General features: G+C 34.0%; 11 protein-coding genes across 13 annotated transcripts; 5 read left to right on the top strand and 6 right to left on the bottom strand.

The window, feature by feature from the left end:
• Positions 1–11,174: 11,174 nt before the first annotated feature.
• On the top strand, positions 11,175–14,371 carry Pmvk (Phosphomevalonate kinase). Its single transcript, XM_068766513.1, has 3 exons — positions 11,175–11,371; positions 12,240–12,436; positions 13,477–14,371. The coding sequence occupies exons 1-3, from the start codon at positions 11,295–11,297 to the stop codon at positions 13,761–13,763; spliced, it is 561 nt and encodes a 186-aa protein (XP_068622614.1). The 5' UTR covers positions 11,175–11,294; the 3' UTR covers positions 13,764–14,371.
• Positions 14,372–47,172: 32,801 nt separating this feature from the next.
• Positions 47,173–49,135, top strand: LOC137923412 (cytochrome P450 6B5-like). Its single transcript, XM_068766657.1, has 2 exons — positions 47,173–48,514; positions 48,813–49,135. Exons 1-2 carry the CDS (start codon positions 47,182–47,184, stop codon positions 48,974–48,976), a joined length of 1,497 nt encoding a protein of 498 aa, XP_068622758.1. The 5' UTR covers positions 47,173–47,181; the 3' UTR covers positions 48,977–49,135.
• A 3,909-nt stretch (positions 49,136–53,044) lies between these two features.
• LOC137923193 (cytochrome P450 6B5-like) lies at positions 53,045–54,921 on the top strand. The gene is made up of 2 exons (XM_068766370.1): positions 53,045–54,391; positions 54,677–54,921. Exons 1-2 carry the CDS (start codon positions 53,059–53,061, stop codon positions 54,838–54,840), a joined length of 1,497 nt encoding a protein of 498 aa, XP_068622471.1. The 5' UTR covers positions 53,045–53,058; the 3' UTR covers positions 54,841–54,921.
• A 2,101-nt stretch (positions 54,922–57,022) lies between these two features.
• On the bottom strand, positions 57,023–59,418 carry LOC137923194 (cytochrome P450 6B1-like). Its single transcript, XM_068766371.1, has 2 exons — positions 58,086–59,418; positions 57,023–57,681 (listed from the first exon to the last, which is right to left on the bottom strand). Exons 1-2 carry the CDS (start codon positions 59,416–59,418, stop codon positions 57,518–57,520), a joined length of 1,497 nt encoding a protein of 498 aa, XP_068622472.1. The 3' UTR covers positions 57,023–57,517.
• Positions 59,419–60,990: 1,572 nt separating this feature from the next.
• LOC137923473 (uncharacterized) lies at positions 60,991–61,638 on the bottom strand. Its single transcript, XM_068766732.1, has one exon. It carries the CDS (start codon positions 61,636–61,638, stop codon positions 60,991–60,993), a length of 648 nt encoding a protein of 215 aa, XP_068622833.1.
• Positions 61,639–68,727: 7,089 nt separating this feature from the next.
• On the top strand, positions 68,728–99,628 carry para (paralytic). Of its 2 annotated transcripts, XM_068766454.1 has the most exons (33): positions 68,728–68,874; positions 69,059–69,091; positions 70,296–70,451; positions 72,274–72,479; positions 73,191–73,319; positions 73,632–73,723; positions 73,994–74,206; positions 74,285–74,342; positions 74,415–74,559; positions 75,103–75,267; positions 75,711–76,022; positions 78,651–78,894; positions 80,177–80,382; positions 81,498–81,606; positions 81,959–82,024; positions 83,594–83,871; positions 84,108–84,281; positions 85,268–85,430; positions 87,188–87,375; positions 87,566–87,770; positions 90,659–90,820; positions 91,238–91,353; positions 91,438–91,579; positions 92,389–92,657; positions 92,959–93,132; positions 94,923–95,045; positions 96,156–96,278; positions 96,910–97,104; positions 97,509–97,754; positions 97,998–98,268; positions 98,350–98,654; positions 98,723–98,926; positions 99,005–99,628. In XM_068766454.1, the coding sequence occupies exons 1-33, from the start codon at positions 68,728–68,730 to the stop codon at positions 99,626–99,628; spliced, it is 6,243 nt and encodes a 2,080-aa protein (XP_068622555.1). The 2 variants fall into 2 exon arrangements, with proteins under 2 accessions (XP_068622555.1, XP_068622554.1); XM_068766453.1 differs by lacking the exons at positions 69,059–69,091; positions 73,191–73,319; positions 73,632–73,723; ... (24 more) ...; positions 98,723–98,926; positions 99,005–99,628 and having other exon boundaries at positions 73,994–74,200.
• An 85-nt stretch (positions 99,629–99,713) lies between these two features.
• LOC137923472 (cytochrome P450 6B5-like) lies at positions 99,714–105,168 on the bottom strand. Its single transcript, XM_068766731.1, has 5 exons — positions 103,836–105,168; positions 103,257–103,424; positions 100,598–100,753; positions 100,025–100,185; positions 99,714–99,884 (listed from the first exon to the last, which is right to left on the bottom strand). The coding sequence occupies exons 1-5, from the start codon at positions 105,166–105,168 to the stop codon at positions 99,714–99,716; spliced, it is 1,989 nt and encodes a 662-aa protein (XP_068622832.1).
• An 8,624-nt stretch (positions 105,169–113,792) lies between these two features.
• Positions 113,793–115,708, bottom strand: LOC137923358 (cytochrome P450 6B5-like). The gene is made up of 2 exons (XM_068766585.1): positions 114,376–115,708; positions 113,793–113,962 (listed from the first exon to the last, which is right to left on the bottom strand). The coding sequence occupies exons 1-2, from the start codon at positions 115,706–115,708 to the stop codon at positions 113,793–113,795; spliced, it is 1,503 nt and encodes a 500-aa protein (XP_068622686.1).
• Positions 115,709–122,798: 7,090 nt separating this feature from the next.
• On the bottom strand, positions 122,799–136,019 carry ari-1 (E3 ubiquitin-protein ligase ariadne-1). Of its 2 annotated transcripts, XM_068766583.1 has the most exons (12): positions 135,649–136,019; positions 134,559–134,711; positions 133,731–133,799; positions 133,114–133,200; positions 132,722–132,850; positions 129,573–129,743; positions 129,078–129,274; positions 128,491–128,680; positions 127,467–127,693; positions 126,818–126,895; positions 124,210–124,274; positions 122,799–122,925 (listed from the first exon to the last, which is right to left on the bottom strand). In XM_068766583.1, exons 1-11 carry the CDS (start codon positions 135,850–135,852, stop codon positions 124,232–124,234), a joined length of 1,548 nt encoding a protein of 515 aa, XP_068622684.1. In that variant the 5' UTR covers positions 135,853–136,019; the 3' UTR covers positions 122,799–122,925; positions 124,210–124,231. The 2 variants fall into 2 exon arrangements, with proteins under 2 accessions (XP_068622684.1, XP_068622685.1); XM_068766584.1 differs by lacking the exons at positions 122,799–122,925; positions 124,210–124,274 and having other exon boundaries at positions 126,544–126,895; positions 135,649–136,018.
• A 994-nt stretch (positions 136,020–137,013) lies between these two features.
• On the bottom strand, positions 137,014–138,097 carry Vlet (Valette). The gene is made up of 2 exons (XM_068766643.1): positions 137,929–138,097; positions 137,014–137,711 (listed from the first exon to the last, which is right to left on the bottom strand). The coding sequence occupies exons 1-2, from the start codon at positions 137,958–137,960 to the stop codon at positions 137,153–137,155; spliced, it is 591 nt and encodes a 196-aa protein (XP_068622744.1). The 5' UTR covers positions 137,961–138,097; the 3' UTR covers positions 137,014–137,152.
• A 569-nt stretch (positions 138,098–138,666) lies between these two features.
• IleRS (Isoleucyl-tRNA synthetase) lies at positions 138,667–143,725 on the top strand. The gene is made up of 4 exons (XM_068766338.1): positions 138,667–138,859; positions 139,666–139,771; positions 139,868–140,069; positions 140,369–143,725. Exons 1-4 carry the CDS (start codon positions 138,732–138,734, stop codon positions 143,566–143,568), a joined length of 3,636 nt encoding a protein of 1,211 aa, XP_068622439.1. The 5' UTR covers positions 138,667–138,731; the 3' UTR covers positions 143,569–143,725.
• The last annotated feature ends 454 nt before the right edge of the window (positions 143,726–144,179 follow it).

The raw sequence follows: 144,179 nt of genomic DNA, 5'->3' as shown, positions 1-144,179 counted from the left end.
AATAATTTTTAAAACTCTTTGGTTTTTACGTAAATTATTAAATAATACTTAGTTTGCTTAATCAAAAAAGGCAGTGTACTCAACTTCTACGTGAAGCCTCTTTTTAATGGCACAACTCGTCTAAATAAAACTACTAAAATTTATACGTTACATTAAATACTTAACAAAAAAATTAAGGTTAATTTATGAATTGCTTATTTGTATATGTATCTGTCTTATAAATGTCAAGAAGTGCTCTTTAAGTATTGCCGAATAAATATCAGATCATAAATTGTAGTCTTTATTAAAATTTATGCAACGAAATCAATGAAAATGCTATATATAGAATCGTTGCTACTTATAATACATTTTATCTGTACATCGACAGTCTGAAATATATTTTGTCATTTGAATATAAGATTTCTATAATTTTCGCTGAATATAGATTTATGCTTTTTATAGTTGGAAACTTTCTTATTGGCAAGCTTTTACTTGATCAACAAGCCATGACGAGGGCTATATTTTTGATCTTCTACGGGATAGTATCAGGAATGAGCGGATCTGTAGTTGAACTAAAGTAAGCGACGTAGTCAACGGATTAGCAAGTTGAAGTGGGACGGAGCAAGCCACATGACACGTAAAACAGATGGCCTCAGGTGCCTGGAGTTCTGATATGGACATCACGGACCATTAAGCGCAGCATTGAAAGTTTAAGATTTACTTCAACTGTCAAACAACCTACGAGAAAAGCTTTTTAATGAACTACCAGGTAACTGTTTTTGTAACGCTGATCTACACCTACTAATTAAGTTAGGCTAGTGCTCTAAGCGCTCAGCCATAAATGATCCGCGGAAACTACAGATTCCACAGGAGATGATTGACATTTGTGTATGTTTGGTATTGTATAGTGTATGTGACACTATACGACACCAAACATATTCCGTATATCTGAGCGGTATTAGATTTTAAAGATACTTTTTTAAAACGTGGGAGTGAGAAAACGAAGCCTAGGAATAATATTGACAGACTGATTACATACAATTTCTTGTTAAGTAAATATGTAAATAGTGTACTGAGGAACGATCCGATATTCATATATTTTAAATGGAATAAATTCTGAGGCGTCACATATCTAGGCGCTTGAAATAAGTGCTTTTAATAATTTTAAAAGCTTGGGGATCCGGAAACCAAGTCCTCCGAGTTCAACGAAGCTGTAAATGGGCGTAAAGGGTAACACCGCTTACCGCTAAACTTGTATTTGCCGTAACGGTGTCACTGTCACATTTTTATCATATTACGTTTATTTCACCAACGAACAAATTTTCGAATTTGATGAAAAATTTGGATTTTCCTCGCTGTATTTTGTGTTGATGGAATCTGCAATTAAACAAATTAACCAATTGAAATATAGTCTGTGCGATATTGACACCGCGCAAACTATTTTGTCGGAACCAAAGTCAGAAGCCAGATTATTTTGTACATTGGCGGCTTGTCTCTTCAGTGAATGTTGAATGGTTTAATAGTGAACATTTATGATGGTCACAATGGGGTTGACTTTTGAGGTTATATCCTTGTAAAACACCAAACTAGAAATAAAGATTTAAAATAAACATTTATTTGCTAAATACACGTATGTTTTAAAGTCTAGGATTCTCACTATTTATACCAGAGATTTAACCAATTAAGTAATAAATTATATATCAAAGATTGTTCGGTAACACGTAATAAATCGTGTCTATAACAAGAATACCCATTGATAACAATTAACGCATTCACGGAAGCGTTTACTAAACATTTGTTTTTCCACCTGTGTGAATTTACTTGAGTAAAAAATAAACACGAGCACGCAACTCATTCAAAGGAACAAGAAAAATGTTTCACAGCGGAAACCAATAATGAATAAAAATCATAAAGTTAATTAGTTGGATCAACGTGGATATCAACACAATGAAAATTAATATAACACGATTTTATTGTAAATAGCTTGTAGTACTTATGAACATGTAATCGCCGGATTTACTTCGTTAAAAAAATGATTATTATGTTCCTATAAAGGTGATTTTATAAATTAGAGGAGACAATTACTTTATATTATTTATTTATTACTTTATTGCACATGTTAAAAACATGACACATAATCATTAACAAGCCGTAAGCCAAAAGTATGTTATGCCGAAAGTTATCGTAAAATTCATTGATCGTAAACCTTCATCTTAAGCGCACAGAACAAATGGTCTGGCACTTGTGTGAAGGTTCCGGAGTATAGACCACGGCCCCACAAGCACAGCGTTGAACGATCATCTTGAGTGTGGACCAACCGATTATTGTTGGCTGAATGATGCTGACAATGAAACTAATTGTAAAAAAAGTTATCATCCGAATTAAAATTAGGTAATAATTTATACAACATTAATATTTTATAGACCCCAATTATCTGCTTTTAAAATTATGTTCAAATAAAAAAGGCATCTGTCGCCGCCGCCTGCGCTCCGAAAAATTGCAACGTTGGAGGAAAATCTGAACGAAGTAATATTTTTTGCGAGTAAAGTGCACGTAATGTAATGAGATTATGCTTACTCTACTGCGAGAAAAAATTCATGACATACATCGACAAAATTGTCCGGATAGTGCCAACGGCGGGCTAATGGATTACGTGGCAAATGGTTTATCTAAGTTGCGAAATATTATTGTCCCCTTTTTCCCACCTCGGTGCACTTCCCCGTGGCGTGATATAGCTGTTTCGGTAGCGCTTTAACAGTGATTTACAAATACATAATTGTTTACTATACCTAAACGACGATACATCTAAACTCATTATCCGTATTATAAACGATACAGTTAATATTTCATTATTTTTGCAATAGCTTTCACAACTTTTGCATTAATGTCAGAATCTAGTATAATATCTTTGGACACATAAATAAAAAAATATATCGTTTCAGTTCTTTTTACAATTGTAAGTTAATAAGAAATATTTTTGGTTGATTACTGATAGAAAGAAATTAATTAAGACGCACTTATTCAAAAACATGTATCGATGTAAAAATATAATTGGTTTTACGTTAAGTATTATATATTTACAGTTGACAAGGAGCATCAATTTTAATACCTCAATTTCCTTATCTGAGAAGCATTTATTTCTCAGTCCGTTCTAATTTTAAAATCATTATAATTTTATTTTTTTAATTACTATTTGGTCGAAGCACATCGCAGTGAATGTTGCCTATAAAACATGTCTTTTCACGGATAGGAAATACATGTTTGGTGTTTTAGATTCATCAGGTTTTAGTTCTAACCTTTCGAAGTTACTGTTACTGAACAAAGTTAATGTTTAAATAATTATTTAAAATTTTCTGTATGGAACTTTTCTCTTGCTATTTTACAAATACTCAGTTTATTATTATTAATTTTAAATTACAATGACTAATCAACCACCTGAGAAAAACTCTAAATACACACAGCAACTAAACTTTTTTAAGAAGAAAAGAAAATAAAACTTTCAAAACTTATTTATAATATATTTTAATTTCCTTAACGATATCTTTCTCTGACGACTTTTTATAATGTCTAATATCTATTGTTATTGTGTTATTTTAATTTACAACATGTAGATTATTAAACTTGTTAATTAAACTTCTGCTTGTGAAAAAAATTGTGAAAAACTTGAATAAACACAAACATTAAGTTAGCCCAAGATAATGTTTAAATAAAACAGGATGCAGCCGTTCTTGAATGAATGTCAGTAAATATTAATTGTCAAAGAGTATTAAAGTGACGAGAGTTTGGATAGCTCTCAATAGTCGGCTCACCTACGATGCCGAATGCTCAATGTATTGTAATGGCTGTAAACATGTACATACCTATAACCCAGGTTTGTATTGTTTAACGCTTGACAGTTACAGCGCTTCTACTCAAGGCCATTTCACGCAAAATCAAGCAACAAAAATGGCGTGTAAAAATTTTTATTTACGAAAAATAACTTATTATAATTTTCCCTTTAAATACATGACAATATCATTGTAAGTCAAGATCCTTGTTATGTAAAATTGTGACATTATTTTATTTATTAAAAACTGCCAATAAAATTAACAATTTTACATGGAAATATATAAAAAAATATAGAACTAATTGCAATTTTAATGTCAGGCTAAATTAATTAAAATAATGAAAATAACAATCAAATCAACAACAAATTTTATATATAAGCTACTTACCTCAATCTAATTTAAAAGGTTAGTACAGATTATATTTATTTTTACAAGATTTACTAACGTGTGTTTAGAACGGATATAATCGAATGTTTAAATAAAATTAATTGAATGTGTACAATACTAACAACTATGAACATTTAAGCGTTAATCATAGTTAATTATTTCTACACCTTCAACGAAATGTGTTATGCCAGTGTTGGATCACAGCATAACAAAAACGTCCGCGTCACGGTTGCGAATTTCAATTTGTAAGCTTTTAATAACGAAAATACTTTCCAGGTCAAATAGGGAACCCATTCAAAAAAAGATTATTGAAACAATCGCAATAAATTAAAAGCGAAATCCGCGCGTCTCCCCGTGGCAGTGCGGTGTTACTCCCCATTTTTTGCGGGGACCTAACGTGCTCACTGACACCTCGGCGGGTCAAGTGCGGGGCGCGCGGGGAGAGGGGGGGGGGACTAATTCCGAACGCGTGACCGGTAACCCCCCCTCCCTGCTGCGTCGCCCCGCCGCGTCCTGCTCCGCTCGTTTTCCCGCCGGATTTGCGTTCATACAGCAAAATAAAAAGGGCGATTTGGCGCCCTCCGTCGCCGTCGCCCGATTAGCGGCGCCCGGGGAAATTAAAAGTATTTTATTCGAGCATTTATTCCCTTTTTTTGTTTGCGTTGAATAATGAGAGCGTGTGTGGCGGCTTGTTGCACGCCCTCGTCCGACGCGCCACATGGATCATTTGTGTGTTATGTTTGTGTCAAATCTAATCATCCCCGATAACACGTCGGGTATATATTTTTATTTGTCCTTCTTAAAATATTACAATACATAATATTATTTCTAAAATTTATTTATCAAAAAAAAAAAACTTAAAATATTCCACAAGTTATACAGAATGATCAGTTGTTATTGTAAAAGCTTATAATGGGTAAATAGGCTCATTTGCCGTCTGTTAACAACAATGTACACACTGTCCAAAAATCAACGGCTTCGTATATAATAAAAATTGTTATGATAATATTAAAAAGAGTTTTTAAAATACGGATTACTACTTATTAAAATTGATTATTGACCTATCACAGAATTATTGGCCTAACGCATTTCAATAGTAATAATATGGAAGACGCCTTATTACAGGCTTTTAAGACATACGTTATCAAATTTCGTTTAAAATACATAAAATCATCATTATTAATTAACTTTATAAATCATAAAAAAAACTTAATTAGTGTTTAAAGTTTTGGTTAAAACTGCTACTTTTTGTTCTTGAATAGTAAACAGTTGAATACATAAATATAGTTATTGTCAGTAATAATTGTCGCGGTAATGGGTCTATAGGGTAATAAAAAGGCATTTTAACGTCAAGGTGTCTGACGTATGAATAGTGAAAGTAATAAGTGTTTGAATTGTTGTCGATCGTACCCTACTCAATCCTGTACCGATAAGAACTTATCTATACCTGAAAACCCTATTATTTTACAGGTATATGAAGAGCAATGAAAACTCCAATCAAATCAACTTTAATTCATAACTATTAAATACTTTATTACTGACTAACAATCTTTAACTACGTTCCAATCGCTGAACTTAAAATAATTCAAGTACACTTAACAGTGCACTCTAGTTAAATGCAACTTCATAAATAACGATACGCGAAATTGATAAAACAAAACAAAGCGGCCAATTGACCCAGTTTGTGGTATTAAGGATTTTTGTTTAATATTATGTTTTTGAAGTCGTATATTCTTTGAAGATAAGACTCTTATCTAAAGGTCAGTTATCAAGAACGGGGAAGACCGAAAGGAAATGTACTTTAAAATGTCTCGACATCGAAAACGAATAGAAGTTACCGGCAATAAAACATAAGTATTTTACATCTAAAAATGTTTTAGAGACGACTGTAGATTTAAAAAAAAAACTTACAGAGATGCAAAAATTTAGCTTATGGGAGTTATCGTCATAGCTCCACAATGTTTAATGTTGAAGGATTGATAAACGCAAGATCAGTCATTGTTGCGGTCTTACGAGCAGGACTATGCCTTACAATTATCACCAATGGGCTAACAAGATGACGATGGAACAAATTGGAGATACATCATTGACTCGGAGAAGCAGTATCAGATTATCATTAGAACATTGTTACCTAAAATTGAAGTAAGTCTTAATAAAAAAAAAAACATTTTGTATCCTAAAAATTCCGGACGGGTAATTAAATCTACTTGTGCGCTTATAGAGGCTTCGAAAACAATCCTTTTAATTAATTGATCTATTGGTGATTCATTGAAGCTGCCTCCATATTCACTTAGCTTTAAAACGCTTGTGAACAAACACCTTACAGTGTTTTGCAGAACAGTAAAGGTGATATTGAAGCCGGTTCATCTAAACTCTAAACTAAACGCATATTACGATTTAATAAAGTTTATAATGCTATAATACGTAACACATTTCAATATTGATTTGATAGATGTTAAGAAAAAAAAGCAAGGAGATGAAATTTCATAAAAATATTGATTTAAAATCCATGTTAGTATTTATTTATTTTTACATTACATTTTGTCTGTTTTTTACCTCCTTGATAATTTTACCGACATATCCTCACGCTACTTCAAATCGCAGAGATACAGTGTCATTTCGGCAATGTATAGTCAATGTCCAGAATAATCACGTCAATTATCGCCAATATAGGATCCTGACGCTTGGGTGGGTCATTACGGTAGACGTCAGTGACCGAGTTTGACAAAGATAGGGAAGATAACCAAATCTACGTAAAAGATTCGAGTAAACCATGGGATGGTGAACATAGTCCTATGAGAAAAACGCTGAATGGTCTCCCTTTTTTATTGCGAATTACACAAAAATTGAGTCTCCTTATAAACATAATACAAATAATATAATAATATGATCCGGTGAAAATCACGTCGGCAACGTCGATCTTTGTTAAAATATGTTACAGGTGATTTGATAATAATTACTTATAAATTTAACACGGATATTAAGAAGTTTTCGGAGTAGTACCATCAATTAACACTAAATCCAGTAAGACGTGGGACCCAGGAGAACAGAAGCATACATATATTACAATAATCCCAAATTAACAAGAGATACCGGATGTTTTCCCAACCCGCTTGCAATTAATGCATACATTTATGCTTGAAAATTTCTTCTGTGCGGTGTTTCAAACTTAGAATAATTTCCCTGCGGTCTTTCACAGGCACACCCGTTCCTTTATGTTGTACCCTCAATGTATCTTTTATAGATAATATCTTTGGAATATGACAAGATACATCTTGTTTTAAAACTATATAAGAATTTACTTTATTTAAAATTATTTATGTAATACATATATAAAGTTGAAACTGTAAAGATACAGCTTCAAAGCGTCTTGATGATTCAATTTTTTTTATCATCTTTTCCTGGTGGACAAAAATACTTTCGGAACTTATACATGCCCCATGGTTGTTTGAGGCATTCATTTACAGGTCTAATAAAAATCAACACAAGTACACAATAAGATGTATGGTAAATAAGAGCAATAAAAAAGAAGTTTCTTCTTCGTTTATTTATTGCTCTGATGCATATAAACGCATTCTTGACTCGTTATGACTAATCAATGAGATAAGTGGTTCGTTTTCTGGTGCCAACTCAGTGTGGCGAAAACATTACTTCTACGGCTCGCACATCGGAACACATTAATGAATAAGCAATTCAGCTTGAATACCCACTTTTATTTGTTCTAAAATATACTTTTCACAATTAAAGACAGTTACGCTTTCCGTAAATATTTGAACGAAATCATACCAAGAGCGTGCTTCGCGTATGCAAGCCCGCATTGCATACACAAACTTTATATCATACAGAACAGATTCACGGGCCAAAAGAGCGCCTTCGTACAATGAAAACCTCCCGGAAGACCAGAACCTTCCTACGACAGCTCAATGCATAAAACGGACAACTACAGACTTATTTGACTGTGCCGACACCCAAATTCTTTAGTTATTGGGGCCGCATCATAGAACACTATCCTTCCAAGGACTTTCTATCGAAACGCCGTCCTGAGAAGGCGACGCGCTCTTCAAGTTATGAACGACGCTACGAATAAGAAAGCAAAATATATAAAATATAATATAATTCGCAGCTAGCCAACAGGCCTCTTTCGCCGGCGATTTTGGTTCGTAAACTGCAGTAAGTAGACTTCCAATAATTAGAGATAGAAGTGTTGATGCAGTTTCTTCCGCTCCTTCTTCCTTTTAGGGATATTGCTTTCCGAAGTGATAGTAACGTTAACCAAGTAAATAACAACCGACCATGTCATAACATGCCCTTCCGGGCGCTCTACGCACAAGCCAAGTCCCCTCGCGGGGGACCTTTAGCCAGGTCACCTGTGGACAGTCCGCCAAAGCCCTTGTGAACTCTTTGGCCCTGCAATCCTGTAATAAAGAAGTAAGCAGCGGCCCGAGCCAGGATATCTGAGGGAGTCGCAAGATTGGCCGCCAAAAACTTATGACGAACCTGTAAATGAATAAAAAATAACACGATCAATTTTGGTTATAAGGAAAACAAACAATGTTTTTTTTGTGATTTTATAGTATCGGAAATAGGAGGTAGCCGCCAAAATTGAAATATAGCGATAAGTAACCGCTGCTCAGCTGATTTCTATTTGACACGGAAAAAAATAAACTCGGAACTATTAGCATTCATTCGTTCCTAAAGATTGCGTTTGAAGAGTGAGTGGCAATATTTTATGAAATACCTAAAAGCAGTCGAATGTGAAAAAAGTTAAAACAAATATTTAGCTAAAATGAAAGTATGGGTAACATTTCAGAACATTGAATAACAGCAAGCACGAGTTTTGGAACTGTACGCGGGAAACTCCTTTGTTACGGTGGTCAAACGTTCGCGAGGAAACAAATGCGGCGGATTGCAACAACGGCGTATTGCGCGACCCCAGCGCCTCCGCGATTGCTGCGAAACCTCGAGCCTCCGCACAACAGTTGACTCGGGGCGCACACAGGCAAGCGCGCCGTGCTGTGAACTCACTACAATATCAGCGGGCGGCGTAGCGGGGTGAGGAGGGGTGTCGGCACTGTGACGAGACGATGCAGTTTGCATCGCGGCCTCCTCCAACCTTCACCAACTTGCGCTCATGTTCTTGGGAATCGTTTTAAATTCAAGAGCCGCAGGGTAGTTTACTTGCAACAATGCACCTTACCATGCAGTAATAACACCGAAATTACAATGAACTACATTCTATAAGTCATTCCGACAACAGATATCATTTTTGTTGCATCACGAGATTTCGAACCGTATAAGACAAGCACAAAGCTTAAAATCGTTTATATGATATGAAAAGTGGCAGCCGACCTCGGTGTGAGTGCGGAGGTGAGAAATACATTAGTGGTACCGTTTTCCATTGGTCGATGCTCCTGTGTGGATATTAAGCAGTCCACGTGGACTGCTCCGTGGTCGCCCGTCTCGTTTTTTTCGGCGGGCGGCTCGCTCTCCGTCCCATTCTAATCTACAACGAAACGAGGAATGTCATGTCCGGAGTTGTTCAGAAAGTCGTGAGCGTGCATCGTGCTTCGAGCTTTGTGTGTCAACGACGAAAGGAAACACGTCTGAGAATTCGACTTATAAAATAAGTTTGAATTACTTTGTCGTATGGTTTACTTTTAACTGTAAGCTTAAGGCGTGTGCGTCTCATGTTTATAGGATATTGATAAGCATTTTTAAGTCAATTAAGGTTGTAAGCTAAAAGCGGTTGTTGCTACATTTAAATTATCGGTCGGCATTCAAATAACGCCATTTTTTCGTGTCGGCACGATTTTATTTATAGCTATGTGTTATGGCAAGCATAATAACGTAACGTGGGCGATATGATAATGCGTATCGAATATGGCTATTCGTTCAATTAGTTACATCAGCGGCAAATAAGAATAACTCATACCAATTGATATGCCTTACTTCAACTAATGGATTAAAATAACTATTTCAAACTGAAGAAACTTTATAAAGACTTTTTGCAAGTATCTTTAAATAGTATTTAATCTTTATATAGAAAGTTTTTAAGCTAGGTATTTATTTTTCATTCACCAGAAACAAACAATAAACAAACTTATCAATTGTTTGAACCATTAACTTATTTGCGATTAATATTCTTTATCGTGCAATTAGCCAAGCAGTCGTTTTTATTTTTATTTATTAAATATTCCTTATACATATTGTAAAAAATATTTATTGAAATACTTACAATGCCATCTCTTATAATATGTAATAAGTTTTTCTTATTAATTTATATATTACCGAGAGATGTCGCTGTATGTATCCAGTAATCGTGCAATATATTTTTTTCTATTGACAGAAAATATTAAAACAGTTGTATGCTTTTCTGTTCCACGGTTAAAAAATTAAGTTCTATTATTAAAGTTCCATATTTCAATCGTTCTTTTCTTTAGCTTTAAAATTTAAGGTAAAGAAAAGAACGTCTTAATGAGTATATAGAAAAGAAAGATTTTACTTAAATTAAAACAAAAGCATCATTTGGATGATATTTTACTATTGTTAGCTTTTGTTCAACAAAAATGTAACTGTATAAATGAACACAATATTTACATAACAGTACCATCTAGGCACACTTAGGTTAAACTAATGCTTAAAGATAATTGTTATAGTTTTCTAAATTGTAATGCTGTAATAGCGCCATCTAGAGCAATATAAGTTTTCAAATTAATGAAGCATCTGCATAAGTTGTGTTTGTACTGTACGTTTTCAAAATATTTGTATGGTGTAGTTTTTTATTTAGATAAGTTATTAGATAAAATCATGAATTAAATTAAATTCACAATTTTATTTCCAATAATATAAATAAAATAACAAATAGCCGTCTTTTTACTATTTAATAAAAATCTTTTTTGTGCCAATAAAAAAAACGTATATAAAAACGCTTGACTTTATTGTCAAGTATCTTTAGAGATTGTTTACTTGCTCTTAGTTGTGTACATGTGATTCCAAAACAATTTTGTCTCTCCGTGTGTATAAATTAGGCAAATATTAAAATAGAAATTTTAACAACTTTTTTATTTAAAATCAAACTAAGACTGATCTATTTATAGTAAAATGCCTAAAGCAATTCTCTTATTCAGTGGAAAAAGGAAATCTGGAAAAGATTTTTTGACGGATCATTTACAAAAAGTGTAAGTTGTAATATAAATTTATGATACAAAGATTAAAAATCTTGGCAATATTTTTAAAGTTCCGGTGCTCATTATTATATGAAACAATAGATTGTTTATATAACAATGAGTATAGAAATATATTAGTTAGAAAAATATTTATTATATTAGATAGAATTATACTTATTATACATACATGATTTTATTCAATGTAATAAGCTATGTTTGTCATTTTGTCTAATAAAATGTATTTAATAAAATTGCTTATGTTTTACCTAGAAAATTTTTGAAATAAGAAAAATAATGATCAGTACTGTATCCCCACTTATTTAATATTTTTTTCTATAACCTTGTGATTGAAATGTATTTGTGCCATTAACTACAATTGTGTAATTACATGCTAACCAAGATGTTTTAGAATAGTCTTGATTTATGTAGATGTATATACATTAGTTGAAATAAATATGCATACCTTATTACAATGGTTATAATGAACAGCATTTTCCTTGACCATTCCATTAGAGTAATTATTGATAAATGTTAGTTTAAGTATATGTATCATATTAAATTTGGAGGACCAGAAAGTATTGTCATTTTTGTCAACATATTTTATGGAAAAACTTATTCATTTTTTACTACTCTAGTGTTGAAAATTTGTATATTAGATGGCAAAAGGTTATAAATAATGAAGATTAATATATTGTTGATTTGAAATAAAAACTTGTTAAAAATGTAATCATGTGAATTTAAAGCGTAATTACTTTCTGATCCCTGTAATATTATAAGAATTTGTGATCCTATATCTTTAAAAAAAGTAATTATAATTAATTAGTTAACCATACATATGTATGTAATATAGTAATTACAATTACTTGTTAAAAAATTTCAGGTTGTCGGATAAATGTGCAATTATTAAAATATCACAACCAATTAAAAGTCATTGGGCTAATGAAAAGAAGTTAAATTTAGAAGAGTTGTTGAGTGACAGCAAATATAAAGAGCAGTACCGTTTGGAAATGGTCCGGTGGAGTGAGGATATGAGGCTGAAAGATTATGGATGTTTCTGTCGTGCTGCATGTGAAAATGGTATTATTTAACCATATTTCCAATTTTCATAGCATTTCATGGCAAGATGTAACATACTTTAGGTGTAACAATTTTGTTTAAAGGGGTTGCTATGGATGTCAAATTTTTACTATTGGTGTTATATTTATCTTTTCCTTTATAAACATACTATGTTTTAAACCAGATCCATAATTGATGAAACTGAAAGGTGTTGATTTATTGTGGAAAGCACTTTTGATTTGACACCCAGGTTGCAAATGAGTGAGGATAAATACTAACAATGATGCTTGCTTGTGCATGAAAGATGTCAAACTAGATCTACTTGTTTTAATTCATCCTGCTTTTTCAAGAGTTATATTGAGAGTGGCTCAAACCACTCTGTGACCAGAGAGATAATGTAATTTAGTTAAAACTTTTAAAATTTATGTTGCTACTCATTTGTTCAATAGGATAGAGTTTGTTTCATTTTTGGTTCTATATCCTGCCATATTCTGAAACTCTCCACCCATATTTAATGTTTTTGAGAGCTTTACTAGGTTCCAAGAAGCTTATCTCTAATGGTAAAGATCTTACCTTATAAGTGCCAATTTTTTTTATTTTAGCTTTAAATAATATTAAGCCTTACTGGCTGGCTTGGGGTGGTAGCTTGTTATTATTTTGATCTTTTTTACTTCATGTGTTTTTTGATTGCTATTGTTTATTTTCTTTTGTTGATGTTGTTTGTCATGACGATGACTAAAAGAGCATGAAATTATTACTTTTGTTGATTTTCAGAAGTTTTTTATTGTGTAGAATTAGATTGTAGTAAATGTAATGAATGTCACTTTACTTTTTTTTTCAACATATTTATCATTAATCTAATGACGTAGTTCACGACGTTAATGTTGTTTATTTGTGATTGCTGATCCACTATGTTGTAATTGCTGATCCATCTTGTTGTGATTGCTAATCATTAATATGAAAAATACAATAGGATAATACATAAACACAAATATCCAATTATTTTAAAAATATAAGATATACTATATACAAAAGGAGGAATTAAAAAAACTTGTTTTCAGTTGCAGATAAACCTGTATGGATTGTTAGTGATATTAGACGCAAAACAGACATTCGGTGGTTCAGAGAAACATATGGTGATCTTCTAAAATTAATAAGAATAACAGCTGATGAGGAAACAAGGAAGAACAGAGGTTTCATCTTTCAATCAGGTGTTGATGATGTTGCATCTGAATGTGATTTAGATGATTTTTTAGATTGGGATCTTATCATTGACAATGGTGAACATGGAAAAAGCTTGGAAGACCAGACTAGTTCTGTACTAGCATTGATACAAAACATTTTATAATTTTAATACTTACAATTAATTCGTTTCACGGTGGTATGGTCTCTTTGTCTCAATATAGATGTTATTTTAAGTAGGATTTAAAGATATCATGCAAAGAGTTTATTTAATAATTAATGTGTAATTCAACAGTCAATGTATGGTTATGGATTAATTTATTTATTAGGTAACGAGGCTCATACAGGGTGGTTGCTTATATATGTAGAAGCTTTAACAGATAAATGTACAGCTCATTTAATATCAATATATGGTATATGACATACCAAAATATCTTATTATTTATATTAATGTTTTAGAAATAGTATATAATAGAATTATAATACAATGAGAAAAAGTATTTTAAAATTCCTATTTAAAAAATAATTATTATTTATTATTTGTACTGTTAAAAATAATTAAGATGTGGCATTCCATCGGAAGAAATAAGTTAATATAACCTATTTCAGAATGGGCACTTTAGACAAGGTGATTGGAAGTAAGTGTAAAAGCTTCAAAGCTTTTTGTTAACTTTTTTATTTGCTTTTGATTTGCTTTATTTGTTGTTCTTTAAGAGTATGCTTTAAGTTAAATTTATTGTATTAATAAACTGAGAATCTTTATCAACGTTGTTACCATGTGAAAATATATTGCTATATTATTTGGTTATTCTGAAAAAGACAAACAACTGCATAAATTATATAAAGAAGACAATTATTTTAAGCGTAACTTTTAACAATAAAACTAACGAAATGGTATCAATAAGTTCCATATTATTACACAGAGTATTATTCATGCCTGCGTCATCAGATGAATGCCAGAGCTTTTTTAATTAGATTCTAGGATCCAATTTAGCTCCCTTATCATTCAACTGAAATGTTCGTGGGATCCAAACGTCCTGATTTGAGAAAAGCCCACAATAAACTCGGACTAGGGTTTTAAGAATGACTGGTACAATTTCCTTAATACATATAAGAGAAATTAATTACCAAGCATTATTATTATTAAAAAAAATCTTCACACTTATAGGATTTTATTGCAAGTTTTTGTTTACATATTGCAGCGAAATACGCGATTTTTTCGACGCGTGGGTAGTGCAATTAAATATATTAAACCTTTTTTGTCACCCTGACAATGTGTTGTCGCAATGCTATTTTACTTTTTTATGACAGATCATGTCAAGATGGAAAAAAGGATGAAGACCAAATTTTATTCGGGAAGACGGAGCGAGAATTTTTAGGAAAAAGAAGAGATGCGTTGATGAGGCATGTGTTGGCGCACGGAGTGTGCGCGTGCGGAGGAGAAACCGACATGCGTTGGTGAAGTGTGCGTGGACGCACGGAGTGCGCGTGTTGAGAATTGTAAAGGTGGAGCCGTTGTTGTGCTGTGACCGATTGGTAAATCGGCCTCACGTGGTTAAGATTCTTGCACGATGACGGTTGGTTAGTACTTACCCTTGCCTCGGGTAAGTTGCACTAACCATTGGCAGATTAGTAATCATATGATGATGTATATCGAGAAAAAGCTTAAGGACCATGTTGAGATGATAGTGGTTGTGGCAGGTCTGCAAGGCGAGTGTAGGGGAGCCTTCCGGATCAGTGATCTGGCCGTGTTTGGCCGATACCCTAGGACGACGGGCCTACCTGCTTTACACGGGAGCCGTGCCCAGGTTTCTGGGACTCCTGGGTAGATCTGGGTGTTGTATGTGAATTGGTAGACGTTAGCTGGAGCGTAGTTGGCAGCGGGCGTGCCTGTCCTGTCCCGGGTGCGTCCGTATGTCAGTGCGGGTTCGGTTACATGTGTTGGGTCTCGATTTCGGTATATATCAACATGCCTTTGTCGCCAAATTGATTTTCTTTTTGAACCTAAAGTTGAAATGCGAAGCAGATTGATTGTAGATTACACTATTTATGACAGTAGTCTTAGTGTAGTTTTCTTACACAGTGTAATATGTAAGGCGGCGACAAAATGGTGGAAGTGCTGGGATCCAGTGCGCATTTGTGATTTTTTCTCTGAGACTTCACTGCGGGGGGGGGGTGTTAATCGGTACCCTTCCGCTAACACGGCTGTGACATGTTACCGCCGACGAGGATGTTGACTACGTACATATCGACGAGTATATATGGGGGTGGCTCCAGCGACAGGAGTACCTAGTTCCGGGGAAGACGACTGTCATGAGAACGAATTCCTAATTGGGCGTCATGGCTTGGTTTGGTTTGCTTATATTTGTAAAGTAATAAATAGCGCATGGCACAGCACAATTCGATGATTGCAAAGATCAATACCTCATTTTTTAATATTCTCCTAGTTATTTCGTTTGATTTGACATTTCGCATTGGCGTAGAGAATGCGCAGAAGAAAAAAGTGACGAACGTGCATTACAAAAAACCGAGTTTGTATGCAGTTCTTATTTTGAAGATCGCTTCTGGTTCTACATTGTTTTTTGCGGTCATTTTTTTCCTATGAAATTTTCTTTGAATTGATCATTATATATTTTTTTTTAGTGAGAAAATGATTGACTTACCGTGTGCGAAAAAAGCTTTATGTTTGTGATATGGAGACGCATGTAAGTTACGTGAGAATTTGTGTGAAAATCGTGACGCTGTTGAAAAAATTGTCAAAGTTCTTGTTTTTGTTAGAACTACTAGATTTTTTCGATCCGATTTAGTATTTGAAGACGGCAAGTTCCCACGGCCCTACAAGTAACATGGAACAGTTAATCTGCAACAAACTCCAGCTGAGGGCAACTCGGTTATCGGAATGCTGTAGCGCGGCGCGTGAGGTGCTGGCTAAAATTGCTTCAGGTGTTGGAGTCTGTATTGAAGATTTTACTAAGATCAAGGCCCAGTTAAAGGAGGCCTTAGTCCTATGGGAATGAGGTGCTTTTTTTCATGTCCAACGTGGACGCGATTGCAGTGCTTAACAAATTAATTTTTATAGACCAGATGCCGAGGCGATAGTGCTAGAGTTATATGTGTTAGATGTTTCGGTGAAAAAATCAGCTGACCGTCCTGTACCATACGCTAGATTACCCCAGTTAAATCTTCTGAAATTCGGTGGCGATGTTCTAAAATGGTTTGAGTTTTGGGACAGGTTCCAAGCAAATATTGACTCTCAACCCTTGAAAGAAGGCCTAGCTACAACAAATTCCGTTGATTTGGGAAACACCACATTGCTTTATGTACTAGAAAAACGTTTAGACAACAACGGTCTAGTAAGCCACAGCAGCAAGCCAACAACGGCGATCAAACATTATAGATAAAAACAATAAAGCCTAGCCATGCAGATGATATAGGTAGCCAGCGTAGCTATGTGTCCAGTAAATTAGTAAGACGTCTGTCTTACTAATTTATACATTTGGTGATGACAAGCCCAAGCCATTTAAGTCTGTTGATGTTGTTCTGGAAACTAGTTACTACACTTGAATGTCGTGCCTCACATAACTGATAGATTGCAAGCGCCTAAGATTCAGAACAATGGATTAGTAGATATCCTTGGTTGCATCCATGGTTCAACCGGAGATTGTATAGAAATTTTGTTGAAAAATGTTCTCACATATCATCAGTGTATTTCAGATAGTATATGTTACACTGCTTCAGATTTGCATGGAATTTTTATGGACGCTGGAAAACATCGAGATTACTGATTCTGTTGAAGCGACCCGTGAAGAGGAGGCTATCCAACATTTTGTGGACACTGTTGTATATAGGCATGGTTGATATTATGTAAAATGGCCTTGGACGTAGTATCTTTCAAATTTACCTACGAATTATGGCTTGGCATATGGTAGACTGAAAAGATTGCTGCAACGTTTTGATCATTCTGCTTTGCAAGAGTATGAATCTATTTTGAGAGAACAGCTTGACATTAACGTTGTTGAAGTCACGGAAGATGTACGAGAGTTGGTACTGCACTTGTGCATAATTTGCCACATCATATGGTTAAGCAAACCGGGAAGCGAAGTCGCATTGTCTATGATGCTTCTGCTAAGACCAAAGATCAACAAAGCTTGAATGAGTGTGTGTACCGAGAACCATGTATGCTACAAGACTTGGTAGGTTTGATACTGAACTTCTAAGGTTCCTTTGACAGCTGATGTTGAGAAAGCTTTCTTACAAGTTGGGTTGCAAGAGAACGATAGAGATGTTTCTCGGTTTCTATGTTTAAAGGGACACCAGTAAGCCTCTAAGTGATGACAATCTTCTTCACTTACGGTTTTGTAGAGTTCTGTTTGGGATCATAGCAAGCCCGTTTCTTTTGACAGCTGTGATCAGACATATCTCGAGCACAAATGTTAGTCTTATGAAGCGAGTAGCAAACAATTGTTACGTAGACAATGTAGTAACAGAAGCCAATTCAACTACTGATGCTTTAGAATTGTATAAGGAAACTCTGAGAGTTTTCGAAGATTTGTCCATGAACATTAGAAACGACATCAAATGATATTGATGTTGTCCATTCAATACCCAAAAAGCACAGAGCTAAATCCGGACAAGTTTGCAAATTACTAGGCTTATCGTGGGACATATCGAATGATACATTAAGTTTAGCTACTAAGGAAGACACTTTGAGGATATTTCTAGTGTATGTTATATAGTATAGTTATAGTATATTAAGTGACTTAACGAGCGGTGCTTCGAGTGGTAGCATCACATATTTGAAGAAAACATTGGAATTAGACATCAAAAACAATATTAATGGTATGACTGTATTGTCTTTAGTTGGATCAAGTTTAACAAACTTCCGCCGTTCGTAGCGAACAGAGTAAACGAAATAAAGAAACTCGTTGATGTTGACATGTGTTACGTTACGTCAGTATCAAGTAAAATCAAGAACGCGAGATGTGGCCGCGTCAACCACGCGGTGAAGTTCAAGACGGAGTTATTAACTTTTCTGCAGTGGCTGACGGTCTGGAGGAAGTGTCTCCAGATCTCGAACTAAAAACAGGTCGAAGTGGATAGCGATGTCTTGCTTCCAAGAGCTAATATGGATTCTGAGATTATGGAAATCAAGCGTCTTCAAACTGATTTTTTTCTGAAGAGGTGGCAAGAAAACTCATCAGACGAATCAGACAAGGAATCTTGGGTTGTTTACGGACATCGACGGTATGCTCAGATGTGGTGGTCGTACGATGCACGCCGAGCTATCATAAGACGCAAAGCATTCTATTCTGTTACATGAGGATTGTGGTTTCATTGTGAAGATAATTATTGAAACCCATGTCAAGAAAAGCCATGTTGGAGTATCTCATGCTTTGAATCTAGTACGGCACAAGTATTGGATTCCTCAAGGCAGATTGCAAGTTCGCAAGGTATTAAAACGCTGTCCTCAGTGTGTTAGACACGGTGGAGGACCATATAAGCTTCCAAACATACTTGCGTTACCGCCTGAGAGAGTAAATTATTCTTCACCTTTTGACTATACTGGTTTGGATTATTTTAGTCCAGTTTTCGTGAAATCAAATAGTGGAAGTTGAAGAGATGGATCTGTCTGTATACATGTCTGGTGACGAGAGCGATCCATCTAGAAGTGGTTGAAGATCTGTCTGCCGAACGGTCTTTACTCGCTTTTCGAAGATTTCTTGCTACGCGAAGATTTTATCAGACAACGCGTTACAGTTTAAATTAACGTCTGAAGTTCTGACGAACGTTTACTGCATCCAAAACAAAATCAAGTGGAGGTTTACGCCTAAACTTGCTCCTTGACACGGTATACAAGCGGTTGGTAGCCGTCGTAAAGCACTGTTTGAAGACGATGCAAGATAAGCATTTACTTGATGACAGTAGACTATTCACAGTGATGAAAGAAGTTGAGGCTGTAGTGAATACACGACCGTTGACTTGTGTTGGTGCTGATCTAGAATATGTTTTGAAGCTAGCTGGTTTCTTGTCGTTGGGAAAATGTTTTGAGTTAGAGCCGACGACAGGTCTGGTTTTACCGAATGGCACTGCAACTAATCAAGATCTTATTGCTGGTCAGAAAAGGAGATGACCGTGTTCTTGAAAGGGTTAGTGAAATGTGTGATGATAGTGTGAGTCTGTCGGTTATTGATGAAGCCATCGAAGACCGTGGGAACATCGAGCCTGTGGATGTTGTCAAGGTAAAGAGCGTGGCGGCTGTCAAGGCGAGAGAAAAGATCGCTAAGTGGTTGAGACAGCTCGTCGCTCTGTTGTAGAACCATTTCTCTGCTTTGGGAGTGACGCGAAATACGCGATTTTTTCCACGCATGGTTAGTGCAATTAAATATATTAAACCTCTTTTGTCACCCTGACAATGTGTTGTCGCTATGTTGTTTTACTTTTTTATGACAGATCATGTCAAGATGAAGGATGAAGACCGAATTTTATTCGGGAAAACCAGAAGAAGAGGAGAAACCAACATGCATTGGTATGCGTTGGCGCACATTGGTAGATTGATTTGTATTATGAGATGATGTATATCGAGAGATAGCGTAAAGACCATGTTGAAATGATAGAGGTTGTGGTGGTCTGCAGGGGCGAGTGTGGAAGACCGTTCCGGATCAGTGATCCGGCGTTTTTGATGACAGCCTAGGACGACGGGCCTACCTGATTTACATGGGAGCCGTGCCCGGGTTTCTGGGACTCCTGGGTGGATCTGGGTGTTTCGCTATCGGTGTTACTCTGTAGTGATGTGAATTGGTAGACATCAGTGTTGTGGGGGCCGTGCACCGCTTGGTGACTCCCGGGTGCGTCCGTTCGGTTACATGTGTTTACATGTGTTGGACCGCGAATCATATATTTTACATAGGTCTCAACCTTTTTCAAGTAAACAACAATAATGGTTTGAGGTCTATTCTGCTAAAGTTTGTTTACTACAGAAACATTTTTATTAATAAGCTTTACAGAGTTTTTACCAAAGGAGCATAATTTTAGTTCGCGGATTGGAGATCTAGGCTAACAGCGCCGAAATCTAATAGAAACTAGAGAGGGACTTCATCGTTGTCAACATCATGCTAACCGATAGACGCTCACTACATGGTATTTCCACTACGCGGTCGCCACTCGAGAACTGTTCGTTGCCCGAATTACGTCATTTATCGCGATCACGTTCTTGACGACGAGTTGCATGTCAACAAGACGCTTCTAGAGTGGTAGCTACAAAAGCTTCAACTGATTAAGGTCTGTCTGCCTTGTAGGCCTTTAGCTTCGACTAAGATTGAAGACTCGTTCGCCTATCTTGGTTGATGACTTAATATAATTTCAGACTGCTAAATTACTCTAATATCATTACTATTTAGACGCGCCCAAAGGGACCAAAATTAATGGATTATCTCAATTCTGTGTAGCAATTCATCTAGCATAAATAATATTTTTATTTTTATTTTTGTAATGTTATCGTTACATTGAGTATATTTTTTATACAATATATTTTTATAAAATGGTTTTACTTTGTTTTATTAGCTTTTTTAAGGCTACAAGAAATACCGTGCTGACCTGGAAGTGAATACAATAGAACTCGACGGGTGCCTGTCTTGTTAGATCCACTTTAGAGTTAGAGTGAAGATTTTTACAAGACTTTATTGTTACGTGGTTATCGGCTGAATTTACCAAAAAATTTTAAGAGTTTTCTTAGTTTTAAATCTAAAATCATAAGCATTATATAATTTTATTAAATCTTATTATCGCAAAGGAGAGTTTTTAGTTATTATTATTAAAATGTATGGAACTTGGTTTGTAGGCTGATTTACATAGTTGATATTGTAAAGTACACATAAAAATTCTTAAATTTCATTTAAAAGGAGCAACTGTTGCGTTTCTGATCGGCTTTTCTCAGCAGATCTGCATTCAGAGTCAATGATAGCTTACTATATATAATGTTATAATGATTGATGATTGAAAAATTCTCGTAAACGCCTAATTGAATCAAGATACTTTGAATTTGAATTCTGAACTGACCATCTAGCTTTAGATGTGGTATTTTGATGCGAATTATGAAAATGTTGAATATTTGTAAATATTGTTTATGGCGTTAGATGCGTTTATTTTTCTCTGCATTACATCAGTTTTTGCTGTTGATAAAGGTTGGTGATAAAGGTCAGGTTTTAGGTTTTTGAGTGCCATGGCCAGTAAATTGGTGCTCTTTTAATATAAGAATTCATAAGATTTTTGTAAATTTAAAAAATAGTAGAGAAGGTAAAGAAACAAAATTAGAAACAGTGATGTTGAAAAAGTATTTATTTAAAAAAAAACAATACGTTCGTTATTTATTTAAAGTGATGCAACTTATTATGAAATAGCATAACGAGCGCATAGTAATGAGGACTTTATTCGTATTACATATGTGTGATAAGAATGAATTTTTATTATACTATTTGTCAAAAATTAATACAAAAATGGTTTTATTTTTACATCGGCACCCTTCAAAACTACATGTTTTGGGCAATCGCCCCTTTATCCGGGTAGTTATGACCAAAATGCGTTAAAATGTTTCCAATTAGTAGTGAACAACTGTTAACGTATTCCGATTTAAGGGTTTAGTACGAGAGTTAACGACGTGTCGTGTCTTCTATTAAGCTATGTTTATGTTTTAATAAGCATACATGTGCACAGTTTTTTGTTACAAATAATTGTGTAGTACTCGGTTCGGTTTCATACCAGCAAAGACCGAATATTCTGATACGTGCCAGAAGCAATCTTGTATGAAAAATGGTCCCTTTAAATTCCAATTTTTTTTTGGTAAAAACTGTAATCGCAAATATAACTAGTAAAAAGATTTAATGGAATTCTTGAATAATTACTAAACTACTAGGAGTATCCAAATTGTTTATCAAATAATGTATTACATATTTCCGGAGTGACAAATGCTCACAAGAATTAGAATTAATTATTTGATGGTATATGTTCAAATTATGTTACAAATAGAAAAAGAAAGCACGGTAAAATTAAAGAACATAACATAATATATAAATTTATAGTTGTTGAAATAAAATAGGGCTAGACACCTCACCGAATGTGTGTAATGATCTATTATCTATGTTACGCTTCCTACGGTGACTAGTAAAATTTAATTCTCGGAAAATACTTTCTTCTTTTCAATCGTTGGACGCCCACTGCTGGGCATGGGACACAAAAAGCTTCCAAAAATCGTCACGATGACTGCTCATGCGCTGCCCGCATCCAGCGATTACCAACCTTAACTATGTCGTCAAAAAGATAGCGTGCAAGTGTGATAGTCATTTACGAAAAAAGTCTATTCAGGTTTTATTCCGGAAAAAGATATGAAATCCATCAAACATAGATAGTACTTGCTAAGTTATACGCTGTGCTGAAGGCTGTAGCAGCTGTAGCTGTATTAGACCTCTTTTGTCACCCTGACAATGTATTGTCGCTGTGCTATTTTTACTTTTTTATAACAGATCATGTAAAGATGGAAAAAAATGAAGACCGAAATTTATTGTATTAAAGTATTTTTATTTTATTTTATTGCATATGAGTAATTTTATTTTATTAAAGTTGATATGCAAAGCAGATAGATTGTAGATTACACTATTTATGACGGTAGAGTCTTAGTGTAGTGTTCTTATACAGTGTAATATGTAAGGCGATGACACCAGCAGAGACTGAATATTAGGATACATGCCAGAAGCAATCTTGTATCGAAAAGTCGTTCTTTTAAATACGAAAGTTTTTTTTAGATCGCAATCGCAAATATAACACGGAAAAAGATTTAGTGGAATCCTTGAATAATTACTAAAATACCAATAGCATCAAAATTTTATATCAAATAATATGTTATATTTTTCCAATGGCAAATGCTGACCAGCATGTATAATTATTTATTTATTTCTATAAAAGACTGACAACTGAAGGTCATTATGTATGTTCAAATTACATTAAGTTAGAAGTAAGAAGTACTTCGACAAAAATAGGGTAGAGCTCACCGAATGTACGGTGGCCGGACAAGGAACTATTATTTATGTTGTGCTACCTACGGAGACTAATAATGTATAATTCTTGAGATATACTTCTTTTCGATCAATAGACGCCCACTGCTGGGCATGGGGCGTTATAAGCCTCCCCCAAAAATCGTCAAGCGCCCGCGACTACCGGCCTTAACTATGTCGTCGGAAAATAGTGTGCAAGTGAAATAGCTGCTAGCTGCAATAGTCAATCGTGTGAAGACCTTATATAACTAAAAAGACAATATTGCCCTTTTATACATAGATAGTCATTAACGAGAAAAGTAAGTCTATGCCGGTTTTTCTCCGGAAAAATATACGAAATTTATCAAATAGCCTATTGCTACGTTATACGCTGTGCTGATGGATGTAGGGTGGCAAACGGTCGATATCCATTTTACGAATTATCGACTGAGATAGATAACTATACCTGCTTGTGAACACATTAAGACCGAAAATCTTTCTATATGTTAGTTAATCTAAAAGCCTTAGCGATGTCCCAATATAATTCCTCAGCAAAATATCTATATATAATTCCATATAGAAACGTTTTAGGAGCTTCTTCCAACACTTTTTCTCGACTTACGTTTTAGTGGTGATGTTAACCAGGCAAAAGCAATCGACTAAATCGACATCTGCCCTTCCAGGGAATCTGAATGCTAAACGCGTATTATCGAAGAATGACAGCCCAAGCCGAGGTTGGGCTGTCTTTCAGATGAATGGCAGTCAGATGAAGCCTCCGCCTTAGCGATGTAAAAGATCGATGGCTACAGTACATACGTCCTGAGCCGAGGCTTATAATAAATTCCTCGAGCTTCGTTATCTTAAGAAGTTCTAGGCTTAGCGCACTCTGCGATATGCCCTCTGAAACCCTCGGAATCTGCAAATGTTACTTGGGCAGCAATGTATCATTGATCATCAGCTCTGTTTCTATTGTCTCGTGATACCAAAAGTAAACTGTACCGTGTTTCTAAGTTACAGTTTGTTGGTTAATTAATATCTACCAATAGACGTGATGCATTCTGTTATATAGCCGACATAAAAGTGAAAAGGTTGACGTAAAAATATACCGTATATCGATAGTTTTAGCCGCAGAGCTAATATCGTTCTGGGTGAAGGTTATTCACCCGGCCACCGAGTTCCCTATACATAATGTAATGCATTGAAGCAGACGTAAAGCTGAGACAACTCATCGCCGTACACCGCGGCCAATTCTACTATGTCTCGACATGAACTGTACTATATTTGCAGAACAGAGTTAATATAGAGCTCTCTCAACCGCACGTTTGTGCGAAAATGAAAGAGACAAACGATTTTTAAAGAAATTTAAACATTTTTTTCACATGAGAGTCAAAACAATTTTGTTTTTTTATTATGGTTATAACATATTATGTACAAACCTTTTAATGCTCCATACATACCTGAATTCACACAGACAATAAGTATTCATAAAGTAAGTTGTTTTTGATTTTTTTATCTGTACCATTTAACATATACCTTATATATGAGAACTTAAACTGGAAAGTACTTTTATACTATATTGTTGTATTATACTAATAATGCTAAGTGAACTTGTTACATTTAACATATATATTATTACATCAAAGTGAAAAATGTTCCTAGGATTGTCACACAACCTGTAACTTCAAGATGTTAAGGGGTATAATCTAAAGTGTAAACCATTGCAAACCCATTATTGATGGTGGAGTTAAGAAGTCGTCGTTACTCACGTTTATTCTCTCACTGTGTAACAGCAGTAATGATCATATTACATATCCAAACAGTGGTGCCCGGTAGAGTACTGAGACTTGCGATCGTACGTCACGGGTTTGTTTCACGGGATACAATCTTACATAATTCAAACTTTGTGCATTAATTATATAGGATTGCCACTGATCACAAACAAGTTTTCAAAGGATGGACACCAGTGTCCTCCGCGTACAATAATACCTCAATGCGATCGCCAACTCACTTGCCAAACGAGGCGATCATGTTATATCCCGCCATAGATATCTTTGTGAGAGGTCTGCGCCCTGCAGTGGGCATCTACAAGCTGAAACGACGAAGATGAATGGTTATATTTAGTAGCGACTATTATTAGTCATGCCCGTTACTTAAAACCGAAGTTTAAAACTAGACCACGTGCGTTTACAATAGAATTAATTTGAAAATTAAACAAAAGCAAATGCTTAGCGTTGCTATACCTTCAAATCAATTGCAAGTTTCGTGTATGTTTGCCATACTGAAACTTTTGAGAACTCTCCACTAATCTTTACTACGTACATTACATCGTTCCATCACTTATTATTGAATGTTGGTGGTAACATAAAAATATGTTTCAGCATTAAACGTGGTTGTATTTATCTCAGAAATAGACCGCGTGAGGGACGTCCTTCTATAACGATTACAGAAACTATCCTCAAAATGATGCAGCACATAATACTTTTGTCTTTCTCCAAAAACCGAGTAGATAACAATTAGTCAATACAAAACGTCAGGCAACGCATCTGACGTAGATTTTTTTAAATTTATTAGCTTTTATTATGGATTTGCGAGCCCTGTGTCCGAAGAAGTTGTATAAATCAAAACGGGCTAACAGCATCCAGCGCCAATCGAATATAGCTATAGCCTTTCAGGGCAACCTTTCTCATGTATCGGAAATGACTAAAGTTGTTACAGCTACGACAGTTTATTAAGAAATTTACTTATTAATATAACTATGTGTATCGCTCATGTTAATCTTTCACTAGATATAATTGGGTTTTGTGAAAATAGTATGTTTTCCAAAATAGATGTGACCGTTTATTAATAAATATTGTAGTATTTGCAAGACCAATTATCTTACTAATATTTATCATGTCAGGCAATAGATGGCCACAGAAAAGCGTAGCCCCCGCCCCCCAAGGATTCCCACAGTGATCGCTGCCCTCGCCCAGTGACTTCCCGCGACCTTGACAACGTCGTGTGTCCTGCTAGTGCGGGGCTTTCTAGACGTCTACGGTGATTTTTTTTCATATTTGAGTATATAATTAAAGAATTTGTTTCAATGGCTATGACGTCCGCAGTAATTCTTTGCTGTAATATGTACTTAGGTCATTTAAGACAGGATTGTAAAAATACAGAAAGTCGAAAAAATGCAGAAACAATAGAAACATCTTTTTGTAACACAGTTCAGTAAATTGTAAAAATCTATCATTGTAATTGATTTAAGCATCGTTAATTCTTAAGTACAATACATGTGCTGGTGGTACATCTGTTGAATAAATATTCGTTCTGTAATTTGAAGTATTTAAAGATACTTAAAATAAGATCATGTAGTAGGGCACAAAGAATGCAAAGTAAGCAAAGTCAAGTTGGCAAGGACAACGAGGTAGACTTTTTTATATCTGCTGTTTTCATGTTTCCGCGATGTCTGAAACCTTTAGCGCTGCCGGTGTAATGTCAATTGCGGGTGGTGAGGACGGGCGCTGCGGCGCCGGGCGGGGCGCCATGCACCTACGAATTTGTAGTACCGTTCTTGACATCATTGCCTCTGCGGATGAAGTGAGACGGTACAGTATGTAGACATCCAGATATATCCGTCCCGTTCGCCCTGACGCTGCGGCCAGCCGCTCGCGTTCGCAAAAGCGGAGCGCGAGGTCGCTACCCGTGAAGCGGCGGCTCTTGGAGTTCGTAGATCTATGGGCGGCGGACTTGCGAGTCGGAGGGGCGCGGTATCGACGCGGGTGCGCGCGCAGGTCTCGCACCCCTCGGGTTCGATTTTCCCGTCCCGGCGACGGTGGCGGCGTTGCATAACTCGGCGACGGCACTCCGCGCGTGTCCTCGCAACGAGCGGCCGTCGCGAGCGCGCCCCGACGCGCAAACACGCGCAACGTCGCGCCCTTTACGTAACGCGCGTCCAGCGCGCGCGCCTCCGTGTTCCATCGCCAGCCCGCACGGACAAGGTTTGGAGTGATAAGTTATCGGTGTGCTTCGTTTTGGCTTTCGTCGCTTCTGGCTTTCCTCGGAGACGGTGCTTCCTGGGCTGGTAGGTGTCGCCGCAGTGCGCCGTCCTTTGTCTCGGCGGTGACGGCATCGCGTGCTGAATAATTGACGGAGGCAGGCCGCTGGCCGCTATCGACCTCCTCGCGTGACTCGCGCCATTGCCCGCGGAGACGCCGCGCTGGCTGTGCTTCCACCGACTCCGCCCGAGACTGAGCCCGAGCCCAAGTCCGAGTCCAAGCTCGAGCCCGAGCTCTCGCCGTAAGCCTTTCACGCGCCTTTTCGTACTTTTACTATTTCTATTATCGATCTGTAGGTTACCTTCACATGATTATTTTTGTAACAAATTATTACTGATACATTAGATGTAATAAGTATTTGATATTCCAAACCAAGTAACACTAGTGGTAAGTCACAATGCTTTTTTTATTTTTGCTACAGTTGATACAGGTTCTTTTAAATAATTTACAGCTTTTGTGATGTATACGAGATTAGCTGAGAGCTGACATAACTCGAGTATTTCATGAATCAGGATTCCCGGGTACTCAACTTACATGTCCTCTAAGTAACCTCGCTTATCAAAAACTTTGCGCATATTACGTAAAAGTACTTCAAAATCTTTCAAACTTCTTTCAGTGTTCAAAGTTACGTAACTTTTTATTGAAATAGTGTTACGTTTTTATGCGGTGTAATGAATCGTTAATAAATATTGATCTGATTGATAATTTTTTTTTCATTAAACTCACTCATTAGGTGATATTTGTCTTTGAGCTGCCTCGAATTACTTAAAACTTGTAATTTGGTTACTTGGCGTATGCTTATGGAACCTTACTAATATTTTAGTAACAAGTTATATACTTGTATAACTTTAAACTATTTCAATAATTTTAATTATGATATTTTAATTCTATGATTCATAAATAAAATTTTAAAGACTGTGCAATTTGAGGATTTAATTAATTCAAATTAATTTGAATTTATTTGGTGCTTACTTATAACATTTCATATGCAAAGAGTGCTAAACTCAACTTTTTCCTTTATCTTATCCTACATAAAGTTGAATATTTTTTTAATTGACATATCTTAGTTTATCACATTTATGGAAACATTTTCATTAAAACAAGTATTATATATTAATAACAATTACTACTAAATCGTTCGCACTGTATGTCGTTACTAATTGTATTATTAAACACATTTGATACTGTGTAATACTGAACTAAATTGTATAAATTTTAGAAAATCTTTACTGCGAATTTCTGCTGCAGGATTATAAAAACGATAATAAACATGTTGAAATGAGATTCACGAATATCGTGTTTGTTGAATGGTCGCTCTTTCCTCGGATTCGGAAGGACAAACGTATCGAATAGTCCTGGGTAGTCCAAGCAGAAGTCTCCTTTTGGGGGTAATTACGTCTTGTCCTCGTGGAGCGTCCGTCAAAGAGACCTAAAAGCTTGACGCCTCAATATGTTGGCCCGTTTCTTGGCTAAAAAGGTAGCCCACGAGCTTTGTTGTCTCTCTACCATCTCAAACCCACTTAAAATCTAAATAGCATCGGGCAAACAGCATAGTGTATAATAAATTAAGCACCTATGCGTATTAAAATATACTTATAGATTATCTTGGCGATAAATTGCACATGAGAAAGAACCTAAACTCAAATTGCTTATGAGTACATGAGTTAATGATGACACGAAAATGATCGCGTTTTAACAATGTTACTTGTTTATGGACTTTTATAAGGAAGTATCTTGTTAGCAGTTAGTTTGGAAAATTTGTGCGAGTTACGGTTAATTTTCTAAACCATATGACTTTTAAGTCATTTTATGTCTTTAATTTTGCGTGTTGTGTTACTGCAGAGAACTAAGCTAGACGTGGTTGTTAATGCGGATGTGATAGTAAATTAACATGAAAAATGGTTAGGTAGATAATAAAGTAACGGTAGAGAAGAAAATTTAAGATTTATAGGCCGTGGATGGTTTTTTGGTTCATGTTAATATCACTGTTTATTATTATAATACGGGGACTGGAAAATAATGTCGTTTCTGTCGACATATTTTACAGAAAAACTGATTGATTTTGACCGCTCCGCCATTGTAAATTTGTATACTAGATGGCAAAAAGTTGTTCATAACAAAGGTAAATATATAGTTGATAAGAAATAAAAACTTGTTTAGAAATGAAGCCTTGTGAATTTAACTAAAGAAAGCGTCATCACTTTCCGGTTCCCCTGACAGTATATTTTAAGGGATTGTGATTGTGGTTGTATTAAATTATTGAGATGTCTTATCTGATGTTTAAAATCGACGGATTGATATGTTTTTTATCTAATGTTCGTTATTTCTTACAATTTTAAGTTCCTAATCTTTTGGAAACGTTTTTATTTGTGGACTTATACAACTTTCTGGTATCACAGTCGAACTTAAGAAACTTATGTTTTTTTTTCCATTTTTACTGAGGATACAATCCTAGGTCTATGTGGAGACGATTATGGCTATATCCGTCTTCATATAGTTGTAAATAAGCAATACAAGATCCCATCCTGACAACGTGTCTAGTGCAATTATTGGATGAATAAAACGTACTTATTAGGCCTATGATACTAGGAGATAAAATCCTTTACCTTATTCTCTAATCCTATTCCATTATTATATGATTGCCTTCATTGTTTATCAGAACAAATAAAAGAGCGGTTTATTTCGTGTTTTCGACTAAAATATTATGCCCAGTTATAATTACAATTTTATTGACAGTAAGATAATAGCCCTTGCTTAAATTTGTTATTTATTAGATTACACAAAACACTAAAATTAATAAAGATGAAAAGAACATGAGGTAAAGATATAGAGTAGTACGTGGAATGTTTCTTTTGTTCAATCTTTTACTAGTAGTGGTTGTTTTTTCCAGTCAATTATTAAATTAAATTGATTTGAAATGCTTTAAACTATAAAAAGCCTCATATTATACATCGAATATTTGTGGTAGAAAATTATAAATAAGGTGGCACTGCAAAATATTTTAATAATATCGAATGTTCCACTATTGCGCGTATGAGATGCTCTGGTTGACACACGTTTTACTTAATTTTTAAACTAAAATATTTTTTCTTAGGTATTTAAAATGCCGCAAGTGTCTATTAAAATATATTTTGATATTGATGCTAAAAAAATATTCTGCAAAATACATTTTATTATTTTGTAAGATACATATAATTATCTAAAAAAACTACCCTATTTTTATCTGACCAGACAGCAAGGACTCGAGTAGCGTAAAGAAAATGACGTACCGTATTTACTCTATCGCGATTGCGTCCCAGTTATTGAGGGCAGACAGAATGGTGCCTCGCACACCGCATTTTATCCCCGCAGTCTCTCAAAGTTACTTCCAAGTCAGTTATTCTACGCCCTGGATAACATATAACGTAACTTTTAGTATTATTTTTAAAGGATTTGTAAAAATCAATAAAGATCTTGTTTCATTATTGATCTTATACCTATTTGTAATTACTCTGTGTAACTCGTAACATATTCTTGAATTTTCACATTCATTTGCTAATTATAATTCATCGCCGTGTTTATTTTAGCGATTACAAATTTATTTGATCACTTCAGTTTCTACTTTCATTCAATTAAACTGATCACTTGTATACGTCGTGAGAATTGTGACATAAAAGCTCAATTCCATGAGAATCAAATTGGGCTTTTCTATAATGAAATCCTCAAACTCGAAGCCGGGGTAATTTCTTGTGTAACAGACGTGCTAAAGTAAGACATCACGCTATCCTGTATCCTTTTTTCTTCATTCGTACTCTTTAACTTCTGCATATAGATTTTAAAAATATAAAATTAGTAGAGTCGTCTTTTAAAAACTTCTCACATATGCAAAAATTGGTCCTAATTTTATATAAATTATTACTCGTTACCTATTATTTCTATCGATATTTGTTAAAGCGACGGGGTTTTACTGAGCATTTACGTAAACATTTTCATCAATACAACGTGGACACTTTTATAGCTAGGTGGACGCAAGTTAAAATTAACGCGGGAACGCCAGACGTCGCCATGTTTGATTACTAGTTAAATACGGTGTAAAACCTTAATAAACATTTGTGGCTGTGCTGTATTTTAGTTTGTAATGAATTCGACAGTATTTTTATTATAGTTTCGTTATTTTAATGGCAATTATAAGTTATATAAACATCTAAGACCTAAATAAATTAAAAGTGCCGTAAAACATTGTTATTAAAGTGTATGAAATGTTAACAACCAAAAATTTCTACTTATTAATGTCAATATTTAAAAGTACATCATTCGTGTAATAAAGATAATAGAATTGTACATATATTTGTAAAAGTTTATATATTTATAAAAGGTTACATTAGTTACTTATACATAAGACAGGAAGTTTTTGTTCCAACTGCGGAAATAATAAAAAAAAAACAAAAAGGTTAGAGAACATATCTATATAGGTTGTTTGGTTATTGGAATATAAACTTTAATATATATATAAACGATAATTTATAGCTTATTTATTAGCAAAAAGCTTTTCCAATATATATACACTTATTTTCAATTACTCCGTTTAAAGTGATCACTGTGAAATTTTATTGGAATACGACGGGACAATAATTTCCGGCATTGCAGTATATTCACTTCCTTTAAAGGTTTAACATCTATAACCAATCACCCTGTACAGGGTGGTTGACAACCAATAACCAAGTTTAGCGATTTGTTGTAGTTAATTAACACAAAAACGGAGTAATAATACATGTAATTCTGTTTGGACTTTACTGAAAGTTGTTTATATAGTTACAGCTGTAGCATCTGCTTCGAATTACTAATATCGTTTTTGCTATATTGGTTTTAGTTTTTGAATTAAAGAATTTATTATTAAAGAGTAATTTGAGAACAAGTGCCAATAACAAAGCTAAACGCAATATTCCAAGTCTAGCTTTGATTTCTTTGAAAGGAAAACTCGAGATTTATGGCGATTGGCATTTTATTGCTGGCATAAAATTTAACTTAAGCAAATAATATAAAAACACTTAACTGTGGATTACTGTGGAGTGTGATTTATGACGTACCTGATATATTTATCTCGTATTGTATCTTTATCATAGAAAAAACTGTCTGGAATATTTTTTTACTGTATACGCTTATATCTCGCTCGCAATAAGTGTATTACTTATTCCGAATTCGAGTCAAAAATTGTGCATTCGTTGTTCATGAAAATGTTATTTTAAGTAATCCTTCCTAGGGCTGAATTTTAAATAATTGTGTTTTATTGCGCAACATACACGCGTAGCAATTTGTTGTTTAGTTGGAGAATTTCGTGGCTCAGTGACAGTCGCAGGAACATAAGGAAGATAAGGAATGCAACGAATCATAACACTGTCAGTTCTCTTCATATCTTCTTTCACTAAGCTATAACGTATGTAACAGCAACCTTGACCCAGTTCGCATGTCACGATTGTTTTAACATCGTCGGAACATCAGTAATCCGTAGGTAATACTAAGATTAAATAAAACAAAATTGAATTATCGACTGTAATAATGTTAATTTCCTATATTTTGACAATGTGACCGTTGTGCGAAAATTAAATACATTTTGACAAAGTCTAATAGTTAAAATTATGAATAATGAAATCAATTCTTGTCTAACTGTTGACTTGGGTCCTCAAATTAGACAAAAATAGCTCCTGAATTTTAAATGGTATTTCAATAGCATTTAAAGATTATATATATATTGTGCTATAGTTTCCAGTCAGGCGCTCCATCGAGGTAATTAGCAGTGCCGGCACGATATATAATGTACATATAATAACATATGTATTAAAATATAATGAGCACCAGAGCTTTTTTACGGGTGAAATCTTTGGTTCTCTACAGGCAGCACTGCCTTCTCGTAGATGATTACGTGTGCTATTTAGAGAGGCTTCAGATATACTACGGCTATGGATGCGTTCACTTAATGTTCATTGTATATTTAACAAATGAAGACCTCGTTTATTTAGTTTAAAATTAATTTAACAATAATTTCTAATTTCTTTAATTACACGATACTACAAAGTATCTAAACATACTTTTTTATGTAAGATTAATTAAAGGTAAAATATAATAGTTTGATATTATTGTAGTATACTGCAGGTATTACATTCACCGTACTTTATACACAAAGCTATTACTTAATTTACGTAGGAAACATACTGGCGCAAGTTATGTTAGTAAGTAATAATCACGTGTGACACTGTTTGTAATCGATTTCAACGCTGTCGTGTATGACGAGTGTGCACAAGGTAAGTTTTAATTCGGGCGGGTTATAAATTTAAAAGTACGCATAGTCCGCAGTGCCGCTAAGCATATCCGAACGGGAAACCTTGAGACCGTGCCACCTGCCTCCCTCTAAAGCTCCGCCCTACGCACCACCTTTTGCTTTCTTTTTTGTTTCTGAACAAAATATCTATACAAAGCTATTTCTAATATTATTACTTAGTAAAAATTTCGTCGGCTTTCTAATATTTGTTGTACATTAAAATGAATTTTACTTGTATTTCAAATTTGCAACGGCCCCATTTTTTGACATTGTACCCTTTTTCTATAAATTATTAAGGAGATAATGCTGGTTGCGTAATTGTTAGTTTCTATATTGTTCCTTGTTTCAATTCTTACATAATTGTTTGTTGTCCGGCAATCTACACTATAAGCTCTTTTTAGACCAAGACGGGTTGTGAACACTCTTACCTTTAAATTCAAAGACGCTTTTACGAGGGAGATTAATCTCATCTCATTACACTTCAATTGAAATCTTTTAACATTCTTGTCAAGACATACACGAATGGTTATAGTGAATGATCTAATGATCTATGAATTAATGAAAAAGCAATATCTCAAATAAAAATATTTATAATATTTTATCTAAAAAGATTGATCTAATCGAATCAATAAAACAAAACATATATGAATCATTTTATAATTCATATCAAGTGTATTTGTTCGAAAGATATAATTTATTTCTTTGATGCTATTTAAATGAAGTATGTATGCTCATTTATTTAATTGAAAAATGTACCAATTAAACAAACGAGGTCTGTGTGCATGATATAAATGAACCTAACGATAGTAGCCATTAAGGCTGGGCTAGTGGTGGCGTTTGATTAAAATAATTGGAATTGCTGTTGATAGAAATGGAAATGGCATTTTTAGACGGCCTGTGATTGTAATTAAACGACAACGTTTTTAACTTGAAGTATATGTAGCGCTAACGGCGGAAAATTTCCTATCTGTTGACTATGCTGCTGTTGTTTATCTGTAAGGAATTCCTTCGAATGATAAAACTACTTATTGTATTTTTGAACTTTATTACTATATGCTTTTGTTTTTAATGTTTTACGTGTACAAGAATATTAAATAAAAAAACCGAATTTATACTTATTTTTTTATTATAGTTACATACATCAAAATATCATTATCAATATGTTTATAATAGTGACTGTAATATACATACTACAATAGTTTATTTTACATTACATTTAGGGGAGGTAGGAGACAAGCCTTAATTACGCCATAGTTGGAACGGGGATAAAAATTTCAGTGTTAATATGTCAGGATATGCAAGCTTTGTAATAGATATTAGGTAATGATAAATTTAACATCTAAGAATACAAGCCTGAAAAAATTGCAAAAATCATTTCAGATCATCGTAATACTATCATCAATAATCCTATAAAACCAAAGATGTTGCACATCGATTTTCACTAACAGATTATTGAATAGTCACTTATAGAACATGGCCGCATATAATCCTATAAAAGATATTATAATGCACGTGCATACATAAGGAATTTAGTAAAATCATTTTATTATTTTTTTCTATACACAACAACCTTGAACTATATAAAAAAATTGAATGCAGTAACATACCGTGTTATTTGTTTTGACATATTTGCTGGCGTGTATAGCTGTTGGTGAAAATAAGTAGGCTTCGTGCTTTCATTCGTTTCTGTGGCGACTTAGATCGCGTTGCGGTTGGCACGGTTCGAAAGTAGGTCATTCCAATGTCGCCTACATTGCCAGGTGTGCTTACAGATGTGCGAGCGCTGCTACAGACATGTAGGCGTGAATAACACCGTGCTTTATTGATCCCTTGTCCATCTCGGCCGTGAGCATAATACCTTTGTGTGGTCATTAGTGTTCATGTAAAACTTGGAAGCTTGGAGTTGCGTATTTTAAAGCAGTGTTCAGATCCACACACATATGTAGTTCGTACAGTTTATTTATCTTTTTTTTAAAACAATTTCGAATTAGGGACGAGAAGAAAAACATCAAGAAATTAAAATGAATGCCAAAAACAAACTATTTATTATTACAGTTTGTACTGTATGCGCGGAATACATACGCAAGAGGACGTTATCTAACTTTAGAGTTAAAATTTTTTATTATTAACGGAAGTACGTTTCGTTAGATAGAAATTATATTATACACTTCAACAATAGGATCCCACAAAAATTTTCAGGTAGTAACGCTAGATTTAAATAAAAAAATTCGTGGTACTATAATCAAAATGATTTCACACAGCATAGCACACACCTTAGAAGCGATATATTCATAATTATTGGCTATTGCTATTTTTTTCTTTTAAAGAAGTTAAAGATTTACTAAAAAAACGTGAACAAATAATGTTTCAAATCGTTGCGTTCACTGGTCGCCATCGGGTAGAATGAGAGACGTTGGATATGTTGGACACAGCGGGTGTAGTAAAATAACTTACTAGAGCATTTTTAAGTGTTTATTTGTGACACGCTACGACAATTAGGACTTGCGAGACCGAAATACATGACACAAAAGAATTAATTTAATCCTATACTTATATTACATAAGAATTAACTAGTTATACAGAGTACACAACTAAAAGTTGGTTTTGGTGTTGTTTTGAGGACACGGGAAAGCAGCTGGGTATAAAAGAAAGAGCAAGGCGGGCGCCAAAATTTGAGGGATGTCGGCATAAAATATATTTTTTTGATTTTATTAAGAAAAAATATTTTTCTCGATTTATTTAAAAACAATAAATCCTTGAACAATACCTTTTTCATTGTGTAATTTAGTTTTTTAAAAATTTTCTTTACTTGCAACAAATTTATACATTCTTGTATAAAAGTGCGCCTAATTTCGTTTTCCCTGGGCGCTTAAAACACTAAAACCGACACTGTGAACACGCTTGTCAAGGCAATGCGTAGTAATTATTCATCCCCCGCCACAATTCAATGTTAATCCACTTTTTTCATGTTAATTAACTATCTGCAATGTAAAATTGCCTTTTAAATCAAAATTATTAAAATATTCTCAATATTAAATTAAGACTATTTTGTATTTATGACACAATAAGACGACAGTTGCAACAATTTTCATTGTAAATGTGTTATACAAAAAATTTAGTGTTTTTAATTTGTATTTTTATATAATTTTATTATATTAACCGTAGTGAGCATATGGTTATGTAAAACTAGAAAAAATAAACTTTCTTTTACGTTAAAAATGTTATTACCCAAGCATTGTTGCTATTTTTACTTGACAGGAGCTTGTTAATATCGATAACTATATTTATTTTACAAATAAAAGAAGCTACTTAAATATATTAAAAATTGTTAAAAAAATTATCCTTTAACTATTTAATTATTTTTATAGTATACAAAAAGTCATAATAATCATATTTAGTAAAATAGTAGTTTTTCTATGAGGGGGGGGGGGGGGGGTTGCGTAATTTATTACCAATTATTGAGTGGTCTTTGCACTGTAGGTATTGTTTTCTTGCGTCGTGTATAATCTTTCTTGAACGTCGGCCCGTGTACATAAAGATCGTCAGTTATGTTTTGTAATTCGTGGTTCAAATATTGCTCCCGCAGTTTGCTGGTATTCTGTTTCTGGTGTACTAGAAAATTGTTTTGCTTAAATAGTCAATTGCTATTTGCAAATGCATTACTATAAAATATGCAAATGAAAAAAGATTGATGGAAGCACACTGATAAAGCAATACTTAGGATTCTCCATGCATAAGCGATAACGCAAAAATGCATACTTTTGCTAATACTTTCCGCAAGGCAAATAAATATAAGGATTGAAACGTATCATAAATGACTAGAGTAATATTCTAGGCTGTTTAATTCTGATATAGTCTTTAAAACTTTTTAGTAGTTTAGTAGATTAATAGTAATAAAATGACTGCGCAAATCGGAGGCCTATGACAGTAGGCATCTATCGATTGAAAAAATGAGGAACTATTAAAATTCATAAATTATAAAAAAATTGAATTAAAAGATTTATGTTAAATCTAAACAATGCTACAAATATAAGGTTCACTAGAGGCTCTCTCTCTCTCTATTTGGCGTAATTTGTTGAGCGTCAGCTATCAAGATTTGTATAAATGTTACGTACGGTGTGTGTACATATGTTTATGGTGTGTTTGCGTGTATGTAATCTAACAGAGCATATAGATTTGACCAAATTAAAGTATAAGATCAAAAAATTATAGGTGAGGACATAACACGGGGTATTTACATAATAGAGTCAATCTGCTAACTAATGCAATTAAGCGTTCCAACATCAAGGATATTTGTCCTTTTTTAGTGTATATAGCACGCTTATAAAAAAATGACAGAGAAAAGAAACCATGACTTTATTTTAGACTTGTTGTTTTACTGGCTCAGCAAGCTTTAATGTAGAGTATAGATGGTTTATAAGCCGAAGTATTAAAGAAAATAGTATTCCTTCAAACCAAGATCAAATAAAATATAAATTGCTTGCTCACTCGGTGTATCATTGCACGAATGAGACCGCTCGTGTGTAAAAAGATGGTAAATTTTCTTCTCAACAAAACTTTTTTAATCCCACAACTAGTATATTTTACCAATTTTTTAAAGTATATTTTAGTCCACTATCATTCTGATACCTGCACTTCCTTAAAGACATCATCGCGTCGAATCTTATGAAAGTTCAAACGATCGCATTTCAGGGTTTCTACAACCCAAGCGCCACACCACACACCACATCCACCGCAGTCATTCAGGACACTATAAGCGCAGGCCTTACGACTACAACAGCTACTCTACAGACGACACATTCCACACAAATTCGCATGCGATACAACAAGTAGATCAAATACAATACTTTCGTTTTCGGAGACGGCCGCCGCCCGTCTTTGCGTACAACGAGGTGCGCGAAGTTAATTCCGTTGAAGCTGTAAAAGCCCCCGGGCTAACAGAAACTATTGAAAATATTTTCAAAAACAATACATTAATGGAATTTTTTTTTATTTCTTCTATACCGAGGTCTTTCCGCAGTGTTTCATTTTTTGTAACTTCTGCGACACTCCAGTCCAGGTTTTTTTTTTAGTTAAAGAGCTTTATACTAACAATTGTTCGTCATAATCATGATCATGTTAGCCGATAGATGCCCAATGCAGGATAAAGGACTCCTCTAATGATCGGTGTTGCGCAGCCGAAATGTTATCTAGTGGCGACCACTAGCTGTCAGACGTAGCGAGGGTAGGCCCTCCCCAAGGTAGATCGACACTTAACATTTATTAAATATTGTAGGTAGATTGCTGTACTATGAAATAAAACGCATTCTAAGGACGTATATATTATACATTTTTAGATTTTCTTCGAAAGTTCCTTACTACAAGACGCATCCATGCGGTGTCGGTTTCTGTCTAAATGAACAATATTTAATTTATTCCTTAAACTTCAGAAGGCATTCACGTCATGCATTGATAACATATCCGTAATAAATTGTCTGTAAATGATAATATTTATGATAACACTGTTTACCTCTTTTAAAGTTGCACTATCATGATTGACGGTTAAAAATATGGTCACTATTACGGAGCTATAATTAGATCAAACATGCCAAGATAGAATGACTTGTGAAATTATTTGTTTATCTTTTATAGAAATTTTATCTAATATTTAAATGTTTTAAACGTTAACAACAACAAGATATTATCAATCGTTGATATTAATTACAGTGACGTGCTGCGTCTAACATGTTTATTGTACTACACTTAGATAACCTTTACATAGCATTAATAACATGAATGTGCAATTAAGTAAGAGTTTCAATATAAATGCAAGAATTGGTAACGTGTATTGTTTTTAAAAATGTAATATAGCTTTAATTAAATAATGCAGAATTCATAAATACATATAAATGTAGTTTTTATTAAACGGCAATGTTAATGAATAAGAAAAAGCCAAAAACTAATGATCACTTAGGGTTTAATGTTTGTCAAGACGAGTGACTCGATTTGCCAACTAAAAAATAAAGATAATTTTTTTAAAATGTTTTTCTAAAGAAAGGACAATACTTTAACGAAAACTTTCCTTAAAATTAATAGCGGCTATTCTGTTATAACCATATTATTTATAAATTTTTCAATAGTATGAGAGACTTTCTCTTGTCTTTCTGTCTCTTTCGTTTTGTCCTTTGACATGGATGATTTTATTTAATGTGTAATGAAACCTTGTCAACATTTCTGAACCGTAAAGTTCCTCTATTAAAGGAATATTATTTATATTATAAATACATTTGAATTATATAATTGGCTGATTTTTGGTCGATTTTAAAAATATGTATATTACTTTTATTTTATCTAAATATTTTTTTGGAAAGTGGCTTGTACATTTGAATAGCATTATTTAATAAGCTTTGATGATGCAGTGCCTGGTGTTAAAGGTTTGTGGATAACGACTATTGCGATAATAAACCTGATAATAATTAAAATAATCACGTCTTGCTTACTATTTTTAGGAATTACATGAGCATTTTTAAAGTGTAATTTGGTTTACATTTAGTTGGCTGTACATCTATTATATAATACCAAACCGAATTGGGACAGCGTGGACATTGTCACTACACATTGCAGCAATACATTTCAAAGCAAATGCAGTGGAGTCAATCAAAATTAGTATTTATTACAAACTAACTATATTTATTAGACCAAAATTTGTCTTTAAATAGTCATCATTCATTCTATACATTCATTAAATATATTGGAGGACCGAAAAGTAATGTCGCTTTCTTTAGTTAAATTCACTCGACTACCTTTTTACAAGGTTCTCTGTCGATATATCAACAATATATTTACTTTCGTTATCAACAACCTTTTGCCATCCTGTATATATTTAAATTTTCAATGCCGGAGCGGTAGAAATCAATCAGTTTTTCTGTAAAGTATGTCGACAGAAACGACATTACTTTCTGGTCCCCCTAATATTTAAAAAGTCTTTAATCGTTCTGCAGCCCAGCGGTAGAGGACTGGGACTTGCGGGCGTAGGTCGCGGGTTTGCTAACTAAGCTCGCTAACAAGTCTCCAGACGAGGGGCAGCTGCGTTCTCTGCGTATCATAATATTACACTGCGATCGTGAACTCGCCAGCTAAGCGTAGCGATTACGATATATCCCCCATACACATATTTGGGAGAGACCTATGCCTTGAAGTGGACATCTATGGGGTTAACGACCGATGTCGAGCCTTCAGGTTTATTATTGAAGAATTAATCATAAATTAAATAACTTGCGACTTACGAAGTCACTATTTATTAGATTTTTGCATTGAATGGTGCAATTTTATCTGTTTAATGGTTGATAATCTTTACTTATTTCTAAATGTGGTTCTTGGTTTTATGCGTATTTTTTTGACAAGATTTTCCTCTTGGTCAAGTAAAGTGGCACGGTTACAAAAGTTACACGGTGAATCAAAATTGACATTTTTAATGAAAAAGTTTTTTTTTTTATTTATGTTATTTTTCTTCGTGTATATTATAATATAATTTCCATAAATTTAGCTTTGAAAAAATTGGTGGATATGGTCTTGAACGTCCGTGTGATCCTGATGGCAAAGCCTCGTTGCATACTCAACCCCTTTTTTTACAGCCGCTTGCCCCCATATGCCAGCAGCTTATGTCATAATTGGCTCAATAACACTGATGTATATTGTCCGGATATTCTCGGGAAGTGCCTCCCATGTTGGTCTACAGAAAAGACAAAGTCTGTTGAATATGCGCGAGGCTTTTTTGATAGTGTGCTGAACATGTTTATTAAAGAGTAATTTCTCGTTAATGATGACTCCCAGAAGTTTGAACTCGTGTATAAACGAAAGGCAGTACTGGCCCATTCTTATTGAGCATTTTTTGGCTATGGGTGTGAATGCAATAACTTGTGTTTTTTCGGGACCAAAGGTCAGTTTAACACTTTCACCCCACTCAACAATTTTACCAAGCGCGGAGTTGGTTAAATCTTGGAGGTCATCAGCGCGAGTGTGGTGTGTAATGAGTAAGAGTCGGCGAACGCTTGTAAGTGGCATCCATCAGATAGATCTATTTCGAGAAGCTCGTCCAGGATAATGTTCCACATAATTGGGCCACATGCCGAACCCTGAACGCAGCCCTTAGTTAGTGTCTTGGTGACTCGTTCTCCGACGTAATCTAAAACCACTTGGGAGGGCAGCCCATCCGCCTGAGACCCTTGAATAGAGCTGGCCACCAGGCGTCATTAAATGCCGCCTTGATGTCAAGGGAGACGGCGATGATGGCCTCTCTAGCTCATTTGGCCGAGCGAACGACATCAAGGGTCGATTAGATCGTCATGGTTGTGTTGGTTTGCTCCTTGAAACCGATTTGGTGACAGTTGAGCTTGTCTGCAACCGTGGCTACAAAGGTCGCTCTTTTGATCAGTAGCTTATCCAACAGCTTCCCGAAAACAGGAATGAGACCAATTGGTCTGTGAGAATCAAGGGTACTGCAGTCAGATTTACCAGGCTTCGGTGTGATCTTGACGTATGACTGCCTCCACTGGCGAGGAAAGTGATGCAATTTTAAACACATATTTAATAAATCTGTTATTAGTTGTGGGTAAGCCTGTGTAAATTGTGTGCATATGTCTGGAGTGAGGCCATCCATGCCTGGTGCGATTATTGCGTTTTGTGTTACAAAATTAAGTTTTACAAAATTGTGATTAATAGAAGTGCTGTTTAATTAACCCAGATACGTATTAAAAAGACACTGACAACGAACATCGTTGACCGCGTAGCTGAAGTAGGACTAGCGTTATTTTGTCTGCTGCAAGCGTTGACCCGGTCGCGCCGCAGAATCGATCGGTCGACCTGCCGTTTCATACTTGGCCCCATCGGGCTAAATTGCTTTGCATAAGCTAAATATCTTCAGTTTATAACCTAAAGAAAAATACGATGTTTAACAAACTAAATATATATACAATAATAAAGTATAACAATATTATAATGTGACACAGCTTTTAAAATTTGCAAATAAATACCCGCACTGTTGTTTAGTTTTTTTCACAGGTAACGCGGACAAAAAACCGTTTAAAGTGATTCATAAAACTAATAATTATTAAATGTAGAACAAAATGGCTTATTTCATAATATCGTAATTTTTCTGAGAATAAATAAGATGTTTATTTCAATATCATCTCGATTATTGTTGGTAGGTTTCAATAATTTGCTGACAATATATTTTGTGTCATTTAATGTTAGTAATAATTAGTGCATATCATTGGAAAGTGGTTTGTTAGATTGCAGTCCAATTGTCAAACTATTGTATAGTGTAAGACATTTGTCTAACTATATTTTGGACCCTTTAAATAATATATTGTTAAATATGACCTTCGAACCTATGCAGCATATCGCATTTCCCACCGGGGGATTTTTTAAAAAATATTCGCCGAAAACCAATTCAAATGTAAGATTTTGAATCAGTTTAATTTTGTACCGTCAATTGTTAAAAACTCTTGCAGTAACGCATTTCTTTACATTGTGTAGAACAAGTACATTAAACGTAACATGTTATAGTAATGTGTTTTAAGATTGATATTGAACAAGTAAAAGTAAAAAAAATTATTAATTTTAATTAAATGTAACTTTTGTCTTAAGCGCCCTCGCTACAAAGTATCATTTGTTACGAAGGTAAATCTAAAAAAAAATAACTGAAAATTACTGAATAACTTGAAATAGATAAAACTTATAAATAATATGTTTTAATCCATCGTTGCGAGCGTGCAGTTATGGACACAGACCTTCAATTAGGGTAAAAAAATCATTAAAGATTATTATTCCAAAAAAATATTAGATATATTAAATAAGAAAATTTAAGATGACAAAGAGGTGAGATATAACTTAAACATAATATAAAATGTGAATAAATAATAATAATCTAAAATTCAAAACGTGCGAGTGCTACTCATGGCCTGCCTTTTCTTAATAAACTTGCTACAAGTAGCAAGGTGCCACCAAGGTGGGCCTTGCAAGACACTGGCTGCTTCACAACGATATTTGAAGATGTTATTGATTGTCATGTGGCACTGACATGTAAAAGGTATGCGAGTAATACGTTTCGATTCTGTTGGATTTTCCGAGATAGTGTCGCTAAGTAACAATGTAATCAACATATTCTAAATTATTTTTTCAATATTTTGAGGCAATGAGTATCGATTTATGTTAATGATAAGATCAGTCGCTTATCTTTCTAAGAACAATGTATACGTTTTTACAAAAGGCTACCTGAACATTTTCAGAAAGCTTCTATAGCTAAATAAAAAAATGTCAAAAAACGTTCGGTGATAACTACATTATATAAATGACTTTATAGAACGTTTTCACTCGAACAGGTGGTAGCCTGGACTTAACGCCAACAAGGGATGTATTCCATCGTATATTGAATAAATAATTATCCACTTCTAATTTTTTAATGACGCACCTATTGGAGGAAATATTTTAAATATAGGTCTCGGTTATTTCTTAGGTATAGGGACCATGGTCCCCCTGGTTATAAATTCAACTGTTAAACGCATTCAAAATAGGTATACCGTTATGTACGAGAACAGCATGTTAAATAAATAAAGTATGAAAGTCTTTTAAAATTTTCATATTTTAGTATTAATGTCGCGTACTAGACATTTTCAAGACATTAATGCAATACGTATAATAATTAGTGTATTACAAGGATAATGATTGTAACCTTAGCTATTATAATTATTCTATATGAATAAATTAAAATGATTATAATTATTTAAAAGAAATTAAAATTCCTTGAAACTATTATTAATTGCAAAATTTTTTTATAAAATTTTTATTTTAACGTAATAAAAGATTTAATATTGTTTTGAACAATCCTTTTTTTCATAATAGTTGACAATAAATATTTCAAATTGCTTTTTCCTTCTATAACATCTTACGTCAAAGCAGCATAGTTTTGATCAAATTCGCAATAAAACTCTGAAGTTGTACGAATCTTTATTCAATAAGTTTTGAAGTCCTTTGGGTGTTGGCTTGGTTTTACTTAAATATGCTCTCACGGATTTAGATCGAATGAGTGTGCTGTTCATATTAAAACATGGCTTTTGATTTAAAAAAAAATTTCCAATACTACCGCCGTAAAGTGTGAAAAACAATCAAGCATTGAAATGAAAATAACTCTTAAGTGTTTGTTACTTATTTTGCCGCTTTCAAGGACACGTCTTCTACCGCTTGTCCCCTCTCATCAAATAAAGCAGCATACAATTACTGACCTTCCGCTATAAAGCTCTAAGATCATCCACAATTATAACCCGGAAGATCTTCCTTCTTTTCTCCTAGCGCTGTTATCTAAATTTCAAATTGAAGAATCATTGTTGAGCCTAGCTACTACTTGACCTGTGGTAAGCAAAGAGCATTTAGCGGGTAAGAACGTAATATGCTAGTCGTTTTTTTATATTAAATTTGGTGCTTGAAATAGCTTTAGCACCACTTTCGAGAACACTTATTGAAATAAATCTGTTACCTTTATGTTATTATTCTCTGTCTCATCAAAATTTACTTTCCTCTTAGTCTTTAAGCATAGTTTCAGAAATATTTTCAGAATATTTGAAATCACAGACGCGAATTAAAATAAGAGATTATTATAATTGTAACCCTTTTTGTAACCATTTTTCAATACTGATTTCATTCGGTCAAAGTTATCATTTACATCGTATCGAATGAAGTACCTATCATTACAGGAAAATGTTTTTATAATGAAACAAAAAACGACGGCGAAAATGTTACAAAAATCATCTAAATCCTGCAAAATAATATATATCACGTTTCAAATGCAATGTACGGTTAGAAACGATACGGGAAATAGATATTTGATCATTACGTTGTGTTTTATATGAAGTTCATGTCATGATTTACGTCACAAAATGAAATAGGATGAATCGCATTAAAAATAATTCATAGTCATCGCTCAAATCTTTTATACATGTAAATATTACGTACAATATTTACTCCGTGTCAACGCCATCTGTACATAAAACAACGTAAGAAAAATCATTTTGAATTCCGAACGCCGTTTGTTATACAACAGCGAGACTGATATTATTCATTATATTTCATCATGAGACATTTGTTTTTAAAACACAAAACAACAAACAAACATATAAATTTATTGAATTATAAAGGCAACAATGTGTTGTATTTAGTTGTAATTTTTATTTTCACATGATGTGAGAATACACAAACGATAAAAATAAACAAAATATGTTTTATTCCAAACATTGAGTATTGTCCTAGAATCATTTGTATTAAAACCTTTTTTTTCTTGATGATTTGTATGCAATAGAGAGAGAGAATAATATTTAAACGCTAATTATAGCTATTCAAAGTGTAAGTATTCGAAATTTATCGAAATTACAGGTCTATATACATGTATGTACACACGTCTAATGATTCTGACATCTACACCACTTATACTAAATAAAAATTACAAATAACCTTTATACTCGTTTCATCCTTATAACATTCAGAAATCTTTAACATTAAAGAGCATTTAATTTGTATTGAAGGTCGCTCAATGCAATTACACTTGCTGATAAATAATTGTGATTATACATAAAATTAATTGATAATATTGCATGGAAAGATTAAAAATAATCAAATATGCGTGACGTATACATCTTATAAGGAAAATCCATGTTCGTAAGCTTAGCATAAGCGTATGAACATAGATTTTCCTTATAAGATGTTATGTAATCATATCAATAGTCGAAACTTAATATTTTAGGCTTGTAACCTAGTAATTACCTTAATGCGAACTGCGAACAATTATAACAATGGATCACATAAAAGGTCATAATGTCGTTCAAAAACGTGTTTCTGACGATAAATACTGACGACGTTTTTCGTAAATTAATAATTTTTATACTTATAAGTAACAACGCCATTAGCAAAGAGTTCAATCACGTATCTCGTAAAGTGTACACACAACAATGCTGTGGTAATCATCTAGAGGTATAACACGTTCTTTTAGTACGATCTTTAAATACTATTTAGGTACGCATTAAAATAAGATATCGAAAACGTGCTATAGAAAAAACTACCAAAACAAGAAGCAATTGCAAAGCCTCTTTGAATATAGACTCAAAAATGACCTACGATAAAAGTGATAATAATACACCGTGCCAATATAAAGGATGGCATGAGTTATCTTTGTGTCAGTAAGTGTTTGCACAGGGAACAAAAATGTTGTTTATAATTGTGACATTGATAACTCTACTTGGGGTTTTATATTACTACTTTACTAGGACTTTTAATTATTGGAAGAAAAGAGGTGTCGCTGGTCCCAAACCGGTAGCGTTATTTGGAAATCTCAAGGAATCTACACTTCGAAGAGAACCTATTGCTTTAACTATAAAAAAAATTTACGATCAGTTTCCAAACGAAAAAGTGGTTGGTATTTATAGATTAACAACACCATGTTTGTTAATACGGGACGCGGAAATCATTAAGTACGTCATGATTAAAGATTTCGACTTATTCGTAGACCGAGGTGTTGAATTTAGTGATACTGGCTTGGGTGTAAACATCTTCCATGCTGATGGTGAAAGGTGGAGAATACTTAGAAGCAATTTTACACCGCTATTTACTTCTGGGAAGTTAAAGAATATGTTGTATTTAATAACAGAGCGAGGTGATAGCTTTATGGAATATGTTAAAGACATTTGTGAAAAGCAAGTAGAACAACCAGCACGTCTTCTTCTACAGAAGTATACAATGTCTACAATTGCAGCATGTGCCTTCGGTATTAATTTAGACAGTGGAATGGTTGACACATTGGAAAAAATAGATAAAATGGTGTTTTCTTCTAACTTTAGCAACGAATTAGATATGATGTATCCTGGGATATTAAAAAAATTTAACGGTTCAATCTTTCCAAAATTTGTAAAAACATTTTTCGACAGTCTTGTTCAAACTGTTATTCAACAAAGAGGTGGACTACCGACAAATAGAAAAGATTTTATGGATTTGATTTTAGAAATGAGACAAAAGAAAGAAGTCGAAGGAGCTAAACGTCAAGAAGGAGAAAAGGCAAAGACGATTCAACTAACTGAAAGTGTTATTGCTGCACAAGCCTTTGTTTTTTATGTCGCAGGCTACGAAACAAGTGCCACTACTATGACATACATGCTCTATGAGTTAGCGAAAAATAACAAAATACAAGAAAAGCTTACCGCTCAAATTGATGAAGTTCTTAAACGTCATAAGGGTGAAATAACTTACGATACTTTAAAAGATATTGATTATTTCGATCGAGTATTTGATGAAACTTTACGAAAATATCCAATCGTTGACCCATTACAACGTAGAGCTCAAAGAGATTATACATTCCCAGACAGTAATGTTACTATCAAGAAGGGACAAATGATACTCGTGTCATGTTGGGGTCTTCATCATAACCCTGAATATTATCCCGATCCCCAGAAATTCGATCCAGAACGTTTTAGTCCTGAGAATGTGAAAAATATACATTCCTGTGCTTATTTGCCTTTTGGAACTGGTCCCAGAAACTGTATAGGTAAGTAAATATCGCAAGTAATTAAATTGCCTAAAATGTGTTTAATATTTAAACAAAATTTGGTCGTTTCCATAAGAAGTTAGTATCGAAATGTACGTTGAATTTGAACAATTTTATCATTTTACGGATATAGCTGTAGACAAAGTTGAAGTTTGCAGCAAGATTTATTTATTATTATAAAATATTATTAGCTGGTTGGATTTGTTATCTAGTTGTTACATCTTAAGTTTTTTGTTATCGATACATGTATTGTGTTAGTTAATATTTAAATAAGCTGATCACTTTGTGTATATTTCAGGAATGCGGTTCGCTAGGCTGCAGTCTCAAGTATGCATAGTAAAACTATTGTCCAAGTTCCGTGTAGAGCCTTCGAAAAATACTTCCTCCGATTTAACCTTTGACCCTTGGCGGCAAGTCTTGTCTCCGGCTGGAGGAATTTATCTGAACTTTGTACGCCGATAACCTATTTAATTTTAGACTTTATCGTAAACTTGAGACATGATTTATAAAGCCATTTCCTCTACTAAATGTCAATAAATTATTGGTGCATTATTTTAAACTTGTAAAATGTAAAAATGTAGCAAGTTACCAAAATAGAAATTATAATTATGACACGTCTTCTTATTATTAATCGACCATTTCCAAATAAATATAACATTATAAGAAAAACTACAGGTGATAAATTAAGGTTTTACTCACTTTCATTTATCTGTATCTGTTCTGTGTGAAAAACTGAAGTGAATAAAATTTTCGTTTACTTCTTTATAACGAACGTGATAATATCATCTCTTGAGGCGTGAATTTTCATAATAAGTAGCGGGAGCTACAGCGCGACGGTTCCCTTCCTACAGCCCTCCGGTTATGTAGCCAAATGGGAAAAGTAGCGATCATGATTTTATTATTTCAGAGTTCTGTTTAAATTTTTAAAGAGTTTTTAATTTTGCAATACCTGATTAACAAAACATGGTTTCTATTAACAGCGTCTTTGTACTATCTGTTTTCACAACTAACTGATATACGTTTTATATTAAATTACTGATTGTTTACTGTTGGGATCGTAAGCGCAAACAACGATTCCAATGGTTTTGAACCACATTTTAAAAGTGTACAAATGCCGCTGTGATACGGTTTTTCGGTCATTGCGTTTGTCCAAATTTTGAAAGCCTCCAAAACCTGTCACTTTTTGCACTTTTTATTTATTTCGATGAACAAAACCCATGAACAACAAAACGATTTAGCAAATACGTTTTAAGTAAATAGGTACATTTGATCACAAATTTTTTGAAGAGTCCAAAAAGTCCTCAATTTATAATGCTCTAATCTTTTTCGTGTATAAATTTCGCAATTTGTTATCTGAGATTGTTCTATTAAAAGAATAATATAAAATAAATAGAATGCACTTGGTATAACTATACTTATTTGCCGGTACAGTATCCGGCTGAAATACCATCGAAAGAGAGTAACAGGTTTTTCGCAATACCTTCAAAAACCGTGTTTCTTCAAACGTTGGCATTAGTTTTTACCACCTGCTCACCGAAATGTACCTCAGTAGCCACATAGTATGACACCCTTAACCAAACTATCAAGGATGACGAGGAGTGACTACGCTGAAGACAGACAAATTCCGATCTCGCCGAAAATATCTTCAACTACTAACTTTTGGAGTCATTACTAATACAATTTAGTATAGCATCAGACTTACAAACAGATGTTAATTAAAAATGAATGGTACGGGTGGGTCATACAATATTTTAAGTTTCATATTTGTTCATTTCTGCTCTAAATGTGTGACAGTCTAAATTTACGATTTTTCATAAATTTTAATCAATTAAAATCATTACTTTTGTTGCTACTAGCAATAAGTAATCTAAAATTAAAAAGCTTAGTCAACAAAACCTAACCTCGCTTTTGGTAATCGTGTATATTTTTCGAGATATTATATGTTTTACTAAGCAGTATAGTGCAGTTAGTATGTATTATTTGTACATCCATTGTAATAATTATTAAGATTATTGTATATTTCTTTTGAAAACAATGTTTTTTAATAATAATAATTTAACAAAAATATTACCTAAAACTTAAAAAAACAGTTATGCAAAATAATATAAATGTCCACGGCTTAAAACACCGAGAAGTATAGTCGTAAAAACATACAAATCATAAATATTTCAAATTTTTGCGATAATTTAGTAGGTTAACATTGTTGTAACTTATTATGACTTCTGACCAAAAAACTACGACTAGTTTTGTCTATACTCTCTTGCTAGTAACCAAACTACCTAAAAAGTTCTGAAGAGACCGGAACAGGTAAAAATCTGTGATTCGAAAATTAGGACGAACAGGACGTATATCTCATACGACCCAAGATATCAATAATTATTCCGTGATTAAATATGTCACTAAGTACTCATTACATCATCATTTTTTTCCAGGCTACTACTATTTATTTCGTTACAGTCTATAGAACTTGACTGCCATTTCCATGCTGTCCTGTAGTTTATTTGCTGACAATAGTACTGCTATATTTAAAACAATAATGACGTAAATATATTATATATAATGACGAAGCTATAACCGAAATTAAGATGTCTAAATTTTTCGGACTCACCATACCACATTTCGATATGACTTGGAAGACACACGCAGAATACATCTGTAACGAATTGAGCCAATTCTCGTACGCTTTACATATGTCACGAAAATCAGCAAACGTCTCCTCAATTTTAATGGCCTATCATGGGCTCGTATCATCCATATTGCTATTCCATTTTAAATTAAACAATGTTTCGTTTATTATAAAAGTACTGCTAATAAATAAAGGTGGCAATATTTCTATGTGAGAAACTGTAGTGATTTTAGTTAATTTCGAAAGATTATGTAGTGATTCAATGTCTACAAAAGGATAGTAATTTCTACCTTTACTCATCATCAATATACTTTTCTTTATTCTTAGATTAGAAAATATAACCTTTCTGCAATCATTGGTCTTAACGTGTCCATGATTTTATCGTTCCCCATAACTTTTGGTTTTTATTCTACTGCTACTGCTGCTTAGCAGAATCAAATAAAAATTGAGAAAGTGGCCGGAACCGATCAAACTAGAAACATACTTAATAGCTTAGTAGCACAATATTTTCTAAGCGATAATGTATGTCTCTTAACAGTAACAGTAGAATCAAAATCAAAAGTTTTGCTTAACAGTAAGACGTATACGTATCTCACAGTAAACGATCCCATTCCAATCGAATCATACGCAAATCATCACCCAATTACTAGTTAATCCTCGTCTCGTTGTGTTCTGTAGAGCTTGACTTTCGTTTAAAAATGGTTTTATTACATTGCAATTAAGAATCACAAATTAAACAGGACAATTAATAAATTCTATCCATTATGTTTCACTGTTAATTTATTTTAATACATGTACTGGTCACTTCCAGAAAATTGTACTTCTAGTTTCATTTCATCACTGAATAAATCGTATAAAGCTATAATTTTCTTGGAGAATGTAATACATTGAAAAAGTTATTAGAAATGTTAATATTTATTTTTTTATAACTACAGGTATACTTACACGTACGTAAAGCAAGTCAGACGTTATCACCCCTTTACTAAATAAAAAAAAAAAATTAAGATTACGGGGACCATCGAAGCTACAGTGAAATGACACTTATTCTCGTTTCGTCCTTACAACATTTGTATATATTGAACTTTAAATTGCATTTGTTCTATTTTGAGGGTCGCTATTGCAATTATACTTGCCGATAAATAATTGTAACTAGTAAAAAAAATTGATAATATCGCAATAAGGAAAATTTATATTGACTTCGACGATGACTAAGGATAAATAGTTTTCGCACAACAAGATTTTTGATTTATATTTATAATTTAAATGGGCAGCTGCATATCTGATTTGCATAGGTGTCTATGTATCAAATACATTCTGTTAATGATAGGAACGCAACGTTCCTGTCTTCAAAGGCAAACATGGACTGGAATCTAGTTATAAACTTAATGTGATATATTATAGTAATAAGCATAATCCTCATTCTATTGTAATGGCAGTGGAAAATAGCGGTGGAATTTTTTTTTTGTATGAATCTACATCATTTGGTGTCATCCGAAGCATATATATAAAATATTGGGTCCCAATATTTCAGTTTGTTATGGATCTTTATATTTATTTGTATTCATTAATCTTTAGATACACAAACAAACTGACGATATTTTCTTTACAAGAACATTTTTATATGAGTGACTAGTAATGAGTAAGCAATTCACGCATATACATAATTCAACAATGTTTGTTTGTGCTATTCATCTGGAACTAAATACTAACCGTCTTTTCAGCTTAATAATAATACGTGTTGTAAATATTCTAACGAACATACTGACGTAAAGCGGGGAACTTGCGAAACTGTTTTTTTATATTCTTGATATGTTTGACTTAAAATAATTTACGATAAGCCCGATAAAAATAGCCTACCAATATATAAGACGGCATGAGTTAATTTCGTGTCAGTAAGTGTTTTGACATCAAAGAAAAAATGTTGTTTATAATTGTGACATTGATAACTTTACTTGGGGTTTTATATTACTACTTTACTAGGACTTTTAATTATTGGAAAAAAAGAGGTGTTATTGGTCCGAAACCAGTACCGTTATTTGGAAATCTCAAGGAATCTACACTTCGAAGAGAACCTATTGCTTTAACTATAAAAAAAATTTACGATCAGTTTCCAAACGAAAAAGTGGTTGGTATTTATAGATTAACAACACCATGTTTGTTAATACGGGACGCGGAAATCATTAAGCACGTCATGATTAAAGATTTCGACTTATTCATAGACCGAGGTGTTGAATTTAGTGATACTGGTTTGGGTGCAAACATCTTCCATGCTGATGGTGAAAGGTGGAGAATACTTAGAAGCAATTTTACACCGTTATTTACTTCTGGGAAGTTAAAGAATATGTTGTATTTAATAACAGAGCGAGGTGATAGCTTTATGGAATATGTTAAAGACATTTGTGAAAAGCAAGTAGAACAACCAGCACATCTTCTTCTACAGAAGTATACAATGTCTACAATTGCAGCATGCGCCTTCGGTGTTGATTTAGACAGTGGAATGGTTGACACATTGAACAAAGTAGATAAAATGGTATTTTCTCCCAACTACAGTAATGAATTAGATATGATGTATCCTGGGATATTAAAAAAATGTAACGGTTCACTATTTCCTAAATTTGTAAAAACATTTTTCGACAGTCTTGTTCAAACTGTTATCCAACAAAGAGGTGGACTACCGACAAATAGAAAAGATTTTATGGATTTGATTTTAGAAATGAGACAAAAGAAAGAAATCGAAGGAGCTAAACGTCAAGAAGGAGAAAAGGCAAAGACGATTCAACTAACTGAAAGTGTGATTGCAGCACAAGCGTTTATATTTTACATAGCTGGCTACGAAACAAGTGCCACCACTATGACATTTATGCTTTATGAGTTAGCGAAAAATCCTGAAATACAAGAAAAGCTTACTGCCCAAGTTGATGAAGTTCTTAAACGTCATAAGGGTGAAATAACTTACGATACTTTAAAAGATATTGATTATTTCGATCGAGTATTTGATGAAACTTTACGAAAATATCCAATCGTTGACCCATTACAACGTAGAGCTCAAAGAGATTATACATTCCCAGACAGTAATGTAACTATTAAGAAGGGACAAGTGATACTAGTGTCGTGTTGGGGTCTTCATCATAACCCTGAATATTATCCCGATCCCCAGAAATTCGATCCAGAACGTTTTAGTCCTGAGAATGAGAAACATAGATCTTCCGGTGCATACATGCCTTTCGGAATGGGTCCTAGAAATTGTATAGGTACGTAAATTTTACATTAAACATTGGTATATTAAAAATTATATTCCAGTCGTAAGTTACCATCAAGATTTGATTAACACTGTTAAACGATAAGACGATAATATCTGTTCATCTTAGAGAAATATTTGAGGAAAAGGTGGACTTATTAATTGAAAAAAAAATTGGCTGTTTGGTTAAGGGGATCACTAATTATATGATAACTAAATGAATAATAAAAAATTGAAATCAACATAAATTTTGCGTTCGTAAATTTTATAAATAACTTGAGCTCTGTTTATATTTCAGGAATGCGGTTCGCTAGGTTGCAATCCCAAGTGTGCATTGTGAAACTGTTGTCCCAGTTCCGTGTGGAGCCTTCGAGAAACACTTCGCTTAATTTGACCTTTGATCCCATGCGGCAAGTCTTGTTCCCTATTGGAGGAATTTACCTGAACTTTATACGGAGATGATCTAACCTAAGCGCGTCTAACTTTTCTTTCGATCTATAAGTTCTTTAGTTTTTGTAATAAAAAAGTTATATAATTGTTAAATTTTTAAGCCTTCTTAAATAGAGCCATGAAGTAAATTACTGAAATATAATTTGTACATATGTATCTCATGTTATTATTATAACGCTATTTTAAATTGAACACAACGTAGTTATTACAAAAAATACTACAAATGTTATTACAAATGAAGGTGACTATAGTTCTCGATGACAAGCCAAAATAACTAAAATTTTGATAAATTCTTTACAATAATCATAATGATATCAACTCGTGAGGCGTAACTTTTCATGATAACCCCGCTTCAGCGCTTTTCTTTCAACAGGGCCAAAATAGCATACGCTATGAATTTATAATTTCAGAGGTCAATTTATCTTTGAATTAATATTTATTTTGCAACGTAATGATTAAATATATCTTTAAGGTTATGAAACGGTTTATCAGATAAATTAATTAAATATACAAGCAACAAAATGCTGTTACTATTAAGCGCTTTTTGTACAATTTACCTCTTCACGAACATATATTTTTAATTAAACTACTGTACACCAATTTATGATAGAGAAGTCTAATATATAATTATATTGAGAACCTATGCGGGACACATCGAAATCTCTAAATAAATAACCGCAGTGGAGAAATAAACATTTTACTAGGCGCCTTAACATAATCTTATTTTTCGTAAAAGCATTCTTTCAATCTTGAAATTCTTGGTCTGATGGCAGGGAACACTGAAGTATTTAAGATTGATATATTGTCGACTTATTGTGAAATAAACGAAAAGTTTTATTGGTTATGGAAGAGAATATATTATAGTCTTGTCGTTTAATTAAAACTTGTGTTAATCTTCCATTTGGTCCGGGTGGTCCATGGTTGGTGAATATATTGAAGTTGTTCTTGATGCGTGTATAGCACTAAAATAATGTAATAAGTAACTCTCGGCTAAGGTTAAAGGTAACTAGTATATAATGAGAAATATATAATGTAGGGTCATTATATAATGACAAATATATATTTGAAATTCGCGCGTTTCCAATGTTAAATTTGACACGTTATCTTCGCGCTTTAGTTGATGATTTTATGTGTTTATAATGATGATACTGATTAGTTGTGGTGTTCTTCGATTTTCACATGAACACGTCTCGCTTAACTGTACAATGTCTTAGTAAATACTGCTGGATTTTTTCACACTGTTAGGCAATTGAGTGTTTATTTTACTTAGTTCGCTTTTTCCGCTCTCCAGATCGTTGTTAGTAGTTGCGTATAGAGTTATTTACACGAATTTAAATACTAGTTAGTGACTTTTGGGTATTTACGTTATTTCACAAGGGCTGGAACCGGAAAAAACTTATACCTAAAACTACTACCTAAGAAATCTATGAAACGAATTAATAGTAACAAAAGAGAGAAAAAAATGGAGAAGGAAGCTGAATAATAGGGTTTAGTGTTTAGTCTGAACTGTATGAGGATTATACCTAGTGCGGGGCTCTAATGATAGAGTGACATAAAAAGTAGCAAATTTTAAGGAAAAAAGGAAAAAATTGGCTTGTCATATATTTAATCTCTACAAACTTTATCTTCGAAGTTAGTTTCACTAGTCGCTGTTGAAGGACGTCCCTCTCACGGATCATCGCTGAATATTCTGACCATGTATAAATGCGTTAAAACAGTTATGTTAGAAGGAGCATCATCACCAAAAGCTAACCGAAGTCTAAGAAAGAAATAAAGCTGAGACCGCAAAGAATATCGCAAATAATAATGAAATGAAAATTTTCAGGTGGATTATAAAGCTGGAAATTAACTTAAAATTTATTAATTTTTGTAAAAAACAAATGGAAAAACTAGTTCAGAGATGAAAAGAGTAGTAAACATATATTTTATTTTCCTGAGACTTGTTTAATAACTTTCAGCATCACCAGCAAAAAGAATAAAACATCACATCGTGTTATTTATACGAACTAAATAAATTATATTGTACATGTTTATATATTGTTAAAAAAATATGCCGCAATATACCGAAATCCAATATTTATTAAGTAAACATAGATTCATTTTTATCACTGATAGACAAACATTAAAATTGCCATCAACGGATAAGATTTCTGAATATTATTTTGCAACTAGAACTAACAATCTTTTTATTGTTTAGTTGTAGTACAATCCTCATCATCATAAAAGCCGATCATTATTTACTTTTTGCTAATGTATATATAGATAAGATATTTGCAGAAATCGTAAGATTAAGTAATAAAAATTGTCTATACAATGGTACTCATTTAATTATTGCAAAACAGATTCTACCAAGACGTTTCAAAAACGTCGCTTGACCTTAAACCTAACGATAAAGTTTATAATAAACAAACGGAAACGACGGTTTTTTAATCGCGACGAGAGAAGAGTACAAAGTCGCAACCATTAGATAAACTAGATGTACTTATTACCTGATTACGTTAGCGTTAACATAAAATAAAGAATTGATTACTTGGACATTTCATGTTCATGTTTTTATAAAAATTATCACAATCACTTTTTAATTTCTTGATATTCATTGTTTTGTTTTAAAAAGCGTATCGCTTCAAAATAAAACTTAAAACTAAAAAGAAGTTTTTACGATCAATAGTGATGTTTTTGTTTGTCACCCTTATCTTCTTATAAAGTTTAGATAAATTCCTCCAACGGGAAATACTACGAGACGCATAGGGTCGAAATTCATATCAAATTTGGTATTTTTGGAAGGCTCTACGCGGAATTTGGACAAAAGTTTTACAATGGCCACTCGAGTTTGCAATTTAGCGAACCGCATTCCTGAAACAAGATAAGGTTTTTTTTATAAAAATTACAATTTCTATTTCGCAAATACTAGGCTCTGAATATTCAATTAATCAAGTATAAAAGATGCCTGATAGAAGTAATTTTCAAATGTTAAATATCTTTTTATTAACATTAACAAAAGAAATGTACACACTGGCTCGTTGTATATATTTGTACATTACAATAGCATTCATAGCAAAGCAATGCAACTAAACGCTTTACCCAATCAATTTACAATGCTAATTGCAGCAACGATAAAACATTCATCAACGGTAAAGCTTTTGTAATACTTTATCATACGACAATACGTATGCGACTAGTCGATGTTCTTGATTATTAAAATGTTATGATGTTAATTTACCATAAGTGTAAAGTTTTAATAAGAGACATGTACGTACCTAAACAGTTTCTAGGGCCCGTTCCGAAAGGCAAATAAGCACAGGAGGGTATATTTTTCTCATTTTGCGGACTAAAACGTTCTGGGTCAAATTTCTCCGGGTCAGGGTAATATTTAGGGTTATGATGAAGACTCCGGCATGAAATAAGTACTAGTTGTCCTTTCTCAACTGTGATATTAGTGTCTGGAAATGTATAATTCTTTTGAGCTCTGCGTTGTAGGGGTTCTACGATGGGATATTTTCGTAAAGTTTCATCAAATACTCGGTCAAAATAATTAACTTCTTTTAAAATTTCATATGTTAATTCACTCTTATGACGTTGAAGAACCTCATCAATTTGTGCAACAAGTTTGTCTTGTATATCAGGATTTTTCGCTAATTCATAGAGTAAATATGACATAGTGGTGGCACTGGTTTCGTAGCCAGCTACGTAAAAAACAAATGCTTGTGCTGCAATAATACTTTCAGTAAGTTCAAATGACTTTATCTCTTCTCCTTCTTGTCTTTTAGCTCCTTTAACTTCTTTATTTTGTCTCAATTCTAAAATCAAATCCATAAAATCTTTTCTATTTGTTGGTTGTCCTCCTCTTTGTTCAATAACAGTTTGCGCAAGATTGTCGAAAAACGTTTTTACAAAACTAGGAAAGAGTGAAGAGTTCATTTTTTTTAAAATTCCTGGATACATCATATCTAACTCGTGGCTGTAATTAGGAGTAAGCACCAATTTATCTATTTTTTGCAAAGTTTTAATCATGTTTTCATCTAGATCAACGCCGAAAGCACAGGCTGATATGGTGGACATTGTATATTTTTGAAGAAGAAGATGTACAGATTGTTCTGGTTGGTTTTTACAAATAGATTCAACATAATCCATAAACATATCGCCCCTTTCGTTTATCAGATACAGCATGTTCTTTAGTTTTCCAGAAGTAAAAAGCGGTGTGAATTTGGTTCTGAGTATTCTCCACCTTTCACCGTCAGCGTGGAAGATGTTTGCACCCAAACCGGAATCACTAAATTCGATTCCTCTATCAGCGAATACCTCAAAATCTTTAATCATGACTTGCTTAATGAGGTCCACGTCGCGTAACAACAAACACGGTGTAGTCAATCTATAAATACCAATCGCCTTTTCATTGGGAAATTCATCGTAAATTTTTTTTAACGTTAGAGTAACATGTTCTCTTCGTAGTGTAGCGTCCTTGAGATTTCCAAATAACGCTACCGGTTTGGGACCAGCGACACCTCTTTTCTTCCAATAATTAAAAGTCCTAGTAAAGTAGGAATATAAAAGTCCGAACAGTGTTACCACAATCACTATGACATACAACATTTTTCTTTAACGTATAATCACTTAATGACTCGAGAAACATTTGGAATATGTCTTATATACATAAGCAACATTGTGTTTAGCAGGCTTAGGCAAGGCAAGGTTATAATGACTCTGCGCGAATTTTAACAGTTACCTTCATTTGTTTTATCGATTTTTTTATATCATTAATGTTTATGTTATTAATTAATCTGTGTTCGAGTTTTCAATAAAAATATTATACATTCGTATACGTCTACATATGCTATATATAAAAACGTAGCCTGCTTTGTTTTACGTCTATTGCACGATCTCTAGAAGTAATCAATATGTTTTACAATTATAATAACTAACATATCTTGCTTTTCTTGCCACCTAGAGATTTTAATTCCAAGAGTAAAGAGTAGAAAGCTATAATCTTATTGGATTTCCACCTAAACTGAACTTGTTCCACCTGTACTGACTCATCACGAAACCTTTGGAATCGAAATGTTTAGAGACTTGAAATATGGTAGTAATAATCCCTTAACAAGACAGAGGTAACCTAAGAACGAGAAATTTAGCGGGAATATTTTTAATGGGAGCGGGGACATTTGTTTTAGTTTTGACAGAGTCAAAAATAACTGCCTTATTTTCAAGTCACATGTCACGGCCAAGTAGTTTAAACACTAACAAAACATTATATATAATGTTTGCAAAAAACATTTACTTACGTCTTACAAATTGCGGATATTTGTCATATACAAAATTGTTCAAATAAATTATTTATATTGACAGGTGTCTGTCCAAAATATTCTTACATTTTAAACAAAAAATGATCTTGAAGCATTATACATATTTTAAGATAAAAAATCATGAATCTGTCCACGCGGAAGTTTCAATTTGGTCATTTAAATGAACTGTACATCTATTATTTAAAGCATGTGCTTATACATGAAACATGTGAATACAATTTATCACTAGGTTGTAACTAATATTTACATTATTTATTAAGCACTGCGAAGGTACTTCTTGCGAAAGCTTTTCACTAACGAAATCAAGAATAACATTTTCTTTTGTATTTATTTAATATAAAAAATCATATATAAAATTTATCTCACAAGCTATAATATATTTTAGTGAACATTTTTAAATATGTGTAATTGCTTAATATTAGGCAACGGGTGCAAATATACATAAAGATTTTAGGAGTTTCAAGGTGAACATCGCAAAGTTATTATGGGGTCTAATGATAAAAAATTAAACCGGATTCTTTTACGAAATACAATTTGTGGTCTACCCTTGAACCTTCCTCTGTGACCTCATTATATTCAAAATAAACAGAAATTATAGTATACAAACCGGATAAGGATAAATTATATATATGTAATGGTTTTACGATTTGTATACTAATATTTGCGATCAGGTTTTACAATTTTCAAATAAATGTATTAATTTTAAAATAAATTATTTAAGATACGTTTCTTATAGTATCAACGAATCATAATACTGCAAACACAACTAAAATATTGGAGTGTATAATATCCGGAACTCAAATTAATTTCCTATACCAATACAATGAAAAAAATTCATAATGATCATTTCAGCCGTAAGCGATCATTGCTGGACTAAGATAAGGTCGGTAAGGTAGTGTCGCAGAATAGGGCAGTCAGGCTTATCACTAATTTGTCGTAGAATGTCGTTGGTGCTTCCACGTACTCTGTGCAGAAGTGATGCGGTCCGTTTGCGCAATACGGTGTGAAACCCGTCGGTGCGCGTAAGCGCAAACATCTCGGACGCGCTGCAGTGACGTGGAAGCCCCAACAACATCCTAAGACCATTATTATATTGTACACGGAGGGCACTGAAAGTCCGCTGCGTGTAGCTGACCCACAGATTGCACGTGTACAATGTCTGGCAGTACGCCTTAAACAGGGTGATCTTCACCTCTGTGCTACATCGTGCAAATCTGCGGGCCAACATATTACAGCGAACTGCCATTGCCCTCCACTCCCTTTCAATATCTTTGTCATCTTTCAGGTCCTCACTAACCACATGGCCGAGGTACTTGAAAGACGACACTCTTTTTAACGGTTCACCATTAAGTTTAATGGGCGGTACCTGAGTGACCTTGTGATTTTTTGTTTGGAACACAAGGAGTTCTGTCTTATTTACATTGTACGAGAGGCCGTGAGACCTCGCGTACCCTTCACATATGGCCATCAGCCTTCTCAAAGCAGCCACCGACGGACCCAGCAACACCATGTCGTCCGCATAACTGATGCTGTTTATACAACAACCATCAATATAGCAGCCGACACCGGCACTGCCGAGCCCAACGATTAGCTGATTTATGTACAGATTAAAAAGCAAGGGCGAGGTCAGACCGCCCTGCCTCACCCCGCATTCCAACCTGTACGCGTGTGAAAACTGGTCCAGCCATTTGACCTGGTTAGTTTGGTAGCCATACCAAAATTTTAAAATGTTAATATATTCACCTGGCACACCAGAATCGACTAACTTAGGCCATAAAATGTCGTACCTAACCAGATCAAATGCTTTGGAGCAGTCCAGGAATGCAGCATAGACAGCTGTTTTCCTATCCGTGTAATACTTGACAGTATGTTTGAGGATACGTGTTCATGTTCACGTAGCCGGCACGAGTACGGGCAAATATTTAAATTAATTAATTACATATATTTTATTGTAAAACTAATATGGACAAACGTCCGAAATAAATGATAAATAAATAAAATAAATAAATATATAAATAAGCTTCCCTCGTAAATTTTCAACAGGATCACAGCGGACAGCGTCTTACGACAACCTTAAGGAGGTCCTTTATTCACTTTCATACTCTTGCTGCGCTTGCCGATCCGTAGTCTCCACTCCAAATCATTAAGGACACTTCAACTTATCAATCCGATAGGATATATTATCGGTTATCTTCATTCATCGGCAGATTTAGTAATTTCAGATTTGATCTTATAGACAAATCCCTGACATACTTATAAAAAACGAATGTGTTTTAAAAACTATCGAAAACCTTAACACCGAGACCTTCCATCTACAGGTTGCTGAAAAGACAAAAAGATTAATAACTAAAGCTTATCGAATGGTATCGAAGATAAAATTTCAATGATAAATTAGATAATCTCCTTGTTTCGTGGATGGTGTTTTAATTCGTAGTATAAATGGGGATATACATCTTCAGCCCCATTGAGCTAGTGAATACTGCAACAACCTGAATTTCGATCAATAGGAAAACTGGCTAATAATTATTCTCTCGACAGAGAACAGAAAACTTTTTGTTATAGATAAATGCCAACAAAATATTTCTTTGAAAATCTTTCAAGCGACCAAAAAGCAGTGAAAAGAATGAGAATTCTCCCTTGTAATTATTTAAGCCATATCGTCGATGACTTTGCTGATATATAAATTTATTAGGAAAACAGGAAGCGAGTCTGATGATTATGAGTATTTCTCAGATATGGAGTCGTAATCAGAATCATATTAATAAATATCTGACATTAATAAAGTAATGAAAAAATTTTTCTTCACATTTTACACATATATAACTTTTTTAAAACTACACATTTTTTTAGCATTTGTTATCACAACGATATACTTTTCTTGACATTTTTGGATAATGGAAAAACTGGAAACTCTTTATTGTCAATTTTGTGTTAAAAATGAAACGCATTACACTGCTTAATAACCTTCCAATACGAACGTGTACCTGTATTACTTTATCGCATGCAGATTTGTTAATGCAATATAAACTACTCAAAACAAAATAGGGCCCACCGCAACTTTGTCTCTAATCGTGTTTATAAATAATTCATATACTAATCATTGACAAAATGAAGCAATACCACTTCTAGCACACATGTTTATTGGTTCATAATGATGTTTTAAAAGTTAACTTTTTTGTTGATTTCAAGTGGGTAGACAAAAAAGTAAAGTGCTTAAATTTATCCATTTCTTAAATTTTCAATCGTTTGTGTTCTCAGTCTTGCTTTAAGCGCAATACTTTGATCACACTTTGTTTAGCTGTGTTTTTTTCGTTTCGGCATTATTCCCGATTACAATGCAAGGTTCTCGTCGTCATATGGATGTGGAAACTTCGACAAGGGCAGTTCTTTGGCTTCAAGAGGGAGAATCACAAAGATCGGTTGCATCTCGCCTTGATGTGTCACGGGGAGCTATTTGAAACGTATGGGAGCGGTTCCAGGAGACAGGTAGAGTGGCTGGAAGACCTGGATCAGGAAGGATTCGAGCCACAACTGCTCAAGAAGAGCGGTACACTCGATTGACTGCGCGCCGGGACCGCACGACAACCGCCCGGACCTTGCAATCCCGGCTAAGGCGATCTACTGGCACACGCGTTAGTGGTCAAACCATTCGGAATCGACTCCACGAGGACGGGCAACATTCTAGGATGCGTGTTATTCGTTTAAAATTAACAAGGGCTCACCTGGCAACACGTTTGAGGTTTGCGCGTGAGCATTTGGATTGGACCATGGACAATTGGAGGACAGTACTCTTTTCAGACGAGTGTAAAGTTAAGTTTTTTAGCGATGACAGACGTGTACGTGTGTGGGGAAGAGAAGGAGAACATTTTACTGAACTATGCATGCACGGTACTGATCGTTTTGGGGGCCCGAGTGTGATGATATGGGGCGGTATAAGCTTGTTAGGCAAAACAGAGCTGGTGATCTTGAACGAAGGGACGGCAACTGCAGCCAGTTACGTCGAGCAAGTAATCCGACCTTATGTCATCCTATATTCACAAAGAGTAGGTGATAATTTTGTGTTTATACAAGACAACGCTCGTGCGCATACAGCTAGGGTCACTCAGAGGGCACTTTCTGATGCCAATATCTCGGTTTTACCTTGGCCAACAATGAGACCCGATCTCAACCCGATTGAGCATTTATGGGATCAATTGAAAAGAAGTCTTAAGAGACCCATAGCCACGTTAACAGCCAACAGGACCTCATTAACGCGCTGAAACTCTGTTGGGAACGAATACCCGACCAAAACATCACTCATCTGATTGAGAGTGTACCAGATAGACTCAGAGAGTGCATACGAAGCAAAGGAGATCCTACTCGATACTAAAGAAAAGCTCCCGGCAAGTTTATTTAAAACAAACAGTGACTATAAAAGTTTTTATTGACAGTCTACTTAGTGCTCATTTTCTCTAAAAATGTGTATTTGAGTGTATTGCGATAAAATTAAACAATTTAAACGTTATTTTGTGTTTACTTAATGTGTAAAACCCTAATTCAACATCGACTAATTGTAAAAATTTAATAATCATGTATGCACATAAATTAAGGGGCAAAATGATGGTGGGCCCTATTTTGTTTTGAGTAGTATATATTAAAATTTAAATAATTTTATTTCATATAATTAAAGCCTTTTGTAGGGTCTTGAAATTTGAATAATAAATATTTTTCAATTTGCACTGTACGGCAAGAGGTATATAAGAGGTATAGGTATGAAAAGATTTATTTGGAGGTCATCATTTACATACCAATGTAAAAAAGTGTATTCGTCCAAATTGTCTAGTTCCGATTAGAATAAACATTAAGAAACCTGATACACGAATGTAAAAAACCTAACTTGATGGATGGTGTTGTTTTATTTATTAGTGCAGTGTCGCTGTGGAAGTTAAAACCGTTAAAAATCTTTATGTATATTTTTATTTCATCATTTATCTAAGAGATAAAAACTGGTACTGAACACATTTTAACTGTTTTTGTGTTAAGAATTCTTAATTTGTAATTCGATAAGCGGTAAAAAGAGTCATGTGCTAAAATTGCTAACAGCAATAAAATCTAGAGTCATGACAATATAATTAATCTGTCATCAAATTTGTAACGTTATTTTGAGCACCGTTGAAATTGTTTCCAGAATGAACGAAAGTATTATAATATCCATTCTAATTCTATTATTTACAAATGTCTAAAATTAAGTACAAGATATGGTTTAATTCTGTCACAAATAAATAAACAAATTTATTATAGGGTTTACAATACATGGCCCGTTATTTTAAAGTTATGATTTAATTTGTAACGGTCATTTTCACCATGATTTAAATACTTTAATTAAAATTTCAACTCAAAAACTATTTGAAAATAAAACAAAAATAAATTAATTTACTTTTCAACTTTTGATAGCAAATACGAATGACATCATAAATCGAAACAATTTTAAGCCATTATTGTACCCAAGATGAAAATTAAAATTATTCAAAAATATGTTTTTAGTTAATTACAATGTTTTTTAAATGAAAATACGATTTTTAGTTCTTTTGTTTAAATACATTTACGTACGTATCACGATATTTCTGGAACTATATTACTCAAAGACTTACTTTATGGTACCAATATTCCTCTGGCCACGTTGAGTTAACTAAGAACAGATTTTATAAAACTCTACCTGAAAGAAAAGGGTTAGAAAGGGCAATTTTTTTATTTCTGGTACATAGCGATCTGTCTAACACAATAAGCCAATCCGCTGGAAAGTGTCAATTTTATGTTTAAGATGTCAGAAGGAAACTATGTGTGTTTATATCATTTGCTGTCAAATCCCACCGCCGTGTGTTAGCAATCATCTGGCATGTCTGGTCTGCTATGTCTTGTAATTTCCTGTTTTACGGTATTTTTATGTCCTTGTATATTAATTTGTCGCTGAAATAGCTGGAATCTTTCACCATGACTCTCAGTGCTCTAGTCTGCAATCTCTCTAGTATTTCAATATTGCTGTTGCAAGCTGTACCCTAAAGTTGGGTACCGTAAGTCCAGATTGGTTTAAGATGCTTTTGTAGAGGGATAATTTGCTTTCACACCACGTGCTATTTTCCATTGTGCGGGATAGCGTACCAGCCTCTGACATGCATTAAAAATTGCGTGATATTTACCACACCTTTTTTTGGTAACTGGCCTGTTGTGAATTTTTATAGTCAATATAGGGACGTATTATTACATAGTAATGAGTTGAGATGAGTATCATCTGGTGATGAATTATATACAGCTCGCTGGTAGTATCCAGTGCTACACAGGATTTCACATTGCAAAATCCATCTCATTAACGAATAAGTACGTAAAAGTCAACAAACCTTTCAACGCTCTTGGTTTATACGCGTACATATAGTAAAGTTTCACAATATCCCTTAGACCCTCCTTTATTTAATCTCAAATTGAAAATAAATAATTTAATGGATGTTTTTCAAGCCATTCAAGTTTTTAGTTAAATAAGAAAAAACATTTAAACCATTTAAGTTTTCAGTTGAAAAAACGAAATGTGTGGAATTTGATTTGTTAACTCATTTACATGGTTATATTATATGTTAGGTTTCATTTCATTTTCATCGGAGCAAATATTAAGATTCTGGCCGGCTATTTTCAGCGAATCAGTTCTTCGAGCCGGTTGTAGCATACTACTTAAACGTTAAAATAATTGATGATTCAAAAGTGTGTGTAAATGATATTTTGAATTTTATGATTTTTATTACAGAAATACGTTTATTCGACAGGCGCGGCTAGAGTTGTGCTGCAGATGTCGCAAGTGTGCCAACGCTGTACGAAGGAGCGCGCGCGGTGTGAATGCGTCGCGGCCCACGTCCGGCACGGTCCTTAAACACACCTCCCTACGGTTTATTATACGGTACGTGCATTATTTTATGCAAATAAACTTACTTTCTTCTAAGAAAGGGACTATTATATAGCTACTTCCGCTATGCAGCAGTAGTCGTGCAATGAAGTGCACCGCCCGCCAGCCCGCTGATAAATGCGCTTGCGGTAGACAATGCGTAATACAACTACCACCGTTAATCGACTCTACACGTGTTTCACCTCTCCACGAGGTATTCTCAGGAGATGTTACACCGTTTATGACATCGTTTATAACATTACTGCTTTACATGACTTCTCTACTTTACTTGACGTCACATTTCAGTTTCAAATCGATTCAAAGATATCGCCGTTGTTTTTCTTTATCACCGGCAAGAGTTGACGTTTAAGTCACATAAAAATTTGCGAAGGTTTAAATATTTATGATAGTAAAGTGTTATATTTCTTCCACTTTCAGGTCGGACATGAAAAATCTTGCCTATTTGCTGGCTGTCCCTGGCGAACTCGTGGTAAATTTCATCTCTTTGGTAGCCGCGGTCACACTGCTTTCGTGGACGACAGGTAAATTACCAATCTAAATATAGTTACTCCAATAATTTTTATAGAGATAAAATAATATATTGTCAAAATTTAAATATATATAAGAAAACATCAAGCAACTCTTCTAATAATTACATCTAATAATCGAAGATAGAAAAAGTTCTCGCTGTTTACGTTAATACTAGTGATTTGCAGTTCAAAGCCTTGAATGAGATTTTCAGAGTAGCTATGGTCAGTTTTGGGGATATCACCACCTTCTGTCTGTCACCTTGTTGCTATTGAACAGGCGCAGTGGTTGTTCGTTACTACATCAAGACTTTTTAAAACTGGGATAAAGTTATCTATTTGTTACGCTGCAAGTATTTTAGAGCTGACCAGGTAAATATGTAAATTGGCACACGTTATCGCAGCGCGATTAGTCTATTTTAGTTACGGATTACTTATATGGGGTAATGGTGTAGATATCAATATAATTTTAGAAGTAAAGAAGAGAGCTTGCTATTCGTCTTATAGTAAATTGATAACTACGTATATAATAATAATGTAAAAATATGTACGGTAATTGTATATGTATAATAATTACAGTTAATATGAGAAAAAGAGAGATGGTACATAAGGCACTAAAAATAAAGATCAACCATACCTTTCTCAAAGTTCGATAAAAATCTCTTATTTAGGCAACTGTTTGAGATTTTTACAACACACATGCGAATAATGTCTCTAAGCTATCATGTATTAAATTCAAAGATAAATAAAACTGGTAAGTTTAAATGATAAAAGTTAGGTATTGCTCTATCACTTAAAATATTTCTCTTCTTCTTTAAGTTCTTTTCCGATAAGGGCCTCTTTTAGATTATGCTTTTGAATGACCCCTGTTAATCTGGTATAAAGTAATATATAATACAAAAGGGTACTTTTTATACAGAAGGGCGTACCGCCCGTACGTGGTCGGCGGGAAATCGCGGGCGCAAAGCGTGCCGCCGCGCGCGTTTCCCCCACCACTCACACCCCCCTATTCACTGTTAGCAGGTAAAAAATTAATAAACAATTAATAAATTCAACCTATAATCTAATGGTAGTTATTTTAAATCCGCGAATAAATCTAAATATATGTAAAGGTTTGGTTTACTATTCGCAGTAGGCTGTTCACTCAGGGGGAGCTCGATAGACAATGTCCGAGGATTTGGACTCGATCAGCGAGGAAGAACAAAGCTTGTTCCGACCTTTCACACGCGAGTCACTCGCCGCTATCGAAGCCCGCATAGCTGAGGAGCATGCTAAGCAAAAAGAACTCGAAAAAAAACGAGCGGAAGGCGAGGTAAGAAATGAACCTAATCTTTGAAGGAATTCATAATTATGGATTCTTTTTCAATTATATCTCTTTTTCAATATTATATTTCATCTATTTCAATAAGTAAATTAACAACGAACACATAGACATTGTTGAAATCAGGCCGGAACCTAACCTATAGATCTGATGAGTAATTTTTAAACTATTCCAGAACGATTTGGGGCGGACGAAAAAGAAAAAAGAAGTAAGAACGCTTGCTTGCCCCTTTTACCTTTTTACGGCTCGTTTTTATTAGAAAAAAAAAATCAGCAAGTTATCGCTTGTTACTTAGAGTTAAATATGAAAACAGTTTGTTCTGTTTCTGGAATTGCAACTATGTCTGCGATAACTTGCATTTGCATTTCGTTTTATCTGCATTAATAACATTTAATGCATTCTTTCTTAACACATCGCTTTATTCGCGACGTTTTGTGTAAGAAGTTGCGCTAAAGTTTAGCTGTGGACAAGTCTGTAGTAACAGCTAACCTTACCGTAGTTGGTTAAATGATGCTTATCATATCGTTTCGCATAAAATGTAAATTTTTTCCATCCTAATGCCCTGTGTTTATAACCCGAGTCTGAAAATTATTTATTGATATTAGTAATGTCCAAGAAATTAAAAAAATAGCTCACGATAAAATCCTTTTGATTCTAAGCAGGTAGTCAAACACTAGCAAACCGCAAGATTATGTTTAAAAATAAAAACGTTAATTTCCATTTCGTCACCGTTCCTCCGTGTCATTTTGTTTTTGATGTGGCTCCTCGAACTCTCGAGTGTTTGTAAACAATATTTTTACCAAAACAAAAGCATTAGCAAAAGACACAAAGCACAATTAATTCACCATCATAATGCATTGCACACGACTGGCTCGATATCTGCCACTTCATTTTTGGCTGTTTCATTCTAGCATGGTGGCATCACCTAGCTGTCTTAGAGCATACGAATAAATGAAACGAACTCCTATTCTGAGACCCATCTCGAATCAGTTACACTGTTGAATATTGCAGTGATGCCAAATTCGAAATGGAGGCATTATAGGAACGTTTGAACAGTTCGCTTTTAGCTTGCCAAGTTAAGCATCGTGGTAACGGGCGGCGGCATCAGAATTAGCGTGTACTGGCTTCAAATGCGATCATGTGAACGCTGTAATTACACCATTGAAATGTTATAAGATATTGGTAATAAAAGCTAAATATTGATTTACTGCAACACTACGCGTCACTAATAAAAGCTTATAGTAGTGATGTATTAAAAACATATTGTTGCTGTCGAACACGGTGTAATAAAGCCAAACTGAAACTTCACTATTCATATATTTTCATATTACATAACTCACAACAGTTAAAAGGTACGGAAATCTCAAGTTTATTATATTAAAAAAAAATTTACAAGTGTTTATGTTTGGCAGGTGCGTTACGATGACGAGGACGAAGATGAAGGTCCTCAGCCGGACGCAACCCTGGAGCAGGGTCTCCCACTGCCGGTGCGAATGCAGGGCTCTTTCCCCTTGGAGCTCGCTTCGACACCTCTCGAGGATATTGATCCTTTCTACCATAACCAAAGAGTAAGTATCAGGCTTGATGATTTTAAGTTACACATTAAATTTATACATATTTATTTTGTATTATTATTGCCATTCCTATACAGTATTCGCCGGACGTTTTATATTATACATTGTGAGACAATTGTTTTTAAAAAATAACACTGGAACCTAAATTAGTGTTCTCCTATGTCTTAGATGCTAGTTTTTCCCATATAATTATTTACATTTTTTAACATACATCTTCACGAGAATAAAAACATTTTAGTTATACAAAATCACATTTACAGGAAAAGTTACATTATGAAATATATGGACTTATGTTTATTTTACAAATACAAAAAAAGAAACATTCAGTTGAATAGATTTTAGCTGACTGTTATAAATGAATGATGAATGATCTCATATATAAATCTATTTTGTTTTTGAAATAAGTTACAAAATCGATAAGTATGTGTTTCAAGGTGTTGAAAACGATAAAACAGAAAAAATTGCTAACAACTTTTTTATCTGATAAACATACATATCACGAGGTACACGTGTATGTACATGCGCAAACTGATGTTCACTTTATTCCTAAAGTCTAGTTTAAAATTGTAATTCCTAATATTGTTTATCATAAATATGATCACGTTCATCAACAAATAAGGAAAATTTTGTGAAACTATTTCTATTTACAGTTGATTATGCCGACGTATTTTATGTTCATTTTCGTGTTAATATTAGCCTATTAATTAGCATAAGAAAAAAATTAACAACAATAACAGAAGTTTTTTCGTCGACAATTTGATGACATCGTTACCAAAATCGAATATGTCTCAAAGATATTATTATTATACATTTTTATTATTATAGATATATATTCTCTTCCCTTTTCAACACATTCTTTATATTCAAGATTCTTTGATTTTTATTAGGATCCCGTGGCAATTTACAGAATTTATACTCTGCTAACTTCTGTGGAATATTTGTAAATAAAAACAATCATATATAAGACCCATATCAAAATATAACAAAGATAACAGAATGCTAAGTCTTGTTAGTAATTTACTTAACAAATGCTATGATATCCGCGTGGAATTTTTGATTATTACGTAACACTGGAGGTATTGTTTTTTGCCACCTGTTCCGATTCTATTTATGGTAAAATGTGCTGGTGACAAGAGCAATTATTATTATAACATAAAATGTATTGTGATAATTTATTACGAAATATAGAAGCATTATACATTGGCATTGAAAACATTTAGTCTTTAAATAAGCAAACTATTAGTTTTGCCCAATCTTGATGAGCATACTTTAACTTCGTTGCTGTGAATAACTCAATGGAAAATAAATTATATTATGTGTTGTGTTAAGCATCGGTAGCTCTGTTGTCAAAGTTGTTCAATGTTGTTTCTTATAATACGAGTATATTTATAAAAAACAACTTTGTTGTAATTTTTCAACATGGCTGTTTAATTGTACCTTTGCATACAAGCGCCAGTAAATGGTTAAATGTAAAATTCACTTATTAATATTTTTTGAGTACGTTTTAGCCTAATATTTCAATAAAATGATTTTAAAACATGCCACGGATTTTATGAAGATATCTAGTCTTTACTGTTTTCTCATATTAATAACCAACTAATAAAAAATCCATAGGTCATTTATATATCTTATCTGGCCAGGCAAACAAAAACACAGATTACCGCATGTACTCAACGAAAATATGCTCGTCATCATTACTCAACACGATAAACGTAAAATTCAAATCATTTCGTTGTTGGATGCTACGTACCCACCGAATGATTTGCAAATATGTTCATATAAACAACGAATGTTGCAAAAAATTGTTTTGTTCCAGACTTTCGTAGTCATAAGCAAAGGCAAAGATATATTCAGGTTTTCGGCAACTGACGCCTTATGGATACTGGACCCCTTCAACCCCATAAGAAGAGTCGCGATATATATATTAGTACATCCGCTATTCTCCTTATTTATTATCACAACGATTTTAGTGAACTGCATTCTTATGATAATGCCCACTACCCCTACCGTCGAGAGCACTGAGTGAGTATTACTTCTTTTTACCCGCACATCGCCATTATAACGACGAAATTACAAATTTCATATACTCATTGGTAGAGTGCACGCTAGTTTCAAAATTGTTAGTTTCAATCTAGTTTTTCAATTATTGATAGGTGTTTAGATACTATTAAGCATTATTAGACCGATATATGCCTAGTTTTGTATAAAGATATTCAGGTTATTATCGTTTAAATCTTAACTATATTCTTAGTCGCTGTTGTAATCTTGAAGTGCAGCATTTTTATAAACAAACTACATATAAAATGACTCATACTGCGGATATACAAACTTTTACTGTTCATTAGTTTTGGAATAAATTTGCTCTAAACAAACTGAAATTTCTACCAATCAATTTTTCGAATACGTCTCGAGGCTTAAGATTTACACTCCCTGTGCATCGTTCCTACTTTTAATTATTTTTAGATTTCATCAGTAATCACGACTTGAGAATGGTGACATATGAAGCCACCAACGTGTACATACAGTAATGGTACCACAAATCATTTAGACCTAGTTTACATAAAATAGAATTTTTATTATTATTATTATATCGCCAATAAATATTTCTGATAACTTTTTAGTGCCACCCGTCATATGCGTTTAACATTAGTGGTTGACATTTTAATACATTTTTCATTGAGAACTTTGTATACTTTTTGAGCGGCGTTCCACAATGGAGGTGAATTTTTACAGAGTTATCTTTACCGGGATCTACACGTTTGAATCGGCGGTGAAAGTAATGGCCAGGGGTTTTATACTACAGCCATTCACATACCTTAGAGATGCATGGAATTGGCTTGACTTCGTAGTTATAGCTTTAGCGTGAGTAGTAGTCAATTTATTATAATTACGTAGACAATTTCTATGAGCGTTTATATAGTAGTTTATTGTCGTTACCTTACTAAATGACTCTTTAATTATAGTTGTATTATAGAAAAATTCTTTTTGCCAAATTTAGAGATTACAAACTTAAGTCAAGAAAGTTTTAAACATTTTTAAAATACTTCAGAGAAGACGGCCGACGTGTGGAACTCCTCAGAACCACGACGATAGAAAAGCGTTTTACTTAGAATGAATATAGTTTAGTATGTAGTTATATTAATATAGTTGTTGTTGTTGTGGGTATGTTTACAGTTATGTGACGATGGGCATAGATCTCGGCAACTTGGCCGCGCTCAGAACGTTCAGGGTTCTGCGAGCGTTGAAGACTGTGGCCATCGTACCGGGTAAATCTATTTGTATATTAACACTTAAGTAGTGAACCAGTTTATACCTAACCTATACGCCTACAAGCGCTTATGTGTTAGAAATGCTTAGACTACCGTTTAGTAATTTAGACGTTAATGATAAAATATTTTTTTCAAGAGTGTGACGAAATACAATTATTAGTTATTTATACTTGTGTGGGTTTTACAATTTTTTCGAGGTTGTATAACTTTTATAGATACCGCTTCACGTATTCAAAAAGTGTCCGACTAATGTTAGTTATCTGACAGGGTTGAAGACTATCGTCGGAGCGGTCATAGAGTCGGTCAAAAACCTGAGGGATGTAATCATATTGACGATGTTCTCTCTGTCAGTGTTTGCGCTTATGGGCCTGCAAATTTACATGGGGGTGTTGACTCAAAAATGCATTAAAGTGTTTCCCGAAGACGGCAGCTGGGGCAATCTTACAGATGAGAACTGGGAGAGATTTTGTCAGAACGAAAGTAAGATCTATTATTTCATAACTTGTCATAGCAAATATTTCACACTTTTTTATTATCCATGATTGCCTAATGTTTTAGCAAACTGGTACGAAGAAGGCGGAGAATATCCTTTGTGTGGCAACTCGTCTGGAGCAGGGTATGTTTATATTAAACCGTCAAAAAATGTGACTTGTATCGACGTGGTACTAAAGAATGTTTTACGTTTTAGTCAATGTGAGCCGGGCTACGTGTGTCTACAAGGATACGGTCCGAATCCAAACTACGGTTATACAAGCTTTGATACATTCGGTTGGGCATTTTTATCCGCTTTCCGACTCATGACACAGGATTATTGGGAAAATCTTTATCAACTGGTACGTAAAGTTTATTTGATTATAATAATAAATAATTATGTCTTCTGTCACGTTGATTCATTCTCAACCGGATTGCTAAAAGGTCGATAACTTTAAGATTTAGGAACCAGCCATTCTGTAAGAGACTATATTTCAATAAACATTTTATCATATTATCATTGGCGTCATTTGTCATGGTGTGATTTAAAATCATGGTTGTTAAATTTAACAAAAAAACTTCTTTTATTACAACTGGTGTCGAATGCTGTGTTTTGTAATACAAAGCTACAGGAAAGGGTGATTACTTAATGATACCTTATATAGACAACACAAATTACAATGTAGTCAATTATTTTAAATAGTACGTTCTGTGCTAAAATGCGTATGGTGCTATTCATGGTGTGGAACGATGACACGCCACTTTTGCATTGCAATTGACACGCGACAGCACCGTGTTAAAGAAAACTTTGTATAAAAAATATCGTATTATTAGATATTATTATAATAAGTATGATAAATGATTGCTGATATAATAATCAAAAAAATATTTTAAAATTCTTTCAGGTATTAAGATCAGCCGGATCGTGGCACGTACTGTTTTTCGTAGTGATCATCTTCTTGGGCTCGTTCTACCTAGTTAATCTAATTTTGGCCATTGTTGCGATGTCATACGATGAACTGCAAAAAAAAGCGGAAGAAGAAGAACAGGCTGAAGAAGAGGCTTTGAGAGTAAGATTCCATATACACTAAGTCCTGGAGCTAATTAGTTGATAGTAGTTATTTAGTCAAGGATACAAAGTATTTTAAAACATTAAGAATCTTTGTACATAATATAAGAGTGAGATGTTTATATGGTACGAAAATAAAAATCTATATCGTTTTGTACGTTACTACTATCTGTTATTACTTAACAAAAATTTGTATTAAATCAGACCTTTGTGCAAATTTGTGCACTCGGTCATTTTAGAAGAAATCTTTTTTAATGCATTTTTGGAGAGTGTATCCCAATGAACACTGCAATTACATATATTATTTTAATGTTTTGTTCAATGTGATTTTCTATTTAATGTAGGCCAGTTTCTAGTGTCTTTAGGCTGAAATAATAATGATGATTAAGTATACACACTAAGATCAACGATTGATCATTTAAAGGTGTACTCTTTTTTATTAAGGAAGCCGAGCAAAAGGCAGCGGCGCGGGCGGACAAGCAAGAGGCGCGGGAAGCGCACGCTCGGGAGCAAGCGGCAGCTGCCGAGGCGGCCGCGTATGCAGAGGCACACCCCGCCAAGTCCCCGAGCGACTTCTCCTGCCAAAGCTACGAGCTGTTCGTGAACCAGGAGCGCGGCAACCAGGACGACAATACGCGCGAGCGCATGTCCCTCCGTAGCGACCCCTTCCAGGACTCGGTGAGCACACAGCCCGCGCACAAGCCCACCGCCGACCCGCACCACGAACCGGCACGCCGACAGAGGAAGGTCAGCATGGTGAGTATGCCCACAAACACGCTGCGCTTGGCCCGAACATGATTCAAACGTCACTGCGTCCTATTATCCACTTTTACTTAATTAAATTATATATAATATCTTTACGTGACCTCCAATTTTTTTTTAATAAAATAGTATTTATAATAATTGTTTCACTTAACGCAGTGCATATGTAAATACATAACGAAAGCATTTCCACCAAAAAATGCGATGTGCTATCTATTTGACAGTCATTTGTAAAAATTATGCAAAATTCCCTATAATTTTAAATTGTTTAATTTTACATCGCCTGTCCTCTTTTATTGTAAAGCAGAAAGTGGGTAATGTCACAGAATCTATATTCAGATCTAAGACCTAAATGGTGTTACAAATTGTACATATGATTCAAAGTTATAAAACCGATTGAAGAAAAAATTTTATTCGAGTCATTGACGGCTGAGGATTGTCTTTTCAACTTAATACATTTTAAAACTTTGAATTGTGAATTTTAAGCCCTAAGTAATAAAATTATGACTGCTACAAAATGCTACCATAACCAGTATTTCTCGTATAATTTAAGTTGGAAGGGCAGTTAATCAATGTCTGTCGCTAGTAGCTTTTACTTTAGTTTTCACTATATTTCATGGGTGTTTTAATCAAAACACGAATATACAGATATTTATATTAAGTGGTTTCTTTCTTTTGGTTTAAACGTTTTAAAATTAATTTAATTTCTTGTGAACTTCCACGGGTAATATCTGAATATTTGCATGAGACAAATTATATTATTTGTTATTTAATGTCAACTAAAGCAACGAGGCATGCACTCAATTATTTGTGTTACAATCATAACTCTTTCATTAAAAATGTCATTTGTTTTTTGTTACATTCAATTTGTCACGCCTACAATTCTCTCCATTTGATTTATTATTTTCACATTTCGCTTATCTTTGAAAAAGGAAATCCGATCATTTATTTCGTGCTATATCTGACTACAAAAACAGTTTTATTAGTCGTCAGAAATGTTTTAGAGCGCAGGCAAAAATTCTTTTGATTTATTCTCTTTCTCTTTTAACACAAGAAAAGTCTTATGTATCGCATGATTACGTTATAAATTATTTACGCTGTTCTTTTGGAATGATTACAAATTTCATAGTGTCGTAGATAATCTCATACATTTAGATTCCTCGGACTCCAATAGTATTTTGACGTTAGATTTAACAAGACCTTGAATGTGAGGTCTAAATGGCTCACACGATATAAGGTTTATGAAGTAATGAGTAATTTAATAATTAAATACTATTGGAGATATTGAGTCTATTGTCATGTTAGATTGTTTCTTTCGTAATGTGAATGTCCACGAACGGGCTGAGCAGAAACTGAACATAGCAACGATGAAGAGGTAGGTTCGGTCAACATAATTAATTTACTATAGCAGTTGATAACATGTTAATTGTCAATTCCTCAATTTTGATGAGTAATATGCGGAGGCTTCGCAGTTGTACACGAAAAAGAACAGTCGTCATGACCATAGATGTAGATCAAAGAGAATCCGTTTTGTTATGACATGAACAACTAGCTAATGTGCATGTAGTTTGACACAAGTACTTCATGTGTTTATAAACAAAGTTACCTGACTAACCGTCGCTTTCAATCATTGTCATCGCTTCTTCTTTATCGGTGTAATGTTTCTGCTACTTACAGTAAGCATTTTGTGGTGTTATCACAGCAGTAGCGAATATAGAAAACTTCTTGTTGTAATCCAAACTAACGTTTGAAGCTAATTATCTAGACGTTACGTAGATATGGATGATGCTGCTAAATAACCACTTTTTAAGTTTTTACAATTTTCGTTAAAGCTGCGACATCACTGTCTATCTTCCTTAATGTATTGATGTGTGCTCTCCGTCCTTTTTTCTGGTTGATCTTTGTCTGTATTAGCATATTAATGTTAGAAGAGAAATTACTATAAAACCACTTTTTTTGTGTCTTGAAGGTCCCCCACCCTGAACGCATTAATAAATACGGGCAGTTATCATATGGGCCACTGCGGGAGGGCTCACAGGTTTGTCCTTTAATCCTCTTTGGTGTTTGTGTACCCCTCCTTCCTCTTCCTTTTTAATAGGAAACAATCTTTTCGTTTTACTTTTTACTTTTGTCTCCTTTTCTCTTGGTACAATTGTTTTAAATGTTCTTAACAGTCCAGTTGCAGCAATTGCATGGAACAATTAATTCTTAATATCGATATTTTTTGTGACATGCTCTAATTTAAGCTCTATTATCGTGCATTGATGCAATAAGACGTAACCCGTTCTTATCATTTTCTCTAAACGTTTCTATTTCCTTGCTGACCTCATTTTACTTTTTCTTTGTTTATTAGCACATGAAAGTATAACAACACCGTTCTATAGAACCTTGATATTAACTATTACCATTAGGATTAGGTAAAGCCTCTGCAACCTAGCCCCCAAATCAGTACGTGATCCATTTCATTCATAACTCGATCTTAATTGAGGAACCATAGTATTGTAAAGAGAGACCATACCAGTAATTTAGATGAGTCAGTTGATAGTTTATCAGAACAAATGGAGAGTTAAAGGCGACAATAAGAACAAAATGCGCAAAACTAAAACTTTTATAACACGGCAGGCTTCATTATCACTGCCTGGATCACCATTCAATTTACGGCGCGGTTCCCGTGGATCTCACCAGATGGCACTCAGACCGAATGGAAGGTCCCGCTACCCACCGGGAGCAGACCGGAAGCCCCTTGTACTGTCCACGTACCTCGACGCGCAGGAACATTTGCCGTACGCCGACGACTCTAACGCAGTCACACCAATGTCTGAGGAAAATGGCGCTATTATTATACCGGTTTACTACGCTAATTTAGGTAAGTGATCTAAAAAATTCCTCTACTAATTTAATTGAGTATATAATGCTTGTTTGTGTCGGTATTTGTCTCGTAATTCTTTTTTAATACTTTTTTATGTATGATTTGATTTATTTATCAGTTATACTTTACGAATGAGAACATCATCATCATTCTATATCTCTCCTAAGTTGGATATGGGCCTTCCTCAATGTTTTACACCCTATAGAGGTCACAGCTCATCTATTCCGGCTGCTGCATTACGAGACGGAAGCAGAGTATCTGACATCTCTCTGATATATATGATGTTTCTCTTTCTCTCTTTACATCTTTCCGACCTTATACCCAAAATACAAATCTTGGAAGTTGTCCCAATAACTTTAACAAGTCTGATTAATGACAATCATACTTTACTTTCTATATCGTTTGCTGTCTTTTAGCTGATAGATGGACAACAATAATTCAGCTCTGTAAGTTATAGAAAGTGGATGTTACTGATTTTCGTCTTTAGATAAAGTTTGAGTTCACTTTAAGTAGTAATTCAGACGTGTTTCCCAACCTTTTTGTGTCATGCCTCACCTTGGTCTTTTTAAAATTCTTATGCCCACCCTTTGTAACACATGATTTATGATATAAAAAAAATAACTGTTTAATTAAGAAACTTAAATAATAGGTTTTAAGAAGAAATCTATATAAAAACAATGTATATATTTATTAAATCGATGAGTTTTACAACAGTTTTAACAGACACTTATTTCTAATTATCACCAACTGAATACTGTGGAACGGTACAGGAGTTGTGATTCAGGTGTTAGCAACTCCGTTGTTTAGCGAGATGATAAAACTTCTAAAGTTTCCCGTGGAGCCTACTGCCAGCCGCAGGCAAATTCATTTGACAATGCTAAACAACTTCTTGATAATTTGGTGTCATCAAGCGAAATTATACCTAATAATTTTTACCGCAACTATTGCCCCCGCCCCCGGGTGGGTCGAGCATCCCACAAAGGGAAATACTGGAGTAGTGTCTATCAATTTGTTTGATAAAGTTGGAACTCGCGTTATAACATCGGCTTTATTGTCATCGGTAAGTGCACCACTGACGGTCAAATTATTTAACACCTTTTAGGTCTATAACAAATACAACCATAGCTGCTTTGTGGTTATACATCAGTAAGTAGCAGTAAGATCCAGTCTCTGACGCATGACCTAAACATATATATACCTATACATTTATATGTCACAGAATTAAATGACTTCATTTGTATAACATTTTATAACAAGGTTTCAAACTTAATGTTTACAGGTTCACGGCATTCGTCGTACACGTCGCATCAATCGAGATTATCCTACACATCCCACGGCGACCTGCTGGGAGGAAAAGCTCAGACCAAAGAGGCACGGTTAAGAGGTCGTTCGGCATCTAGAAACCATAGTGTCACTTCGCAACCCCACGCCTACGCCTTACCAAGGCCAGATTCTTCGATCGCATCAAGACCTGTTAGAGAATATGTAAGTTTTGCAGAAACATATATCAATATCATATCAACCGTTAGATACTCACTAAAAGTAATGGCCTCGTCCTCGTCTTACGTTACCTGCATCCAAAGAATTCAAGGAACTTTTTCTACGTTGTCAGTTCACCTAGTGGAGAGCTTACCTATGCCGTGTCTAGTTGCTCACGATTGCTGTTGAGCTGAGTTGCACTCGACAACTTTGTGACCCTAAAGACCGTCGGTTGCTCGAGAAATTATTGAAGTTATGTCGGTTACCTTGGTCGGTGATGCTTCTGCGGATCTCCTTATTTCTGATTCAATGTCACAGTGAAGCTTCGGGCGTAGCACTCTCTATTGCCCTTTGAGTGACCTTGTGCCTTCTTTTAAGGCCCGTCATTGACGACCATAGTTGGTGTACGAAAAATATATAATGTATAAACATTTTTCTATTCGTATGGAATATTTGATTTAAATTCGAATCTTAAGGAATAGGAACGTAATATAAATTCCCCAGATCCAAATCCAAAAATAATCCATACTAAAAATTTCATAGATATTATAAATATTTTGGGAAGGAGTAGAGAAACAAAATACTTTAAGGAGAAACCCTTGTGTTCTTGGTAGTCTCTAAGGCCTTCATTTTTACTCATTTCCCAAACATGAATGCACATACTATGAGAAGCGCTGGTCGGAGCCTGTAATATATATAATATTACTTAATACTATAAGCAGAAGTGTAGAATTTACTAACATCCTACGAGGTGCTTTGTACGCAGTCGCATAGTGAATTAAAGCGACCAACAAATGTTTATGAACCTATCGATATTATCATCATCATATCTCACATTAGACGCCCGCTGCAAAGTATAGATTTCCCCAAAAAATCACAACGACGACCGGTCTGGCGCTGCCCGCGTCCAGAGATTTCCTCCGACCCTAACTATGTCGTCGTTCCACCTAACGTGTGGCCTACCTACACCGCGTCTACCAGCTCGTGGTCGCCACCCGAGAAACTTTCGACCCCAAAGGCTGTCGGGTACACGAGCTATGTGCCCCACCACTGTCATTCCTGAGCAATTCTTCGAGTTACGTCAGTGACTGGTTATTGACGTTATATTTTATACATTTCAGGATATGAGCACAACGGAGAGTACAGACGAAGCCGGGAAAGTTTTAAAACCATCCAATGATAATCCATTCATAGAGTCATCTCAACAGCCCAACATAGTAGATATGCGTGGTAAATTAGCATTCACTGTTTTAATTTTGATATAAAACAAATTTTATCTACACAACATAAATAAGCTAATATTTATGTTTTTTTATTTTATTTTAATCGTTATTGCGAAGTTAAAACAGTCAATCCATATGAGTGGGTGTTATTAATTTAATTGCGCAATGTTTAAAAAAGATCGCTTTTTTATTATTTTTTTAATAAGATTTCTAAAAGTAAAAATTTCAGGTTTTGCTTAAAGTTTTTAAGTCAGTTGCTACTGAATTACAATTATTTAACTTTAACTTTCATATTTCAATCGATCTCTGATCAAAATCATATCTCTTTTAATCATTTCTAATCAAAGAATTGTTTACAGATGTAATGGTCTTGAATGAAATCATCGAACAAGCCGGAAGACAAAGTCGGGCGAGCGAGCAGAACGGTACGGGAGTTGGCAAATTAAACAAATTTTGGTGTTAATAGTCTTTGTCGTTACTTCCTACTGCTGCCTTCAATGTCATTTCTTTCTTGTCTTGTTGTTTAACACATTACGTATAACTATTGAGAATTTCATTGACGTTTTCAGCAATGTGTGTCGCTTTATGAATGTATTATCAATCCTTTTAACCTTTTAAACACGCATTATATACACTCACTATACTACTATACAAATACACCACGTACACGAAACAATATGTATTTGCTCATTATGCTACAAAATGGCATAATTGGCAATATTAAAAGTTCTACGTAGGTGTCATTTATTACTGGTAATTTGTTGAATCCTTACGCACCTGCACTTTATATTAATAAATAATAGATTTTAACTTTTGAAATATTTCAAAATTTCTAAAAATTAGAACAAAAACGACATATTTGCCTTCATGTTTGCAAATTAAACTTGTCGAATTCTATTAGCCTCGTTAAATAAAATGACAATTAACGTTAGGTCTGAGTAGTGTCAATACTGTCGAGTAAACTAAAAAACTTTTATATCAATGAAAATTAACAAAACTTGTCAATCAAATAAATTTAGTTTAAATTTTTTTCAACGAAATGTTCCACGCACGTCATTGCAAATATGAAATTTAAACAAAGATCAAGCAATATCTCACTGCATGTTATTTATCTTTATTTTGGCTTCCAACTATTGGATTTTGTTCTGTTTCGTTATGTTGCTATAGAATGCTTCAATTATTTTTTGATGTTTAAACTTACATTTTGCCAGAAGGTAAGACGGTGATCGGTGACGTGAATTCACTGGTTAATATTTATTATATTTTAGCTATAAAACAATTATAAATAGTTCACTTCAATTTTGTTTAGTGTCACCTGCCATATCTATAGCTTTTGCATGACTATTTCATTGTGAAATGTGATATATATATGTAATTTCTCTTAGTTCATATTGTTTTCTAAAAAATAATTTTTAGGATTTTGTATTCGAATTTACAAGTTGTTAAAAAATAAAGAAATATTTGCTATGAAAATCTGCGACAATATTCTTGATATAATCTAAATTACGATATTCATATTTTTGGCCTTTTCATGAAAAAATTTACCACTACAAGAAGTATACTATACATCAGTAAACTAAACGTAGCAAAGCTTTATTGCAAGTTGCTGCAAATAAAAGACATGAACGGATAGCTGACAGTTCGATTCTCGTGACAAGCTCACGTTTTAGATTCCCATCTATAGCACATAGTACTTTTTGAGTAAAATATAGCTTTTTCATAACACAATATTCCATTTTTATTAGCAAAACTCAATAAGTTGCCTACATGCTCTGATAAATGACGACCTACTGTGCAACAAAAATATGAATATTGGTATAATTTTTAATTTGAATACCATTGGCGCCGAGGTGTTTAAATAACAGAACCTTTTTGCAACAGTTATTTAAATAACGCGGTCCAATAGGTATAAAAATAATGAGCGAATACTAACAAATTTATTTCTGTCTTCTCTCTTCAACACAAACACACCTACGGTAAACGGGGGGCAACAGTATCAGTGTACTACTTCCCAACAGCGGAAGACGATGAGGATGGACCCACGTTTAAGGAGAGACTCCTCGAGTGCTTGATGAAAGGAATCGACTTCTTCTGCGTGTGGGACTGCTGTTGGTTGTGGCTGGAATTCCAGAAGTACGTGGCGTTGCTCGTGTTCGATCCTTTCGTCGAGCTGTTCATCACACTTTGCATTGTTGTCAATACGTTATTCATGGCTTTGGATCATCACGACATGGACAAAGATATGGAAAAAGCTCTTAAGAGTGGCAATTACGTAAGTTCTTAAAGTTTGATCTTTAATATAGTTAAGCTGATCGTAAGTTATTTTCTATGAAATTTGATTCAACCACACGCAATTTTTTTTTCTTTAAAACCATTAAAATAAAAAACATGACATCATTTTGATGTCCTCTACATTGGTTTTATCTTTTAGTTTCGGCTTGCCTTTTAAAAATTCCGTTTATTTAAAATTCTAACAGAATGCCTAAGAATATCACAAATTCTTTACAGTTTTTCACAGCCACGTTTGGTATAGAAGCCATGTTAAAACTAATAGCCATGAGTCCGAAGTATTATTTTCAAGAGGGATGGAACATTTTTGACTTTATCATCGTAGCATTGTCGCTGCTGGAGTTGGGTCTGGAAGGAGTTCAGGGTTTGTCAGTGTTACGTTCTTTTCGATTGGTAAGTTTTACAAATATTTAAATTATTATTATTACTGAAACTATTTTTTTACTTTTAATTTCCTTACAATTAACTTCAAAGTAATATCAGATAATAATATTGAGTTTTTGAATCTTAACATTTTTAAAATGAGTAGTACAATCTATTAAGAAGTTTGAAGATAAACACAATGATTAAGTGACATTTTTGATTTACTGTAAATATGTGCAATGATGTATTTTCAGCTTCGTGTATTTAAACTGGCTAAGTCTTGGCCGGCGCTAAACCTTATAATATCCATAATGGGTAGGACAGTGGGCGCTTTAGGGAACTTGACCTTTGTACTTTGCATCATTATATTCATATTCGCGGTGATGGGAATGCAGTTGTTTGGGAAGAACTATACAGGTTCAATTTGAAAGAAAATTTAGCATCTCTAATTAATGATCTCAGCTTCATTATCGATTATTAAGCTTCACACTCCCTAATAATTTACACAGGGCTTTGGTTTAACCATTATTCATGAAGGACGAGAAGCTAGCGCAGTGGCTTTATAATAACTAAAGCGGCTCCATCGAACGAATGGACTCGAAGGGAGACATGTTATAAAGCTATACACGCAGCTTGAGATCATGAGTTGAGCTTTGCATCAAGTATTTTAGATTTGACATGCAGCTTCGCTTACCCTGGGTATTTTGATCAGGTCGTCCGCTGATGGGATCTATGTCTATTCTAGTATAAAAAAAATAATATTTCGATCAAACGACGACGGAACATAAATCCCGATCATACCGATAACGAATGCACACTTCGATAGGTTACTCCCGCACACATATGCATATTTTTATTCGATTCAGAATCACTTATCTTTTCCCTGGGATGGATTAATGAATTTTAGTCGATGCCCAGCGAGTGATTCGGGGTCTACGGAACAGAGAGCAGTAGCATAGGTGAAGCGCCGGTAAGCGAGCTTGTGTGACGCCTTGTTTCACAATTTGTAATTGCAGCTTCGAGTATTCAAATTGGCAAAGTCATGGCCGACACTTAATTTACTCATCTCTATAATGGGTAGGACGATGGGTGCCTTGGGCAACCTGACCTTCGTATTGTGCATCATTATTTTCATATTCGCGGTGATGGGTATGCAACTGTTCGGGAAAAATTACGTGGGTAAGTTTTATTGGTCGGATGTTGCATGTTCGTTGGTGTTTGGACTTGGCGGCGCAGGCCCGCTGAACTGCCAGTGAATGTACTTCATACCTATCCCTGTAGTAGGTACCTCTGCTTGCTTTGACGCAGTTGATTGCTACTGGATCCACTCTATTCAATTAACATTTTCATTTGATCTTTCGTTATTTACACAGCATGAAAATAGCGATGCCCGGGAGCTGTACTTGTCCTATTTACTAGCAAACTCGTGTCGTGAAATACATTCACTGCAATCACATAAAGTGTGGATGCAAATTGGAATCTCTGCCGTTAAGTTTTGCGTTCACCGTCGCTCCACACTTTACGCGGATCCACCGCCATGTTCCAATAGTACTTATAAAGTGTTGTGTGCGTCACACTGTTATGCTCAGTTTCCTGTTAGAAGATTGGCAAGATTCAATGTGGCCCTTCCAAGTGAGCCTTCACTTTAATATGTCTGTATATAAATTGTGTTAATATATTACCGGTTTCTGTGCCCCCAAAAAGGCGCCTCACTTGTGAAACGTTTATGCTAATTACCGCTTGTTTCATCTTACTTACTCTTCTGTTTTGGCACAAACCATTGTCGTTCAGATTTATTTATTATCTCTTCTCTTCTTTAAGCGCTTTTCTCTCTTTCTTGCTATGTGATGTGAAGTAAGTGTTTTTTTTTATTATTATGCATGTATTAGATATCAGATTTGGGAACGTACTTTTTTCTTAAATATTTACGGTTATAAGGATAATGACATATTATTACATAAGCATCGTATACGATGTATACATTGTACGAAACCCTTTTCTGAACATATACGCACACAGTATAATAATTTAATTAAAATCTATGACCCATAAGAGGGCCCAGTTAATTATAAATTTACTGTTTTCTTTTTTTAATGTTAAATCAAATATTACACACGTTTTTAACTTTAACAACATTATAACAACAACAAATAAGCTCTTCTTTCATTCTCTCAGTATGTATGCAGATGACATTGTGATATGTCGAAAGATATTGCTGCACTTGAAATAAGATGACGAACAGCATTTTTTGTATTATATAACAATATTCTCTAGTGTTGCAGCAAATATTAGTTGATTACATATTGATGCTTCGCTATTTTAATGACGTTGCAGATAATATTTTATTTGCTCCATGTCAGCATACGATGCAGGAGTAATAGATTCACGTTTTTTTTTATTCGTCGTTATTTTAGTAATCCGTATATTAATTTATTTGCACACAGTACAGTTAAAACATAATATCAAAATTGTAGGCATAAGCTGGGACTGCTGTCTAGTTTCCGAAAAATATTCTATAACAATAATACTTCTACATCTTATGCTGACTTTTCTCTATGGATTCGGCTTATAAAAATGCTTACTCTTTATGCACGTGTAACTATCTAAATATAAAGAACTTTTCTGAAATTTATTTATGCTTTCTTTATTAATATAAATGAACTTAATATATTCAAACATCATCCGTTTTCTCAAGTTATAATTTATAAAGTAAATTTACTTATTGTCTTATTGTTCAATTTTTAAGTAAAAAACAAAAAAGTTGAAATTTAACATATCGTCTCTCAACGATGTTAAACAATATTTTACTTGTACGCACGCAATATACTTTTACTTTTTCTGACAATAACAAATATTTTCAAATGATATTGGAGTCCGTTTTATAACAGTAACAGAAAACTATTTACAAATGTTTAGTTATGATTATTGATATCCAGATTATGTGGACCGATTCCCGGACGGTGACCTTCCGCGGTGGAACTTTACGGACTTCATGCACAGCTTCATGATTGTGTTCCGCGTACTCTGCGGGGAGTGGATTGAGAGCATGTGGGACTGTATGCTGGTGGGCGACGTCTCTTGCATACCTTTTTTCCTCGCCACCGTTGTTATCGGGAATCTTGTGGTTAGTATCATCAATTTTAACCCACAGTTAACCTATTATTAACTAGGAAGTTTATGAATAATTATATACATTTTTATTTGCGTGCAAAGTTTGGATGCCTATCCCACATTAACCAACAATCATATATTAATCATTATTTGTGCACATTTATGTTAATCATTATATGTTAATAAAATAAGTTGTTTTTCAGGTACTTAATCTTTTCTTGGCCCTGTTACTTTCCAACTTTGGATCGTCAAGTTTGTCGACACCAACCGCTGATCAAGACACCAATAAAATCGCTGAAGCATTTAACAGAATATCTAGGTTCATAGACTGGGTCAAGCGTAACGTGGCCGATATACTCAAACTGCTTAAGAACAAACTAACAAATCAGATAGCCATACATGCTCCTGGTAAGATGCGTTGAATTCTGTCGTTCATGTAGCATGTTTGTGTTAGACCCTTGCTTGTCAATTGTGTTATTATATGTTAACCTCGTCTTACTAATTACTCTGTTTTAGAATTAGTCGATTTGTATTCATTATCAACAGCAGTGATGTTCCTAATTTTGAATTAGTCCCCGGGTTGTGCTAATATGAATATAATTTGAAGTTAATTTAACCCGTAAAATTTTGAGAATAATGTTTCCTTTTGACGGTTGTTGTCAAAAAATACGAGACTGTTTTTATTTGTGCTATATTAAAGCAGGCCCGTGTAGTTTCAAAACAGGTTTTGTGTCTCATAACTTTGGGTACAGCTGGTGTTTCAATTCAAACTCGCCGCTTAGGCCATGTCGTAAAAGCTATGACCACCTTCGACGTCCAGGTCTTTTTTCAGCCCTGTACAAACAGTTGTCTACTGCGATATAAAAGAAATACATATTCTGATTATTGTTCATGCGCCAAAAACCCACGTTATAAATAATTAACAGTAAATAGACAACTAATTAAAATACATGTAAAATAGCATGATGTTTGTGTGTGTATTTGTAAAGATATATTATGGTTTTAGCATGTGTGGAGTTTAAATTAAGGGTTGTCACCTATTAAACAAAAATTGAAAAACTACTCAAAATATTTTGGTACGCATATTATTTAAAATACTTATAGATGAACAATATAATATATTCTTGATTCCATTTTATGGTGAGGACCCTTTATTGTACTATGTGATATGTATTGTCCATATATGTCACCGCTGGCCGTTACTTAGGCCCTCGCAGCCAAGTGTAGATTTCAGACCTGTCGATCTTTTATAACTTTTTGTTGTAACCTGTACTCCTTCGATGTCATATGTAATGTTTCATTTCATTTTTGTAAGAGTTGTTAAATTGGTCTCAACATTTTTTTTGTTTGCTAATCAATAAATTAACGATTCATTATAGTTTACCTATCAAATATAAAATCACTTTTCATCCTTTTGCTTTACAGTTTTACTATAGACCATTTTATTGTTAATCGTTAAGCAAAAACTTTTCAAAAATAGATGTTATATAGTATATAATATAACACCCACCGATTTGAACTAAACCCAGGTGATATATGTAGTAGTGATGATGTAGCACTTTTTTGTAAAATATTACAGATACTCGTAACTACGAATTTATCATTGCAAAGTCCTATCAGAACAACTAATTAAATTTGATTGCTATTTCCAATGAATTTAAGAACTAAGTGTAGAACGATTATTTATATTTAATATTTTTATATGAATCATGAATTTTAAACTCTTATCAGAAGATTCTAGAACCACTTGAAAAATAACGTATTTTTACAAGAGTATTTCATTTTATTGAAGTAAAGTAAACAAGCAGTGTAATAAATACAAAAATTATTTGTAACATAATATGAAAACGTTTCCAACATCAAATGAGAACAGCTACAAGTCTGAAAAGCAGAACAGTAGTAGTCTTTATTATGTCACTAAGTTATATTCAATACAGATGAGTCATTTTTATCGTTTAATTATTAAAGTAAAATTTACGAGTACTAAAGTCTGAAAGAAAGATGATTCATAAAAATTATTTCTAAAACTTAGCGTCTATCTCTTTACGTCATCTTTAAATTTCTTTATAAATAAAAATATAAAAAGCTTCCTTTTTTCGTGATATATATCAAGCAAGTCTTATTGTTACTTTCGTTCATTAAATTCAAGGTCGTGTCATTTTTTAACTATGGACAAAATAACTAATTTATAAATATAACCTCGCTGGACGTACCGTATCTAAAGCGGAACTTTAAAATATTCGCATCGCTGTTTGCCATTACTGATAATTTTAATCACAGTGCTATCTTTACAATAATTATTATTTTAAATAATTGCGACTAATTTAATACTCTTACTGCCTATTTTATTATATAACAACAATTCTTGACATTAGTTTTAAAAATGAAAAAACTGCAACGCTTTCAATGTGTGTCGGTTTGTGCATGTTTATGTAAACAATGTTTTGGGTGTTGTGTGTAATTTAGTTCGTATTTAGTTGCAATATATGTTATACAATTGTCATGATTAAAAATTTATAACATTTAAGATTTAGGCTATAAAATATTTTTTTTTGTAACAGCTGTCATAAATCTTTAATAACAACTGAAAAACTAATTATAAACTTAGGTTAATTGATAAATGTCTTTAAATATAACATATAATTGTCTGAAATATTACGGAGCTCCAACAAATATTATTAGTACAAACATCCAGGAAATTTAGTTTCCTAATAAACATTGTTTATAATATTTTCAAATATTATATAATTATAATATAGCACCTACAGTGACATAAAACGACAAAATAATTAAAAATTTTATGATATTTTTAATAAAAATTCAAATCAAACATATATATATAATATCTATGATACACATTATTTTCATGAAAATCTCTTAAGGACATCATATCATTGATATGAACTGCTAATATCAAAATTTGAGGGCCGTATTTTAACAATCCTATGTTATCTCAATAAACAAGGCTGAAAAATAATTAAATATAGCTGATAAACTATAACTCTTAATTAATATATCAAGAATCTAAATTTGCATAATTTCAATAATTAAAAATATTTATATTTATAACAATTATAAATTATTTTGTAATTTATTAGTAAAATTATTCACTTGGTATGATGTATGAAAAGAGTGGAAGGTAGAAGGTAGGTTATATATAACGTTACGAATAAAATTCAATATTATGACTATAGAAGTTGTATTGATAAGTACATATTGTAAGTTATTTCGTCCTGGTCTGATTTCTATGCTTGGGTGCTGGCGGCGTTGACGTACGGTGGAATGACGCAAATTAGGCTTAAAAGCGGCTTTATGTGGTCGCTGTGTCTCCTCAGAGCGAGTCGACAACGAATTAGAACTAGGCACCGACATCGACGACGGAGTCCTGTATAAAGACAAGAAATTAAAAGACCAAGTTGAAGTTGCGATCGGCGACGGAATGGAGTTCACAATACCAGGTACTTTGCACTGAAATAATGTAATTTGTACAATACGTAATGGAACTAGAATTGACCTTTTGGTGTAGAATACCTCAGGTGTAGGTGAAGAATTTTTCTATCCTAATTGAAATAAATTACTATTGGGTGAAGTAAACCATATCACTGATCCTCATGGAAAGCCATTATAGAATGCGTGTATTTATCAAAGCTACTTGGATCTTTATACATGTGCGGTAATAACGTCGTGGAAAGTTAATACAGTCGCGCGACGTACAAGTTATCGTCCTGTTCTACTACAGCCTTTGCTCAAAGTCCGTCGTCTATCAAGGTGATTACTTAGGCGGCGGTCGGGATCCACAACATAGCAAGTGGCCAGTAAAATATGAAGGTTAAAATGGTAACTGCAGACTTTTATAGAATTACTATTACTTTCAGGTGACAATAAATACAAGAAAGGAAAGATATTGATCAATAACATTAACGCTATAACGGACAATCATACCGATAATCGCATCAACTGTGAACTTAATCATCATGGATATCCTATACAGGTATATCTCTATCTATATAGGTAAATATCAGCACATGTATTATAGTAATCTCTCGTGATAAATTATAAATCTCAATATCATCAGGATGACGACACGATTAGTCAGAAATCATACGGAAGTCATAAGATAAGATCTTTCAAGGACGAAAGTCATAAAGGTTCAGCGGATACGATAGACGGCGAAGAGAAGAAGGATGCAAGCAAAGAAGAATTGGGCTTAGAAGAAGGTTTGCAAATGAATTTAAAACTTTGCTTTTTACTGCAGCCAAATTTTTATGATTTCATGGTGTTTGGCACTGGTCGGTGTAACATCTCCTGAGGAGGCCCGAGGAGGGGTGAAACACGTGTAGAGTAAATTAACGGTGGTAGTTGTGTTTTTCATTGTTTACCGCACGCGCATTTATCAGCGGGCCGGCGGGCGGTGTACTTCATTGCACGACTACTGCTGCATAGCGGAAGTAGCTATATATTAGCCCCTTTCTTAGTTTTGTCACACTGTTTTAACAAATTACTTTAAATCGATCCATTACTATTAATAAATATCCATGTTATTTATATAATTGGTGAACTCAAGGGCGTTGATAAAAAATCACAAAAATCCAGTCTGAGTTTATTGTAGGCTTTTCTCAAATCACTTTGAAAACTTACCGAACGTAGATTTATTTTAAGTTTTTGAGAGTTCGTTAAAAGTCAATTAGGTCAATTCAAGTAGGTTTTATAAAACTAGGTGCTACTGGTATTCCTCTCTTGGTTGCCACAAATGATACCAGTAAATGCAAATAAATAAATAAATATATATATATATATATATATATATATATATATATATATATGGTGAGAACACGGAAACACGAACTGGTATTCAATATTTTTTTTGAAAAGTATCTTGATTATAGCGAATTATCAGATATCCTTTTTTTTGACTACACTTTAACATTAACATTGTCTATATCGCAATCAGACGCTGATGTAATATTACTGTATATTATTTATTGTTATTGATTTTAACAAATATTTATTATGCATGTGCTCATAGAAATGATAGAAGAAGAGGAGGATGGTAAACTTGACGGACTGGGGAAACATGATATAATTGTGGCCGCGGATGAAGACGTTGTAGACGACACACCAGCTGATTGCTGCCCTGAGCCATGTTACCAGCGTTTTCCGTTCCTGGCAGGAGACGACGAATCACCCTTCTGGCAGGGTTGGGCAATGCTTCGACTAAAAACTTTCAGACTTATCGAAAACACGTACTTTGAAACCGCTGTTATAACTATGATCTTGTTAAGTAGTTTAGCTCTGGTAAGTATCTTTAACATCGTGTTTCAATTATTATTCCTAGTGATTGAGGAACGTGACCAAACATATCAGTCTCCGCTACCATTTTCCTCCAGGTTTTGCTTTCGGAAATATTATGGAGCCGTGCACAATGGTGTTGCTCCCTTGTAATTGCGCTAGTTCAAAAGTCACAATATTAATGGAGTTCTTAGTGTAGTATAGAATATTAGTGCCAATTGGAGGATACAAGATTATAATACATTATAAAATATTAAAGATGATACTCCGTTTCGTTTACGTTTAAATTTTTATTTGTGTTTTACAGGCTTTGGAAGATGTTCATCTACCGCATAGACCGATTCTTCAAGATATTTTGTATTACATGGATCGAATCTTTACCGTCATATTCTTCATTGAGATGTTGATAAAGTGGCTGGCGCTTGGATTTCAGAAATATTTTACTAACGCATGGTGCTGGCTTGATTTCATCATAGTCATGGTAAGCACCTATAACATTTTCAATTTTCAAATAATATGTTAGTTAAAATTACAACTTCATAATAAGATTTTTTAAAATATTTTATAATTCGTTTAATTAGGAAAAAATAAAAAAAACCTTCTATTTTCACATACCTCTTAAATTTTCAATGTGTTTGTACTTTGAGAAGTGTTAATTATATTTTCTTAGTGAGAAATAAAAATTATTGATAATAAACCGTACTTACATATTTACATAACAATAACGTCGTTTAAGATACCTTCACAAAATAACTATTACATCGGTCCTATTTATTTACACACTGAAAATTTTATGAACGGATTCTAATGACTATATATCGTAGCCGTTTCGTTTTCTTTCTTTTCCTAGGCCTTCACTACTATTTCAGGCTATACGTCAGTCTAAAGTGTAATTTAAAACAATTCGCTCTACGAGACAGGCTGTGCTTAGAGTGTTTTTGAATCAGTAGGTTTTAATGTAATTTCGAATGTGAATGAAAAAAAAATATTATTAATAATCGCTCATCTCATGTTAGGTATTGAGATTAGTTATTAATTATCGGATAGAAGATAAATACGCTAACCCTGCGAAGCTGTAGTACATAGCGGATAGCCGAGCCTCCCACAGGGGCCCCAAGCTTCGCTACTTTAAAAGAAGTTTTAGACTATGCGTCCTCTGCGCCCTTACGCCTCAGATGGGATTTGCAAATGGCACTCGGGCACTAATAAAAGCTAGATTAAAAGAAAAAATAAATTAATTCTCTTAAGTTATATTTCACCACAATCTTGGCCGTGGACTGTATGCTGTAGACCATTAACTACGGCTATATAATTAACCATGCCATAACGTAATGAAAGCTGCGAGTAGGCAATATGAATGACGAGAATGTCGCGTTAGTTGTCGCTCATAAACCACGGGGCCGTGATGGCGGGCGCTGACGACATCCCGGCGTTTCGGTCCATGCGCACATTGCGCGCTCTGCGACCTCTCCGCGCTGTCTCCAGATGGGAGGGGATGCGCGTGAGTACGCGCTCTCGACATTTGCCTACCCGACAAGGTCCTTAACGCTGCCCATTGATAATTAAAATGTACATTGAGTTTACGGTTTGTCATTTACATTGTTTTTATAAAAGACAGATCAATGTGCAGCGTTACTTAGAAGCGAAAGCTTTGACTGTTCGATGTTATCTGCAGTGGAGACTCGGTTCCCGCTGACTCGAGCTCCTGATGTCTCATTTGTTGTATGTGGTTTCGACGTTTGCTTCCATTTTCTATGAATTACTGTGACAATTTCTTCGCTGTACACAACGTTGTTTAAAACGTCTTGCCGTCAAATCCTAAACTGTCCGATTGCATGCATTTTTTTTAAATGATGTGAACAATCTGTGTCAAATCTGCTCTGAATGCTATTGGTGTTATAATTTTATGTAAATAATTTATTTATGGTATATATCTTTTAAATATTTATTATAATATTTATTTTTAAATGTCTGGATGTTCCTATTTAATCGTGTGTTCATTGTGCTTTCCCAGCTTTTTTACCGGGCTCTGCTTATAGGTGTAAAACATGAAACGTTGGGATTAGTTACATTGTCGTCGTCTGCATTCGGCATTTTCTCAATGATTTATAAGTTCATATTGATTCGTCATCCAGTATTGGATTATCAGAAACTTGTCAATTTTTGTTTCCAGGTCTGATTATCTACTTGACAATTGGGAACGACTATAGATTCTTAAGTGATTGTAATATTTCTTTCTTGTGTTCTCAATCTGCATGTTGATTTCATCAGGTATCGCTTATAAACTTCGTAGCGGCGCTTTGTGGCGCCGGAGGCATTCAGGCGTTCAAAACGATGCGAACGCTCCGCGCCCTGCGCCCACTCAGGGCCATGAGCCGTATGCAGGGCATGAGGGTATGTACGCCTGCGTGGACTCGCCACTTCACTTTCGACGTACATTGATGCTGTTTCATTAATTCCTGATATTCATAGCGAAAAATGTATAAATACATTACAAGTTAACACCACACGTACCACGGCCATCAGGAATACATTGTTGAGTCTTACACTATTATATTGGTTAACATAGTCAAATAGCTTACACATTTCTACTTTACATCAAAACAAAGAAAGTTTATTATCCTTATGTTTTACGCCATTAGGACACTAAACTTTTATGTTTTGTAATATATTATGCACATACACCAGCGCTACATAATGTTACACGTAGATCAAGTCTTTACAAAAGTTTCGAAATCACGTATTACTCAATCATTTTATCAGTAATTGGATATGATTTTTGTAGCTAAATCTTTTTTGAAATTGTATCAAGTATCAAGCTCATAGCATTAGTCGAATCGATTCTTCAACGATTGGGGAATCATTTTGACAAGTCCGATGGCACCCTGGAATGGCTTCGTATCATCTCGATTCGTCTCATCTTTTTTAAAGCAATTCGAAAGGTTTCACGTCGGCAAATGTTTCATATCATTTTTGGACCATCTTTTCTCTTGAATCGTATCTATATAGCATTACTTTCCTAGTTTTTATATTGTCTTATTTTAGATACCGCACTTTAGATTTTCCTTCTTGCAAGAACATCATAGGATCTACTTGAATTCGCATGTGTTAGTACGTACGATTTTGTCGCAATACGTTGATTTGTGAGCGGTAAGTTAGTTCCATAGTTGCTGTCAGAGGCCGAACCGCTTGCCGATGTGCTTTTTTATTTATGCATGAGTATATTAACAATGTTTTTCGCTTAAGCAAGTATAATTGATGTACATGCAAATTATCAACGTTTTAGATGCGATTACAATAAAAATTGCAAGAAAACCCTTGTACCGATTGATTTTTGCACCAAAAGAGAATGACTATGAAGCTATTGTATTTGTTTAGTAACAATTAATTTAAATAATGTAACAGAAGAATTTTCCTCTGTAACAAATAATTCGCTGCCAATAATAATACAAAGTAAATTTACTCTCCAATTTCGCTTAGTTTACGCTGTCGTTTCGTGCACAGGTGGTAGTGAACGCGCTAGTGCAGGCTATACCATCCATCTTCAACGTGCTCCTTGTCTGTCTAATATTCTGGTTAATCTTTGCAATCATGGGCGTGCAACTTTTTGCTGGAAAATATTTCAAGGTTTGTATTACAAAGAAGTATACATCTTGTTACGTTTTAGCTTTGATTTTTTAATAAATCATCACCAACTCCTGAATAGCACATAAAATTACGTAAGTAAAATTAAAGCCTAGTCAAATTGATTTACAATTAGAGTACTTATTTTGCTATGACCTTAGTAATACGGAAAAGGTGAGGATGTAGTCCGTACCATGAATATAAAGGATGATTAATTATAGTTTTAAAGTTTTAGAGGGGTGAACTTATACCTCATTTTCTATCAATTAATGTATGATCAATTAATCAATGGTTTCAAAAGCGTTTTCATAATTAATAAACAATTAATAACAGTTATTAAAATTAAAAACTGTTTACCATCTAAACCTATAGCCTGTCAGAAGTTATCAGAATGTTCCGGTTCAATAGAAAAAGTACATATTTAAGAGTGATCACTTTACACTGATTGGAAGTAAGTGTAAAGGGTTTTTTCGCTGACAAATGAATGATACATTCACCCCCTTTTGGTTAAAATTGTGAAGAATCAAAGCCTTTACCTGATATTTTTCTCTTAGTGTGGCTCTTTTTACTCAAAATACTCGACGTTTAACTTAATTATGCAGAAATGTTAATAATTATTGTGCTAACATTTTAGTGCGTGGACTTAAATCACACAACACTGAGCCACGAGATAATACCAGACAGAAATGCGTGCATCTTGGAAAATTACACCTGGGAGAACTCACCCATGAACTTCGATCACGTTGGCAAAGCATACTTGTGCTTATTCCAAGTGGCCACATTTAAGGGTTGGATCCAGATTATGAATGACGCAATCGATTCAAGAGAGGTAATTTCTCTTTTATGGTTTAATCTCATATACCTACCTAACCTACTGTAAAAGAAGATTTCTAATATTTAAAAACGAGTCTATTAACATGCTATATGTTGTATTTTTACACATAACTTATGTTTATTTGGTTTATCTACTTGTAACATTTATATAACTTTGGGTATTGCCACTTAAAATATTTTTACAGCTTTAAATTTGAATAATTATGAAAAATAACGTTTATCATATTTTATATTTTTGCCATTTAATTTAGAAAATAGTTAAGCAATGTTTGCATTGCTCCTTTCACTTTGATATTCAATTAACATTACATAAAAATTTACAATCTTTATTAAGATGACGTCAAAAAAGTAAAACTATAACTTTACAGCTTAATAAACCAAACCATTTGTACTTTGTAGGTGGGACGGCAACCTATTAGAGAGACCAATATCTACATGTATCTGTACTTTGTGTTCTTTATTATATTCGGCTCATTCTTCACTCTGAATCTATTCATCGGTGTGATCATCGACAACTTCAATGAACAGAAGAAAAAAGCTGGAGGCAGTCTCGAGATGTTCATGACTGAAGACCAAAAGAAATACTATAACGCCATGAAGAAAATGGGTTCTAAAAAACCTTTGAAGGCTATTCCAAGACCAAAGGTAAACAAACAATCTCATAATTTTGTCTTTAAATTTAACAAGCTATTAGCTTTGTGACAAAGTTCCTGGCTTCTATATTAAAAAAAAAAATCTTTACGCAGGTAATCAAGTATTTATGCTTTATTACAAGAGTTCTGATATGCTTTGCACTACGAGTATGATGTAACATGTGACTGTATATAGTCATACATAATTTTCGAAACAAAGGTTTTACTCAGCTAATACATTTTCATGTTTCTTTAGTGGAGACCACAGGCGATCGTTTTCGAAATCGTAACGGACAAAAAATTCGACATGATCATTATGCTGTTCATCGGATTCAACATGTTAACAATGACCTTGGACCACTACCAGCAGTCTGACACATTCAGTGCTGTGCTCGACTACCTCAACATGATCTTTATCGTCATATTCAGCTCCGAATGTCTCTTGAAGATATTTGCTTTGCGCTACCACTATTTCGTAGAACCGTGGAACCTTTTCGACTTCGTCGTTGTGATGTTCTCTATTCTGAGTGAGTACAACAAATTTGGTTTGATTAATGAGTTTAATTAATGATAACCTTTTCAAAATAAACACGTTTTTGTATTTCTAGGTTTGGTGCTGAGTGACATCATAGAGAAATATTTCGTATCTCCTACTCTCCTGCGTGTAGTAAGGGTAGCGAAAGTCGGTCGAGTGTTGCGGCTTGTAAAGGGAGCTAAGGGTATCCGGACGCTGCTATTCGCCTTGGCGATGTCTTTACCCGCGCTGTTCAACATCTGTTTGCTGTTGTTCCTGGTTATGTTCATTTTCGCAATATTCGGAATGTCATTTTTCATGCACGTGAAGAATAAAGGTGGCCTTGACGACGTTTACAACTTTAAAACTTTCGTCCAGAGTATGATTCTACTATTTCAGGTAAAAATTATAGTGGATAATATGTTTGAACTAAAAACATTGCAATTAATATTTGTTGAAATTCTTAGATGTCAACTTCCGCTGGATGGGATGGTGTTTTGGATGGCATTATTAACGAGGAAGAATGCGATTTACCAGATAACGAACGAGGATCGCCCGGCAACTGCGGTTCCGCTACTATCGGCATCACATACTTACTGTCTTATCTAGTCATATCCTTTCTCATCGTCATCAACATGTACATCGCCGTTATTCTCGAAAACTATTCTCAGGTAATGAACATATGTATTTAGATAATGTTTTTGAAAAGTAAATGTACGTAATCATTAATATTAATTTTAAAATTTCAGGCAACGGAAGATGTACAAGAGGGGTTGACCGACGACGATTACGACATGTACTATGAAATATGGCAACGGTTCGATCCCGACGGAACTCAGTACATCCGCTACGACCAATTGTCAGACTTCCTCGATGTGCTCGAACCGCCTCTACAGATTCATAAGCCTAACAAATACAAAATAATATCTATGGATATTCCTATATGTCGAGGCGATATGATGTTCTGCGTAGATATTCTGGACGCACTTACAAAAGATTTCTTCGCACGAAAAGGCAACCCGATAGAGGAGACTGGTGATTTGGAGGTCGGACGGCCGGACGAGGCGGGATATGAGCCGGTGTCATCGACGCTATGGCGGCAGCGTGAGGAGTATTGCGCGCGGTTGATACAGCACGCATGGCGGCGGCACCGGCGCGCACACGACGAGCCGGCCGGCGAGGGCAGCGTCGGCGGCGGCGGCAGCGAGGCGGGCGCTGGCGCGGGCAGCGCGGGAGGCGAGGGCAGCGTAGGCGGCGCGGGCGGCGACGGCGCGCCTACGGCCGTGCTGCTAGACGGCGTAGCGGGCAATGGGCACCGCGTGGTGCTGCAGGTGCGGCCGCCGGACCCGGCGCCGCCGCCCGCGCCCGTCTGACCCGCGCTGGCGCTCGCGCTGCTGCCTGCGCTCGTGGACGGCGCGCCGCTGCCCGCCGCGCTGCCCGCCGCGCTGCCCGACCTGCTCAGCCCGCCGCGCCGCACCTGACTGCGCAGCGCCCAGCGCACACTCCCTCACGCGGACTGACGTGCCGAGGTTGCAGCTTGCCGGAGCGCTTGCTCGCGTGTTCACTCCTATTTAGTTTGTGTCGTGTGTCTCGCGTCGAACCTTCCCCGGGTGTGACGTGCCCGTTCGACTATGTTTTAGAACACGCTGTCCGTTTTGTGGTATAGTTATGTAAGATGGATGAAACTGAGATAACTCTAAAAGCTTATTTTTGTATTTGATAAAAATCGCTGTGTAAAGTTTAAACCGAGGAACGTACCGCCTCGGGACACTCGCGTACTGTCGGATATCATTTTTCTTCCCCGAAATGGTGTCGCGCAGTGAGGAAGTTTCAGTGCTGTCGAGTTCGGGAGATCGACGCGGAGATGTTAGCTTCGTTGAGTTCCGCTTGTCGTTACGCCGCAGGCTTTTCAGCCGATTATTACGCAGCGCTCAAACTTATAACAATTATTTAAACTTTATACGTAAATAAATATGTCTTCACTACATAATGACGTGTATCACTCATGAGCATTTCGACTTGTCCATCACGTTCGGACGTTACTGTAATTGTATGTAATACATAAATGCTTGAGGAAGCAGTTGCTACAAATTCATATCAATTTTGTCCGTAATAGTTTTTAATAGTTCCAATTTTTAAGCTTCTTACTGTAACAAAACGACGTCGCTACCTACGTCTTGTCTTTCTGATCGAGGTCGGTTACCTCGGTAAGAGTTTAGAAGAATTTTTGCAAAGATGTCTACATAAGCTTAGCAAATCAGCAGTGAAGTCGGTACAAGAATTCACTTCCGTCCTAAATCAGTACGCGTCATAGGAATCGAGCCATTTTACGTAACGCGCACCTCCAGTAGTTAATGTATTCACCTTCCCCTGAATTACATTAGCTGGGGCGAGAGCTTTGTACCCACTGCGAGCGGCCCCTCTCGACCTCGCTCGACCTCGCCCGACCTCGCTCGACCATACGCGACCTCGCTCGTTCTCGCGACGCCCGTCACGGTCTGTGTCGACACACCGCAATCTAATCGTCATCCTTATTAGCACTAAGATTATCGATAATACCTAAGAGTTCGAACGTCCCTTACCGAGTAAGGTAGATATTATTGAGATGTTTTATTTTTCGAATCATCACTAGATAATAGAGCGCGAGTCCGGACGGCTCCTGCGAGGAGTGACATTACGCTATCGTTGAGTTTTGTCAATATCGTCTTTTCTAGCACAACAACAATTATTGTTCATTGAACTTTTGTAAATTAACTTTGGAAGTGGTCAATTTTCTACTACTGTGTAAATAATAAGAGCTTAGCGCGATTGAGGCACGTCGCCACACGGCTGCATGCACTGCGGTGGGTGGCGGCGAGTGGCGGCGACGTGCGGCGCTTAGGGCGGGTAGTGTGCGCTCGCAAGTTTAGCTTTCGTCATATGCCATTTCACCGAATAGTTGTGTGACGGTTGTTTTTGATTCATTTTAAAGTATAAAGTGAAATTTTCTAAAGTGCGTGACGATCTAAATGTTGCAAAAGTTTTAAAGAGTCAGTGTATTGTAACTAAAATGGGACGCTTAAAGTTTTGCACATATTTTGCAATAATAATTACGGTTACAGATAATATGGTGATATTTAGATAGTTTTATGGAGGGAGGGCAACATCGCGCAGCGAGTGTTTCGGCGAAATTCCCCATCGCCTGCGCACTCTCTGCCGTCTACTCCCCTCCAGTTCGGTTCCCCGCTATCCGTTCGTTTAGGTTCCCGCGGCAAAAGGTTCAAGTGGCAACTTTTCATCTCGTCGTTTGTACTCGGAACGAGAACCGGGCATCGCGGAAAGGTTTATTTCCAACAGCAGTCAGTTTAATTCGCCGAACACTGCTGGATGAATTCTTAGTTTTCGTGAGTGCAAGTCGGTCGCACAAATAAATTTATATTATATGGAATCTTCCAGCAGCCGCTAATTGTCACCGTATCGGCCGAACCCGCGTTGTCCAAGAGCTTTATTTAGTTATCATATCCGGAAATGAAAGTTGTGTTGGTTTAACCAAACATTTTATCTACTATTAGGCATATTGGCACAAAAAAGTTGTGTTTAATTAAGTTTAGACAATAAGTTATAATATCATTGAATTGTTTATTTGAATATACTTATGAAAAAGTGAGTTCAGTTTGCTGAATGATAGAGGTTCAATTGAGTATTTATTATTATATATATAAATATATATTGTTGAAGTTTGTACAAAATAAATTAAGTAAACGATAAATTATAGAACTTGACTGCTTTAACCTGAAGTTTAATTTTAAAATATTTTTCAACTGGACACGCGAAGAGTAAATAATGTGTTATAAGTGTTTGAAAAAAGGGGTTTCTAATAAAAATCAAAATTGGATGGAACACTTGGATTAACAAGAATTTTTAAATTTGAATGAAGAACAAAATTAAAACCTATTCCTTAATCCATTTCCCTCATTAGAGTTTTAAATATCCCGTATTTGCAAATTAAAATTAGCTGAAGAGCAACAGAGTGTTCGATGTTATGCTAAAATACATAATAACACATAGCAAACATATTCAAATTATTTGTTTTTGTTAATTGTTTAGCATGCAAACAATTACTAAAACGATTCAGTTTTGATTTACAATAATAAGTAGCATACTGTTTCTATTGAACCAAATTTAAAAAATAGACGATATATTAGCATAGATATGTATATTTAGCCGCAATAAGAGATATTCAAAACTTGTAATAATTTTTTTAAAGAGTAATTCCTGAGCTGTAGTGATTGGGAGTATACATATATAATTTGCGGGTAATCTATCATATAGCTCGGCTTGCAAACTATAAGGAAAATAATTATTGAGAATGTTACTCTTAAATGTTCTTTTACATTATAAACGTTGTGTTAAAATATTATAAATAAAGTAAGTACAAAAATTTGCTCTTCCGCATAAGCGCAACCGCAAACGAACGTTTCACGATTTTGGCGCTCTTAGACTAATTATTTAATGTTTGATATTCGTTATTCATACAGATCAAGATCACCGAGATAACTGTACAATGTAAAAAGTCGGTATAAAGGCTAATAGTTCGACACCGGAACAAAGAACCATATCCCCCACGGAGAAGATAACATTCGGGGCGCCTGTCTATACTACGTACTGTCTATGTTTAATAATGTGCAATAACGTTTTGGACAAATAAATAAACGAATTTAAGCAAGGGTGTACTAACAACAATATCAAAAACCTCTTAAAACCACGATTGTTGAGTGCATTGTTTATTTAAAAGCTTTATAAATTCATGTTAAAAGAGACAGAAACATCTCATTCTTTATTTGCTTAAACAATTGCAATACAGATTTTTTCAGTATCTAACATCTTCTTTTAAACTACATAATGCTATTAGTTATAAACTTTGACTGGCACCTGATTATTACTTCAAATTTTTATTTAAAATATTCATGTGGGTCTATAAAAGCGACGGGATAAATTGTTGTTTATATTTTGGTAATATTTAAGAATCTCTTCGTATGAAGATAAGATTAATCCCACCTTCAGGAAACACCACTACCCGCATTGGATCGTAAACAATGTTTACTGGAGTATTTTTTGAAGGTTCCACGCGGAATTTGGACAACAGTTTCACGATGGCCACTTTGCTCTGCAATTTAGCGAATCGCATTCCTGAAACACGATTAGTTTTCATATTAAATATCATGTGTGAAATATATATAATGAAATTTCGACATACAAACTTAGTCTTATATGTAAAATATTGGTTGTAGTTAAGAGATAAAATCTTATATAACTTATGGTTAGCTACTTTTTATATATGTAATTATTGGGCTGAGATGGCATAAGTGAATTTATTTGTACGTCGCAACAGCAGCGAGACCGTCACATGGGTCACGGCACTTGTCGCACCGCCTGCAACGAGGCGAACGATAAACCCATTCACTCAATCGCAAATAATGAAGTAAAAATGCTATTTTTTTCCATGCAGCAGGCAATAAACGCAGTTTTTTCTTATTGTTCGATGCGTTCATTAAATATTAGTTTTCAGTTTTAGTGTTTTATTCGAAGTTGTTTGCTTACCAATACAATTTCTGGGACCCGTTCCGAAGGGCAAATAAGCACATAAATCTCGGTTATTCTCATTTTCGGGACTGAAACGTTCTGGGTCAAACTTGTCTGGGTCGGGATAATATTTAGGGTCGCGATGAAGACCCCAGACGGATACTACAACTGTTTGCCCCTTCTTGACTGTAATATCGGTGTCTGGGAATGTATAATCACATCGAGCTTTACGTAACAATGGATCTCCGATTGCATACTTTCGCAAAGTTTCATCAAATATCCGGTCAGAATAACTAATTTCTTTTAAGGTGTCATATGTTATTTCACCACGATGGCGTTGAAGCACTTCATCGATTTGTGCAATAAGCTTGTTTTGTACTTCAGGATTTTTCGCTAACTCATAGAGCAGATATGTCATTGTAGAGGCACTGGTTTCGTAACCAGCTGTATAAAAAACAAATGCTTGTGCTGCTATAATACTTTCAGATAGTTTAATAGTCTTAAGCCCATCCCCTTCCTGTCTTTTTCCTCCTGTGACTTCTTTCTTCTGTTTTAGTTCTAAAATCAAATCCATAAAATCTTTTCTGTTTGTTGGGACTCCTCCTCTCTGTTTGATCACAGTTTTTACAAGATTATCAAAAAATGTTTTTACACTTGTGGGAAAAAGAGAAATGTTTAGCATTTTTAAAATTCCTGGATACATCATATCTAACTCGCGACTATAATTCGACGTGAATACTAATTTATCTATTTCATTTAATTTCTCAATCATCCGATCATCTAGATCAACTCCGAAGGCACAAGCTGCAATAGTAGACATTGTATATTTCTGAAGAAGAATATGTATAGGTTGTTCTGTTTGTTTTTCACAAATAGACTCAACATACTGTATAAATTGATCACCCCGCTGTATTATTAGATACAGCATGTTCTTCAGTTTCCCAGAAGTAAAAAGCGGTGTGAATTTGTTTCTTAATATTCTCCACCTATCGCCATCGGCGTGGAAAAGATTTACACCCAAACCAGTATCACTGAATTGGACACCTCGGTCGTCGAATAGGTCGAAGTCTTTAATCATAACATGTTTAATAAGATTCGTGTCCCGTAACAACAAACACGGAGTTGTTAATTGAAAAATACCAACCACCTTTTCGTTTGGAAAGGTATCGTAAATTTTTTTCATAGTCATTGCAAGGGGTTCTCTACGAAGTACAGTTTCCTTAAGATTTCCATAAAATGGCAACGGTGTAGGACCAGCGACACCTCTTTTTTTCCAATAATTGAAAGTCCTAGTAAAGTAGTAATATAAAATTCCAAACACAGTAATCACAAACACTAGTAAGTACAACATTTTTCTTTGGTATCCAGTTCTTGTGTGACATGAAATTCGCGGCATCTCCTTTATATAAGCAAGCGATTTTAACTTAATCTACATTCGCGTGTAACGAAATCGACTCAAGTCTAAAGCCATCAGGAAAAAAAGCACAATTTTTTTTTCTGAATTGTCCAGGACTATTTACATAAAATATATTTTACGAAAGCTTGATCTTGCAGCATTTAAATGTGGTTTTTATTTTTAAAATCCGTTCATTAGATTTGAAATTATTTTTGACCAAAAAATGCATCAAAATGGATAAAATTTTATAAAAGATGAAAATCGTACAAAATCAAGAAGAACAAGCTAAATTAAATAAATTTATCAAATTAATATTTTGCATTGCCTAAAGACATTGTTGGGGCGATTTCTCATCGACCTGATTAAATTTTGCTAAAGGTGCTGAGGAAGCCCCTTTTAATTGTTTTCCAATTTGTTGTAATCAGGAGTAATACAATAAAAATTAGTACTACCGAAAAATATTTTTTACATTTAATTGGATTTTTTGTAAATGGATAATAAAGTGTGTGTGTGAAAAATTCTACTACCATTATTTGTTCTTAAAATAAATAAATACAAATGACAGAAATATTTCTGCTCCAAATTTTGTTTTATCGGATGATTATCAATTGAACATACCTTTGAAAACTTGAAAATAATTAAAAAAACCTCTTTATAATATCTTTTCATTAAATATACTCATGTCACTCTATCATGGAAACCCGGTGGTGGAATGGAACTACTGCTGCTAAGGAATTTTTTTTATGTGCAGCCTTTCATTTCTATTTTTTTCGCTATTGTTATTATGTCGTCACTTCTGCTAATTTTAATACCATTTTCTGTAGCTAACATATTAATTCTGTATCTTTTTTTTATCGTGATTGTTGTTTTGCTTTATGTTTTTCCCTTTTTTTAGCTTTATGTTTATGTTTTTTTTTGTTTTATTCCCATCAGAGAGTTGCTTGTGAAAAGAGTCCTGAGATCAAAAGCTTTCTCAGTAGCAATTGTCTTGGGGCCGGTTATAGGTGATAGGTGCTTCTGCGAGTTGACTCTTGAAAATTATAGAATCTAATTACTGTCAAATAAATAAACTACAGGTTAATATCTGAAAATTAAAATCTATTACTTTTTTTTTAAATAATATGTCTCCGCGATTCTTATTTAGAACTCGTTTCTCTCTTTATAGATCCTTAATGAGATAAAATGAAATCAAAGTTAATCCTTTGATTTGTCTCTATTTTACTGGGCATATCATTGACGTGTAAAGCATATCGGATGTACGGCCTTATCATGCGAAGGTGTTAAAGAACCCTCCGTAATTTTTGTCTTCTCACAACACTTATAAGACCCTGTTTGGAGTATGCTACCCAATGGGGATCAACTGGAGTCAGTTCAAAAAAAATTCCTTCGCTCTGTCAATAATCAACTTTTATCTATTATCATTAGCTTATTGTTTATTAGTGTCAATTTTTAAATCACCCGTGACTCAGTTCATTGAAATTGAGTCACGGATGACTTGAATAAAGTTAGCCGTGTCACGATGTAAGAATGACGAATGAATTTATGTTACGATGACCCGACATTCGATGTAATGTTTGCTCAGTTTTCTAAAATATATAATGTCTGGCTATAATGTGTGATAATCATCAAAAAATTGATAGTGATTATTCTGTTGACTTTTGGTTTTTAGATTAATCATTTAGAAAATATTAGTATACACGGTATATTCCATCTTAGTTCATATTCATAACTAGTTATATTTATGATGATAACGGAAAAAATTAGCAAAAAGTAAAATCTGTTATAAGAAACAATTACTGACGGTTAATAATAAAACTTTTTGCCCCATTGCTATTTAAATTGTTAATTTTGAAAATTATTGACATTATCCAAGGTTAGGCCAACGTATATTCGGCAATGATAATAAAAAGCCACTAATTCCATGATTTCTATATCTGAGCATATGTGTCAAGATTAGTTAATAAATAAGGAGGAAAATTTGCACGCAAAGGGTTTTCTGATATGAAGATTGTCTGTAAGAACTTAGGTTCCAATTGTGCGTGTTGGAAAAATACAGATTTTTTAACTGAAGCAAATTAGCGCTTTATTACTTTTAATATAAAGAGGGTTCATTCATAAATAAAACAGATGAAAACACCGTAAAGAATACATTATAATTAAATGACAGCTTATTAGTAAGGTCTTTTTGTAGGATTTTATGAGAGGCGGTAGCGAGTTCCAAAGTTGTATTTTGTGTAAAAATATTTATAACCTGTAAAATACACCCTGGGGCTCCTTTACAAAAAACGTCTCTACCAAATTTTGTGAAGCATTTAAGAATCGGAAACGAGTAAGTAAATGCAAATAATGTGCGTATATGAATATAAAAAAATAAATTACGAATAGAAAAAGTATTTAAAGTAAGATTTCCTTACGTTCAAGTATCATTTAAATTATCCGAATAATTTTTAAGTTTTTTTATATATCCGTGTGTGCACCGTTGACAACAGGTATTTATTTTATAATGCTTAAATTAATATTCCCACAACTAACTTTTTGGTTACATAGCTCTATTGGCTTTAAAATACAGTAGCTTTATCTACGCCCTCGTCATTCTAAAACACCTGAGAAATGCAAACTCTTGTAAACTATTTATTGACAAAATGGACCATTGCACTTAAAATTTCTGTATGGCACTACCGCGGGTCAGCTAGAAGTTTACAAACTCTAATATTTATATCAGGCTTAACAAGTTGATCTGAAATTTTAATGAAAGAAAAGACATCAGCACAATTATTCAAGATTAGATTCCAGACTTATTAGTTATGTAGTTGACTTATTGTAAAATATTGTAAGCTAGTAGTTAGGGTTCACTATTAGTAGTACTATAGTAGGGTATTATATGTATATTTGTCATCAAAGCTCCATTAACTTTAAATATCCCACTTATATTAAAATCCGTAGAACAAACAACCAATGAGTTTGGGCTTACGTAACGTATTGTTGCGTGTTAGGGTAAGGCTCGAATTAAAACGCCACTTGTACTCAAAAGATAAATTTATTTATTTTATTTTTATTTATTGATATTGACTATAACTCTGCAAACTATTTTAGTATTTACGCCACGAACTCTACTTCAACCCACGGTAACGTATCGACTATCACTTCGATGTCGTCCGGTCTTACAATAAGTCTCGGCGGTTTCACTACTATTTACAGTTGCCGGCTAGACCACGCGTTAAAAATTTATAAGCTAATCATCAAGTAAAGTACGGCCCTTCGATGTTAATAAAAATTGTAAAATTGCATTTATACTCTCCGACTTATGATCAGGTACGCTTGATCTTCACGTTGGAATCGCATGAATGTTGCACTATTTCATTAAGGCGAACATTTAGATCTCGAACTTGTAAGCAATAAATTTTTTTGCTTCTAATGGATCTATAATTTTCACTTTGCTTTCTATTAACCCCTTAATACACCCATACATACACCGTTTTACATTCCAGTCAGTTTCCATTCAAATATTTGGCAGACATGTTATTAAAGTATTTCACCACTTAATAAATTTTGATTCACGTTTCAGCGTTGTCTTAGGCAATATCATGGCATAGTCCAGGAAACTATTAATTCAGTTTTTTCTCTATATTTTCTCTAAAATCGTATATCGCGATATCTGAAGCCTGCAATGGATATCTCGACTTTTGATACCAATGATGGCGGAACTATAGCCTCGCTTCTCGGATATTTGCAACGAGTGCACATCCATGTTATCATATAGACATTCCTTAGTTATCGGTAGATATCCCTAAACATCGGTAATTGTAGATGCTATGACAATTAGAGCATGACTTAATTTTAGCCTGTGACACATTATTTGCACTTTTAAAATTTTAATTCTAATTCAGTTTTAGGAAATTCTTTAAAACTTTGCTCGTATGAGAGATGATTTACTTACTGTAAATTTTACAATGTCTGTTGATAATGGCAGACCATAAAAACTGAGACGAGACGGAATTCAGTGTTTTGAGGGCTTTTTTCTTTTAATTTTTAAGAGGCAGTACAGTGTAAAATTCTGTGCACTTCAAGACAAATTATGCGAATTAAACTCCGAACAAAAGAATAACATTACTTACCATGACATGAAGTAATAACTATTAACATGTATTTAATATAACTTCAAATCGAGGAAGTCTTCGAGCACCTCAGAGTCTCGACGGGCACCGCCATACCTTGCTGTACCGTGCGAGACATTCCATATCATAAATTCTGTAGATGGTGACGGAGATGAGCCTGCAGCATTAACCGGTATATGCAGCCATAAGACTTTCAATTAACATCAGCTTGAAACCCCGTGTGCCTTAGCTAGCGCCTTTAGAAATGTAGACAATTCCTCCGATAACAGCGACGTGAGCTGGCAGGCGCCCCGCTGTCGTTGTCATCAAGTCCACATTCAAGAACAGAATAGCAAAAGTATAACTGTTCCTATATATTTAGTTAAATAAATAAAACTACCACAACGTGCAACAAACGTCGCTGAAGGTCATTACTTTGTTTTAAGTTTTGAAGTAAAACGACTACAAAACGCGACATAACATTAAGCGCAATAATATTACATTGTATTATCGTCAGTAGTACGAATACACATCAGATCAGACTAATAATTTAAAAGCAACTTCGCACGTCGAATATATATTTTAGTAGGCGCCTTAACTTAAACCTGAAATAATGAATTTCAGAGCTAGTTATTTTTTCGAGTTGGCATTTTTCGCATTAATCAATTAATTTTTCAACACGACTATAATATTATTGCTTATGTTTATGTATTATCAATTCATATTTTGTATTTTTTAACCTTCGCTCAAAAATCTAAATCTCTGATTATCTGTTATATCATAATTATTAAATATTATATGTACTCTACAAAAATTATTAAATAGTTTTAATTGTTTTAAATTAAATAGAAATTTACTTGAATGTTCATATTGTTCAACCGCGGTGAGTCGGTGAAAGTTGTAAACTTTTATGTTTCTGTCTATATATAATACTACATTTTATTTTTCTAAATTTATTTATGATATTCCCTTATAAATCCCTATTACATTAGCGAGCACAATGGCTGGCTAATATGATTCACAAATCATAAGGTAGGGGCCTTATTAAAAAGCAGCGCGGTGGTACGGGTTAAGCTGTATTGCAGTACGTAGTTGAGTAAGAATTGTCATTGTTACTGTCACCTGCATAATATTAAACTAATAAATGTTCATTCTTTCTTATAACAAATTTTTGATTGGTAAATGATTTATTACAAGAATAACATATGTTATAACATGTATTTTATTTAGTTAACGTATGGCTAAAAAAGCTAAAGGCGTATTCTTTATATTAAAAAAAATTCAAACTCTACTTCTTAGTCATGTATTTGTACTTTATTTAGTAAATTTTAATTAAAACAAACTGAAAGTTTATATTGCTAAACAAAAGAAATAATTTTTACTTGGGTAAACTTTAACGGTCCAGATATTATCAGGAAAAACCTGCTATCTCTGAATTATACTCCTCTGTCGTCGAAAAGATCGTTTATATTGTATAATAAGTCTTTAATCATGACTTGTTTAATGATTTTATTACAGTCATTGCAGCGGGTTCTCTACGAAGTATACTTTCCTTTAGGTTTCCAAAAATTGCTACCGATTTAGAAACAAAAATTCCTTTTTTCTTCCATTAATTAAAAGTCCTAGTAAGGTAGAAATGTAAAATTCCTAACAGAGTTAACACGATCACTATTAAGTACAATATTTATTTCTCTTTGTCGACCAATTATTTAATGACACAAAATTTATGGTAACTCTTTTATGTAGGCAAACGTTTTTTTCATTATTTACACTCGCATGCAATTAAATTGACTTAAGCCTACAACATATACAAAGCATAAAACGCATATTTTCTGAATTTTAAATCTTTTAGCATCAAATTGTTGGTATGAAATAATTTATAATCAAATAAAAATGTTACAAAAGGGTCGTATCCCACAGGGCGTCGTTCTATCTCCTCTTCCCTTTGCTCTATTTATTAAAACAATTTTCCTTAAATTACGTTCTGCCTGCTAACTTTATACAGATGATCTTCGAATTTATTCTCAAGTACCAATGGATAAGATGGCGAAAGCTATTACTGACATAAACTGTCATATGGACAGCATTTGAGAATAGAGCGCGGCCTATGGATTGGCCGTCAATCCTTCTAAAACACAAGCCATTGTAATTGTAGGCAGTAGGATGTTATCAAAACTGAACTTGACGTTACTAGCCTCAGTAGCTTGTAACGGCACAATGCCTCCCTTCAGTGAGACAGTTCAAAACCTTGGCATTCATTTAGATAAACTGCTTTCGTGGGGTCCCCAGATTTGGGAAATAAGCCGTAAACTATTTTCATCGGTTGGGTCTTTGCAACTTTTTAACCACATTTTACCCACAACAACTAAGATTTATTTAGCATAGGCACTCCTTTTTCCCATTCTTGATTATACAGATGTCAGATATTCCTTTCTGAAACCCTATTAAATAAACTTTAGCGCTTCTTAATTCATCTGTATTCGATTCATATTTGGACTGAGAATATATGTCAACAAAAAAAAACATCTCTCCTATCAAAAAAGAAGTAAAAATCGCATAGCATTTACACATTGTCAGGGTAACAAAAGAGGTTTAATACATTTAATTACACTAACCATGCGTCCGAAAAATCGCGTATTTCGCGACAGATATCGTGGACGGCCAGGAGAACCAACAGATCGTTTCTCGATCAACTCCGGCTCTCTACCATCTGCTACAAGCGATTTCTGGGCTCGTTTGGCCACATAGCTTCGAGATAACTAGATAGTCCTGATGGGTTGGTTGTCAAAATAAAATTAGACAGAAAGAGACCATGAGTGTGGGTGCAACCCGAAGAGCGGATTCTGTGCGGGTTCTGATGGGCCTCACAATAACGGAAGTACTCAGAAAAACAGATCATAGATACCTATGGAAGCAACTCGTCCAATAATCGACCAAGGCTCATCAGAAAAAACGCGACCTTCAGCAACAAAGATAAACAACACACAAAAATAACTCTTGTGTTTTTGATCGATTCAATTTTCGCCATTGTCAAATCAAATCAAAAAATTATTATTAGTCTGTAGCTTACCAAAAATGGTAAATTAAAAACGATGTCAGAAGTTAAAATAACACGTGCGACTGCTGTAAGGATCACAAATTTTAAAGTTTTTCTTATAGAGCTGACGACTATAGACGTTTTTGATAATTTTGATGCTGTCGTTAATAATCATCAGATTCGTATCTATACTGTTCTTCAACACAATAGGGGTGTTCTTAAAGTCTACATAATAAACGAAGAAATCAGATTGTTTCCCTTTCTATCCTTCTATGTTCACGTTCACTTTCGAAATCTATTTTGGCAAATGCTGGCCATGATCAAGTTCTGAGATTGATTGCTCAGAGCGTGGAGTGTTTTGGTGGAGTATGCTTGGTACTGAACATAACATCGAGGGACCAACACACTGTCAAAACGATAAAGAAACCAACACATAAGTGTGAGTAAATATGAACAAAGACCGGGAAATATCTTGTATCCAACATCTATTATAGTCTCTATAGACAGAAAAAGTAACGTATAGACTGTAGAAACAGAATTTTAAAATTCTTTTTTTGGATCAACTTAGGAAAAAACTAGGTGATGTATTAGCATATATATGCACATGTGGCCGCAGTTAAGCATATTCGAAACTTGTAATAAATTTTATGGTATTATACTTCTTAACCTATAAAGATTGGCAATATATACACTTTACCGTTCGTTATTATCATTTGGTTGGTTAACTATAAAGAAATTTTTTTAAGAGTGTTAATTCTTTATTATTCGTCAACATTATTATAATAACATAAATACTTACCTAAAGTACAAAAAATTGATATTTGGAACAGCACAGGCGCAACGGCAAACGGACATTTCACGATTTTGACGCTCTACGAATAATTATTTATTATTCGATATTAACTTTTATTATACAGATTCAGATTACCGAGATAACTGTACAATGTAAACATAAAAGTGGGCTAAAAGGCTAGTAATTTGACACCAAAACAAAAATCCAGATCCCCACGGAGAAGATGACATTCGTGTAGGCGCGCGCCAGAGGTACGACAGTCGCGCATATGTTTTAAATTATTTTATAGGGACTCTATGTACTATCTATGTTTATTTATGTGCAATAACGTTTTAGATAAATAGTTGAACGAGTTCAAACATGGGTGTACTAATAACAATATCAAAAACCTTTTAAAACCACATTTGTTGTGTGCATTGTTTATTTATAAACTTTATACATTCATATTTAAAAAGACTTAAATAGTCTTTATTTGCTTTAACTATTGCAACGAGTTGTTTTCAGTACCTGACATCATCTTTTAAACGACACAATGTATTAAAACTACTTAACTGCTTAACATCCCAGTTAAAACGTAAAATTTTTATTGTTGTTTATATTCCTGTGGTTTCAGAATGATTTTTTATAAAGTAAAAAGAACAAAAGGCAAGTAGATTTAAGAACCTCTTCGAATGAATTTGAGATAAATCCCACCTTCAGGAAACACTACAACCCGCATGGGATCGAAAGTAATGTTTACTGGAGTATTTTTTGAAGATTCCACGCGGAACTTGGACAACAGTTTCACGATGGCTACTTTGCTCTCCAATTTAGCGAACCGCATTCCTGAAACACGATTAGTTTTCACATTAAATATCATGTATGAAATATACATAATGAAATATCGACGTACAAACTTTAGTCATATATGCAAAACATCGGCTGCGGTTAAGAGATAAAATCTTATATAACTTATACTTTTTTATAAATATAATTATTTCACTGAGAGTACTAGCTGCCATAAATGAATTTATTTGTACATCACAACAGCAGTGAGACCGTCACATGGGTCATGGCACTTGTCGCACCGCCTGCAACGAGGCGAACGATAAACCCACTCACTCAATCGCAAATAATGAAGTAAAAATGCTAATTTTTGCCGTACAGCAGGCAATAAACGCAGTTTTTTCTTATTGTTCGATGCGTTCATTAAATATTACTTTTCAGTTTTAGTGTTTCATTCGAAGTTCTTTGCTTACCAATACAATTTCTGGGACCCGTTCCGAAGGGCAAATAAGCACACAAATCTCGGTTGTTCTCATTTTCGGGACTGAAACGTTCTGGGTCAAACTTGTCTGGGTCGGGATAATATTTAGGGTCGCGATGAAGACCCCAGACGGATACTACAACTGTTTGCCCCTTCTTGACTGTAATATCGGTGTCTGGGAATGTATAATCACAACGAGCTTTACGTACCAAAGGATCTGCTATTGCATACTTTCGCAAAGTTTCATCAAATATTCGGTCAGAATAACTAATTTCTTTTAAGGTTTCATATGTTATTTCACCACGATGGCGTTGAAGCACTTCATCGATTTGTGCAATAAGCTTGTTTTGTACTTTAGGATTTTTGGCTAACTCATAGAGCAGATATGTCATTGTAGAGGCACTGGTTTCATAACCAGCTGCGTAAAAAACAAATGCTTGTGCTGCTATAACACTTTCAGTTAGTTCAATAGTCTTTTCCTCATCCCCTCCTTGTCTTTTCCCCCCTGTGACTTCTTTCTTCTGTCTTAGTTCTAAAATCAAATCCATAAAATCTTTTCTGTCTGTCGGGACTCCTCCTCTCTGTTTGATTACAGTTTTTACAAGATTATCAAAAAATGTTTTTACACTTGTGGGAAAGAGGGAAATGTTTAGCTTTTTTAAAATTCCTGGATACATCATATCTAACTCGCCACTATAATTCAGCGTGAACATCAATTTATCCATTTCATTTAATCTCTCAATCGTCTGATCATCTAGATCAACTCCGAAGGCACAAGCTGCAATGGTAGACATTGTATATTTCTGAAGAAGAATATGTATAGGTTGTTCTGTTTGCTTTTCACAAAGAGACTCAACATACTGTATAAATTGATCACCCCGCTGTATTATTAGATACAGCATGTTCTTCAGTTTCCCAGAAGTAAAAAGCGGTGTGAATTTGTTTCTTAATATTCTCCACCTATCGCCATCGGCGTGAAAAAGATTTACACCCAAACCAGTATCACTGAATTGGATACCTCGATCGTCGAATAGGTCGAAGTCTTTAATCATAACATGTTTAATAAGATTCGTGTCCCGTAACAACAAACACGGAGTTGTTAATCGAAAAATACCAACCACCTTTTCGTTTGAAAAGGTATCGTAAATTTTTTTCATAGTCATCGCAATGGGTTCTCTACGAAGTACAGTTTCCTTAAGATTTCCATAAAATGGCAACGGTTTAGGACCAACGATACCTCTTTTTTTCCAATAATTGAAAGTTCTAGTAAAGTAGTAATATAAAATTCCAAACACAGTAATGACAAACACTAGTAAGTAGAACATTTTTCTATGGTATCCAGTTCTTGTGTGACATGAAATTCGCGGCATCTCCTTTATATATGCAAGCGATTTCATCTTTACACACGCGTGCATCTAAATAGACACATGCCTAAAAATATCCTACATATTTTTTTCCTGAATTGGCTAGGATATGTATATAAAAATATGTTTTCTGAAAGCGTGATCAAAATGTTATTTTTTAAATTTAAATCCGTTTAGTAAATTTGAGATAGTTTATGACTAATTGAAAATACAACAAATGGGATGTAAACTCTAATAAAAAATGAAAATCTAATAAAAATTACAAGCTAAATGAAATAAGTTTATCAAATTTAATTTTTCTATTGCGTCATATTTAATACTTTCTATTGCCTCCTCTAGCTTTAGCGACTTCTCGGACCTGATTAATTTTGGCTAAAGGTGCTGAGGAAGCTCTTTCCGCACCTTTCCAATCAAGCGATGTTGTCCTTATTAAGCGTAATAATAGCGTAGTAATTAGTATTACAAATAATTTCTCAACTTTTACCATTGCATAGATTTTCTATAAATTTACATTTATATGTCACATAAATCATCCATTAGCGTTTGTATACTACTAACTGACTCGCAGTAGTGCCCAACCATTGTTTACTCGGAAAACGATGACGTCTTTATCGTTTCATTTATTTCAAACGTTTTTAAACTTACGAAACCTTCGTAAATTTTTAAGGTGTCATTTCTGAATAAAGGTATATTAAACGTATATTTTAAAATTTTCAAGTCGAACATGGATTTTCTTGCCTATCTACATACTTTCGTTAAAATAATTATCTATCATTATGTATATTATATAATCAGTAACAGGAAAGGTACAGAAATCTTAAGTGCAATGATCCGTTTTGTCAATAAAATATTTACAAGTGTTTGTGTTTCTCAGGTATTTTACGATGTCGAGACCAAAGATGCAGCTCCTTTATTTAAGAGCTAACAGGATTATGCAATTAATATGCCAGCAACTAAAAAGTTAGTTGCTGGCATATTAATATTAAAGTATGTCAGAAAAATAAACAAGAACGGCCTAGACACATCAAAATTTCGAATAAACTATTAAATTAAAACCTCTTGTTTAGTGTGCACACACGGATATGTAAAACTTCAAAAACATTCTAGTAATGTGAATAAACTTAAAGAAGATTTTGCTAATGGATATTTTTTCTACGTATAATTTATTATTTGATTCGTACGCGCACGTTATGTGAATTTACTTTTTTCCGATTCTTAAATACTTTACTCAATTAGCAAAGGCTTTATTTGTAACGTAGTAGGGTGTATTTTATAGGTCTAAATATTTTTACACAAAATACAACTCTGGAACTCCCTGCCGCTGATAAAATCCTACAAAAATACTAAAAGGCTGGAGTCATTTAACTTATATCTACTTTTTTCCTGATGTTTTCATTTATTTTATTTATAAATGGACCTTTTTATATTTAAGAGTAATATAGCGAACATATTTGCGCCACAGTTCAAATGTGAGTATTATACCAACACGCAAAAATCTAACCTAAGTTATTCATACAACCTCCGCATTCTCAGAGAACCTTTTACGTGCAAGTGTTCCTCCTTTTTTATGTCTTTTCATTCTAACCCTGTAAAGTAATATATACCAACTCTTTATCTTCGGGCATGTTGTCTACAATCTCGAAAAAGCGTCGAATAGTCGCTATTGTCAAAAAATTAGTGACCAATTTTTGTTTTGTTTTATTTATGAATGAACCTTTTTGTATTAAAAGTAATAAAGCGCTAATTTGCTTCAGTTCAAACGTTTGCATTTTTCCAACACGCACAATTCAAACCTAAGTTATTACAGACAATCTCCATATTATCAGAAAACCCTTTGCGTGCAAATTTTCCTCCTTATTTATTAAGAACGCATATTAAGAAAAAACGTTAGAGAATTTTCGTCTTTTCTTTTTAGTTCTGTAAAGTAATATTTACCAAGTCATTATCTTCCGGCATGTTGTCTACAGTCTCTAAAAAGCCTCGAATAGTCGCTATTGTCAAGAAATTAGTGACCAATTTTTGTTCTGTCCTCCTATGCTAAAATATTCAAGTCTGCAGTTCACTTGTCATACCAAGTCGCTGCTTCCACCCGATCAAAATGACTTTCAATCCGAAAAGACTACATTAACTAATCTTTGCACATATGCTACAGGTAAATAAATCATCGAGTTAGTGGATTCTTATCATCATTGCCGTATAAACGTTAGCCTAACGTTAGGTAACGTTAATAATTTTCAAAATTAATAATTTACACATTGGCACATTTAATAAGTTTTACAATAATATACAAAAAAGTACAATGGGCGGTCCCATCACACAAGACAATCTCTTACAGACAACCATAGTATGGAAAAGGTAAAAGTACTAGTAATGGGTAGTTTACGTGTACAAAAATATATAAGCATCCGGATTCTGTATTAACTAGAGTAGTGGTAGTGCTGTGTGTGACCTGGTCGAAAGCCGAAATGAATGGGATTAAGGAGATTATTTTTAGACAGGAATTTACAGAGTTGAGTATGGACTAAACGTTATAAGACCTGGGATAGAAATGGCGAGATTGATATAGGTCGAAAGTCCGACAGGGTAGACGGGTTAGATTTTTTAGGTATGGGAGTGATTTGAGCATTTTTCCAAATTACTGGGAAGGTCTCACTATTGATAGAGAAATTAGGGATATGGCAAATAATTGGTGAGATTATGTCGAGTATGGGGAGGATCATTTTGCGACCGACGCAGTCATTTCCAACTGTGTTTGAAGAAATTGACATAATGCTTTTCATAACATCACATTTAGCAAACGGTTCGAAAGTAAAGAGCTAACAGCGGGGAAAGCTACGGTTAGACAAATACCTAAGAGTATTTTCTTTCAATGCGTCACGAAATATGGATAAGGCAAAGAAATGATTATTAAGAGAGTTTAAGTCTATATTTCTCGGAAAAGAGTTCTGTTTTGATTTACCTATTCCTAATGACTTTAGAAATTTCCAGACCCTGGCTGATATTCAAGTGATTTATGAATATAACTGCGTTGTGCATACCTACATACTTTCCCGCAGTGATTCCTAATTGCGGTGTACCTTTCCCAATTAGCAAAAGTTGGGCGGCATTTGTATCTAGATTTTGCAGTGGCCTTTTTAGCTGATAAACATTTATTGTCGCTAGTGAGTCAAGGCGAAGAAAGATGTTTTAGTTTGATCGACCGAAAAGGAGCGTGAAAGTCATAAAGTTCGATCAGCTTATTGTTGAAAAAATGTACTTTGTGGTCGATACAATTTGATCCGAAGAACAGATTCCAATAATTTTTTTTAGTATCACTGTGTAGGTTTTCTACATTCATACTATCAAAATTTTGTCTAAGAAGTGTTCTTTGAGTAGCCTTTGGAGGTCAGATACAATAGGATAGGAAAAGTAAATCGTGATATGAGAAATTATCATCAGAGCATTGACCATATTTAGCCCAGCATCACAGGAGGGCACAAATATCAGATCAAGAAGAGAAGGAGAACAGTTAGGAAAGTGGTGAGTGGCAGCAAGTGGTAGGATAAAGGGCTGGCACGACTGAACGGTGTTATGAAGAGAGGAGAAACGGGAATCTTTCTTTAGGAGACAGGTATTAAAGTCACCCATGATTATGCTATGACTATACGAAGTTACGAATTTCTCTAGGAGAACTTTCAAAGATGAGAAATAGTCTATTCGAAGTGAGGGACAGTAGTAAATGCCAAAAAGAACTTTGGTGTGCGAAAGTTCCACCTTTAATAAGAGAAGCTCGCCAGCATTTAGAAGCGGTGGCTGTGGTGACGCACTAATTGAGTGTGAGAGTGAGAGTGTGAACGGATGAAAATGGCAACACCACCACCGCCACCCGCTATGCGATTATTTCGGATGAGATTGAATGTAGGAAGAGAATAGGAGGTAGAAGAAAGACAAGGTTCCAACCAAGAATCGGAGACAAGGATAGCGTTTATATAATAACAGTCAAAGGTATGCTGGCTGCATATCTGGGAAAGGAACAGAAATGCTCTGAACATTTATATGAACAACATTAAGGTTCCCGGGAACATCAGAGAACTGCGACGAGAGACATTGTGCTGGAGAAACAGATGCGAAGTCATCACTATCATTATAAATTTCAATGTTAGGCAATGACATTGTATATGACGAATATCAATAATATAATGTTATGCTAAAGTATAATGTTTTACACTTGATACGTATACGTACTTAATGCAATCTTAATATATATAATATATAATCTTAATATATATAATATATAATTATTATATTATTATATTATATACACAGTCTCTTTTGACGGTTGTGCCCAATATAAGTACGAAAAATGATATTAATAATAATTAACAAAGAATTAAGAATAATTAACGAAGACAAGACAAAATTACACTTTGAGTGTGACAGGTGACAGAGTTAATTCCAACAAAAAAAAAATTATTGCCACCGAGTTGAAGAAGTACTCGAAGTTATATTTGCTGGTACGGTGCAAAAATAGTTTGACATTGTGTTTTATAGGTAAACGAAATAGATGGCATTATAAAATGGAAACGAAATAATAAAATCTCTAATTACCCGGACCAAAAGTAAACATGAATTTACATATTTCTATCCAAGAACAAAGTCACCTTCTGGAAGCTCGTCTAGCCTTGGGCGCTGCTGTTGCTTTTGTGGCCGTCAACTTTTCTGCGTCTTCGGAAATCAGGTCAAGTTGCTTATGCGACGTAACGCGATGACGATTTCCGGAACAAAGCACATAAATATTGCCGTCGCGGGTCCAACAGTTCGTAATGCCAAACTTTTGATGTGCTGCCATAAACACCTCGTGCCTTCTCTTGGTCAGGAAATTTATATAGCATTAAGGCAATATGTTTTATTAATAACCGTCAGCAATTATTTCTTTAAAGAGATTCTTGCTATTTTTTTTCTCGTTATCATCATAAAAAAATTCAATGTGAATCAATAACAGTCATAAACAAAACGCAACAGAATAATCGCTATCAATGTTTTGTTCGTCATCACACAATTGAGTCTGTTATTATATTTTAGATAAGAGAGCAAATATTACACCGAAGGTCAGATCATCGTAACAAAAATTCATTCGTCATTCTTACATCGTGATACGGCTAAATTATAAATTTATTCAAGTCATCCGTGATTCAATTTCAGAGAATTGAGTCACGGATGATTTAAAAGGTATATCGTATAAGTGTCCCGTGGAACAAGAGTTCCAATTACATCTGGCGTTCCTCAAGAATCAATTACTGGTCCCTTACTATTCATCTTATTTATTAATGATATATCGTCTTGTTTTATCAATTGCAAATTTCTATTATATGCGGATGACCTTAAGTTATACTCCGAGTTCACCTGTGTGAATGATTTAAATTTAATATAGGATGATTTCGACAGACTGGATGCATACTGTAAAACTAATAAATTATCCCTAGCTTATAATAAATATACAAAAAACTTTAGCTAAACACATAACTTATACCAGAAAGGTTAATGTAATACAAGCTGATTTTCACATTGGTGGTAACTATCTCGCTTCTGATAACATCATACGGGATTTGGGGCTGTATCTGGACGCAAAACTTACTCTCGACAGACACATTGACGAAGTTATTAATAAATCTTACCGTATGCTGGGTTTTGTTACACGTATAACAAAATGCTTTAAGCACAGAGACACATTCATCTTTCTTTATCAATCTCTAGTAAGATCTCACTTAAAGTATCTATCTATCCCCCGTTTGGAATCCACGGTATGCAGTCTACGAAAATAAAATTACAAGAGTACAAAAACAATTCCTTCGTATTCTGAACTACCAAATGCATTGCCCCCGGGATTCTTATAAAAAATTGTTAAACAGATATCGTATGTTATCATTGAAGGATCGGCGTTCCCTAATGGACGCCACTACACTTAAAAATATTTGTGCTGGCCATGTTAACTGTTCGGAACTGTTGTCCAAGATAAACTTTCGAAATCCTGTAGCAAGAACGCGTTCTAGATGTGTCTTCTTTATATCAGCTGCTAAGACAAATATCGGTAAACGTGCACCCTTATACAGGATATGTGATCTCCACAATTCATATATTAGTGATATTGATACATTCTCGTGCTCTCTCGTATCTTTTAAAAGACAATTTGACTGGAAATTATTGAATACACACAATACGGTTTAAACCTTATTGGAACGTGACGGCTTGCTGTGACTCGTAATTATTACTGTGTGTTCGGTTGTTATAAAAATCGACTTATTCTGAACTTGTACCATACTTACCTAATCTATACAGAACATAATCCACACTTAGAAAACTGTTTTTTTTTTCAATCTTATTTCACATTCATTAGCAATTGTTAGATTGTTGTCGATAAAGGGAAAAAATGTAAGAAAAATAGAATAAATACGACAAGCAAATGTAGTTTTGCACGTTGGAGAGGCTGTTTAAGTGAAAATGAGCCTAGTCGCGCCAAAAAATAGGATTTACAGTGCTAAAACACTCCAACATACTTTGACTAGTAGATGCGTAAGAACCGTTACTCTTAAAATTGCCTTGACGGCGAACGCGCAATGCTGAATCGACCAATGCAACATCGTGGCTAAGAAATCCGCACGGTTTGTGATTCCAAAACTATCACTCTCCTTTTGTTACTTTTGGAAATATCGTATTTTAAAAAATGAATCTGCCACCAGACACTCTATATTTTCTAATGTTGCAGAGATCTGAACAAGAGACTGTGAAAGAAGGAAGAAGATAAAATGATAAATATTGTAACAGACGAAAGAAGAAAAATAACTACACTGGAAAACTTAAGATCAAAGTCCTTGTCACAAAAGCGGTAGAAAAAGTATTAAGTTGAATACCCTATGCGCTTATCGTTTCTAACACAATTTTATGCTTCGTCTCATTTTTACTCTCGAGAATAAAGAATACATGCCTACGTGGCGATATAAAGAAAGGGTAAAAGTAAACATCATTATCTATTTTTATTTATCTTTTTAATATGTCATAGAAAAATTGCCTATAGTTTAAATTACAACGTTCAATGCATATAACCATGTCGCCACAACTAAGAGCGTCCATACTTATTATGTAGCTTCTATACACTTTTCGATTTTTTCAATGTATAACTCCAAGTGCGTTGTAATAACGTCCTGTAATTAAGCGATTATGTTTTAGAAAAATAACTGTGTACACGGGGGATCCTAGAATGGGAAGACCGTAGGTTACATTAACAACGCTGGAAAAGGTCAGAAAGTTTATGGGCGCATTCTATCATTATCGTTTCAGCCGTAAGATGTCCACCGGTGAACATAGTCAATCCATTTGCCATAAATTTTCAAGTTGGAAACGGATCGCATTCATTACCTTCCTTCGACTTTCTCAAGATCATTTTTCTATCTTTTGGGCGGAAGTCCTAGGTTACGCTTACCGGTCCAAGGTCTACGTTCCTCAAGGTCCTAGAGCTCATCTGTTCTCCACTATGTGACCTGATCACTAGTCCTTCAACGTGCCGATCCGCTGCGCTGTTAGTAAATATCGTTTGTCTACGGTTGCATTGCATATTTCAAAAGATTAATATCATTCTAATCATGGCTAAATTTGATATTTTGTGATAAATGTCATAAAACAACTCGTTATAACAGGTCGAGAGGTCGTGATTATGGGTACCGTCTAACTGCCTATCCAGTTGATTATAACACTCTTCAGTATACGAGACTATTGGGAGTCACAACGATATCGAGATACGAAGTCGACATGGTCTCGTCGCCAGTGACAGGGCTGGCAATATGATTGGGCTATAACTTAAAATACTAGATGGAATTATATTTTCTTGGACAGGAAGTCCAAGAAGCTTGCAACCAGGTGACCCACTGACACCATCTGTCAAGGTCATCATTATTCAAGATATATCTACATAGAAGTATTAGCCTATATTATTCGCAATGCGCTCTTTTGAAGCCAATATTTTTTGTATACTTTGCAATTATTTGTAACACCAGGTAAGACTTACGGCGAAGATCAACTCAGCTTGGTTTTTAAAATAATATCTTATCGCAGTGACAACATGGTCAGTGTAATTAAAACAAATTGTGTTAATAAAAGATTAAAGCTTTTGCGTTTGTTTTTTCACACGACATGCGTTTTAGATAAAGCTTAGATTTTTTCCGAAAGGTCACCTTACCATTCAGTCCAAACATCTTGTGACCAACTATAGTTGACATGTATGTACCGTTTATCTTTGTTGTATTATTATTATTTTTTATATTATAATTAATTTGTTGTCGTTGGATTGAATGTAAAATTAGTTAAAATTATATATCGACTCATATACATATTTATACGCCCTCGTTTTAGAATGTAGTGCACTATTATGGTAATTTACTGCTATTTAAACAAATAGATTTCTTAGTGAAGCATATTTTAAAAAATCTTACCGTCATATTTTTATAAGTCCGTCTAGGCTTTGCTGCACCTTGTGGGAGACGGGGCCAAGGCATCCCTGTGACAATTTTGAACTTTTAATCAATAAGTAATTTTATTTTATATTCTACTGTTCGAAAATGGTCGCGTCAAAGCGCAGAAGCAATGACGTATAGTGTTCACAGATCTAAGTAACGTGACAAACATTTATGTATGTATCTATTGACACTTGATAAAAATTCCTGTGAGAATTACCTAAAACTGCAATCCATACAACGCCAACCTCACGTATTCTGTCAATAAAGGAATCAGCGGGGAATAAAAGGAAGCATGGGTGGGAAGGTGTGCGGATACGCCGCGAAAAGAAACAACCCGCTGATGTTACTATTTTTATTTTAGTCTTAGCGTTTAAGACAATTCGTGTCCTTATCAAAGACACACATACAGTATGCCACGAAAGCAGTAGGGCAATCAGGGCTTACACAGATTCCCGAATTTAGACCCAAGGCTTGTTTAGAATCTGGCATTCCCCGCCCTCCGCAGCTACCCATGCAAGATGCTTGCCGTAATCATAAGAACCGTAAATACGTTAATCATATACATATTTATACAGCATCTATATGTACAATTATGTATGTGTGTATCAATTAAAACAAGCCCTCCACTCGCTGCACTAGGCAGCCCCCAGGAGAGCAGCCTCCTACCCTAACACTTAGTTCACTATGTGAACACTCGCAGAGCAAGCTTCAGAATTAGAATATATCATACTGGCAGTGCAATCGACTTATGCACGGTTCGTACCGAATACTAATCATTATAAATTACTATTGACAGATATGTCGCACGAGAAATATATTACATAAAGCCAACTCCGAAGATTCCGTAGACTGGAAATTCTAAGTGTCGCAGTGAGTGGTAGCGAGTGCCAAAAGAACGTTGCCCATGCGTCTGCACTGTGCTGAACACACAGAGACCGCAGCCTCACTAATATAATTCACGGCGATACTTAACGCTACCAGTCAATTAATTCGTAATTTTGACACAAGCACAGTTCCAAAGAAATCGAGCCTGCCATTCAACTCGTGAAATTTATTACTGTATAATAACAACTTCAAGTATTTCGCGCCTTCGAGGCGTCAAATCATAAGTCGATCACAGAATAAAAAAGCACTATCTCAGAACTAGCTTATTGTTTATAGTTAACAGTACTCTCATAACAAAAATAGGTTTTTTGGTAAAAATATTTTCTTGATATATCTTAGCCGATACTCACTTTATGTTGTGTAAAAATGTCTATTCGAAGTACTCGTTTTAGCGAAATGAACAAGCCAAGCAAAGCTATTTCATTTGACTATTGTTATTAAACTATAAAACGAGGTTTTGGCGATAAAAAGATTCAGAGTAAAGCATTACCGGACAGTTCAAATAGTATACACTAAGCGATGAAAACACCATGCTCTATAATTTACTATAGAAAAATAAAATACAGAAACATATATCAAACTATCAATTATGATCAACGCCAATACTACCACCATATCATTTTGAATCTACTACTTTACAAGGATTATTATCCAAATCCAAGACTTCCTTCTATTTGGTTGATATTACACTTCATCGATGTGGTATAACCTTCCACACAAAATAAAAATATGCTAAAAATAATTACGAGAGATCTACAAATCAACGTTGTCACGTGCATACAAAAAATTTAAAAGCTGAAGTTTTGATACAGTTCTATTGTCTTGTAAAATAAACCTATGTAATTTTTGTAACCGGTTATAAATATTTACAGAAGATACTGAGAGTAGGCACCTCTAGGATCAAATTTTCGTTCTAATTTAGTCTAAAGACGTTCAATCGAATATCCTTTCTAAACTAAGAACACCGTTGATAATATTTCAAACGTTTTCTACTATGTGGCTGCTGAAATACTTGCAATACCCAATAACTAACTTTATGAAAGATCTTAATATCAAAATGTATGTATGGGCTTCAATGCAAAAATGTAATACAAGAATTATGACTATTCAGATTAAACATTATTAAAATACATAATTATAGAACTCATAGTATAAGAGTATTATTTTTATTGGTTAGGTACTTTTGTGATACAAGAGAAATGTTTAGTAAAGTTATTGATTGAACAATTTTGTAATATCTTTGAGACATGGTCATTTTACATTTAGATTAAAAGTCTACAGAAGGCTAGCTGCTCGTTGGTTGGAAAGTAAAAATTAGTTGGTATAAAATTTAGTACCTTTACAAAACTCACAATGTCAATAACATTCACACAATTTGCAAAAAATAGCTTTCATCCTCTTTTCAAATAACGGATGATAAAAATAAAGGATTTTGTTAAATTTAATAGAATTTTACACCATTTACGGCCTAACTTTAAAAGTTTATCCCGCCAGCCGTATGATTAAAAAATAGAAGGCATGAAATGGACACAATAATAATTGGATTGATATAAATAAAGCCGTGTTCTCGCTTTCACAGTCAATTTTCAAGCCGTAGTTAATTTGATGTGATAAAGTAGGGCTTCAGAAATCTTAATTGTAATTCAGTGTGGGAAACACATTACGACAGGTTTAACTACAGATTTTGAAAGAAATTTACTCTGTGTAGTCCCAACCATCCTTCTCGTAGCCTTCATGAACGTGTTCTAGAAGAACTTTACGCCGGCTGTCGCAATATCTGAAACAAAACTTACATTTGATTTCTGTATAGATTTCAATTTAATACAAAAATATAATACTTTATGAAAGCATGCATCAATTTGCCAGTTCACTTTAATTTCGCGAACAATAAATGTCTGATTACCTAGTAATTATCCTTTTTAACGTACTCTTTCGCTTTGGACCTCATTGGCAAGCTCACAATTGCTCAATGAGCCAAGTAAAGAGCTATGCCCGGGTTTCTTTACAAAATCTAATTAGCAATTGAGCAAGTTGAAGTAGTAGTTAGCAGGCCACATAGCGCAAAAAACAGATGGCTGCTGAAACCTTAGGGTTATGTAGTAAAGATCATGGACTGGCAAATGCAGCATAAATCGTTCTTCTACAAAGTGAATCCTGTGAAGGTAGTCGTAAAACGCTAGATGCAAGTGGTTTCCCTTCGGTGTTATTGGAAATCTATAGGTGAGGCCTATTTGTAATAGTGGATGGCCTACGGCTGAAAGGATGATGATGATATTTCTTACTATTTTTTAACATTGTGCAAAATGTGTATTTTATTGAGAGTGTAACTAAATGAACACTGTAATTACCTATATTTATCTTGAACTTTCTGTTTAATGTAGGCCAGGTTCTCACTAGTGATGTCCCTTTCAAGGTATTCAGAGAGCGTTTCGGTGGCCGACTCCAAGTCTCGCTGATTGTCTTCGAATATCACCGACTGGTTGTTCTTACGCAAATAGTACGCGAACACGTACGTATACATAAGGGTCTGCCGGCACTGGCATAAGATGTCGACAGCTTTCTTCAAAAATTGAACCTACGGTGGAACAAAATGCGATTTGATCGTTCTTTTTTGCTCATTTCACAAAAATAGCCACATTCTTATATAGAGAAACAATCAATTAATGAATTTCAATTAAAAGATATAGAAATAAACACTCATAAACTATAAATATTACAGATAATATTTTCAATAATATTAACAGAATAGTAAAAGAATTGTAACATCCACATAACTAATGGTAGAAAGATTCAATTAAAATAATTTATGTGATTTGACATAATTTAAATTTATGTTGAAAATAATTTTGGTTAATGTTATATGTAAAACTTGTTTTTCTGTTAGTAATACCAAATTTTAAGATTAAAATTTTCTGTGATTTATTTCTGCTTGCATTAGCTAATATCTGTAAATACAAGGAACTATGAAAAACATTTTTATTTATTATTATTTTTTTTAATGAAGTATTATATGACTTATCATAGACAGCTGGTATAGATAGGTGGATGTTAACTTTACTGCTCTTATATGGTACTGGTACAAAGACCGAGGCGGAATCTTAAACATAAGCAACTAATTCTAGTAAATATTGTCGATAATTTACTTTCATAAATTATTTTTCGAAAGGCAACTACGCTTCAATCGAGGGTTGGGTAGGCCTTTGATGGACAGCAAAAACAGGCAGTGCAAGATTAACTCATTGCAATCTTTGAGGGTTGCCTATGCCTTGCAGTGGACGTTTAATCGCTGACAAAATGATGATGGTGAATGACTACAGACACTAATTCTTCATCTTTGTGTCCCAGCCGTAAAACCAAAGAAAGACTACTAACTTCAATCCAGCTCATATTGTGCTGCTGCATCTCCTCCATCTTCTCCTTGACGGACGCATATAGCTTGGACTCGAAACGCAACGACTGCATGTGGTTCATGTAGCGGTTGCAATAGAACAAGTACCGTTGCAGCGCCGAGCGGGAGCGCTCCTGCGCGTCGCGGGCCGCTTTCGCCTCATCCTCGTCATATCTGAAAAATTAAATGCGTTTTATTAAAATAACGTTAAAATGCAAAACTTCATTTATTATATAACGATTGTTATTTGGATTCTATGAAGACACTATAATTAATTAGATGGATGAAAGTAACATATAAATCCCAGAGTCCATAAGGTGGTCGAACAACGGCAAAGCTGGCTTTCAGCTGGTCTTGTTAAAAATCTATTTAGCAGACATGTCCAGCAATAGACCTCCTATGTATATAATAATATATGTTACTATATAATTGTTATAAGAATTTATTTTAATTTATGGCAAGCTCAGTGATGAGACTTTAAGAAACATTAAGAGAATCAAAACATTTTATGGATTTTATTCGAGTGATACAGTTGCAAAGGGTAAAACAGCAAAACTTTAAAAAATCATACCTATTACAATTGTACCAACTGCTGCCATGAGGCTCCCAAGGTCCGAGGCATACCCAGCAGAAGTCGGCTTTGCAGTTCTGGTTCTTGCACACCATGTGATTACAACCGCCATCCTTTTCTATAGTCACATTGCATTTTGGACACTCTTTGGTGTTGGCCGCTATCCAGTTTGATGTTTCCGAGTCATCATCACATTTCTGAAATTATGAAGTATCATTTTATAGTTTTTTTTTATGTAACTGGAATTCAGATTTTAGATTAGTGTTGAGTGCATATGTAGACATGTATGAAATTGTTTGTTTTTAATTTAAATTTTGTCATATTTATTTATTACAAGCAGGCTTACAAACAACAATACATAACTGAATAAAAAGGAAAAATAATATAACAAGACAGATTGTATGTTTAAATAATTACAGCCAAGATTTTACTTACAATGATGTTGTAGAAAAAAATGGAAAGTCATGTGAAAGAAGCTTATATAAAAACACATACCTTAATCCATTTCTTGAGCAGGCAGCAACGTACTGGATCGTGCCAGTTCTCACCGCAAGCGAAGCAAAACGTGTGGCCGCATCGACATGTGACGGGAGCCGCTTCTACGTACGCCACTTTGATGGCGTTACTGCAATCCGGTGAAGGACACCAACGCAGCAATCGATTACACTGTAAAAATAATATTAAGCTTGTATTACAAACAATGATATCTAATAATTTATTGTACATATATAAGAGTCATAGTACATATATTAAAGTAAAAACTCGAGACGAAATACTTGCTTAATTATTGTAAAAAAATCAATAAACAAACTACGGTTTCTTTACAAAATGCCTTAATAATAAATACAATAAAATAAACAGAATAGGGTAAAGAATCATCACAATGTCTCTGAAACCATATAACTTAAAATTTGGTAGGAATATTATTTTCGACAAGTAAAGGTACGCTATAGAACGTTTCTACTAAATTTTACTAACAAGAGGGGCTTAAGGAGCGATCGTTGAAAAGTCATATTATAAAACTATACCTCTCGTAAATATAAAAACCGGACAGATTACCAGACATTTTTAAACACTTGCAGAATTAAAAGTTTTAATACTTTCTTTAATGATACGGTGGCATTAAATAACTTTATTTCAAACTAAGAGTATCGACAATGAGTAGACCTAAACAAGGTCTACCCATTTTACTAATTATATTAAACAAATAAAGTTCACCAAAACATACAAGGTTTTTCATGCAAAGAATTAGAGATAGAATAGTTTTTAAGACAATTTAATATTGATTAATTATGTTTAATTGGCAACATTGGATCCAAAATGATTAATTGACAATAGTGAATATAGTTGCCAGTTATTTTTGCAGAAAATACACATTTTAAAAATCGTAAAGACATTGATGCTCTTTCAGTATACCGTGTTATAGAAATCTCGTGTATTGTGATAGACCGTCTTATTATTACTTGTATCTATCGACCTCCAATAGATGATTATAACGACTTCGAGATTATTATGGAGGATGCCTTTAGGAAGTTAAAACGTAACGATGATATTGATACTGCTAGGTATTTTAGATATTTCCACAGCATTATGTCCTATGAATTGACGATTTGGGGTATTACGGATATTAAAAATACATTTGTTTTGCAAGAGTGCCATCCGAGCTATTTACGGCTTAGGACCGCGAATCTCCTTGAGAAAGCGGTTCAAAGAGGTCATAATTTTTAAATTTTATTCGTTTACAATAATCATAATTAATTTTAAAAAATGGGGCACGTCCATAGCATATTTATAAGGAACTGTGAATAACTGCCTCTACCAAAATGTCGACTCCAGAAAAGTCATTTATAATAAACGGAATTAGATTTCTTAATAAAATTCCGCAAAACATTGTTTGTTGTACAACCATTTACAAAATTCAAAACCCATATTAGTAAGTTCACGGAAAAGACTTATTATTCAATAATCGAATATTTAAATGACAAGAATCATTAGCAATGACGTCACTTGATTATTTTGATTTCATTATGGCTATATCTGATAAAGTACATATATATGTATAAATCTGTATTGTTAAACTTTATTATTTATAAATATATATTAAAAACAGTTAAAAATAAAACTGATTAAAAAATTAGTAAAAGTTGATGTTCTAAAAGAGTTGTTAAAAGTTCCAATGTTGAAAAAAAATATTTTTATCTTTATGTTACACCTACCAAAGACAGTGAGGGGCACAGAAAATGAGCACAGGACTGTTAGTATGTATAACAATAGCGGAGATATTTCCTGGTTAACACCTGGTACACAATATTATTGTGAACAAATTCGATAAATTATATGTTATCTAGTCAAGAATAATTTATCTGTTCTGAATTTTGTGATAAATGAGTAAAACTTCTAAAAGCTTTAACTTTTTGCTTGCATAATTCTAAATAAATTTTCATCATGTCATCAAATATATGATCACCCGATCGCGACAAATACAAATTGCAATAGAATTCCATCTAGAAGTTAATGGGGACAGTACCTTTAGAAATATCAATGACTTACATAAAAAAGGTTTAAGTTTGTATTGTATATCACATGCATTTATTTGTCTGACTCTAGTGGCTTCCTCTACTTTTTAATCTTTCCAATTTCTAGTAGTAAGTGGCATAGGTGAGTAATGTTCAATTACTCAATAGGTTGTTTGGCGTTTTTAATTATACTCCGTAATGCCTCAAATTCGACATCACTATATTTTTAACTGTTCAGCTTTACTTGTCTGAATCATTACATTGATGCATTATCTATAGATAGTGTTCGATTAGACTCATTGATTCAGCAGCAGTTATCTTCGAAAACAAACAAAAAGTCATTCTCTTTGTTTGTCAAAATATTAGAAGTTGATACACAAAACAAAACTTACCACACTTTTCTAATTGATAATAATAAAACATTATCTAATCTGATCAGCAAGAATCCTCCGCATACTAGGATGGAATGGCAACCGATTTAAAATTTTGCAAAAAGTTATTCAAACTTAACTAGTAAGTAATACAACTTTAATTCCAGTATCCATATGCCAACGTGCATTGACTGAAATCTAAATAATCTGCCATTCCATCCCTGTATAAGCAATTACTGTCAAGTTTAAAAATATTCTCTAAATAATTACTATCATTTGCCCTAATGTAATAAAAATATAAATTAGCAGCAGATCTGACTATTTGCCATCTAGTGTTAGTTAGTTATTGTGTGATAAATTACATATAGTTTTTATAAGGCTCAAGATTTAAAGAACAATGAAGATAACTTTGCTTAGAGCTTAGATTGGAGATGGAATCAGAAATGAGATCTGTCCAAGAATCAGTCACCAACATAGTTCAAAGCTCGTCTGAGGTGACAGTGAACTGGGCACATCACTTGTGCAACCAATGTTGGGAGGCGAAAGGTTCTTAAGTGGCTACCATGAGCGAGTAGACAAAGCGTAGGTAGGCCCCTCACAAGATCAGTGAACATGGCAATCTTTAAAGGAGGCATATGACTCACAGTATCTATCGGCTGATATGATTGTATGTCGATGTAATGACATTTTAATATGATTATAACTTTACTGACATATTGAGCTATGCACTTGTTTTAAAAAAAGGCATAATCCTTACCTCTACAAAACTATTGGTGATTATGTGTTGATATTTGAGCTTAACGCGCGGGTCACGGACCAGCCGCATCACCGTCGCGTCATCCACTAATATGTCACAGGCGTGCGCGGCACAAGCTATTGTTTGACCCTTGAACATAACAACATTACTGTAAAACAACTTGTAACAACCTTAAATAAAGCCTACTTATTTAAAAGTTTTACTTATCTAAGTATTATCACAAGCTTTATAATAATTTAAGAATAAAGTTCCTTGATAGACACTTGAAGATATCATGTTAATACAAACAAGATTTAATTTATCCAGCATGGTCAATGTTGTACATTCACAAATCATTGTTATGGTAGTTATAACAAACTTGCAATTTTAATTAGCATAAAAACCATACTTACTAAACCTTCTTCCATAATTTTAGTTGTTAAATATTCGCACCAACACTGTGTACAAAACCTGTGTCCACATTCCAAGCCCGTCATCATCTATACAAAGAATAAAGAAAAATTATGAGTATGCAGAATTTTTCATATTAATACTTATTGTATGAATTACCTACAAGTGTTAAAATTCATAATCTGATGATAGCAACTAATTGAGGTTCGCCAATCTCAGCCACCATTTTTTAGGGATACTAAAAATAGCTTCATCTGTCGAAATCCCATTCCTGGGACTTGAACCCCATTAATCACATCACTTTATGGTTTGTCTGCCTAAGTGACCACAGTTCATGGAGTAACTAATTTAAAGACCTAAAGTTATGACCTTGAGAAAATCTTCAAACTGTGTCATCATAAAGTTTCAGCTAATCCATCATTACTGCTGTCACCTCAAATATGATAAAGCTGTAAAAGCCATCATACAGACATTACATCTCAATGACAAAAAAACAGGAAAATATAAAGAGCGAACCACAAAGTATTGGAAAGCAAAGCATTTTTTTTATCACTCCAATATTCTTACAACTAAATTACACTATAAGGTATATTAGCAAAAAAATATATGAAATACATACTGATGTTGGTAAGATGGAAAAACATATCTCACATTCTTCTGTGCCTGAAGTTGATATCCGTCTTGGTAGCTGCAAGCAAAAACTAACTTTATATCAAGAAAACTTAAGCATGCAACTAGGAAACTATCTTAAATATGTAATGTAAAATATAGACTTGTTCTACCCAAGTAAATCAAATATTGAGCTGCAAAACCATTTAGTTTTTTACAGGATGGTTACATATTACATATAATAATTTATCCACAACAATTACCTATACAAATCATTAATAATAACCACTTGAGTATATCATGAGAATCACAGAAGAGGGCAATTCAATAGAAACTAGAATTATAATAAGCTTCCTTATAATGACATCCATCTGCTTAAAATAAAGTTATGAAGATTCTAAACTTGAATCAGATCTCACACTGAAGGCTCACTACTCATTCAGTGTTATTTTTTTCTGTCAATTTTGACATTATTGTACTAATAATTAGAGACACACAATTAGAGTTAACATTATTTCCACAATGGTATAATTTATTACTTATTATGTTTCAATCAAATTTTAAAATCTATTAAACCACCTTTCTAAGGCATTGCAAGGGTAGGTATTTTAAAAGCAATCATAGCTGTCTAGCAGTTACTAGTTTTATAGTTTTATATAGCCTAGAAAAAGGTAGAAGAAGCTTCTCTTGGTTTATAGTACTCACCTCTTACCATCTCTTATGTTTATCACTATTCTTATAAAAAACTAGGTCTTCTTATAAAAAATAAATTTCATACAAATAAATGATCATGCGATGTACTATATTACAACAAATTAAAAATAAAAAAAAAACAAACCTTCGGCCTCTGTATAACTGGCTTTCTAAATGGATTAATAACCCTAGCTTCTGAGAATAATTGATCCTGGTCCCCATCATAAAAACGTTCCATCAACTTTTCTTTATCCCATTTAAAATGATTTAATAGTATCCGGGTTGTTGTGGCTGGTATCTAGAATGATAAAAAAGGTTCTCATAAACACAAAAATACTTTTCACTATATGAAAGTAAACTAAACTACATAATTTATCATCATAACATTTATTTACAAAAGCAATTTCCTTCAATATGAAAAAATTAAAACATAAACTACAATTAATGCATTCACATATCAATAGATTAAACCCATTGTATCAAAACATTCAACATCATACAGCATAAAAAAAAAGATAAAAAATCTTTGAAGGTAAACTTCAGACAAATGACAACTTATATATGTTGTACTTCCTTTATTAAAAAAGGTGAACCATGGAACTTGTAAGATAATACTTATCATTAACAATCAGACATCAAACAACCATTCCCTCTATTATACTATAAAAAACTCATACATTTTCATAAATATGCAACTAACTGTAAAGAAAAAATATATAATCAGTGTGAGATTTTAAAACGGTACCTAGGCCTCAATATCAACACATTTTGTCCACATAAGAAATTATTGAGAACAATAAAGTTGCTTTTTAATGCAAGTTTTCTAGTTTACAATTTTGTATAAAGCATGTAATGCTTGTGTGAACTGGATTTTAAATACTAATATAATTGAACTTGTAACTAAATAATTAAACCTAATATAAAAGTAAGTTAGTGAAATATGCATAACTATAAATTTGTCTGTTTATTTGTTTCCTAAAAGTAGCTTGTAGGCATTGTTCAAAATAAATGTCCACTTTGTCTTTCTATTTTCACCGTCATTTGTTTACTTTGGCTTTTAAAAAGGAACAAATAAAAACATAACTTTGAATTTACTAAATTCATTGCAAGCAACGATTTCACTAAAATAATCTTTGTCAGAAAAATTAATTCGATGACTCCTATATAGGTATCAGTACGCTAGAGTACGAGTAACCTCATTTGTCCGATCTATTGTTTACCACAAACATACTGACCTCAACTACTGTATTCACTTCTTTAATACAATCCACCATGTGCTGAACGATTTCTTCCGTGGATAACACTTCATAAGGATACTCTTCTAATTCCGTTTGTCTTTCCCTTGTGCTATGTGTCTCGTCCATGACAAAGTCGACATCGTCTCCGCTAGACTCGTTACCAGAATCCACATCATCCTTTGTATCGTCTTCGGAATCCATCGTCGAAAACACACAATTTTTTGGTAGCAGGTAAATAAAGAATACAGCTAAACACTGCTAATGATGAAATAATTACACCTAAGATTTAGGAAAGGTCAACAATGAAGAAAATAGTTCACCCACGGGCTGCCAAAACCTCTGACGTATTTGTAGGCAGTGTCTGTGACGTCACACTCCATTCCGAATTGTCTATGATAAAAAGAAACTTATCTGTCGACGCCTATTTACGGTCACCATTGACTATTTATTTAAGCTAATATTACTAGTTATATATTACTATATATATTTACTCTACTGAGTAATAGACCTTTAATTTATTTTTATCTTATAAGGAAAGTAGATATTAGTTTTAATTGTTAAAAAATATTTAAAAACTATTTCAATTTTAGTGAAATAGAAACAATTGTCTAGGAAAACAAAAATCACTTCGTTTAAAATACGTGCTTGTATATATGCGTCGATGACATTTATTTTATATTAAAAGCAAAAAAATTGTTGTGTTTTCTAACTTTATGACTTCATTATAAAACATAAAAATTAAAATATATCAAAATTACCCTTGGTGTTATAAAATGCTTTTGAAACCGCACCACACACCCTGCCAAATTTTCCCCGAGTGGTTAAATGACATGGAATAAGTCAGTAGCTGGCATGGATACACAGTTTTAAAGGCTTCCCATATAAGAAGCTTAAAAACTAACACCTATATTTGGTATCTTATTTTTCTTCTTGACCATCATTTCAGCAATGTGTTGTCCACTATAAAATAATCCATGCTAATAGATTTCCATTGATATCTTACTTTACTCATATTTTTTGAAATAAGTAAAGAAGTTTTGGACACATTATGTAAAAATGAAACATTCTCATATTTATTAATACACAAGTATATAAGCCATATAATAATAAACATTAATGCACCAAATTATTGTTAATTTATTTCTCAAAGTGCAAGTTCCAAAAACTATGAAAATATTATGTTCTCTAGATCATAGATTTAGCTTATCAAAAACTTAATGATTAGATTTTAAATAAAAAATGAGCACTTTCAAATTATTGCATCAAATTAAATAGATATGGGAAAAAAAATTCCTCTTCATGTATGATGTATTTTATTAACATAAATATAACTGATTTCTTAACTATGCTGGTAATGTTAAAACAAAAATATGATAGTCAAATACCAAAAGTTAACACTTGAAATATATTTTACTGTGGATATTTTAATCAATCAGTTGCTATATATTTGAACACATTAATATCCTAACAAAAGGCACATATGGTTAATAATTTTGTACTACTATAACATTAAATTATCTAGTTCATTTTGGACTGATTCAAGTTGAATAAACATTGTGTACAGGTCGGAATGTGTCAATTCAATGTCTTGTCCCTTATTATTTTCTGATATAAATAAATATACTTTAGGAATTTTACATTTCTTTTGAATATCTGAACTTAATTCAGCATTTAATTTCCAAGAAAAATTTTGAGTCTCCCCATCATGTTTATCTTTTGATTTTGATACCAATTCATTTAATGTGTTACTTATTTCTGAAGACCAAATTTTAACTATATATTCAGCCTTTTCTTTATTAAATCCAACCTCCATCAAATCACTTTGCAAATCAACTGGCATAAATATAAATTTTAAAAGCCTTTTATGCAAATAGATTATTGTTTTGATGGCAATTAATAAGGCTGATTCATCAATCTTGAATATTATTAGAAGCTTGTTCTTTTCCTCTTCAGTGAAAATGTCTACATCTTGCAATCTTAATTTTGTTATAATTCGTTTTAAAAACGGTTCAAACTTAGCATCTTCTAATCGATTGATGATCTGAATTCCTTTTTGTATACTGAAACAAAAGACTGAATAAGTAATAATAATTTATAATAAATAATAATAATTTTTGAAACTGCAAGAAAGTTGTTAACAAAATATAAATAATTATATTATAAATTTACATATACAAAGAATAAATTTAATTTTCACACTGACGCCTCAACAAAAATATAAAACACAATTATTTCATCAATTGAGAAATTCAGTTTATTAGAAAAAGACCAACTAACACATTTGTAACTTTCATCCACTTGCAGTTCATTTTAATATACGATAACCTTTTAGTGTATTTTTCTAATTCGTTCAATTACTTATTATTTATAAACAAACTAGCTATTTGGTATCTAGGCTACTTTTTTATATATTTCTTTCGATTTTATCCGTATACCGTTTCATCTGACGTTGTCAATTCCGAATTTACATTGTTTTGTTTTTAATGTTTACTTTTACACATCACTTTCTGCCACTATTATGAAATAATTTTTCTCCATGAAATGCAATCTTCAAATTTGTCATGTAAATTTGTGATAACGCCTTCAATATCTTATATCAGATCGAAATGAAACCAAACAAAGATATTATGCAAGGAGTTTATTTCCATAAGGATCGCAGACATAATGTGTTAATTATTCTAGATTAGCCAGATAGTAAATTCAAAAAATACAATATCGCATGTAGTAAAAAAGCGAAGATGCGTTGCGTGATCATGTAAATGTGCATCTTGGTATCAAATTTTTGATCAGGTATCATTATATTTCTCATAAAATGTAATACTATTTTCGAACATTTTGAAAGATTAGTACACATTTCTCTTTAAATGCTCAGACCTACTAACTTTTACTGATTTATGAGAGTGTAATTGAAAGAGCGCTATGCTATCTCAGTCCGTCGAATAAAATCTAAAAATAAAGTTCTTTCTAGCAACATTTATGTCTAAATTTGTAGATTCTTGTCAAAAATATGACGTTTAGTCGGTTGGCATGGCGTGGAGCTTTTTACTGAACAGTATTTAATTTTGCGGCGATATTTCATCATGTCGCAAAACTTATATAGGGTTCCAGAGCATATATTTTTTCCCAAAGAAGAAGAAAAAGTTTTAGAATTTTGGAAAGATATCGATGCATTTCAAAATTGCCTCAAGCAATCTAAAAACAAACCCAGGTATGTTTTCTTAACCTATTATTCAAAAGTTTTTAGTAATTTTTTTTAAGTTTCATTGGTTTATTTTTTTTTTAAAAAATGCTATTAAAATTCTGCTTATGTTTATCAGGGGAACATGGTTATCAATCTACATTGGAATGCTGTTGGGTAGAGATATATTAATTATTAAATTTTATTACTCATTTGCTGACAACTCTACTTTTTTAATTTCTACATATCAATAGAATATTTTAGCTCCGTTATTGTATGTAGATCTTATGAAGGTTTCAAAATGATAAATAAATAAATCTTGTTCTGGTTTAAATTTACTATTCTAAGACAAAAATTTGTGCATGACCATTGTAGTTGTATATGTAGTTGAGATGGCTGTTGGTGTCGTACGATGCATATATACCACAAAGTTATTTTTTGGTTAATCAATTAGATTATTTCAGAGATGGCTTCAATACACTTCTAACAGATTTTTTGAAAAATTAATTAAAGGATTTACTTTCGGAGTCTCTGCCTGAACACTAGGTGTAATTTTTTTGCCCCAATTGCACTTTTTTTGGGATATTCTTAAATATATATTTTTTTAGATTAGTTAAGACTTAATTATATTTAAACGTATACTTGTTTTATGTACTTAAACCAATAAGTTTATCAATCCACGAATTTAACACGAATGTGCTTTAAAGCTCTTGCTACCTATTTTAATAATTCTTTAAATTCATCAAAAAAATCCAAAGTTTGAATACTGAATAAGCAAAGTCAATGAATTAAGTAATAAATAATAAAGAATATTAATTTTATCCTTATTTTTACAGGTATTCTTTCTATGATGGACCACCTTTTGCTACTGGTCTACCACACTATGGACATATTTTAGCTGGTACTATTAAAGATGTGGTCACTCGTTATGCTCATCAAAAGGTGTTGAAACCTTGTACTTTATATTTGGGAAGAATGTCATATATTTATTATCCGGTGACTATTTATTTTATCTATATTTATTTTATTAAATTACAGGGTTATCATGTTGAAAGAAGGTTTGGTTGGGATTGTCATGGTTTGCCTGTGGAATTTGAAATTGATAAAACATTAGGTATCAGAGGTCCAGAAGATGTTGAAGCAATGGGGATTGACAAGTACAATGCTGAGTGTAGGAAGATAGTTATGAAATATGCTAATGAATGGGAAACTATTATTACAAGAATGGGAAGATGGATTGGTATGTATTAAAACAAACAGTGTTATTTCTGCTATGTATTCTTGTACTTTTATACATTAAAAGTATATATTTTTTATTACTATGCACACCATTTTTATATTTTCACAAGCCAGTAGAGGCAATGTGAGCAGATCAACCACTGGGTGTACTGGTACCATTCACAGTTGCTGGAATTCACTGGACACAAGCAGCTCAAAACTGGTTGTCACAGTCATCTTTGAGGCCGATGCCTTACAGTTGGCATCTATCGGCTGACATGAAAATGAATACACCTTTAAATTTTGTTTGGTTTGTTACAGATTTTAAAAACGATTATAAGACTCTTTACCCATGGTATATGGAATCTATTTGGTGGGCCTTTAAAGAACTTTATAACAAAGGTTTAGTATATCAAGGAGTTAAAGTAATGCCATACTCAACCGCTTGCTCCACACCGCTTTCCAATTTTGAATCTGGACAAAATTATAAGGATGTTGTAGATCCTGCAGTTGTTATTTCATTTCCTACTGACAAGGGATTCTCATTACTTGCATGGACTACAACACCTTGGACACTTCCAAGTAATCTGGCCCTTTGTGTTAATCCAAACCTGATATATATCAAGATCCAAGAAAAATCTTCAGGAAACACATTTGTTTTACAGGAAACACGATTTCCAGTTATTTTTAAAAATATTGATGACTTCACAGTACTTGAAAAATTTCCTGGCAGTCATTTAAAGGGAATCAAATATGAACCAATTTTTGATTACTTTGTAGAAAAATGTCCTAAAGCTTATCAAGTCTTAACTGATAGCTATGTAACGGATGATTCAGGAACAGGTATTGTTCATCAAGCTCCATATTTTGGGGAGGATGATTTCAGAGTTTGTTTAGCAGCTGGAATTATTACAAGAGACCAGGAAATTATCTGCCCACTTGATGCAAGTGGAAAATTCACTGAACCTGTAAAAGATTTTGTGGGTCAATATGTCAAAGATGCAGATAAAAACATAATAGCTAACCTCAAAGCGCGTAACAGATTAATACAAGTAGGTCAGGTAAAGCACAGTTATCCATTTTGCTGGCGATCAGAAACTCCTCTCATTTATAAAGCAGTACCATCATGGTTTGTTAGAGTTGAACAAATGAGTCAAGATCTTTTGAAATCAAGTGAGGCTACATATTGGGTACCTGAATATGTAAAGGAAAAACGCTTTGGAAACTGGCTCAAGGAAGCCCGTGACTGGGCCATTAGTCGCAATAGATATTGGGGTACACCAATACCATTGTGGATTTCAGAGGACAAACAAGAAATTGTTTGTGTCGGAAGTATAGCAGAGCTGATAGCATTAACAGGAAAAGAAGTGACTGATTTACACAGAGAAAACATTGATCACCTGGAAATTCCTTCCTCGCGACCAGGTTACCCGCCTCTAAGAAGAGTAGCAGAAGTTTTTGATTGTTGGTTTGAATCCGGTTCCATGCCTTATGCGCAATGTCATTATCCTTTTGAAAATAAAAAGGAATTTGAAGAAGTATTTCCAGCTAACTTCATCGGAGAAGGAATAGATCAAACTAGAGGCTGGTTTTATACTCTGATAGTTTTATCTACTGCTTTATTTAATAAACCACCGTTTCAAAATTTAATCGCCAATGGTCTAATATTAGCAGCTGATGGTCAAAAAATGTCGAAACGAAAAAAGAACTATCCAGACCCTCTCGAAGTTGTTAATAAATATGGTGCAGATTCACTGCGTTTGTATCTTATTAATTCTCCAGTAGTAAAAGCTGAAAATTTGAGATTTAAAGAAGAGGGTGTTAGAGATGTCATAAAGGATGTTTTCTTGCCTTGGTATAATGCTTTTAGATTTTTAATGCAAAATGTTGAAAGAATTGTGCAAGAAGACAACATTGATTACAAATTTAATGAAAATACAGAGAGTGAAAATGTTACAGACAAGTGGATAATGTCTTTTACGCAATCACTCATCCAATTTGTGAAAAAAGAAATGGCTGCCTATCGGTTATACACGGTAGTTCCGAGGCTGACCAAATTCATTGATCAGTTAACAAACTGGTATGTCAGGATGAATAGAAGGAGATTGAAGGGAGAAAATGGAGTAAAGGACTGTAAAGTTGCTTTGGATACTTTGTTCTGCGTTTTATTTGATATGATTCGGGTGATGGCTCCATTTACACCATTTTTGACGGAATTTATGTACAAAACTTTACGATATCTTTTACCTGGCGACTCATTAGAAAGTGTACATTTCAACATAATACCTGAACCCAAACAAAATTTGGTGGACATTAATATTGAAAGGGCTGTACAACGAATGCAAACAGTAATTGAACTGGGTAGAGTATTAAGAGACAGAAAAACTATACCTATAAAATACCCTTTGCCAGAAATGATTGTTATACATCGTGATGAAACTTATTTGAATGACATAAAGTCTTTGCTAAGTTATGTAGTAGAAGAAATGAATGTAAGAAAGGTGCAACTTACTAGTGACAAAGAAAAATTTGGTATTACACTGCGTGTCGAACCTGAACACAAAATTCTCGGATCTAGATTGAAGGGTGATTTTAAAGCAGTCACTCAAGCATTGAAAAGTCTCAACAACGAACAATGTGAACAATTGATAGCCGATGGTTATGTTGAACTCGTTAACCAAAGGATTGATGTATCGGAAGTCAGAGTTATATTCCAAGCATCTGGAAACGAACAATATGAAGCACACAGCGACAATGATGTCCTGATCCTTCTAAATGTTACTCCAAACCAAGACATGTTAGACGAAGGTTTTGCTAAAGAAATTATAAATAGAGTCCAAAAGCTCAGGAAAAAGGCACATTTAGTACCGACGGACGAAATAGACGTGTTCTTTTCAACTTCTAAAACTGGCGACATTTTACGCATTATCAATTTACACCAGGATCTTATTGAAAGTACATTGAAAGTTCCATTCAAATCTATTGAAGCGCTTTCTCCGTCCAAACCTGTGATTATTCAAGAAGTACAAGAACTGAAGGGTAGTGAGTTAAAGTTGGTGATAACGTGGAGAAAAGATGTTGAAATGCCTGTAAATCCTTGGGCGAATGTTGTTCTTCAAAATTTAAATCCTCGGTATAGTGCAAAGGCTGCCCATGCTAGCATTGTCCTAACTGATAAAAATAATAAGTTTATAACAATAGACAATCTCTATAATGAAATAAAAATCTTATTTGGTCTTTATGGAATTAACTTTACACTTTGGTGCGAAGGAGTCGAGGTAAAGAGTACTAACAATCTGAACGCAAAGAGTATCATAGTTTCCTCGACTCCACCGAAAGATATTGAAATCCAAACTAGTCCTTTTTGCAAATTTATAAATGTATCTAACGGAGCAAAAGCAATGACTTTATTTTTAGAAAATCCACAGAACACATTAACACTGAACAAGGATGAGGCATCAAAGTTCGTTAACAATTATTTTGGTGCTCAAGTTAAACTTGATGAGAAAGCGTTTAAATAAATAGACAGCGAAAAACTGGCGTAAATTAATCCACTTGATCTAGACCTACATGGAAATTAAATAGATAATCGATAGTCTGGAGATGTTTAGTATTTCAGCAAGGCTTCTGATTATCTATTTATTTATTAATGATTTAAATAAATTAAAAACAATTTGAGACGATTGTTTTATTTACTCTATTATGGTTATCGAAGAACTTGTTAAGTCTAACTAAATTTACAAAATTTTGTATACAAACCAGTTGTGGACAATGTAGGATGCCTCTTTGCCACCACCCCAATTTCTACCATAAAATCAGTCGAGCAATAATTAAACTTACCAGCAGTATAGTAAAAATAAATTACTAAAAATATACAGAAATAACCAAAAATATATACGTTAAAACAAGTTTCGTACACCCAGCTACACAAACGCACATATTCAAAGACGGCTCGAACTTAATACAAAGATTCTAACTGTATTTCTTATGGTTATTCTTCTCCTATTGAACTTTTTCCTAGATTGTATAACTTCGAAAACTTTCATTAAGTTTGGAATGCAATTAGTCTACTACATCTTTGGGATGTAGACAGAACTTAGAAAGTGATCAAAAGTAACAGTACCGAAAAATA

The sequence above is a fragment of the Battus philenor genome, unplaced genomic scaffold, assembly GCF_028537555.1.
Source record: "Battus philenor isolate CCGP_79_NKW_IND1 unplaced genomic scaffold, ilBatPhil1.0.hap1 SCAF_21, whole genome shotgun sequence".
NCBI classification, from domain to species: domain Eukaryota; kingdom Metazoa; phylum Arthropoda; class Insecta; order Lepidoptera; family Papilionidae; genus Battus; species Battus philenor.
The sequence above is the reverse complement of the archived record's forward strand: the minus strand, read 5'-3'. Positions and strand labels throughout refer to the sequence as shown.

Excerpts from the sequence above, each read along its gene's own strand:
- LOC137923412 (XM_068766657.1), top strand. The coding sequence starts at position 47,182 with ATGTTGTTTATAATTGTGACATTGATAACTCTACTTGGGGTTTTATAT. Across the intron at positions 48,515-48,812 it reads TGGTCCCAGAAACTGTATAG|GAATGCGGTTCGCTAGGCTG; the intron begins GTAAGTAAATAT and ends TGTATATTTCAG.
- LOC137923358 (XM_068766585.1), bottom strand. The coding sequence starts at position 115,708 with ATGTTCTACTTACTAGTGTTTGTCATTACTGTGTTTGGAATTTTATAT. Across the intron at positions 113,963-114,375 it reads GGGTCCCAGAAATTGTATTG|GAATGCGGTTCGCTAAATTG; the intron begins GTAAGCAAAGAA and ends ATCGTGTTTCAG.
- LOC137923473 (XM_068766732.1), bottom strand. The coding sequence starts at position 61,638 with ATGGTGTTGCTGGGTCCGTCGGTGGCTGCTTTGAGAAGGCTGATGGCC.
- Vlet (XM_068766643.1), bottom strand. The coding sequence starts at position 137,960 with ATGAACTGCAAGTGGATGAAAGTTACAAATGT. Across the intron at positions 137,712-137,928 it reads TGGATGAAAGTTACAAATGT|TATACAAAAAGGAATTCAGA; the intron begins GTTAGTTGGTCT and ends CTTTTGTTTCAG.
- LOC137923472 (XM_068766731.1), bottom strand. The coding sequence starts at position 105,168 with ATGTTGTACTTACTAGTGTTTGTGATTACTGTGTTTGGAATTTTATAT. Across the intron at positions 100,186-100,597 it reads GAATACATTAACTACTGGAG|CGCTGCGTAATAATCGGCTG; the intron begins GTGCGCGTTACG and ends TATAAGTTTGAG. Across the intron at positions 99,885-100,024 it reads ATATCCGACAGTACGCGAGT|TCGAACGGGCACGTCACACC; the intron begins GTCCCGAGGCGG and ends TCTAAAACATAG.
- Pmvk (XM_068766513.1), top strand. The coding sequence starts at position 11,295 with ATGCCTAAAGCAATTCTCTTATTCAGTGGAAAAAGGAAATCTGGAAAA. Across the intron at positions 11,372-12,239 it reads ACGGATCATTTACAAAAAGT|GTTGTCGGATAAATGTGCAA; the intron begins GTAAGTTGTAAT and ends AAAAAATTTCAG. Across the intron at positions 12,437-13,476 it reads TCGTGCTGCATGTGAAAATG|TTGCAGATAAACCTGTATGG; the intron begins GTATTATTTAAC and ends ACTTGTTTTCAG.
- IleRS (XM_068766338.1), top strand. The coding sequence starts at position 138,732 with ATGTCGCAAAACTTATATAGGGTTCCAGAGCATATATTTTTTCCCAAA. Across the intron at positions 138,860-139,665 it reads CAATCTAAAAACAAACCCAG|GTATTCTTTCTATGATGGAC; the intron begins GTATGTTTTCTT and ends TTATTTTTACAG. Across the intron at positions 139,772-139,867 it reads CTCGTTATGCTCATCAAAAG|GGTTATCATGTTGAAAGAAG; the intron begins GTGTTGAAACCT and ends ATTAAATTACAG.
- LOC137923194 (XM_068766371.1), bottom strand. The coding sequence starts at position 59,418 with ATGTTGTATGTCATAGTGATTGTGGTAACACTGTTCGGACTTTTATAT. Across the intron at positions 57,682-58,085 it reads GGGCCCTAGAAACTGTTTAG|GAATGCGGTTCGCTAAATTG; the intron begins GTACGTACATGT and ends ATCTTGTTTCAG.
- LOC137923193 (XM_068766370.1), top strand. The coding sequence starts at position 53,059 with ATGTTGTTTATAATTGTGACATTGATAACTTTACTTGGGGTTTTATAT. Across the intron at positions 54,392-54,676 it reads GGGTCCTAGAAATTGTATAG|GAATGCGGTTCGCTAGGTTG; the intron begins GTACGTAAATTT and ends TTTATATTTCAG.
- ari-1 (XM_068766583.1), bottom strand. The coding sequence starts at position 135,852 with ATGGATTCCGAAGACGATACAAAGGATGATGTGGATTCTGGTAACGAG. Across the intron at positions 129,744-132,721 it reads TCACCAATAGTTTTGTAGAG|TGTAATCGATTGCTGCGTTG; the intron begins GTAAGGATTATG and ends TTATTTTTACAG. Across the intron at positions 124,275-126,817 it reads GATGGTTGGGACTACACAGA|GGATGCCTTGGCCCCGTCTC; the intron begins GTAAATTTCTTT and ends AAATTGTCACAG.
- para (XM_068766454.1), top strand. The coding sequence starts at position 68,728 with ATGTCCGAGGATTTGGACTCGATCAGCGAGGAAGAACAAAGCTTGTTC. Across the intron at positions 84,282-85,267 it reads TGTTACGTTCTTTTCGATTG|CTTCGAGTATTCAAATTGGC; the intron begins GTAAGTTTTACA and ends TTGTAATTGCAG. Across the intron at positions 91,354-91,437 it reads ATCATGGATATCCTATACAG|GATGACGACACGATTAGTCA; the intron begins GTATATCTCTAT and ends CAATATCATCAG.